This window comes from Dipteris shenzhenensis, chromosome 2 (assembly GCF_047967505.1).
Source record: "Dipteris shenzhenensis isolate YYH24624 ecotype China chromosome 2, Dip_SZ_1.0, whole genome shotgun sequence".
NCBI lineage: Eukaryota > Viridiplantae > Streptophyta > Polypodiopsida > Gleicheniales > Dipteridaceae > Dipteris > Dipteris shenzhenensis.
The window spans coordinates 15,893,799-16,037,977 of record NC_141597.1 but is presented as its reverse complement, the minus strand read 5'-3'; the positions used below and the strand labels follow the sequence as shown (position 1 = coordinate 16,037,977).

Below are 144,179 nucleotides of genomic sequence, written 5' to 3'. Positions count from 1 at the left end.
GTTTTGCATCCATCAGCTCCATGCATAGCAGAGACCAGCTAGTATAATATCCAGCGCCAACAGTGGGTGATCATTGTGTAAAAGAATATCCACGTGGTCACACACACAAATACACAAACTACTTATATCGAGGACTTTATATTGAATTAAGTTACAGAAGTGTAAACTCAGTCATGACTCATGAAGACCCGTCACGCTTAAAAGAAAATATACTCTCAAAACAGGCAACAACATGTCACCTTTGGCAAGAAGACATTCTTTTCTTTTAAAGACTGGGAAACTTGTATACAAGCTCTCATGGCTTGTCACAATGACTATCCTTTATGTAAGAACATAACAGCCATTCTACCCCTCAAGAACTGTCCTACCAAAACACAAATAATCACAATACAGAACTTGAAATAGCATAGCACGTCTGATCCCTTAATGCTTAGTCAAGCAAATTTAAACCGTATGCCCCTAAATCAAGTCTGTCTCTCAACTCAACTCTATATTACATTTCATCTGCTCTAACCTGGACAATATATTGAGGCTCCACGTTGCACAGATGACAGTAAAAGATAAGCGGTTGAGGTACACACCGCAAAATCTACACCCCCAAAATTCTTGACAATAGGAGGCTCGAGCGCGGTTGAGGTACACACCGCAAAATCTACACCCCCAAAATTTTTGACGATAGGAGGCTCGAGCATTCACTTCGCTGCTTAAGAAATTATATGAGTGCTGCTGAAGCTTAACCCCAATGGCAGTAAGCTTTGGATGGCAAGCCATCATATTCAAGGCCGCACCACAAAGTGCGCATATACACTTTAACACCAATGGTCAAGCTACGATCCATGTATCCATGCAAGCGAACTCATTTTTAAAAACAGGCGCCCTCGTATCGATATTTTCTTAAGCCCTGCAAAACAGCAATTGATTTTCAATCTGCTGCCTCTAATGTGTGAAAAAGGGTCTCTTAACCTTAAGCTTCGATGTCTCACCCCATTTTGTGAATTACAAAGGCTGACCTGTAACCTCACAACAGATAAAGAAATAAGAAGCAACGCCTAAGACTAAGTTATTACCTGTGTGCATTAAAAGGCCATGCCATAGTAGCGAAGGATTTCCGGCACTCTGAGCTACAGCCTCTGCTTGCCAAGAATTTTGACCAGAAGAAGAAGCATGAAGACGGAGAGAGCGGTGTACAGGAAAGGCGAGAACCAGGGGTGAGTTGCTTTGTGAACAGCAGTGGGTATCCTGAAATTAGGATGAGGTCGGCCGTATCGAGCGGCCAGATGGGGACGATGAGGGTGATGGGCGAAGCGATGCATGTTGATGTTATCACAACAATTGTCCCTTCTCCTGAGTGCTGCTGTTCCAGGCCTGTGTTAGCTCGATGTATTAGTCAAATTTCACAGTAATTTTGCCAGATCTTGACCTGAGGACGCATGTAGCTTGTCCTTACAGAGAAATTTCGCCAAGGCTCTGATTTCCTTCCCACTTTCTGTGATATACAAGCGAGATTCGTCCTCGACGTACGATCCCTCCACGATCGCTATCTCCTCCTCAATCCGAGCACCGAAAGCACACCTTACGCGCGCGCAATCCCTGTTTCCAAGCCGTCCCAACGTCGTTCTCGGAGAAGCCTGATTTCTCGTTCACCACAAAACGCCCACTTATCCCTCTCTCCCAATCAAAACCTATTTCCCCTCCGAATCTTGTGGCCACGCCTCTGCGGAGGACCTTATTTCACCGAAGGAACCTCTTGCGGAATCCGGCGTATAAGCACCATCGTTAAAATTCTCTCTCGGTCGCTCGCTCGCTCGCTCTCCCCCGCCCCGCTCCAAATCCAACGAACCCCAAGCTCAACTGGGCGCACGCCCTCCCTTCTCTCTCTCTCTCTCTCTCTCTCTCTCTCTTTCTCTTTCTCTCACGCCCCCCGCACCTCTCCAATGAACCCACAAGCTCAACTCAACTAACACAAAACCTCGCTCTCTCGCTCTCTCAACTGACACAAAACCTCAACTTCTCCCACTCGCTCTTTCAACTTGGCTACAAAACCTCAACTTTCTCCCACTCGCCCCTGCAATCAACTGGAAACCGGCATCCCTCCCGCATCGACAAGTCAAGAAGGTCCGTCACCTTGTTTGTCCTTTTCAACAAAGCACACGGTATGTTCCTCAACAACCCGATTCTCCCTTGCCATGCATGACACATGCACATCAAAAATATAAAATGGAGAATATGGGATAAAAAATATAAAATGGAGAATATGGGATAAGAATTTCATTATAACGAAATCATGGTTTTTCATGGTTTTTAGACCACAATTGATTGAGCTTCTAGTGTTGGTCTCGGACTCTCCTTCGTCGCCTCTTCTGATCGAGTGGACTGATAAACTTTCCACAGTGATAATGATTGATTGAGCTTTCACTATGGTCTGGGACTCGGTTTCATCACCGCTTCCAATAGAGTGGACTAATGTTCAACATTTGCAGATAAGCTTTCCACATCACAAGTTTTTCCTAGAACTTTGCAAGTTTTGAGGCCAAAACATAACTAAAACATTAAATTCAAAAAACTGCAAACATAAATCTCTCAAATTAATCTAAAAACGGAGTTTCTGTGTTACCATTCTAAAATGGTGCATTTCCACCCTTTGCATGCTGAACTATGATAGAAATGTGCATGTATGCTAATTTCTCCTTAGGTTATCGAGAATTGGCTTTACTTTTTGCTCTCTTGAACCCATGCCCAAGCACGCATTTGATTTCACCCTATCAATGTCAAGCTCGAGTAGCACCACTCATGCAAATTTGCATTGTCTATTGTCCTAGATGTGTCTCAAGTGTTGATTCTTGAAACTCTTAAGTAGTTATTATTGCTCGAAGACTAGTCAATAGCTTAAGAAATAAAGGGGCATGGACATTTACCTTTCTTTCTTCTTAAGTGGAAAACCCATGCAATGAACCTATGCCCTTTTCAATTGCAAGTAAAGAGCTAAACCCATAGCTTTAGCCTTGCAAGAGCTTGAAATTTTTCTTGTAATAATTCTTCTTATATATACAAAATGCAATTTTATTGGGATTTTCTTCAACCATGTTGTTCACAAAATCAACTTTACCCTTTTGAACATGTACATGTTGTCCACTCACAAGGCCACCATAGATCTCAAATAAGAATCTTTCCCTATAGAATGATATGTTTTGAATTCCAGATGTACGTCTATGTGTGGTCCACCCAAAAAGCACCCTAAACCCCTCCGAAATGATATGTTTTGAATTACCATAATGATTGCTTAAACTGAATCATGATCCGCATCCAAAAAATACACAAAATCTTTAAATGTTAGTTTGTTATGATTTCTCTCTCGAAATGAAGTTTTACATGACGTAAACAATGGAGCCCACTCCTAGATTGCCATCTTTTTTGCAAACTCTCTCATCCATTGCTTTATTGTGAGACTTTCATATTGTTTATGTATGCGATATTCCACAAGTATTCCAACAAGATTTGATTCAACTCCAATTCCCATCAATATATGTTTGAGCTGCCTAGCCATGAGTTTAAAAAAGATTGTCCAAAAGCTTAAAGAGCCAATCAAACATTATAGTATGCACATAAACTCCATAACTGATAGGTTTTTACAAATGATTGCATGATAAGAATCCTCAATTAAATTATGATCATTTTTTGTATACAACAAACATTAGCTATCAACACCAATATTTATTTCTTGAAGGAAGGACCTAACTTCTCATACTTAGGAGCCAGCTTTTTACAATGCCCACACCTACAAGGGCACATAATAAATCAGGAGTCACAAGTGGAAACATCAAATCGCCAAGTAAGCACGAGGGTCAAAAAACACTCATCGAGGTACCTCATTACTGACTGAGGTTATTTCATACATTTGAACCCCATAGTGAGATAGGAGTGAGATGCAATTTCTTATCTGTCTAAGTCCACCGTTCTTTGTTTTCTTCTCTCTATTTTAATCACATGGTTTAAACTTTTTTTATTTTATATTCATTGATAAAGGTATATCTTTCTTTATATATTTTGAGTGGGATAACCACTAGGTCCAAAGTTTCTAGTAGCCACCATAATTATTGTATGCCATAGGTATAGAGGCTCTTTATAGATTACCTAGTGATGCTATCATGAATATTCTTTGTTTTCTTGATTTGGCCCATCAAAGGGGGTGCCATGTGGAATGTTTCATTTTTTGACCTCAATGCTAAGATGCCCATTAGAAAACAAACAAATGCTTCTCCAATTATGAGGAAATATATATCAAGTGGCATTTACATTCAAAATGTTCATGAATTGAAGCAACGATATGCCATTTTAATTGAAGCCAATGGTATAGGTGCTATGCAATTGTAACATCATATGCATAGCATTTCACATTATCAATTTGTTTTTTATTAAATAATTTGGAAATATTATTTCAGATTTCCATGGTGTATTTGTAGGGCCAATATGTTTTTATTCAAAAGTTGGAATATATAGTAAAGTCTATGGCAATGAAGTTACAATTGTAGGAAATGTTGACAAAACAAAACAAAGTCTTGACTTAGATTATCATTACAAAAAGTGAAAACCACTAGAAGATATATAGCAAATGTGATTATTTTTCACATAGTGCAATGGTTAATAATACTTAAGTCATGCACGTCAAACTACTCAAATATTTGTAAGATATAATATTTCACATAAAAATAATCTTTCGGGCACAACTATGAGCATGTCCTTGATACAAAACCATGATAAGCAACAACCTCACCATAATGTTAACTACATGAGTTAGCAATGCCATTTGATGGGTAACAGCAAGTTAGAGCTAGGATTGTGCCTTGGAGCCGAATGGGCCCAAGATGATTGTAAAAGAATGAGGAAAGAGAGTGGTATAAAGGAAATAGGGTTGGCTCTCGCTTTAAAATGTGGCATGTATAAAAGGCCAAATGGTTGACTTTGGTCTTCACTTGTTGGTTACACACATTGGAATACAAGCTCTCCTTCTCCTTCACTAGTTGGATGCACACATGGGAATACAAGCTCTCCTTCTCCTCTATGGAGTTGTCTCTTGTTCCCTCATAGTGCCTTTTGTGAATGCCATATTCTCTTCTCCTCTTCCCTTCTTCTTCTCCTCTTCCCCCTTCTCCACTTTCCTCTCCCTGTCCTCTTCTTCTCCTTATGGATTCACAATCACAACAAGTCGGGAGTCCCTAGAGTAACACTGGCATGCACTACTCTCAACCTAGAGTAGCTTGGAGAAGTACTCCATCGACATTCTTGCACAATCCCCATGACACGTGAGTCATCATCGGAGACTACACATTTTTGGCACCGTTGTCAGGGAGTTCTAGGTGAGCTTTTGCATTGCATTTACTTCTCTCGTTATCTACCCATTGCCCAACGCTAAGTATTGTTGTAGAGAAAAGTTGTTGGTTTTTGGTGTATAGGAAGGTGTGAGTGAACAAGATGTGTGGAAAGACATTTGGAGTGATTTTGGTGTTTTTTGAGTATTCAAAGTTTGTAGGAAGGTAGTTTAGGTGATTACTAAGGTGTGTGTATAGCAAATCCCAATAAAAACACTAAGAAATGATGTTAGGAGTGATTTCAAAGTGGTTTGGCAGGAGAAAACTGTCATTTTTACAAAACACCCCATGTCCTTTAAAATTTGATTTTTCTTCTTGTTCTTTGCATTGAGTAGGTAGAATAGGTAGATTAGCACCCTCCACACACAAAATCTTGAACTGAAACTCCAAAAGTCAAGGAAATTCCCAAAATGAGTGGATGAAACTGCATGCCTGTGTGTCGTTGTGTTAAGCCTAATGCAGCGAATCCTCAAGTCGCTATTATAATAACGTAGCAAATTGCAACATTAATAATGCATCGACTCGCTGCATTAAATTTTGGCACCACCTATCATTGATAATTCACCTACCACCTACCATTAAATTTTGACACCACCTACCAGTAACAATTCACCTACCACCTACCACGTGCCATTAAATGCAGTGAGTTGTCAAATCAAGAAGTTAAAGCAGTGATTCCCAGCCCACAACCCGCCGCATTATGAACTCGCTACACTAATCAAGTCGTTGCGTTAGAAAGTCGCTAGGTTAGCAGGTCGTCACGTTAGCACTAAAGCCGACTCCAAGCCCATCGCGTTGTCAACTTGTCGCATTAGTGCTAAAGCAGTGACTCCTTGGCATCACATTATCAAGTCACTGGATTATCCAAGTTGTTGCTATATCTGACCCATTGCATTATCAACTCGATGCATTAGCATTAATACTGCGGACCAAAAGCCACCAGGGGTTGCCTCACCTTGACCCCATGTTGAAGCACAATCAACTTAGAATTGGGCCTCAACTGTGCTAACTAACACATGAACTTGAGATCAAGAAGAGTCCTAGGAGCTAAACTTGAACTTGAGGATAGTGCTCAAATATCCTCTTATCGACCTACGCACCTAGCTCTACATCCTTAGGGGCAGTAAGCTCAAAATATAGTTCTTACGCCGTGCATGAATCAAGTGACCTATCTAGTTCGAAAGAGTCCAAGAGATGGAGACATCAGAGAACCCTCCAAAATTAGAGCCTCAGTGGCTTTGAACTCCAGCTCTAATGATCCCCAGTCTCCTACCCCAATTTTACAGCAGCTAGATTGAGGGAAGCCTTTTCCAATTTTATTAGTAAGCTTGGACTAACAGAACCAATAGACATGCTAAACCCATTTGCTAGGTAGGAAGAATGGGGTGTTAGGGGAACCTCATGCCACAACCCAGCCACCATCTATGTTAGAAGCAAGTAGGGAACCAAGTCCCATTGCATCTAGTGGCAATTAACCACCACCATATGCATTTTTTTATGGAAGCCAACCATATAGGAGTGAATTTGGCCCCAAACTCCCCCAAGAGTTTCAAATGCCAGAATAGAGTGGACAAGGGAGTAATCTAGAAGGTCCACAAATAAGAGCCCCTACATTTAAAGTCCCATCATTTCCTACATCATGGCCACAACACATGGGAGGTATGCCATCCCCGATGATAACCTCTTATAGGTCTATGCCTGGGGTGAACATGCCACTTCCCAGAGGACCTCCAGCCTAGCCCGTTAGGCCCAACCAACCCCAAGTCACAATGTAAATTCCCAATGGGTTAGATCCTATCATACATTTGTATAGTAACCAAATACATGGAATCCTCCACGGAGACCACCAATGAGTGTGTGCGAGGAGCGAGTTTTTTTTGGCAACTCGCTAATTTTTGTTCCACCTATTCCAATTATTCCTCTCTCTCTCTCTCTCTCTCTCTCTCTCTCTCTCTCTCTCTCTCTCCCCCTCCCCATAGCATGACTACCTCTTTTCTCTCTTTGCCCTCCTTGTTCTCATCTCTCTCTCTCTCTCTCTCTCTCTCTCTCTCTCTCTCTCTCTCTTTCTCTCCCCCCCCCACAGTATGACTGCCTCTTTGCTCTCTTTGCCCTCCTTGTTCTCATCTCTTTCTCTCTCTCTCTCTCTCTCTCTCTCTCTCTCTCTCTCTCTCTCTCTCTCTCTCACTACCTGCACGAAGCAAAGAACGATCCTTGCCACTTTGTTGTACCATTTTGTTGTGGAATTGAGTTGTGTTTTTAAGTTTCTTTTTCTTTATTCTTTGTAATCATGTTTTTTATTTTGAAAGTGCAAAATGGGCTTTGTAATGATGGCCACCACGACCTTACTTTTCAACACACTACATTGGAGGCCTCTCATTTATGTTACAACACAATTGATTAGGGAACAACAAATCATTTACCTAAGAAGAGGAAATCATTGCACTCAAGTCCTTGCTGCTCACATATTTTAAATAATGCACAAATATAGAAACCAAATTCATTCGACAAAATCAATCTTTGATACATAATTGGGCTAGGAACTATGTTCCACAAAATGAATGAAAAATAGATTATATTTTAAATAGTGCACAAATATATAGAAACCAAATTCATTCCACAAAATCATTCTTCGATACATAATTGGGCCAGGAACTATGTTCCACAAAACGAATTGAAAAATAGATTGGCTACATAATTGGGGTTGTGGGAAATGCTCTCCTACTACCAAATATGAGTTGCAAATTGTCTTCTGTTAGCATGGGCTAGTGTATGAACATGTTCACATTGGCATCCATCCCAAACACACGAAGGTAGACATAATATAGGTGCTTGCATGCCAGGAATTCCTTCCCTTCCATCGCTCGATCCATAAAATTGCAACAACTGGATGTTGGGTTCTTGGCAATGTCCACATGTAGATTTCCCCCATCACTCTAAAGTTCTCAATCTCTATCTTGAAAACCTCATGTTTTAGGGCTTTCAATACTGTGTGGCCCTTCACCATAGCTTCTAGAGTAAGGGCAGAGTGGATCCTTTTGGCTGTAGCTTGGGAGACACTTGGTCGATATCTTCGTGTGTGCAACTTCATTTGCATCAACCTCAAGTGGCACCTTTTGGAGAACAAATCCTCCCATCCAGGGATTTTATCTCATCCGTTGTCAAATTAGTGCCATGAGCCACCGGCCATACCTGGGGGCCATACCTGGGGAGGAATGTTTAATAGAGGAGCATATATTCCATGTGTGATGTCATTGCACAACCACATGTACTGTCTTTGTGTGCCAAATGAGTTGCCAGATTCCCCTTGTGAGGTGGACCACTCCGGCACTCCTAGTGTTGTGTTATTAATCACTTTTTTGCACTTCCCCTATCGTGCCGTTGGCCATCCCTAGCATTGTACTCTACTGCACAATGGTATCCTTTTGATTGCCTACACAGTATTGTGAACATCACTCTCTACCACCTTCTCCAATGACAAATCGGCTCACGTGGGCTTTGTTTCTACTTGTTTTATTGTGCCCTTGAAATTTAGATGCCTTATTCCTTTTCTCCGGGGCTGGTTCATTGCCACAAATTGAGGCCTATGAGTGGCATTCATCTCCTCTGTTGTGACCTACCTGTTGCTCTTTCGCTTGTGGGCCACTGTTCTGTTGTCACCGCTGCTAAAATTAGGCTCTTGATGCAATGGTGTGCCACTTATGAACTCCACCATCTAAGGCTAGTTCATTGCCACAAATTCAAGCCTGTGAGTGGCATTCACCTCCTCTACTATCACCTGCCCCTTGCTCTTCTGCTTGCGGGCCATTGTTATGTTGTCACCTTAAAATCAGGCTCTTGATGCAATGGCGTGCCACTTATGACCTCCTCCACCATCCTGGATGCTATAACAGGGGTTGGGTTGTTCCCTTGGTGAGCTCGCCTTGTAAGAGTCTCTACACTAGACCTCCACCATGGTACTTTCCTCCAATGAATGTGTGCCTCTTAGTGCTTTGTAGTAGGGCTTTTGTCAAGTCACTTACACATGCATCATACAGATTCCTCGTCCCCTTGAAGCCTTCTACTGCTAGCCAGCTTGCGCATGTACAGGCTCTACTAGGTTTGTTCTAGGTACATGTGATATCCTCCACGTCCTGTTAAGAAGTAAGCAAAGTAAGTTGCAAATTCACAATAGTGTGCAAAAATAAAATATTTTATACGAATGCATCGTAACTCACACCAACAAAGTGCACTCACCCTCATGGATATTGAACATGCCACCAACTGAGCCAGCAATCCATTGCAAGGATATTTGAATCAGCAACCTTCCCTATGGCCCACCATGCTCGAATGAACCTGTGATGTGGAGTTGACTCCTCCTCTGTTGATGCACACCTACACAACTGGCACAAGCGTTTGTGCTCTTGGAAGTCCCTATGGACGTATTGGGTTGTGTGTATCTGTAGGCTCTGGTCCTAGTGAAAAAGACAAGACCTTTCTCTACCTTGCATCACATTCTCTGGTCTGCCACTGAACACCGTATGTATTGCCCTCTACTTTGCGCCAACCTCGTCTGCCATGAAGCCTTTGAAATTCGCTTGGGGGTGCCCGCAATTCATCATGATGTCATTTAGCTTCTCGACCCAAATAGGACTTGAGCCTCAGTGTCTTCGTCCATCTTGCATATGGCCATTGTCATCAACTTTTGGACACTGCACCATACATACAAGTAAAGTGAGGCATAACCATCCTCCTTTTGTTGTTGCTAAAGGTGAAGGGTCATATACGTGTGCAGCCATGGTGATCCACCCACATACACATTGCACATGGTCAAAACAGATCCAACTATTGCGCAGATCTCCACCTCCAGTGTCCTGCATGCGGTTCACTAGATCAAGCCGAAGCACCTGCTTTCGTCATCAACAACTTGGCCAAGGAAGAGGATCCCATGAAAAAAAAAAATGGTAAGCGCATCTTTGCTTCAGTTTTAGGAGTCTGGACTCCATGCCTTGCTCAATTTTAGCACAAGCACCTCGCACCATATGCTTGAACCTATGGGAGAAAATGCATTTTAGCACGTGTCACAATGCTTGTGAGATGGGATATAAAACACACTTGTATATGCCACTTTTTTACCCTCAATACATTACCTATACTTATAAATGAGAGGCTCTAGCTCCTCAAGCATTGTCAACAATTCGGTGCCTGTGAGAGAGACACCTTGGTCGCGCATGAGGGTACTCATTACTAGTTTCTTGGTGACTATCATTTGGAGGTGCTGTGGACCTGCTGCACTTAAATCCTTCGCCATCTCTTCCATTGTGCACCTGAGCTCTTTCACATGGGCTCTACAAGTGCCAAAAAATGTGATTGTTGCTGACAATGTTTTCGTCCAAAAATGGCCATTGTACTTTTACTCCATGCCACCATCGGACGTGCAATATGCAGCATGGGTGGTAGCTCGAATGCGACATTCCCATTGTATGTTGTAGGAACCTCCAGCACATTTTCCACTCTAGTGGAGTTCTCCAATAGTTGATGAAGCAGACAATGACGGCCCCTGGCAGACCTGATGTATGAGACAATGCTAACCACTGTTGATTGCATGTGCATTGTTGTCATCCTCGAGCAATGCTATACCTCGGCCTTAGAATGATGGTTCGGCATGGTTTGAACTTGATCTCGGGTTGCATCGGCTTCCAATGAGATCTGTGGTGGGTGTATCTTGTGCAATTGCCACTACCTTTCTCTCTGGCTCAGAATGATGGTCCAAACTCGCTCGGTCTTGGCCTTCAATTAGTTGGGCTCCTCGTGAGATCTATTGTGGTTGGAGCCTATGAAATAGAGGCCTTCCCTCTCTCCAACACATAGTCATGCGAGAACTTCATGTTCATCAGCACATATACCAGCCTCGATCCACTTTCATGTGTGCCTTGCACCTCCGTTGTTCATATGCAGCCATTGACATGTGTGATGGCCATGATCCGAATGTTCTTGCCTATGTTGGGGTCATCCGCACTAAGAATAGTGATCTTTCCAGTCCATATCGTATGATTGGCTCCAACAAGATGGAGTTCAAATAGATTCTTACTTCGTTCATGTCGCTCAACCGTTGTTCGCACCATCAGCCATTGAGAGAGAGAGAGAGAGAGAGAGAGAGAGAGAGAGAGAGAGAGAGAGAGAGAGAGATGGGGGGAGAGGAGAAAGGGAGAGAAAGAGAGGGGAAGAGAGAGAGAGAGAGAGAGAGAGAGAGAGAGAGAGATGGGGGGAGAGGAGAAAGGGAGAGAAAGAGAGGGGAAGAGAGAGAGAGAGAGAGAGAGAGAGAGAGAGAGAGAGAGAGAGATGGGGGGGGAGAGGAGAAAGGGAGAGAAAGAGGGGGGCGAGAGAGAGAGAGAGAGAGAGAGAGAGAGAGAGAGAGAGAGAGAGAGAGAGAGAGGGGGGGGGGGGAAGGGAGGGAGGGAGGGAGAGAGAGAGAGAGAGAGAGAGGGGGGGGAGGGAGAGAGAGAGAGAGAGAGAGAGAGAGAGAGAGAGAGAGAGAGAGGGAGGGGGGGGGCTAGATTTAATGTGCTTTAAAAAAATTAACTAATGAGAGAGGAAGAGAGAGGAAGAGAGAGAGAGAGAGAGAGAGAGAGAGAGAGAGAGAGAGAGGAGAGACTTAATTGGAGTCCTTTGCAATATGCAAGGAGGGGGGAGGGGGGTTTATATAGGCAAGGAGGGCCAGGGGGGGCGGTTAGAAAAGCAACAAAAAACAAGGGGGGGACAACAAAAAGCAAGGGGGTTAGAAAAGAAAAAACCCCCAAAAGTGTGCTCAGGAGGGCGCTGGCGCCCTCCTCCTCCTCTCTCTCTCTCTCTCTCTCTCTCTCTCTCTCTCTCTCTCTCTCTCCCCTTGAGGCATCTAGGGTTGTTCCCACCACATTGAAATTGCTCTTCTTCTTCTTCTTCTTCTTCTCCCTCGCTCCCTCCCTCGCTCCCTCTCTCTCTCTCTCTCTCTCTCTCTCTCTCTCTCTCTTTGTGGAATTTTTTAGTTTAAACATGAGTATTTCTTTTTCTACATAGGAACTTTTGTCCCTCCCCCTCCCCCCCCTCTCTCTCTCTCTCTCTCTCTCTCTCTCTGTGGAATTTTTTAGTTTAAACATGAGTATTTCTTTTTCTACATAGGAACTTTTTCATAACACATCCTTGCAAAAATGGAGTCATGCTCAGCTAAGGGAGATGACATCGTCCTCTTGTATGACAAGGAACACAATCCTGTTGCTCAAGAGCAAGTACGGCAGACACTCAAGTTGGAAGGCATTCACACCGGACATGTGGGTTTCATCATTTCGTGCATGTATGACAAAGCCCCCCTAAAAGGAATGACCAAGGAGGGGAATGAAGTAGGTGTCAAAGAGAACATGGTACTCATGTGGCCTGTGCAAAACAAGTGGTGAGTTGTTCTATTATGTTGTTCTTCCTTTGCATCTGCTAATGTGTTTCTCGTAGGATTTTCCTCACCCCATTGGACCAATTTATGTGAACAATTAATCGACAACATAGCCCAGTCCGAAGACAAGGACATGCCTCTGAGTAGGGGTGTTGCTTCTACGAGAGGGAGAGGGTGTGCTCCGAGGGGTGCTACTTCCATGAGAAGTGGGAGAGGAAGAAGGACATTCTTCTCGCATGGGTATGTGCTGGGAATGGAATCTTTGGTGTAGCCGTGGACACGATGAAGACACCCATTCTCGGCACATACCCAGAGTAGCTTGGAGGAGTACTCCATTAGCATTCTTGCAAGATCCGCATGAAATGTGTCACCACTAGAGATTACACATTTTTGGCATCGTTGTCAAGGACATTGCCATTAAAATTTGGTCTTTATACCACTCTCTTTCCTCATTCTTTTACAATCATCTTGGGCCCATCCGGCTCCAAGGCATAATCCTAGCTCTAACTTGCTATTATCCATCAAATGACATTGCCAACTAATGTAATTAACATGCCCCTCTTCTTATCCTAATCCAATCCCCTGGATCATGAAAAGGTACGGTTGTTGGAGTGTTGTTAATGAAGATCATTCCTTGTGTGCACTCGTTTCCGTTCGCAGTGCTTCACTGGATCCTTTGTTGTGGAATTGTTGTTAAGAGGTTAAATATTGCATCTAGTACCATCAGATTCTGCTATAATTGGCACAGATTTACATGCAATGGCTAGGCATTGGGTGGATAGAGTGGGTACTTGTGACATTTCAAAGAAAAAAAAAGTAGGGGTACTAATTTAACGTGGCTACTAATTTAGAGTCACCCAAATGTAATGTGGCTACTAATTTAGACTTAACCTTTCAAAAATGTAACGTCGCTACTAATTTAGAGTCACCAAATCAGTGTAGAATCCCGTAGGATAGAATAGATGCATCTTGCAAGAGGTGTGAGAGCACAATGAAAGAAAGATGGTAGTTCTCTATTATGATTATGAGAGAGAGGTCTCTCTCTTATAGAAAGGGGGAGAAGGTAATATCTTCCCTACATAAGTGGCAATCAGCCCCTACATCAGTGGGAATCAATCCCTACATCAGTGGGATTGCCTTTGTCTTACATCATCACTTAGGTCACACACTAGACACATCATAGCACTTGATGTGCCTTTACAACACACACAAACACACATGTGACTCCCCTAGATGCACACATGCACCATAGAACAAGCCCTTGATCATACTTATCCTAACATACCCTCCCTCAAGGGTTTGCCTCTTGCAATGTCAAGGATACATCTAGTCTCATAGTTTCTCATGCCATCTCATGGTGGTCAAGGATAAATCTATGGCTAGGATCTCATGCTAGCAAGGGTTCCCAAGGGTGTGAGGTTCACAGAAATGGGATAGACAAAACACATATCACATGGTCTACATCATATGGTGACCAGAGGTGATTTACATAACATATTCTTTTTAGAGTACTACTCCAGGCAGAGAACCTCAAAATTTGACCAAGTGATGATAAACAAAAAATGACATTGCCAACTAATGTAATTAACATGCCCCTCTTCTTATCCTAATCCAATCCCCTGGATCATGAAAAGGTACGGTTGTTGGAGTGTTGTTAATGAAGATTGGAGTGTTGTTAATGAAGATCATTCCTTGTGTGCACTCGTTTCCGTTCGCAGTGCTTCACTGGATCCTTTGTTGTGGAATTGTTGTTAAGAGGTTAAATATTGCATCTAGTACCATCAGATTCTGCTATAATTGGCACAGATTTACATGCAATGGCTAGGCATTGGGTGGATAGAGTGGGTACTTGTGACATTTCAAAGAAAAAAAAAGAAGTAGGGGTACTAATTTAACGTGGCTACTAATTTAGAGTCACCCAAATGTAATGTGGCTACTAATTTAGACTTAACCTTTCAAAAATGTAACGTCGCTACTAATTTAGAGTCACCAAATCAGTGTAGAATCCCGTAGGATAGAATAGATGCATCTTGCAAGAGGTGTGAGAGCACAATGAAAGAAAGATGGTAGTTCTCTATTATGATTGTGAGAGAGAGGTCTCTCTCTTATAGAAAGGGGGAGAAGGTAATATCTTCCCTACATAAGTGGCAATCAGCCCCTACATCAGTGGGAATCAATCCCTACATCAGTGGGATTGCCTTTGTCTTACATCATCACTTAGGTCACACACTAGACACATCATAGCACTTGATGTGCCTTTACAACACACACAAACACACATGTGACTCCCCTAGATGCACACATGCACCATAGAACAAGCCCTTGATCATACTTATCCTAACATACCCTCCCTCAAGGGTTTGCCTCTTGCAATGTCAAGGATACATCTAGTCTCATAGTTTCTCATGCCATCTCATGGTGGTCAAGGATAAATCTATGGCTAGGATCTCATGCTAGCAAGGGTTCCCAAGGGTGTGAGGTTCACAAAAATGGGATAGACAAAACACATATCACATGGTCTACTTCATATGGTTTCCAGAGGTGATTTACATAACATATTCTTTTTAGAGTACTACTCTAGGCAGAGAACCTCAAAATTTGACCAAGTGATGATAAACAAAAAAGTGCTTAAAAAGCATAGTCGTCATAAGAGGCCTCATCTTGTGGAGGCACATCAACTGAAAGTGATTGGCAGTTTCTAACTTTGTAGTTGCTTCCTTTTTGGCTTTACAATACTTTTCATGGTGATTGTTTTTGCCACAATGTTTGCAAGGATTGATCTTGAAGCAATCTTTTGAGAGGTGATTAGTCTTCCCACAATGTTTGCAAGGTGAAAACTTCCCCTTTTGAGTTTTTATGGCATAGGCTATGTCATTGCCTCTCCGGAGTTCCATGTGCCTTTCTTCTTCTTGAAGAGCAGTAATAAGACCTTCAAGAGTAGGATTAGGAAGATTTTTCAAAGTGGTAACAACATGATCATAATCTTCATGCATACTTTTGAGCAATACTGCCATTGCATCATTTGTAGTGATTCGAGAGTTGATAGAAGCAAGTTGAGTCATGAGACTCCACATATAATTGACATGGGCAGCCAAAGGAGTGCCACTAGCCATCTTCAATTCAAAGAAAGCAATCTTAAGTGACAATTTTGAGATGTGAGAGCTAGCACCAAAAATAATGTCAAGCTTCTCCCAAGCTTCAAAAGGAGACTCTAAATCAGAAATGTGATGAATATAGGCATCTCCTAAGCCAAGGGCAATGATGCCATAGGCTTTCTCCTCTCTAGCAGGATCTCTTGCCGAATGTGTCGGAGCTGAGGATTCTCCAGCATTAGAGGCTGTTGAAGAAGTAGTTGAAGCAGGTTTGACAAGCCCCCAGAGGTTTTCCCTCATCAATGCAAACTTAACCTTCATCTGCCACGTGTGAAAGCCTTTACCATTGAACTTATCCATATTCAAGATGGTAGCCATGAGAGGTTCTAACCCAAAATGGGCAGTGTCTACTCTCTTACAAGGCTCTCTTACAAGGCTAGAAAGAGTTGAAGAGATTCAAAATACAAGCATTTAGAGTAGCAAATACTTGTAACCAAATTCCATACTACAAAACATAATGGAAATGATGCTTCCACTTGCATGCTTCATAGAGGTGGCTAAATGAAAGTATTCCAAGCAAATCCAGGTGTAGCAACTTAAAGCAAAGCTGTAGCCATAGTTGTACTGAAGCTATTCAACACTTTAAAACATCAGACATGCTAAAGTAGCATCTAATATAGCATCAAACTCACAACCTTGTCAAAACTATCCAAAACAGAGACCAAAACTTGGAGGGTGCAATTCTCACAGCTCATAGCTCTATTCAAGGGGATTTTTATGTAGGAAGAAATGCCTTATACTAGAGAAAAGCTACCAGCAAGGAGGGGTGCATTGTTGCACCAGGTTGCCATAGCCAGGCTTGAGAAGATAGACTGGTTTTTCATCGTTTTCTTCTCCATCTCTTGTCCAAATGAGCTCAGATTTCAGTAGCAGCTTGCCCTCGGTGTCATCCAGCATGGGCTCAGAGGAATTGGCAGATAGGTAAGTACAGAGGCAGCATTGCGCAAAATTTCATCAGAGAGTGTGAGTGTTGGCATTGCGCGTACAATCGAAATTTCTCTGATTTCTTGCAGTTGGAAGTTTGTCCATATGTGAGGAGTTTGTAGCTCAAAGGGTTTGGGCAATGGTCACTTGAATGCAGAGAACAGAGCTCTCAAAGATTTGGGGAAGAAGGAGGAAAATGGAGGAGATGAAGTTTTGAGAAACTAGTAGTTTTATGCTAGAGATAGCATCTAATGCTAGACTAGGCTAGATCTAGAACCTAAAGCTCTGAGACCAAGTGTAGAATCCCATAGGATAGAATAGATGCATCTTGCAAGAGGTGTGAGAGCACAATGAAAGAAAGATGGTAGTTCTCTATTATGATTGTGAGAGAGAGGTCTCTCTCTTATAGAAAGGGGGAGAAGGTAATACCTTCCCTACATAAGTGGCAATCAGCCCCTACATTAGTGGGAATCAATCCCTACATCAGTGGGATTGCCTTTGTCTTACATCATCACTTAGGTCACACACTAGACACATCATAGCACTTGATGTGCCTTTACAACACACACAAACACACATGTGACTCCCCTAGATGCACACATGCACCATAGAGCAAGCCCTTGATCATACTTATCCCAACAATCAGTAGACTATTATACTTACTGGTTTTGATCTCGATAATCCACCCCGTGTGGCGATGGTTCCCATCCCAGATGTAGAACATAGAATTTGACAAGAATGCCCACTCTGTGTTCTTGATGTCCTTCTCAATTTCTTCGTGCTTCCTGAGCAAGTGCAGATTCCACTCCTTTTTCACATCCTCGTCCACATCTCGCTTTGGAATCTTTGGTGTAGACGTGGACACAATGAAGAAACCCATTCGGCACGTACCTAGAGTAGCTTGGAGGAGTACTCCATTAGCATTCCTAGGCACGTACCCAAGAGATGGCGCAAACATTCTTCTCGCATGGGTACGTGCCGGGAATGGGTGTCTCCATCATGTCCACGGCTACACCAAAGATTCCAAAGCGAGATGTGGACGAGGATGCGAAAAAGGAGTGGAATCTGCACTGGCTCAAGAAGCACGAAGAATTTGAGGACATCAAGAACACAGAGTGGGTGTTCTTGTCGAATTCCATGTTCTACATCTGGGATGGGAACCATCGCCACACGGGGTGGATGATCGAGATCAAAACCGGTAAGTATAATAGTCTACTGATTTGGGTGACTCTAAATTAGTAGCCATGTTACATTTTTAAAAGGTTAACTCTAAATTCGTAGCCACATTACATTTTGGTGACTCTAAACTAGTAGCCACATTAAATTAGTACCCCTACTTCTTTATCTTTTTCTTTCTCTTCCTTTGAAATGTCACAAGTACCCACTCTATCCACCCAACGCCTAGCCATTGCATGCAAATCTGTGCCAATTATAGCAGAATCCGATGGTACTAGATGCAATATTTAACCTCCCAATAACAATTCCATAACAAAAGATCCAGTGAAGACCTATAAGGCACTGCGAACAAGAAAAGTGCACACAAGGAATGATCTTCATTAACAACACTCCAACAACCATGACATTTTCATGATCCAGGGGACTGGATCAGGATAAGAAGGGGGGCATGTTAACTACATTAGTTAGCAATGTCATTTGATGGGATAATGGCAAGTTAGAGCTAGGATTATGCCTTGGAGCCGGATGGGCCCAAGATGATTGTAAAAGAATGAGGAAAGAGAGTGGTATAAAGACCACATTTTAATGGTAATGTCCCCGACAACGATGCCAAAAATGTGTAATCTTTGGCGGTGACTCACGTTTCATGCGGATCTTGCAAGAATGCTAATGGAGTACTCCTCCAAGCTACTCTGGGTTGAGAGAAATGCAAGCAAATGCCATCCACTAGTGTCACTCTAATGACTCTCAGCTTGTTGCAATCATGGAGAAGAAGAGGGAGGGGAGAGGGAAGTGGAGAAGGGGGAGGGGAAGAAGAAGAAGGAAAGAGGAGATGAGAATATGGCATTCACAAAAGGCACTATGAGGAAACAAGACAACTTCAAAGAGGAGGATGAGAGCTTGTATTTCAATGTGGGCAACCAACAAGTGAAGACCAAGTCAACCATTTGGCCTTTTATACATGCCACTTTTTGAAGGGCGGGCTAACCCTATTCCCTTCATGACATTACCAAATTATAGACAAGCTTTGCATCAATATGCCCTCTGATCGAGACAATGCCCCTGAGTTCTCATCTAGCTTCCAAGGGCCAAGTCATATTCCACCACTCTTCAATCATCCTGAAATCCTTCCCCACCCTCTTCCTTATTCCTAGATGGCTAGGATGCACTTATCAATTTGACAGGAGAATGAAGTTCTATGCTTGGAGTTTACAAATGATATGAACCTTTTGGTGGAGGGAACAATAGACATTCTAAATGGACTTTGGGATGCCCTAGAGGTGTACTACCAAGCATCTAGGGCTAGAATCAACTTGACCACATCAGCTAGCTTCCTCATGGCTACTGAGGAGGTTCTGAAGATCACAGAATCAAGGGCTATTCTTGGCTTTCATTAGATCTTGCAAGGTTAGACAACAATATACTTATTCTACCAAGTGGGCATTGACATTATAGTAAAGTTGCAATAACCCCTATGCTAGAGAGTGTGCAGTGCAAGCTCTTGTATTAGAGCTCAACAAACTCTCCCTCGCAAGGTGGGCCCTTGTGCCAACTAGGTCCTTTTGACCACATCTTAGTACATGGCCTCATGCTAGTGTTTCACAAGGGATGCATGGAATAGATTTGGTGTTTGGTGTGCAAACTTCTTATAGGTAGGATTAAATGAGGAATACTAGAGCTAGGGGGCCTGGATGATGGTGACCCTCTCCTAGGTGGAGGAAGGACTTGCCATCATAGACACAGAGATATAGGGCAAAGCCCCTTTGGGAAAGCTAGTACTACATGGTCTCACCCAAGATCAAAGCATTGGAAGCTCTTACTTTAGAGAGAGGGATTCTCAAGAACACCCCCCATATAGAAAGGCAGTGGCAGTCTTGTTAGTAGATCTTCTTAAATGTCTACCTCAATGGGAAGAGCTCATTGTTGGTGAGGAATCCACATAGATTTTGGTAGTGCCTATCAGGAGTAATCATTCAAGCTAGCCCTTGGTGTCATGAGGAGTTTGAGTGTGCCAGACCCTTTTATGGCATCCAAAGGTTTGAGATCAAGGGGACCTCATGTTGGGGTAGTGGATGTACATTGGCTAGGCACAATGGAACAATGGTCCAACTAGCTCTTTTGGACTATGGAGTTGTCTTTCCATTGAGAGATAGTCACAAGCAAGAGCCCTCTCACCCTAGGGGGGTAGGCTCATGGATGCTAGAGATAGTCACCACCTTCCTTGAGCCTTGGAGGGATGGAATTCATAGAGCATCAGCTCTATGGCACTGGTATGGACTGCTCTCTAAGACAAGGGTACCATTGAGGATTTAGTATTTTCATGAAGCCCTTGGATACTTTTGCTTCAAGCATTATAGAGTAGGGAGGGGGGCTTTGTTCAGCTAGATTCAGATGCAAAACCATATTTGGATGAGGCCCTAGACCTACTTGATTGGTAAAGGATAAGAGAAGTCAGCCATCTTACTAAGGATTGGACCTTCAACCTAGCGTCAGTCCCTTTTGGTTAAGGTAGGTCATGGTGGTGCCTTTGGTTGTGGGAGAGTTGGCCCCTTCATGAGATATGGTGGGATCTTGGTGAGTGGTTTTGTTGTCCATAGTATGGGACTTGGAGAGAGGTCTTGGGGTTTCCTTTTTCTCTATGTGACATGCAAAACTTTGGCATAATCCCAAATATTAGAACGGATCTTATGGAGTATTCAATATGCTTCTAGATGATGAAATAGAGAAGGATTGATGGGGTTGCTTAACCATGCATTCCCATGCAACATGATTTACACGCCTTGAATCATGTTTGTTTGCTTCAATGAAACCAATCTTTTGTAATTGAGGTGGCCAAACCTTTTTTGCCACAGTATGCTCAAACTATCATCATGATTCTAGCGAGAAACTATTAGGCCTCTAGAAAGTTTAAACATTGTTCCAAAATTTATACCTTCTATAATTATTTTGTTTGGGATCATACAATTCTTGGCTTGTGCAACCAAATCTGTTAAATATTAGTTTTGTATATCTTTTAGTAATCAAATAAGAGGATTTGTGCCATTATCAGAATAAAGAAAGCATCTTGTATGCTTTGTCTAACTCCTTCATCACTATGAAGATGATATATTACTAATTCCTTCAATCTTATGTGGGGTATTATCACCCATGTTTACATTTTATTTTGCATTCTTGCTTGGATGCATTTTTTAACACCATTCTTCCTCATATGACATGTGATTGCTTGCACCGAAGTCAAACCATAAAATACTTTCATTATTATCCAAATGATTTGGACTCTTTACATTTGAAGATTACAAAATAAGAACCTGTGTTAAAGCTTGTTGTCCTAGGATTGACTTCAATGTTACTTGTTGGAAAAGCTAGTAGACTCTCTTTGAATCTGATTTTAATGATGGTGTTGTTGTTGATTTCAATTGTTGGTTGTATTCTCCATGAGAATATCCCTTTATTCTTCCTAATTCAGGCTCCTAACGGCTTAAGATCGCACAGTAATTGCCCTTACCTGCAATTCTTTTTGAAGTGTTGGGTTGGTAACATCCTTTGTCAGAGTTAACTCTACCTTTAAGATTCCATGTCTCCCTTTGATTAGAAGGGTCAGGATTCTAGTTTGATGAAGATGACAATCCATCGTAATTGTTAAAGTGTTTGCCATAGCTATGTGAATGGTTTCCTATACTATTATGTTTTGTAGCATTGTTTTGTCTTTTGCCTTTTCCTCTTTGCAAACCTCTTCCTATACTAGAGAATATGAATAATTTTCTTTGGTAATATGCCTTGCAGCATTGTTTTGGCTTCTACCTCTTCCTCTTTTGTAACCTTTGTCTCTAGCAAAGAATGCTTGCTCATGATTCTTTGAATCTATAATGCAAATTCTTTACATCTACTCTTGCATAAGAATGCCAAGCACATTTTCAAATGTGAATGGAGCATCTTTAGTGACCATGGCTATCACAAATCACCATAGTCCTTCAAAGAACGGTGAGTGCAATCTAAACTAGTCTTCCAGTGTTTGTTTCTTGGCCAATTGATGCTAGCCTACAATATCTTTAAGTTAGACAAGGTAATTTGGACCCATCTTAAATGATAACTTATTTGCTTTGTTGAATTGATTTTCAAAATTATGACTTTGGACATATTCTTTGTATTGAATTTCTTCTTTAATGCACTGATGATTGGGATCCCGGTGTCCTTGACATTGATATTAATTAGATAACGTGCCAATTGAGAGTTGGGAGTGGGAAGCCAAATGTTGCCTTGTGGCATCCTAGGGAGGCTATCCCATAAGTCATGTTGCTGTTGTTGCTACTGATGTAACGTGGCTAGAATTCACAATCTATTTCATGTGTCTCTCTTGAAGAAATATTTGGGTCCCTTAGACCAGGTTATACAAGAGCTTCCACCCATGGATGAGGGACGAACACACTATATACCTAAGAGAATAATTGGACTCAAGGACAAGAATTAAATGTAGAACCACAACTAGTGATGAGCTGCACTAGCAAAACAGGCTAGGAAGGAAACTTCTTAGGCTAGAATATAAGTCCTAGTTCAACATAGCCAAGAGGAATATAGGCTCACCTGGAGAAAGGAAACTTCTTAGGCTAGAATATAAGTCCTAGTTCAAGATAACCAAGAGCAATGTAGGCTCAGCTAGAGAGAAGGTATACTAGATTGCAAATCACGAATGAATGTGTACAACAACAAGGACCCCCCCCCCCCCCCATTTTATAGGTTTGGGTCTAGCAACAATAGCAACAATGGGATAGCCTCCCTAGGATGCCACGTGGCAACATTTGGCTTCCCACTTAAATGCTACTCAATTACAAGCCATGTAAAAAGAACCTACTAGGCTAAAATGACTAAGTAAGGATCACCTTTCTTACATGAGCACTAAAGTGGTTGTTCCCCATGCTACAAGTTACATATTTTACCATCTTTGTAACATTGTTTCTTGGTCCCATAGATTAATTCAAGATGTTAACAAATGTGTAGGAGCCACATATACATGTCGAGTGATGCTATACAGAACATGCGGAGCAGCAGTAGGTCAGGTGGTTTGGGCGAGGGCGTTCTGAATCGCCGGCGGCGGCGTTCAATTGTCCGTGCTGCTTGTTAGCGTAGGCCACGGGTCGTAAGGTGGCTGTGCATGTGCCACACAAAACACGTGTTGGAACATTCAACGCACCACATGCAGGATGCTAACCCAAGAAATAGAATATGCACCTTTGCTAAATTCATAAAAGGTCACTCGACCTCCACTACTCGTAACAAGCAACCCTAACAAGGATTCCAATCTCCCCCCTCTCTGTGTAGTTCCACCTCCCCATGGCCACCATCGCCAATGTCAAGGCTCGACCCATCTTTGACAGCCGTGGAAATCCTACCGTCGAGGTGAATCTTCCCCCTTCTTCGCTCATCTCTTTGTCAGAACAGCTTCCATTGTTATAGTGGTTCACTTCCTCCCTGATTGGCATTTGGGCCAGATCGGGTGTGAATTTTGGCTTGTTTTGCAGCCTCTGGACTGTCTTGCCATTCCAAATTCTCAACGTGATTGAATTAATTGCTTCTGGTTGACTGTAAAGAGTGCGCCTTGACTATGATTTGTTACAGCTTCGAGATCTATGATGAAGCAGCTCCCCCTTAAGTAGTGCGATGCCACTCCCTTTATTATCTGTAGAGCGCAGTGGTGGATCTTGTATCTGTTTATAGCGCAATTAGTCGCCGGTTGGGATCATAGTGGCTAAGTATCGAGGTTGAAGTACATCGATAGCCTTTATGAGTCAATAAAAACTATTTCTGAAGCTGCTTGTGGTTCTGATAGGTGGATGTTATTCTTTCGGACGGAACTATTCACAGAGCTGCAGTTCCAAGTGGTGCCTCTACCGGTATGAAAAGACACGATAATTTTGCACTAGCTTTTTGGCTCAGTTTACTAGTTTCAGTATTGAATCTCTTTTGGTTGACTGTCTAGAAAGTTGTTTAGGCAGTAAATTTTTTGAACCTCAACATGATTTTGAAGTAGGTGTCAAAGGAAAGGGTACGATTTGCATTTTCAGTCATGCATTTGTAGTACGATGATGTGGCAGATGCCCTTTCTAGATTAGCCCTGGATTTGTAGTACGATGATGTGGCAGATGTCCTTTCTAGATTAACCCAGGGCTATTGGTACTGCATGTCTTTCATGTCGTTATAATGCCAATTTCAAACTTGCATACGTTTACACGATGTCCATTTAAATTTAATATTTTACCATTATTCGATTTCTTCTAATGGATTTGGAATTTAACATTTGGAATCTTGGGACTGAGTTTACTTAACCGTCAATGTTTGATACGTATATGATTCTCATCTGTCTGCCGAATTATAAGGAGACTCAATTCTGCAAAGACTTTTGAATAGTGGACGCCAATAATATATGGAGAGAGAGAGAGAGAGAGAGAGAGAATTTATTCTGTATATTTTTGCTTAGTCACCTTCTTCCTTTCTTGTTTCTTTCTCTTTTGTTTATTTGACATATTTTAGTAAGCATTGGGTTTGCTCAAGAGACTCCGCAGGTCTTTAGAAATCCAGTATAGCTGCTTATGCTTGGGCACTGGGGACGGCATAAAGTGTTGCTTTGCTTGCTAAGTATGTCTACCTTTTGTTTTTCAAAAATTTTTTGTTACCTCATTTCTCTTCTTTTCGATTTCTCTTTTATTTTATTTGTAGAAATTTTGGACTTAGAACACAAAATTTGAATTTATACGATTAGATATATTCTAGTCTTACAAAGGTATATATAAATATGGTTACGATATGTGATAAGCATTATCGGATATTGAACATTCACTTTTCCTAACCTATGTAATTGTGGCTTGTCTTTTTGTCAAGACAGACAATCTATGATTGGCTAGTATGACTACAGATTTTTATGATAGATTTGGAAAAATCCAATTTCAATGTCTTTCAATAGCAATTTTCTTGTACGAGTCATAATTTTAAAGCTTGATTTTTCTGAATTGTCTGTCCTTACAGATGTCAAGATAGCATTGCTTTCTGCTTGAAAGGCAATCTCTCAAGGTTTTACCCTCATTCACAATTAGCGACAAAGGGGACCCGCGAGGCCCTTTATTTCCTAGAGGGCTTGTGCCACCACATTTTGGCAATGAAACCTTCGGTCAACCCCAGCACATAGCACAAGTTACATGATTGCCTTGATAGAAGTAACCCACATAGGAAAGTTGTCAGCCACTAGTGTTATGAGAGTATGATTCCAAAGCCCAATCAATACCGTTACAACATGTGTTCCTCAACATCGTGATAAGATGTCCACAAAATGGGCCGAGTTGCCACCACCCACCAATTCCTACAAAGGCTATTGCATAGTCTGCCCAAACATGCAAGTAGATCTCACCATGTCACCCACGAGCTACCACTTCAGCAATTGACGTTGTAGAGATCATGTTGTATAGTCTAACATATGCCACTCATCACAATTTTGTAGCACAACCCATTTGACAAACGTGCACACTATTGATGGAGCCAATGTCACATGGCACAAGCTACAAAAAACACATCTCGTGTAGGGGTCCTCAAGCCCTGTCGGCTAGCCATGTACACCCATAGGAGCACCTCAAGCAAAACCCGGGGAGGATGCTCTAATGGGGCTGCACAACTTAATACATCCAAGGTATACCAATTCGCATTATTGCATATTATCTCCCAGTCCACATTATGCTGCTCTCAAGAGCTCCCTTTACCCTTGTTTACAATTAGTTACAATGGGCCTATAAGGCCTTAAATTGAGTCATCTTGACGATCATCAACAATGCCTTAGCAGCTGTGAGAACCTAGCCTTTGGCCTCATTTGGATCTACTTTCATAGCTACCTTGCCCATCATGTCAACCTAAGCCTTGAGCTTGGTTTCGATACCTTCAGTAATCTCCCCAAACTGCTCTCTTCACCATGTGACTACTTAGCTTTATCTTCCAAATTGGGTAATGATTGCCATCTAGGCATTTGAGATAATTAGATGCCATGGGTGCACCCGTGGATTTCCTGTAATCTTTGGTAGAACAGTCCCCCAGGTGGCTGTTACAAACTGTGTAAGACAGAAGAGAATGTGGACTACTTGATTAGCCTTCTCCTTTAATGCTAGCCTTTGTCATGGCTGAGTCTGCCCTTCATCTCCGGAGTGCCGAGTACGAAGACCTTTGTATAAATGGATGCTCAAGTGTGTGTGGCTGTGTGGATTTGTATGTGTGAGAGCACATGTTTATACCTACACCCACTATTGGGTGCTGATGGCGTGAGTGGGGATGTCATAGTGCAAGTGCAAGATCGGATCTATTCTCATGAACATCAAGCTGAAAAAGACCCCAAAATAAAGTGCTAGACAACATCAAAGCATAATCATTATCTTTGTCTCGGACTGCACACTTAGCATCATCAAAGATAACCTGAAATCCTCCTCGATTGAGAGAGGACATTGAAAGGTAATTCTTCTTTATACTAGGCACATAAAGAACATCAGTAATTTTGAAATATGTGCCATCCATGGAGGTAAGTATAATATCACCCACTCCACACACTGAATAAGAATAATTGTTTACACATGTCACCTTCTTTTTAGCGGGTGGTGCATGCCGCTAGTCCCTACTATTCGTGATGGAATTTATGGTTTTCAGCCTTATGAGTGACTATCATGAGATTAAAACTCCACTATGTGTTGTGTTTTTAGAGATGAGTTTTGTTCTTGGATTCATCTAGATATTTGCAAGACAACAGACTTTCAACCCCTAGGACAAGTTTTGGTTCAAGAGGAATGGGGAGGTCTTACTATTCTGATACAGCTTTGATGAGCTCATTGTGTGATACAAATGAACCTAGCAATTTTGATCCTGATCAAGACATTGAGCATTGAATACGAGCCATGAAGTCAAAATTGGACTCTACATCGGAACTGGTTGCCCATAAGAAGGAAAGTATGGGGAGAAAGCAGGTGTACAAGATCAAGAGAAAATATGATGGTACTATTGGTAGGTGTAAGGCAAGGTTAGTTGCCAAAGGCTATTCTCAGCAAAAGGGGATAACAAGACTGCAAGCCCATTTCTACTCTCATAGGACGAGGGCTGAGGCTGTCCATGCATGATGCAAGTTAACCTTTGATGCTGTTACATACAGTCAGGCTGTTGGATGCCTCATTTATCTTTGCAATACTTGTACAGATATTCAGTCAAGTGTATCTCAGTTGAGCAGGTATATGCACAGTCCAAAAACACATAGTTGGAGTGCTTTTCATGTATTTTGCAAGGTACTCAATCTCTTGGACTGTTCTATGGGGGGTGGGTGGTGCATGCAGGAGAGAGTGGTTTGATCTACTGTCCTACACATTAGAATGTTGCAAATCTTTTCATCAAGGCTCTACTCAGAGAAAAGTTTGAAGCTTTTGGCAAAGCTTTGGACATCAGGATATTGTCACTGCACACTCTGCGGAAAGATTCAAACTTCTGCACACTCTGCGGAAAGATTCAAACTTCTCATTGTCACTCTGGTGGTAGGGAACAATTTGGGGCCCTGATTGGATGTGAACCTGCAGAGACTAGGGCTAACTGGGCCCCAGATCTGTTTCCTACCATAGATGTAAGAAATCCTAGATTTACTATATTTAGAACTGTGCTAAGGAACAGAAAAGAGACTGAGATAGCAGAGAACAAGGAATAATTGTATTGCTTGAATGTCTGTAGGGTGGATGTGATTGTCATCCATACAATTGGGCCTCTCTTATATAGAGAGTGAAGAGTCACACATGAAAAGGTGTGTACTCCAAAGGGTATGTGCATGAAGAGGTGTGTACCCCTTGTGAAGGGTGTGACCCTTGATGAGAGGGTACATTACAATAGGAATGTCTCTTCATTAGAATGTCTCTTGTGAAGGGTTATGCCTCATTAGGAAGTGTCCCGTTGAAAGGGCAAATGTCCCGTCGAAAGGTCATACCCTTCCACAAGTGTCCATTCATTAAACCATCCATAAGTCTAGAAAGAGAAAAGGAATACGTCACAGATCGTGACATCCCCTCCCACTCAAAAGAAGACCCTGGTGGAGATAATGAACTGATGTAGAAAATATCATGGTAGATTCTGAAAATACTACTGTAAAAGATCAGGGTACTGCTGTAAGTCTTCATCAGACTGCCAAGTAGCGTCGGAGTCGTCCAGATCTCGCCAAAGAACAAGGAATTCCGTGATAAGTCGATGTCGAGTCTCTCGCTGTCGATGGTCCAGAATACGCTCAGGAATAAGAACATAATCGTCTTCGATTTCTGGGACATAATCACCTGCAGGAGGAATTGCTTCATCGCCTGGAATGTACGTCTTTAGCCAAGAAATATGAAATGTTGGATGGATTTTACCCCATGATGGTGGTAATTCCAATTTGTAACTTAATGGTGAATTTTTCTTGACGATCTGGAAAGGTCCATAGTATCTGGGTCGCAACTTAGGAAACCCAGACTTAACCGTCTTATAGCGATGTGGGGCTACAAATAATAGCACCATGTCACCAGTGTTAAATTCCAGGTGACGTCTATGTTTGTTGGCAGACCGTTGATACCGCTCTTGCGCTTTTCGCATATGATCCCTGACTTGCAGTAGAATGTCTTGCATTTCTTGAACCAGTTGATCAGCTAGGGCCACTCGATGTTGAAGTACAAAATTCGTTGGTACAATCGGAGTGTGTCCATAAGCTGCTTGGAATGGAGTCATGCTGATGGCACTATGGAAAGAGTTATTATAAGCAAACTCAAGGAGTGGTAGATACTCTTCCCAGGCTGCGAGGCGTGACTGAACATAATGTTGAAGCATTTCTTCCAGAACTTGGTTGACTCTTTCAGTCTGGCCATCTGATTCTGGGTGGTAAGCTGAACTGAACAGGAGAGTAGTACCCAAAGATTCGAACAGTGAAATCCAAAAGTGACTGGTAAACTTAGGATCTCTGTCGGATATGATATTCTTGGGTAATCCATGGTGTCGGAAGATGTGTTGTATGAAGAGTTTGGCTATGTCCGGAGCCTGGGCACTGCTTTTGCAAGCAACAAAGTGTGCCATTTTGGACAAGCGATCAACAATTACCATAATCTGAGTATTACCTCGGGAAGATCGTGGTAGTGTGGTAATGAAATCCATGGAAATACTTTCCCACCTTTCAGTTGGAACTGGAAGAGGCTGAAGAAGTCCTGTTGGAAGTCGTCGACTTGCTTTCATTTGTTGACAAGATAAGCAAGATGTAACCATTTTGATGACATCTCTTTTCATCTGAGGCCAGTAGTATGTTGCACTGAGTAACCGATAAGTCTTATTGATGCCTGGATGGGCAGGATAAGGAACTACATGATGCTCTTTTAATAAAAGACGTCGAACATCCTTGTCATGTGGTACACAGACGCGATCTTGATAATACAGAAGGTCGTCCGTATAAGAATAGGATGAGAAAATCTTTTGTTCGGAAGTCGAAGGTTGATCTTTTGAAAGAACCTGTACTGCTGTGCCGAAGTCTTTATCATTGAAATACTTTCCTTTGAATGAATTCGGAACATCCACAGATAATGTAGAGATTACCATGGCTGATGCTAGAGGTAACCTGCTGAGAGCATCTGCAACTACATTGCGTAGTCCTGGAATGTACTCAATGGTATGTGAGAATTGGCCAGAAACTCAACCCAGCGTGCTTGTCGAGCATTCATGACTGGCTGAGTAAAGATGTACTTTAAAGAGTGATGGTCTGTTTTGACCACAGAGTCGGCACCCATGAGATAATGTTTCCAAGAGCGATAAGCATGTACAACAGCAAGAAACTCCTTATCATAAACCGGATATCGGGTTTGGATATCAGAATGTTTATGGCTGTCAAAAGCAATAACTCTGCCTTCTTGCATCAAGACTGCTCCTGTAGCGATGTCGGAAGCGTCGGTCATGACCTCAAATGGAAGGTTGGGGTCAGCAATAGCCATGACTGGTGTGGTAGTGAGTGCTTGCTTGAGTTGTTGGAAACTATACTCTGTTTCGGGAAGCCACTGAAAAATTGCTGTGCTTTTCAATAATTCGGACATAGGAGCTGCAATTTCGGAAAACTGATAGACCTTTGTATGGTAGAAGTTTGCCAATCCGAGAAAAGAGCGGACATCATGAACATTCTTAGGAGTAGGCGAGGTTCGGATTACCTCGACCTTGTTGGGATCCACAGAGATACCTTGAGCGGAAATAACATGTCCCAAATATTCGAGTTGGGTCTTGAAGAACTCACTCTTCTCAATATTGATGTAGAGAGAATTTGCACGGAGAACTTCAAAAACTTGGTGAAGATGTTGTTTGTGCTCAGGTAGGGATCTGCTGAAAACAAGGATGTCATCGAGGTAAACGATGACGAACTTATCGAGGAAAGGCCTGAAGATGTCGTTCATTAATGTCATGAATGTGGCCGGGGCATTGTTTAACCCAAAAGGCATGACCAAACATTCATAGTGTCCATACTTTGTTCGAAAAGCTGTCTTGTACTCATTGCCTTCTCGTATACGAATTTGATGATAACCTGAACAAAGATCAATCTTGGAGAAGTGTGTTGCATGTAGAAGTTGATCGAAAAGGTCATCAATGCGAGGCAATGGATACTTGTTTTTGATAGTGAGCTTGTTGAGGGCTCGATAGTCGATGCAGAGGCGCATAGACTTGTTCTTTTTTTCCACAAGTAGTACAGGAGATCCGAAAGGGCTGCGACTGGGCCGAATGTGACCTTTGTCGAGTAGTTCGGTGACCTGTCTTTGGATTTCTTCATTTTGAGTGTAAGAAACCCGATAAGGAGGTTTCGACGGTGGATTACTGCCGGGAAGAAGTTCGATTGGGTGATCCACTGGTCGTCGAGGTGGTAACTGCTTTGGCAATTCCTGTGGAAAAAGATCCAGGTAGGGCTGGAAAAAAGGTTGGTTGAGGTATTCAGGAGGATCCTTTGTTGGTGTCTCCTCTACTGCCGTAACCAACAGAAGTGAAGTCTTTGCTTGGCGTTTACGAACCCACTTCTTTACCTGTAGGGCAGAGGCAACTGGGGTTGAAGGAGAGTCCCTAGAACCAGTTAGCTCAATAAGTTTTCCCTGGTGGACAAACTGGATAGTATGGCTGCGAAAACTGATTGATGGATCATAGTCGTAGAGCCACTGTTGTTCGAGTATGACATCGTACCGAGAAAGAGGCATAATGTCGAAGTTCAACTTGTCCGTATAATGTTGGATGCGAAAAGACAAGTTTTTGATCCTGGTGTTGCACAAGAAAGTAGTTCCATTTGCGAGTTCAATTTGATAGTCCATGAGGCTAGGACTGGTGGTCAACCGAAGTTTATCGACCACAGAACTGGCTAGGAAATTATGAGAACAGCCATTGTCGATGAGGATGGTGACCGTTGTTCCACGAATCAATCCTTGAACACAAAGTACTTGAGTGGCCAGGGAAGGTTCGGGGTTGCTGGCAAGGCTCAGGTGGATGGTATTCGCCATTCGAACAGCTTTGCCTTTCTTGTCTTGTGCTGAGGTAGCATCTTCTCTTTGGGAAGTGGTAGGTTCCATATTGGAATTTTGCTTTGGTCGCTTGGGACAATCGAACCATCTATGGTCGCCTGTACAGATCGTACAAAATCCTTTTGAGCTGGAGTTGTTCTTCTTGTCAGTGGCCGCACCTTTATGTTGGGGATGTCGGTAATGACTTTGTGAAGAAGAAGAAACACGATCCTTGGGGGAGTGCTTCTGTTGGAATCCAGCAAATGATTTCTGGGGCTTCTGGGGATCTTGAGACTGTCGCTGACCTTGATTACCGAAGTTTTTTCGAAACCTGGTGTTATCTTGAGGGCGAGCACCTTTGGCCATAGGAGAGTTCTGTGTGCGATTAGCACTCTGCTTCCCTGTGTTTAGGAAATCTGTAATGCGCTCTGCGTAAGCAATAGCGCCATCTGTGGTGGTGATGTTTGCTTTAAGAACATCAATGCGTAACGAGGGATGTAGGCCTGAGATGAAAGCATGAAGGCGATCATCCTCAGTTAAACCATCAATCTCCAGCACCAATGTGGTGAACTGAGAGATATAGGAAGACAGGGAACCCGTTTGCTCCAATTGTCGGAGTTTTGAACGTGCTTGGAAGTCCGCATTGGCAGGTACAAACTGCTTACGGAGCACGTGTTCAAAACGTTCCCATGTTAACACACTTTTTCTGACCTTTAAGCGTCTTTGCCACCATAGAAATGCTGTATCCTTCAGGAGGGAGGCTGCCAAGGCGATCTTTTTGCCTTCCGTGAGGTCAACAGTGTCAAAATACATGCGCATTTTAGCGAGCCATTGGTCAACTGTTCGGCGATTGCGTTGACCAGTGTAGGCTTCTGGAAGTTTGACGTCAAGTCTTTTAGTTTTGGAAGCTTGAAGTAATCGGTAGAGGGCACGTAGTTCAGTGTTTTCTACCTCTGGTGGGAAAGAGTCCGCATCGTCGTCGGGTTGCGTCACGTCATCCTCTGTATGTGCTGGACTTCGAGAATCTTGAAGTTGTTGAACTTTTTGAACCAAGTCGGAGATGCTGTCCTGAAGCTGAGATATTTGAAGTTGCAATAGAGATTCGCTTTGGACGTTGCCTTCAGGGGTCTTTTTGGGACTTGATTCTTTAATCTTTGGAGAGGCTTCACGCGAGCGGTGTGACATGTCGGAAATCCCTGTGAGAAAAGCGCGAACTTGCGCTCTAGTTTGTACCATCCTGGAAGAGGATTCGGGCTGCTCCCTGAGGTTGCTCATATTGGAGGGGGCAGGCGGGCAGGATGGAACCACCCGTGGAAATCTGGTAAGGGAGGTCCTGTCTGAGGTAACACTGGAGATTCTGAAAATGGTGTTACTGCTCGTGATAGGACAGGGGTAGGTAGCAGAGTCCACGGATCTGAAAAAGGGTAAGGAGCTGCTGTCGGAAGAGGAGGATATCCAGGAGAGGGAGTGCCTTCAGAATGTAAATACTGACTGGGAGAAGGTACAACCTGTAGAGGAGGATATCTGGGAGCTGAAGGAGGTGGAGAGTACCCTGGAGATGCCGAAGGTGAAGGGTAAAATTCTCTCCAAAAATGAACAGCAAACTCCTGAGGAATATCGTGTTTCGGATATCTTCGTGTCTCGTGGAACACAACCTGTACTGTGCTGAGGAAATAATGTAACTGAGGTGCCTCACGCAGAAGGTAGAGGATGTGGTCCAAGTTACTCGGAGGGCACGTGACACAGAAGACCCAAGATGCAAAGGCTCCAAAATGGGCTGGCTGTGCAATTTGAACACGATATTGTGTAGTAACAGATGCCTGAGGTGTCCTTGAAAGGCCGGGTGAATTACCAGGGGTTTCCATGCTTTAATGTGGATTCTTTCATTTGCTGTAATTTGTTAAAGAGAATCCTTAAAAAAGCAGATTGGAAAGACTCCACCTGGCAATACTTTAATCTGCCAAGTTATTGCGTAGAAGAAGGCTGCAAGTCGGTGTCTGGAGATCCATGGTGCAATGGTTTGCGAGAGTGCTCGATACTTGTCTGGTCCGGGCTGTCAACAGGCTGTCTTCATCGTGCGAATAGCTGCAACTGGTGCTGATTTGGCAGGAAAAGATGGCGAAACAAGGGGAGGGCTGCAGGCTGTCAGGAAATGGCAGGTAACCAGGGCCGCAATGGGGGCTGTCAGCGAAATAGCGATGCAGGGCTGGCAGCAAAAATGGCGAGGCAAGGGCTGGCAGCAAACAGGGCTGGCAACGTGAATGGCGAAGCAGGGGCTGGCAGCGAGCAGGGCTGTAGCGTGATCGCGCATGCAGGGCTGGCACCGAGCAGGGAATACGGCTGGCTGTATGGCTGGCTGCGCAGGGATGTACGGAAAGGCTGCGCAGGCTGTCTCGAGATCCGTACAGTGCAATAAAGAGGTTTGCCTCTTTTCGTTGGGGGCTGCCCAATGGGTTAGTTGCCCAAAAATTAATTTGGGGGTTTAGTTAACCTTAGGGTAGCTAGGGTAAACCTAGGGGTAGGGGCTGGGTTTAATTTTTTTTTCCCTTTTTTACCCCTCTAGGTACCCTTTTGTAGGTACTTGGGGCCTAGGAGGTGTGCCTATTCGAAGGGGTGTGACCCTTGGAATAGGTGCACCTATTCAAGAGGGGATATGTCCCTATTGTTAAAAGGGGTGCGACCCTGCATGAATAGGTATGTCCTTTTGCCCACGATGGGGTATGTCCCATGAGTGAGGAGTCGAGACTCGTCACCAAAAGGTGTGTCCCATGGTGGAACAGGTGCGTCCCTTGGTTTTCGGACGCCCAAGCACCTGAAAAGACACGATTTTGGTTGTGCCCATTCACATCAACTTGTGATGTGAGGGAGATGGAGAGGCCAGGATGACTTTAGGCCGGGTAGGCGTTTAAAAATTTTACGCTCATCCTCTCCATCTCTTCCATGCACAATGTGCACGGATGTCCTTCTAGCGGCAAAAATGTATCAAATCAGCGCTAGAAGGTGGGGGGCATTTCCTACAGGCAGGAGTGAATTTTGCTCTGATACCACTGTAAGAAATCCTAGATTTACTATATTTAGAACTGTGCTAAGGAACAGAAAAGAGACTGAGATAGCAGAGAACAAGGAATAATTGTATTGCTTGAATGTCTGTAGGGTGGATGTGATTGTCATCCATACAATTGGGCCTCTCTTATATAGAGAGTGAAGAGTCACACATGAAAAGGTGTGTACTCCAAAGGGTATGTGCATGAAGAGGTGTGTACCCCTTGTGAAGGGTGTGACCCTTGATGAGAGGGTACATTACAATAGGAATGTCTCTTCATTAGAATGTCTCTTGTGAAGGGTTATGCCTCATTAGGAAGTGTCCCGTCGAAAGGGCAAGTGTCCCGTCGAAAGGTCATACCCTTCCACAAGTGTCCATTCATTAAACCATCCATAAGTCTAGAAAGAGAAAAGGAATACGTCACAGATCGTGACAATAGACTGCTGACTGCAGTGTGTGGGACTGTTGTCCTGGCAATCTGCTGCCAGCTGTAGACAAGGTGTCAAGCCCCCTTGTCCTTCAATCTTGTACACGATTCTGCAGTAGGAATCATAAGGTTTGATGGCAGGTCACAGCAGGTAATTACTTCTGCTGCGAGCGTTGTGGATTTGATGGCATCATAAGCTTTTGCTTTTTAATTTGTTAAGATTTCTTTTCCTATGAATTCTTGAGTGACCTTTTTTCCTTTAAAAACAAACCGTTAATCTATTGTATTTGACCTTTTGTCTTTTAGGTACGTGTTTGGTTTAGAAAGTTGTACATTTGGATCTATATATAAACAAAGATACTCCTTTCTAGTATTCATTATTGCATGAGCCCTTTTTTCAGTTTTACAAGAATTGATTCTGATTCCAATGATGTACATGCTAAAAGTGGTGTACATGCTATTAATATTACATGTTTTTTATTTTCTATATCTATGCCTTTCTGGAGCGTGACAAGCATCCTTGATACTTTTTTACAGGTGTTTATGAAGCATTAGAACTGAGGGATGGTGGAAAGGATTACCTTGGCAAGGGTGTATCAAAGGTCTGTGCTGATGCCCCGATTTATGCTATTTATGTTGTACTGTAAAGGACATTGCTCTTGAGTGAAGTTTCAATTTCTTAGCTGTTTACAAATGGTTCTTTTATAAGCCATAAGCTCCTTGTTTTATCAGGCTGCAAAATTTGTGAAGAAGAGGTATTTTGTTCATCTTTTTGGGACTAATATTTTTTGGAAGGAGTGTTGTTGACTCATGATTTGATATTGTCACTCAGGCTGTCAGCAATGCTGAAAAGATCATTGGGCCAGCCTTGGTTGGCAAGGTGTGACAAGTAAAATTTAGTTCAATTATTGAATGAGTATGCGCCATGCTTTGATGCCATATAGGTTGTGCTGTAGAGACTTTTGTGATCGGGCAGAGTCGACCTATAATGTTTACTGACTCCTTTCCATTGTGGCAAAATGTCCAGGATCCGACTGACCAAGAGGGGATTGATAACTTCATCGTGCAGCAACTTGATGGGACTCAGAACCAGTGGGGCTGGTGTAAGCAAAAGGTATTTCTATCATGGAGTTTGAAAGGTTACACAAGACCCGCTAGGTAGCCATAATATACCCCTGTTCAGATGCCTGACCACTTTTGCTTAGTTTAACTATTATTGGTTCGTTTCAGCTTGGAGCTAATGCAATCTTGGCAGTATCACTTGCAGTCTGCAAAGCTGGAGCAGCAGTTAAAAAAATTCCTATCTATCAGGTACACTTTCTGTGAGCAGGTTAAATCTATCTCAAAGTTTAATTGGGTGCTTTGTAACCAATGTGCTTGATTCATGCTGAGGAGATATTGCATCACAATCCAGAGAGAACTAATAATTTCAGCTATGATGCAGCATATTGCCAATCTAGCAGGAAACAAAACTCTTGTTTTACCTGTCCCAGCCCTCAATGTCATCAATGGTGGATCTCATGCAGGCAATAAGCTTGCAATGCAGGTGATTGATTTGGCTGGAAAGATTGGTAGAATGCACCATTTGGGGGCATACTTTTCTCTGGTTTGGAAATTTGTATGTTTTTGTTGACAAATATGCATGACGTTTGGGGATTGTAGATTTACAAGTTTTACATTTTCAGGAGTTTATGATTCTTCCTGTTGGGGCTTCCTCATTCAAAGAGGCTATGAAGATGGGGTCAGAAGTTTATCACCACCTTAAGGTACATTGTTTATCTCTTTCATAAATTTTCAAGAAAAAGTTTGAGTTTGAGAATTAAGCTAAGTTTGGGTATGATCAAGCACATGCATTACTGATGTCTGTCTTGTCAGCAGCCAGCTCCTGCCTTCATTACGCCCACATCTTCCCTTGATAGAAGTTAAAGAAACTGAAGCGTTAGTAAGCTTGTTTGTGCATGAATGTGTAGATACTATAGTCTAAACCCTTGAGAGCAGACTCTTGTGAAGTAAAGGATGCTCATGTTTAGTGGATTAAAGAAGCTGAAGTTTGGTGCTAAACATGGGCACATGTAGTCATTATAGCATTGTGGAATTAGTTATGTCAGGGAAGCTCAAGAGCAGTATGGCAAGTATCATGCAGGTCATTGTAGTTGTAATTGTGGTATATGGTATTGTCTATTCGTAGGATTTTGTGTTCATTGTTTTGACTGGATGATACAATATGCTTAGGAAGTAAACACCTTTTTTTTGGGTCTGGAGGACAGGTTCTCTTACTGTCATTGGAAGGACTTGATTGTGGTTGACATGGTTATTTTCATGTTAGCTTTAAATGATTTGAGGCTTAGCCAATTGGTTTGTAGATATAGTGATAGGAGAGATGGGTCTTGTAAGCTGCATTTTAAGGGGTTGTATTTTAGAAGGTTTGTTCTGATCTGTATTAGCTTTTGGTTTTTGGAGTTACATTGGGAACTCATCACTTTGCTTTTACGTTCTCAGGCTGTCATAAAAAAGAAGTATGGTCAGGATGCAACGAATGTTGGGGATGAAGGTGGTTTTGCTCCTAACATTCAGGTACAAAATTTAACAGATTGCTAAATGAACGCTATATCTAACCTGAAATAGTACAAAGCTGATGTGAATGGTATGCTGAACGTTTACAAGAATGAATGATACCATTGTATTGATTGCTCAGATGGATAATATAAGGTATGATTAACAGGAGTGTTTTTGGTACTCCTGGTGACACTACCATGCAGATGTCACGGCTTATGATTGAAATCTTTTCATTCTGCCCTTTCTTTCAAATTTTGTCCCCATTAGAAGCTTCACATCTCACATTAGTGAATTGGTATGTGTACCTTGTTGTGTTAAGGTGGGTTTTCAAGGATAGGTCTATATACTTGCACTTGCTGTGTTGCAGGAAAACCGGGAAGGCCTTGAGCTATTGAAGATTGCTATTGACAAGGCTGGTTACACTGGCAAGGTCATCTGGGCATTATATCAGATCATTTCTTCTCAGTTCGGTAGAGTTACTAGCAGTAAAACCACAGCTTGGCATCTTCGGCTTTGTTCTTTTATTTGAATGGTATTGTCTGGTTTCTTTGCCAGGTGGTGATAGGAATGGATGTTGCTGCTTCTGAGTTTTATTTGGAGAAGGAGAAAAAATATGATCTCAACTTCAAGGAGGAGGTTTGTTGTGGAAGGGAATGTCTGTTTGGTGTTTAAGATTTAATCCATATGCACCATGATCTGATCGTTTAAGGTGCAGAGATTGGTTTTTATCTTTAATTGGTATTCTCAGTGGTCTATTTACTTGTCAATTTTGTATGATGTCATAAAATAGTATTTCACTTTACATGTTTTTGTGGATTCTATAAGTTATTGTCTTGGTATTGTAAAAAGCAGAACAATGATGGTAGCCAGAAGATCTCTGGTGATGAATTAATAAAGCTGTATGAAAGCTTTGTGGAGGAATATCCGATTGTCTCTATTGAAGACCCTTTCGATCAAGATGACTGGGAACATTACAACAAGTTTACAAGTCGGATAGGTGCCAAAGTCCAAATTGTTGGAGATGACCTCCTTGTTACAAATCCCAAGGTATGGTACCTGCCACACAGTGTTTTTGCGATGAAAGGAACTTAACTGAATCATATTGAGAATTGTGTCTCTTTCATACTTTTAAGAGAGTGACCTTTCTTGTATGACCTGTTCTCCTTGTACAAGGGTTTTGGAATTTAGATTTTCATTCATCTTCGTTACTGGCTTAATTTTCTTCTGTCTTCAACAGCGTGCACCTTTATTTTTGATTTCTACAGTTTGGGCTTCCTATCAGCAGTGTCTATAATCATGAACATGCACGTGAATCATAAGCCCTCAATACTTTTTGGACTACTAGATGCTTAAGCACCCTTGCATAATTTATTACAGCAGCTGTGTGCAATAACCATAGGAACTCCAATAGGTGGACTAATTCAGAGTCCGATGAAATTATGAGTCCTGAGAAGAAGGGTCTTGACCTCACTATTCCAGGGGATGCTTCTTTCGGCCCCCCCCAGTCACCTCTCTCATAGTGTGTGGGCATTTGGACCTCTTTCAGATCTCTAGTCTCCTACATTATTACCACTATCCTGTTCAGAGGCCACAGGGTTGATTCCATTCTTTGCTATGGAAACAATGTCAAAAGCCAAGAATGAACAGAGGGACACCATCCATGAGAAAAATATAAACGACGAATGAAAGAGATGTGTGTGTGTGTGTGTGAGAGAGAGAGAGAGAGAGAGAGAGAGAGAGAGAGAGCTCAACCAAATCAAAGGGAGAAGGGGAAGACAAATAAGAGTAGCATTATAAGCTCTTCCACCAACAAAACTTCAGTAAGCTTTCTCCCAAGAACATCTGATTTCTCTCCATTAAGCGTTCAGGGGTCGATGCCCTCAGGGCTTAGTCCATAGTTACCAGGGAACAGGACCATTCCGGGAATGTCGGATGCCAAAATGGGAATGGCAATGCCACCTCATATGACATGTCATCAAATCACATGGAAATATAGCAAAATATGAAAAGAAAATCGCTTTTGGCATCTCTAAACTTCCCATTTCACCTTAGAAGGGGGAACAGGAACAGGAACGTAGAAGGGGGAATGGGAACAGGGCTGAGAGTGGAGCGAGGGCTGAGTGGAGGCTTGGAAAGCTGGAGCAAATCTTAAGAGCGGTAAGAAAAGGTGAAACAGCGAATGGTTGGCGGTTTTGACAGTCCCTCGCAGTGCCACCATCGGAAACACCGTCAATGGTGGGAACGTGTTCTGGTGTTGTGTCTCTGCAGCCCGTTCTGGCCACATTCCAGCCATTCCAGTCCCCTCTGGTGTTATGGAATGGCGTCTTGCCTGTTCCGGAAGGGGGCACTGTGTTCCCTGGTAACTATGGCTTAGTCTCCGCATCACTCTAATCCTCTGCTAAGGAGGCTTATAACAAACAAAGAAACATCTTGTGATTGGAGAAAATTTCTGAGTCTCTGTGACAAGGAAGAATAGAAAGGAGGCTAAGGGGCAGCCTTGGCATATTGAGCATGAGAAAGAAAGAAAGAAAGTTTATTAATGTCCACTGGAGACCTAAAAAGGTCTATGGGACAAAAGAGACCTGCTTATACATCAGTACAGAGAGGGCCATAGGCAATCTCCCTGGGAGTATCATCAGATTCCTCCAAAAAAACAAAACACATAGAACATAAAACATAAAAGGAACTAAGTACTAGGCTATGGAGTGGCCATTACATCAGTTTAAGACTGAGGGTCTTTAGATTTTGTCTTAAATTCTCTAATTACTGCAAGACCGTCACGATATACTGCCCATTTTCCTGCTTCCCTGGCTGCCCGAACCTTAGCAAGCTCGGTAGCTTTGTTCTTCAGTTGGGTTCTTGTAAGCTCCTCAGCAATCCATATCTTTGTCCCCTTCAGCTTATAGGATTGTCGTAGAATCCTCTTCCTGAGTGTCTTCGAGTTGAAGGTGATGACAACGTGTCCATTCCTAGGCGATAAATAAACTGGGGAAGACTCCTCTTCATCATCATTCTTGTCATCAGTTGGGCTTGCTGACCAATCAATGGCCAGGACTGCTGCCTTGATTCTGTCGATTGTCTCCTCGAAAGTGTCATCCTCGTGCTGCCAATCGGGTATTCCCCCTATTCAAATCTTCATAGCATTCTCTTTCCAAAGGTGATGTTCTTGGATCTCTGTTTGGATGTCAACCTTGGGTTCAGCTGTCACTTTCACGTGGATGAGCTCTCTAACCGTGGAAATCAGCTGTGATGTTGGGGGCTCAGTTTTACATGTTTGTACGGCTGCTGCAATAATCTCCTGCTTCCCTGGGCCTTCCAAAGCTGCAATACGAGCTAGGGCTTGGGTGAGTTGGGACCTCAGGTCTCGCACTTCTTGCTGGAGATGGTAAATCTGCTCTTGCGGCTTGGTCGGCGTCGGGGGAGGTTGAATCTTATACCTAGAGTACGTCCTGTCGAAGGGAGCAGGGGTTGTGGCTACCATGGTGGAGTAAAGCTTGGGGGGATGAGGGGAGGATGGGCTGGCCATATCGACTATCCCCCTTTTGGCTGGACTAACCCCTGTAGTTGACTACAGTGGATGGAGAGAGAGAGAGAGAGAGATCTTCTTCCATCTGGCCCGCAATCAGTAGTTGACTACAGTGGCTTGCTAAATGTGCTGAGGCCCTACTAATCCATTTGCTGAGAAGCTGAATCTCTGCATGGTTGCTTTCAAGAAAGTCCAGTCCATCTTGTTGTATGCCTTCTCAAAATCCAAGAGAAGTACGCGGGCGACTAAGACTCCTATTGTGCCCAATTAGTGGCCTCCCTAAAGGTTTAGGATGTTGTCTAGGATAATTCTGCTCTTGAATTAAGTTGGTTTGTGTGTTGTTAATAATATCGAAGGATCTAGTAGGTTGTGTCCAAGCACTGACAAAGCGGTGTTCAATCGTCGGCATGTATCATACCAGGGATTGTGCATCTCCTTGAATTCCCTCCGCTATGGGTTTGATGAGTAATTACATCCATATTTATTTGGGGATAGAGGAAGAGTGCATCTCATGTAGCAGCACGATCTACATGTGCATTCGGGGACTGTATATTGTATTAGCTACAGCCCACGTTTCATCTCGAAATTAGGTTTATTTTTGCTTTCCTCATCATCCATTCTAAAAGTATTTTGGCTGCATTCATGTGCACCTTTTGAATGCCCATGCCCTGTATCTTCTTCTCAGGCTTGAACACGATGTGTTTTGAATGCTTCTCTCTTTTTGAGAGGCCTTGGGCTCAAGCCTGGAGGAACCCTCAATGTATGTTGCAAGTTATGTGGACACTTTTAGGTTGCCATGCCCGTAATCACTCTAGTCCAGCTTGGCCTTTGGCTTTTTCTTGATGCTCCTCAACAAAACGGAAGATCTACATTAAAACTTACTGGGTATCATCATCGATCGCGTAAGTAACAAGTTTTGTAGGGTGTTGAACCAATTATTGGGCAGTGCCAATGGCTCAATATGTGGCTTATTGGAGAAATTTTGGAGATGCAATGGACTAACTTGCAGTCTAGCCATGCCATGGCCAGAGAGTATGCATTTGACTGTGGAACTGTGCATGGCTGTGAATACACATGTACCAATCAGTTTATATGCTTTCAGATATTTGTTTATGAGTCACAATGTTCCCATCTTTTGGCTAATCGTTTGCATTCTGAGATCTGTTTGCAGCTTGAAAAAATTCTGTTTGTGGGGTGCAATATTGTGCTCTGTTTTTGGGGTTTTGGCACGCACTCAAACTCAAAAAGATTCTCATGGGAATAACTGTTTCTGATAATTATGTTTTTGCCATGCAGCGGGTAGGAAAGGCTATCAAGGATGTGGCATGCAATGCTCTTCTTTTGAAGGTTCGAGAACTCTAATACAGTGCTATTTTTGTGAACTGTAGTTTATGCTCTAGTTGTGGTGGAGATAAAAGTATGTAGCTCATTAAAGGCTGGATTTCTATGTGCATATGTATCTATGTGTATGCAGGTGAACCAGATTGGTTCTGTGACGGAGAGCATTGAAGCAGTGAAGATGGCCAAGCAAGCAGGCTGGGGAGTTATGACCAGTCATAGAAGTGGAGAGACAGAAGATACTTTTATTGCTGATCTGGCTGTAGGGCTAGCCACAGTAAGTTGTGTGAGATTCACCATCCTGTCATGATACTGGTGACAACTTGTCCGTCGTGTCTCTTGATTGCTTTGTTCTAATTATGTGCAGGGTCAGATTAAGACTGGTGCTCCGTGTCGATCAGAACGTCTTGCCAAATACAATCAGGTTCCTGTCTCTTAAGTTCCCTGTCTCTGTGTAGTGTTTTTCTTCGATGTTAAGTTATCATTTCTTCGGCAGGTTCAGGATTTTGTTAATGGGATATGTGTTGCTTGGTCTGTTGTAACAGCTTCTGCGAATAGAAGAGGAGCTCGGTGATGCAGCTGTTTATGCTGGATCAAATTTCCGTCATCCAGCAGCACCATACTGATGTATCGAATAGCCATAGCACATGCATGAAAACTCGGACTATGGTAAACCAGTTTTTGAAGAAGTGCTAGTCACAAGGTTGCTGTATACCATTCTAATAAATTGAGAGACGCCTGAAATGGCGAGGATGAAGAGTCCAGCAGAAGATCTGGTTTTATTGAATAATATTATTGACAATGCTATATTATTTTTACAATGTCATTTTGCAAGCATGTGGCTTGCATGCATCCTGGACTAAAACGTGATGGTAATTTTCCCAATATCAAACTTTAACATTGGGGAGTAAACTTTTGCTTTTATCCGGTGTCTCACATAAATTTGGTGCTAATTGATCAAAGGGTAGGAAGTATAGACACATTTTGAGTGGGTTCTAGCCTTCTTCTTGATCTTAAGTGCATATCCAACTCTAATTTGTGGCCTTCAATGTGGTGAAAATGATTGTGAAGTTAGAATGTGATTTTGACCTCTCCAGGCCAAAAAATGGCCAAAGCTATGGTTATGACTGGTTAAAATAAGTGCTTGGTTCAAGATGTCTAATGGACTTTAAAAAAGGATGGCAAATTAGTTCTATGTTTGAAGGGGGCTCAATTTAGGCTCTAAATGGCTTCGTTAGGAGCCTTGAAAGAAGGGTTAATTTTTGAAGTTTTCAACAAAGACCCTCCCCCTTCTTTTTTCAAGGTTCTCTTTTTTTTCTTTTAGGGAGGAAGGTAGAATTAACCTAACCTATTGTGTTTGGGTTACTATGGTCTCTTTTCATTAACCTAGCTTACTTGGGTGTAGTTAGCCTAATTGTTGTCAATTATAGTGGGTTAGATTTGCTTGATTGCGGTTAGTTTAACTTAATTGTGGTTAGCTTGCGAGTACATTTGGTTTGGTTAGGTTAGGTTAGGTTAAAATTTAGGTTAGGGTTCTATTACTTATTATATGTATATATATATATATATATGTATGTATATATTCTCAAAGGGGACACGTTGGCTCCAACTTACTTTATTCCTATTTGTTTTGGCCTAGGGAGTCTAATTAATCTATCTTCATAGCTTAATTTAAGCTTAATTTATTTTAAACATAGCTTGATCTTTTAAGCCAAAGTTTAAGTGGGTGCACAATTGCATGCATGCATACATACATATTCTCAAAGGGGGTGCACATTATGTTATGGGCATAGGTTAATCTTTTGGTAAATATCCCCAAAGGTTCAAGAAAGGATTCAAATCCACAATCTTGTCTTTCTCACAAGTTAGCTCTACCACTAAGGTAGGTTGTGGTATAGCATGCTTATTTCTAACCATAATATTATAAATGGTCCCTCTTTCCCCTTCCCCTTTAGGACATCCCTACTTCTATAATACTCCTTCATTAGTGGTCGCCCGTCCCATTCATAAGTGGTTCTTTGCCCCCTCCCCAATCTCATGTGCCTCCCTCTTTAAGGCCCCCTATTGTCCATTATCCTTTTATTGAAACTCCTCCCCTCCCCCCTTTATCTCACTTAGTCTAATCATGCCTCAATGATTGGCAAGCAAATGCTCACAACCAGCCACGATACTACAATAGTAGCACGACTCCAATGCCAACTATAAGCGTAGCTCGACAACATCACAGGAGAATTGGAGCTCCTATGCTTGCAATGACTTGTTTGACTCCTACGAATGACCACACTCAACGGCACGTACAATCGCAAACAACAATAGAAGCTTGCACGACAAGTCATGCTTCCACAATCGAATGCCAAGTGCATGTAACAATAGCTGGCCCCTCCTACATCAGCAACGTAGCAAGACTTTGCCCATCGAATTAAGCCTAGATGACAATGGATACTTTGGAAGATTTTGAGTGTAGATTTGTGGAAATGTATGAGGATTACATCCATTTGGCATGCCTAGCTTGTAAAACCAGCAAGTGGAAGAGCCCTGTGCACAGAGAGATTTTTGGATCACTGTAAACGTCAGATTCTAAGTACTACATAGGACTTGGTCCAAAAGGGATTGCAGAGCCATTGTGATAGAAACTTGCTTACTGTAGCATCGCCTTGCATTGTTAGAGCATTCTTCAACAACATCAACTCTAGAGCCACTATGTGTTAGTGGATGTTATGCCCATGGATTATATCTTACCTTGGAAGGTTGGTATATGCAATCCGTACAAGAGAATTATGGCATGATGCAAGGTCAATAGTGATATTTATCATGACAAATAAACTAGTTTGTGGTATTCATAGCCAAAGGTCCTTAAGAAGGCTTGTTACCACAAGATTTTGTATGCATTTATATACCATTGAATTAGTTCCAAAGAATTGAGATGCTATCAGAGTTATACCACCACAGATAGAGAAGCCCTAGCAATGGTGTATAGTGTTAAGAAATTTTGACACTATTTATTGGCAAATGAATTTGTCTTCTACACGGACCATCAAGCATTGCTTTATCTTGTCACAATTCCTATCCACAATCATGGGGGTTAAGTGTGGAAAGAATCGATCCCTCCCACTCTGCACATTTGTTTTGCTGAGTAGGTAGCTAAAGCAAGATTGGATCCAACACTTAGTCATCTTCTTCACAAAAAAACTCGATGGTTCATCAGGCCAAAAATGTAAAATTCCACACCTATTGTTTGTAATCATCAATAAAGAGCTATAGGAATGAGAAATGACTCTGCCCTAGTCACCAAAACCTATTGAGGAGTTGGACATTCCATTCTCACCAGCATGGGAGCCGTCAACTTCTCCTACTATCACATTGGCAAATGCAGATACCTCAGAAGAAATGCCTATTTTGAAGGTAGTAATTGAGGAATTGCCCCACGAGATGCTGCAGCTCGACGCACAATTGCAGCCAATATATCTCCAACAATAGCCAGCAGCAGCCAGAGCCTGAGGCTGCATCGGCACTAGCACTGCCCATCAACGCCATGCCAGTCAAGGAGAGCTAGTGCCAGATCAACAATATGACTACTATACCCAAGGAGAGCTAGTGCTATCTTCTACAAAACATTGGAATACATTCTGGAGGTCCCCAGCCACATCAACCACCATTTTCCTCCACTCAGTTTCAATCCCAATGAACGGATTGATGCTCATACTCTATCAAAGAGTCATCTTCTTGGAAGCATGCTGCATATCTCTGTTCGAACAAATGGTGGATACAGGCTTCTTGGAAATAGAGCAAAAATTATATGGTGCCAAGGCTTTATATCAGGATCAACTGACATGCCACAAGTTCCACAGCCACTGGGTGACACAATGGCATTCCCAACTCCATGATCACAATAAGCCATAACCTGAGGACGGGTAATAAAATGGATCCGGGAGTATGTTGTCTCTGTGCCAACATGGAATTAGGTAGCACAGAATGTGTGTATAGAGTAGCGGTAAAGCTCTGCTTGTACTTGCATAAGGCTAGGAATAATCCCTCTTAGGAATCAAACTTGCATGTTCTACATGCAAGTTCATGGTAGAATGAAGCACACACTCTTTGGGACATTGTGTTGAGTTCTATTTTAGTATTCTATGCAATTGTCTCCAAGTGCCCATGATCCCTTGCACTCTCACATCCAAAAGCATGTCCAAGTCTCCAAGTGTCCATGATCCCTTGCGCTCTCACATCCAAAAGCATGTCCTGACCTTGTCTCCTACTCCCCTCTCTTCGAACCTTGCAACTCCGCCTCTCCCTCTCCTTCTCCCTTCTCCTCTCTCTCCCCCCTCCCCCTTGCTCTTACACCTTCTTTCTCCCCACTCCTATGCTCCCCTAAACCCTTACCCTCTTAGATTAGTCCCTCAACCTTTGACCTCCAAGATCTATGAAGGAGACACGTTCTCCACCATGTACTCTATTCCGAAACTTGGATCCCCCTCCTAACCTTGATCCCCCTTCTAACCTTGAACCTTCTTCTAACCTTGAACCTCCTTCTAAACCCTGGAACCTCCTTTTGAGCCCTATAACCTCCTTCAAAACCCTGAAATCCCCCTTCTAACCTTCATCCCCATTCTAATCTTGACCTCCTTCTAAATCCTGAAACTCCTAAACCTTACAACACCCAATGGACGCAAAAGCCTTCATAACCCATTTTTATAAATGTTCCTTTCACTCAAGCATGCGTGATGTCTACTTCCCACACTTGAGCCTACGTCTCTCACCCAAATACGACCCGACATCCTCACATCTTGCACATCCTGTGAATGACGTGGGATAGTAATGACACCCAATAACAAGGGACGGGTGTTTACGACACCTATCATCCCAACTAAGGTCTAAGCGATTCTCACCACGCTTTTCTTGTTGGATGGTGGCAGGTATGAAGACTCCCCTCTTCAATAAAAGTGATGTTTGCTATGAGTTAACAAAAGCTTAATTTTTTATCCAATTATGCATTCTGCAAACCTTTGCAAAAAGTTTACATCTTGATATTCTTCTTTGTACAAACATTAGCAGGGTCTCACCTAGATATCAAAACCTTTCTATTAAATGCAGTAGTGTTTTCTCTCGACTAATTTCATTATCAAACTCCACATTGTTTTCCTTTCACTATGAACAGGGGTGTTGTAAAGTCTACCACACACAAGTTCACGTTTCCCTTGCAACTTTGGACAGTTGCACATAGTACATTTAAGTCCTCACACCATGTCACCAATTTTACCCCTTAATATCCTTCCCCTCTCTTCAATTTTTCCTGCTCTCCATTTATCCTCCCTCCTCCCCCCCTCTCTCTCTATATATATACATATCCTCTCTATCTATCTACCTTCTCCTCTCTCTTCCTCCCTCTATTTTAGCCCTCCTCTCTCTACTTCAACCCCCCCTAATTTTTCCTCTCTCCCTAATTTTTCCGACTCTCTTCCTAATTTCTCTAACTATCCCTTATTTTTTCCTAGTTTCTCTAGTTTTCCCTAATGTTCCTTGATTTTCCCTAACTGTTTCCTAAATTTTCCTAACTCTCTAAACTCTCCTAAGTTTTTCCCTAATTGTTTCCTAACTCTCTAGACTCTTTAATTTCCCCCCCCCCTCTCTAACCCCCCCCTCTCTCTCTCTCCCCCCCTCTCTCCCTCCCCCCTCTCTCTCTCCCTCTCTCCCTCTCTTCTCCCTCTCTCCCCCCCCTCTCTCTCTCTCTCCTCTCCCTCTCTCTCTCTCCTCTCCCTCTCTCCCCCCCCTCCTCTCTCTCTCTCTCTCTCTCTCTCTCTCTCTCTCTCTCTTTCTCTCCCCCCCTCTCTCTCTCCCTCTCTCCCTCTCCCTCCCCCCCCCCCCCTCTCTCTCTCTCTCTCTCTCTCTCTCTCTCTCTCCCCCCCCCCCTCTCCCTCCCTCCCTCTCCCTCCCTCCCTCCCTCTCCTCCTCCCCTCCCTCCCTCTCTCTCTCTCTCTCTCTCTCTCTCTCTCTCTCTCTCTCTCTTCATCTCACTCTCTCTACCCCTACTCCCCATTTGACTTCTTGCTTAAGTTTCTGCTCCACTGCCCGACTTACAATCAAGCTCCTCACTATATAGAACTCCTCCCTTCTTCACTTCTTATCAAACTTTTGTCCCATCCTCGATAGTTCTAGCATCTGTTTGCTCCATCTCGCTACCTACATGCTGTCGACTCGCATCACCACCCCACCTCAAATTGTCTTCGCTTCCATTGTCACCTCCACCATTGTTGCCACTACATCTCTCCACCCGTGGCATCGCCAACCTGACTATCCTCTAAGTCTGCTATCCCATGGTCGACATGTTCTACTTATTTGCCTCAATGTGCCACATGGCTTGCAATGGACTTCAAGGTGGTAGTCGGTCCTTGCGTTTCTTTTCATTTTCTTCACTTATTAAAACACAGGTATATTTCATTTCTCACATCTTCATGCAACCAAGGATGTCCCAGCAAGATTTGATAGGATTTCTTGGGGAGATCCAAGATTGTGAATTGAAGAGAAAAGTGGACTCCTGCGACTTTTGTTGACATGCCATTCACTATTCCCAAAGGCTGCAGAGGTAGAGGCACTTGTGCTTTCTTTTAAAGAAGGTCATCTTGATTGAATTGGAATATTAGGGTCCTTGGTGGCCTCTTTTTGCTATTGTGTAATTACATTCACAGGTTGTGATATTATGCTTGCCAACCCTAGACTTTGATGGTCCATCCCATTGTAGGGACCATCATATTAATAATGTGACTAGGAATATCTCGCGTGAGTAGGGAAATGTGCTGGTGTAGACGGATCGTCAATCGGAGGTCACAAAAATTTATGAGCGAATTAGTGCAAAAAGGGGCCCACATAGGGACACAAATTAGTGAGTACTAGAGATGCTGAAATGGTTTGAAATGGGTTGTAAAAACTCCTTGTAGAGTAGTGTCTCTATGTGTGAATCTTGGTTCAATCGGGGTCCAGTTTGGCCACCAAATGGACGAGTTTCGATGGGTGTAAGTCGGGGTAAAATGTGCCTTTTTTGGGGTGGGGCGTGGGGGGGGTTGTCCTTAAGCCTAGTGTGAATGGACTTTAGTGGGAGGTAATTGAACTAGGGAAGTTAGTCTAAGTGCTAGTTAGTATAATTGTCTAGTTACAGAAACTAACCTAACTAATTGTAGTTAGGTTAAACTAACTATAGTTAGTCTACTAACTAGAGGAAAGTTAGTCTAACTTAACTAGAACCTAAATAACCCAACCTAGGTTAGCCTAACATAATCATGAACCTAGCTAACCCAAGCTAACTAGCCTACCCTAGGTTAGTCCACGGGTTAGGGATAGGGGTAGGGCTAGAGTTAGGTACTCTCTTTTTTGTTTTTTGTTTTTTTGGGTGTGGATCTCAGAGGGGGAGGGGGGGTGGTGGCGGCTGCTGGGAGGAGAGGCAGGGGGTGTGGAGGGGGGAGGGGTTGAGTCGAAGGGGGAGATGGAGGGGGGAGGCGTTGAGTCGAAGGGAGGAGGGGGGAAAGCTATGGAGGCAGAGGCATCGTGGGGGGAGCTGGTGGTTGGAGTCAGGCACGGTCTCAGCGGAGCATGTAGGTAGGTGGGCGTGGTAGAGCAAAAAGCCGACGGAGGGGCAGAGTTGGGGTGGTGGGCAGGAGGCATCGCCACGGGTGGGCACAGGAGAGAGAGGCGGGGTGGGGCGAGCACCGCCTATGTGGCAAGTGACATCGCCCTTTGTTGGCGGTTCTACTTTGGGCAGGCTGTCGTCGATTGGCGAGCGCCTTTGGGCAGGCGGGCAACTCTGTGTCGCTGCACCACCACCGGGCCAGTGGCCCATCAAGGCCTTGGCCCTTGAGTGGAGGAAGAGGAGTGGAGATGGGGGGTAGGGGGTGGTGGAGGGGGGGGGTGTGAAGGGGGGAAGGAGGTGGAGGGGGGGTGGTGGTGGTGGAAACTTGACGAATAGAAAACTTTGACAGAAATTCAAAGGGAGGAGGAGATGGTCACCTGCAACGCTCTCCCAAGTCTTTCTCGATGTAACAGGATTGTTGAGGGTGAATGGATGGCTAGTTATTGCTCTGCGAGAAGGGCTCAAAATAACTCACCGTATGAGGATGGGAGTAGGGTGGTGGTTAATGGAGAGGGGAAGAGGGTCTTTGCGTAGGGCTCGGAATGGGGAAGAGGATGGAGGCTAGATGTGGAAGAAAAAGAATGAGGTAGGAGTATGTTTTTATAGGAATGGGTTTAGGGTTAGTGTCAAACCCTAAACTCTTCGCGGGCCATAACTTTTCATGGTTAGCTCAAATCGCTCTTCTATAAAAAGATGAAATGTTCAAAATTGCAAGCTCTACCCATTAGTGTCCATTACCTAGCCTGATTTGTTCTTCAAGTGGCTTCTTTTTAAGAAATAAAGAAAAATTCTTAAGGTATTAACCCAAGGTTGATGCTTGGGGTTGATATGTTTGGCCAGAGTTGGAAAAAAAAAACTCTCCTTGCCCTTGAGTGTTATGTTTGTGAAAGTTCATAGTAGTTTGTTTTTTACACATACTTACGCATGTTTACTTGTTACTTGAAGCATTGGTCTCCCTAGCAACAACGGTGCCAAATGTTGGCTCTTTCCCATGGCTTCCGCCACAAGAAGAGCAGGGTATTCTCAGTATGCAGGGTTCCAGATATATCGATGTCGTTGTTTGTAGTATAAGTGTAGCTTAGGACCTCGAGTCGCATTTCGGTGAGAGACGTAGGCTTAAGTGTGGTAAGCAAGCATAGTGCAAGCATGTGTGAAATGAACATGCATCATCATGGCTAGGGTAATGAAGGCTTTCACCTTCATTGGGGGTTAAAGGGTTAAGGAGGAGTTTAAGGGTTAGAGGGAAGTTCAAGGTCTAGAAGGAGGTTCCAAGGTTTAGAAGAAGGTTCTAGAGTTTAGAAGAGGTTCAGGGTTCAGAACGAGGATCCAAGGTTCAGGGTAGAGTACATGGCGGAGAACTCGTCTCCCTCGTAGATCATGGAGGTCAAGGGTTGAGGGACTAAGGGTTTAGGGGGAGCATAGGAGTGGGAGAGGAAGAAGGTGTAAGAGCAGGGGGGAGGAGGAGAGGGTGGAGAAGGAAGGAGGAGGGAGGAGGAGAGGGGGTGGAGAATGGAGGAGGAGGGAGGAGGAGAAGGGCGGAGGAGGGAGGAGGAGGAGAAGGGAGGAGGAGAGGGGAGGAGAAGGGAGGAGGAGGGAGGAGGAGAGGGAGGAGGAGGGAGGAGGAGAGGAGGAGGAGAGGGAGGAGGAGGGAGGAGGAGAGGAGGAGTTGGGAGGAGGATAGGGGGGTTAGGGCAGTTGCAAGGTTGGAGGACAAGGGAGGAGGAGTTGCAAGGTTAGGACATGCTTTTGGATGTGGAGTGCAAGGAAGCATGGACACTTGGAGACAATCACTTTGAATACCAAAGTAGAACTCAACACAATGCCCCAAAGAGTCTAGGCTTCATTCCATTACAAGGTATTTATACAAGTTGGAGAGCTTCTCTCTCTGCATGTAGGAATTGTAAGACATTCTCTCTCTACATGTAGAACTTGCATCTAGAAGTTGGATGTAGGAGTTGCAAGTTGCATGTAGGAGTTTCATGTTGCATGTTGCATGTAGGAGTTGCATATAGAACTCGCATATAGAACATGCATGTAGGAATCGCATGTAGGACTTGCATGTAGAACACGCATGTAGGAGTTGCATGTAGAAATTGCATATAGTAATTGTATGTAGAACTTGCATGTAGAACATGCAAGTTGGATTCCTAAGAGGGATTATTCCTAGCCTTATGCAAGTAAAAGTGGAGCTTTTCGCTACTCTACTCTGTGCTACCTAAGTCCATGTGGCACAGAGACAACAAGACTTTTCCTTATACTTTATTGTAGATGGATGTATGTGCACCCTTAAGCTATTTCATCTCTGCAAGGTGACCTGTTCTTGTTGAGGAATGGCTTCATTGGTATCTGACCATTGGTCCAAAACTTGAGCTTGAGAAGTGGCTGCCTCTGTAGTGCTAGCAAGTTGGTCTTTTAGTAATTGCCATTCCCTTGTAAGCTCCTCAATGCTAAAAATCCGTGTCGCCAAAGATTGTTGCATCTCTACGAGCTTTTCCTAGCAATCCTAGAGTGCTTCTTCTATTTGGATTAGTGTGAGCTGAGCTTGTACAAGTTCCTCCATTTGCTGAGCATGTACTGAGGTCAAGTGGTCATTGGAGGTATGTAGGATTGCCATAGCATGAAGTGCTATTGTTAGTTGTATTTGGCTCTAGTGGAGGTTGGAAGTTATATCCCACATTGTTTTGTCCTAAGCTTAAAGAGCTTGGTTCATTCACACTTTTTCAACCAATTTCTCAGCTAGTTTGATTGCTCCTCTCCCCACATTGATTCTCACTACCTTGTCATGATTTTGTGTTGTGAGTCAATGTTGGTAAACTGAAAGAAAAGCATGGAGTGAACACAAACTGAGAATTCTTGCTTATGGAATGAAGAAAGGTGAGGTCCTTAAGTAGGCACCTCTTACATGATCACTGACATCACTGATGACCTCTGAGCTCCACAATCATCTCCTCAATCTATGCCTAGATTCTCTCAATCATCCTATGTGGCTTCTACTACCACCTAACAGTGCTTATGGGCACCTAACTGTGCCTCTAGCACACACACATAGAAACCAAGGTGTGCCTGGGGCATACACCTTGAGATATCCCATCATACCCCCCCTCAAGGGAATGCCTCAGGCTATGTCAAGGATACATCTAGTCTCATAGTTTCTCATGCCATCTCATGGTGGTCAAGGATAAATCTATGGCTAGGTTCTCATGCTAGCAAGGGGTTCCCAAGGGTGTGAAGTAAACAAAAGGGATACAAAAGACCTTCCAATGGTTATCTCCCTTGCATGTACATGCACACAATGTCTGCAGGAGGTACCATGGAACAAAAACACATACACATGGCCTACATCATATGGTGACCAGAGGTGTTTACAAAACACAATATATTTTATTTCATTCATTTTGGAGGACTATCCAGGCTGAGTACCTTGACTCAACAAAAAGAGAGATCTGGAGCATACATGCAAATGATTCAAAAAGCATAATCTTCATAGGATGCCTCATCTTGTGGAGGCACATCAACTAAAAGTAGATTGGCAGTTTCTGACTTTGAAGTTGCTTCCTTTTTGGCTCTACAAAACTTTTCATGATGATTGTTTTTGCCACAGTGTTTGCATGGATTGATCTTGAAGCAGTCTCTTGAGAGGTGATTAGTCTTCCCACAATGATTGCAAGGTGAAAACTTGCCCTTCTGGATTTTTATGGCATAGGCTATGTCATTGCCTTTCCGGAGTTCCATGTGCCTTTCTTCTTCTTGAAGAGCAGAGATAAGACCTTCAAGATTAGGATTAGGAAGATTTTTCAAAGTGGTAAAAACATGATCATAATCTTCAGGCATACTCTTGAGCAACACTGCCATTGCATCATCTGTAGTGATAGGAGAGTTGATAGAAGCAAGTTGAGTCATGAGACTCCGCATGTAATTGACATGGGTAGCCAAAGGAGTGCCACTAACCATCTTCAATTCAAAGAAAGCAATCTTAAGTGACAATTTTGAGATGTGAGAGCTAGCACCAAGAATAATATCAAGCTTCTGCCAAGCTTCAGAAGGAGACTCCAAATCAGAGATGTGATGAATATAGTCATCTCCTAAGGCAAGAGCAATGATGCCATAGGCTTTCTCCTCTCTAGCAGGATCTCTTGCCGGGGCGGGCGTGTCGGAGCTGAGGATTCTCTAGCATTGGAGGCTATTGAAGAAGAAGTTGAAACCGGTTTGACAAGCCCCCAGCGGTTTTCCCTCATCAATGCAAACTTAACCTTCATCTGCCATGTGTGAAAGCCCTTACCATTGAACTTATCCATATTCAAGATGGTAGCCATGAGAGGGTCTAACCCAGAATGGGTAGTGTCTACTCTCTTACAAGGCTAGAAAGAGTTGAAGAGCTTCAAAATACAAGCATTTAGAGTAGCAAAGGCTTGCAACCAAAATCCATACTACAAATCAATGATGTTTTCACTTGCATGCTTCATAGAAGTGACTAAATGAAAGTATTCCAAGCAAATCCAGGTATAGTGACTTAAAAGAAAGTTGTAGCCACAGTTGTACTGATGCTTTTCAAAACTTTAAAAACTCAGAAATGCTAAAGTAGCATCTAATGTAGCATCACACTCACAACCTTGTCAAAACTGTCCAAAACAGAGGCTTGAACTTGGAGGGCTTGTATCTCACTCTTCAAAGCAAAGAAAAGAGGGCTTTCTGAAGCAAAAGAAAGCTCATATACAGAGAAGATTGAGCACAGAGGTTGGGCGAAATGGCACACGATATTGCCCGGGGGAGTTGCTACAGGTTGAACCTATTTTTTGACGTTTTCTCCTTCGTTACTGAACCAAATGGGCTACAAAGTGACTCAAAATGTTTGTCTTGAGGTCGCCCATCTACTCCTAAGAGGGTTCGAGCAATGGTGCAGCAGGCAGGGAGTATTTTGCAACAGAAGAATGAGGAAAAAATGCGTTGTTTGGAGAATGGCAGCCAGCAGAGACGTTTTTTTTTCAATTGCTTGCAGGTGGAAGTTCACCCAAATGAGGGGTATCTCCAGCAGGAAGGGCTTGGAGAATTGGAGAATGGCGGAGAACTGAGGGAGAACAAGCTTTAGCAAGATTTGGGAAGAAAGGGAAGAAATGGTGAAGATGAAGAAGAAGAAGATGGAGAAGAAGAAGATGATGTGGCATAAGTGGGCTCAAGGAGGATCAAAGTGCTCTGATACCATGTTGGTAAACTGAAAGGAAAGCATGGAGTGAACACAAAGTGAGAATTCTTGCTTATGGAATGAAGAAAGGTGAGGTCCTTAAGTAGGCACCTCTTACATGATCACTGACATCACTGATGACCTCTGAGCTCCACAATCATCTCCTCAATATGCTCCTAGATTCTCTCAATCATCCTATGTGGCTTCTACTACCACCTAATAGTGCTTATGGGCACCTAATTGTGCCACTAGCACACACACATAGAAACCAAGGTGTGCCTGGGGCATACACCTTGAGATATCCCATCAGTCAATCAGTACCCTAATCATGGAGCATTGATGCTTCTCATAGCCAAGGGCATTGATACAAGACTATGAATTGGAGGGAAAATCATAGCCCTGCTACCTTTGTGGATATCCCATGCAATATGCCCAAGGGTTTTGTGCATGAATCATCTGCAAGAGGATATTAAAGTGAGATTTCTTCATCGGTGGGAGACCCCATGCATTATAGATATCCTTTGATAAAACATTCACACCTACACCATCATCCACAATGGCTTGGACCTCATCATTTGCTTTATGGATCAAAGGTACATTGGCATTACTTATGTCATCTCTCTCCAAATTGGACTAGGATGCTTCTGTTTCTTCCATAGGTGGACCCATCCCCTGAAACTCACCCAAAGGTTGGGACAATTTCGTAAGAGGATTCCAATGGGGATGAAGACAGGGCGACTTAGGATGCTTAAGAGGGCTGCACCTTCCAATTGGTGTTGCAAAGCATTGTGCTATGGCCTTAGCTGATGGACTAGAGGCTTGATTATGGTGTCGAGACTTGGTGGAGCCAAGTCAAGGATTGGATCTTGTGCTTGTTCTCCCCCCATTCTTGGAGTGCTTGAAATTGATTCGTCTCCAATTTGGCATCAGGATATGAAGCATTTTCAACCAGTGGATCTGAATTGGAGGTTGAAGTACTCGGCGCTCCTTTGTTTGCCAAAGGAATTGGCACCTATGCTTTCTTTTAGAGTAGTTTTTTTTGTTTGGGTAAGAGTTGATTGCTTAGCAAGCTCTTTTTGTTGCCACGTGATAACATTTATTGGTGGAGATACAATGCTTTTGGGCCCTAGACTTTGTTGATCAACCCTAATTATGCCTATTGGAACATCAAGCTTAGCCTCATTTTGTTGTGGGGTTTGGACTTGAGGGGACAATCCATGCAAGCATGGCCGATGTTGCAATCTTTGTAGAGTGGTTGGAAAGTAATGGGGTTACCATGATGGGGGCACTCTATGATCTGAAAATTTTCTCCACAACCATAGCACTTGAATTGTGCTCGATATGTGTTTGGTTGAACTTGATTCACATAGACTGGTATTGATTCTTCTGCTCCTTCCACATAGTATTTTGGGTACTCAGCCTCACATTCAGATTATGGATCCACATGCTTGGCTTGAAGTTGTTGTAGTGGAACTGTTGGAGGAGGGGGATTTGGTGCTCTTGCATATTGTTATGGATCTTTGAGCAGCTATGGTGGAGCTTAGGTTCAAGCTGGATTCAATTCTGGAGCTGGTGGTGCTTAGGCAAATGTTGTTTCCCTATGTGTTGGACTGGGTGCTGGTTGATATTGTTGAAGTCGGGGTGAGTTGTTTTGCATGTTGTTCTCATCGTGCCCATCGACTGCACAAATATGACACCATAGCCTTAGAGGAGGATTTGATTGTGCATTGATCCTAGACCTCAAGCCGGCGAATTCATTTGGTGTATGGTTTGCCCAATGCGGACACTAGATATTTTCGTGCCTTGGATATGTTGGAGGTTGCAATTTGTTTGAGGGGAGGGGTTCCTATCCTTCCGGAGGTGTTACCGGAGGCCAAAGGCCACTGGTGTGAGAAGCATGAGTTGTGCAATGCTCTAATGCAATGGATCGTGCAGAGCACACCGTGCAGTAGTGTGCGAGTGTCGTATGCTATACTGCAGTGAACGACGACGTACGAGTGCACTATGCTAAGTGACAATCACCGGTGAACTCCACAACATAAGCAAAATAAGAAAATCCTACACTGGTGAACAATCCCCATATCCGGAAGAGACAAGAGAGATGAGAAAGTGACCGAATTGGCCAATGTACATATCACTGGACGTGTCCCTAGGTCACAAGTCGCAAGTCACAAGAATACACAAGTCGCAAATCACCAAAATACACAGGTCTATCCCCATAGTAGACAGAGGGTACACACAAGTCTCTCACATTCGCTCCTTGGCGAGCTCGTAGCTCTAGCCTCTATCTCTCCTCACTCTCCTCCCGTGCCGAATGCCGAATGCCGAATGCCGAATGCCCCCTTTCTCTCTCCCTTCTCCTTCATCTTCATTCCCCGCCTTGGAGGGTCCCTTCTTCGCTGAGAATCTCCCCTCTTTCTTCCCATTGGTCATCCTCTTATCTCCTTAGCTGTTGAGGATAGCCGTTGCGCCGCTGGCTCTCTTGATGGCTTCGGCGACTTTCTGACTCCCTGACTCGCCAGCCCGATGGTGTAAATTCTCCATGTGCAGGTGAGCTGGTTCACCGCACCACTGCACCACTGTATCACTGAACCACTGTGTAATATAAATACTCCTGACTGCTCCATGTGCTAAGCTTACTCTCCATGTGCGCAGCTCTTGATGACCTGTGGTTGACATGTGTCGACCTGTGGTTGACCTGTGTCGACCTGTGGTTAACATGTGTCGACCTGTGGTTGACAGCCTCGGACAGTACTCCTGGATGAACCCGTGTGATCGCGTGGCTTATTTGTGTTGACACATGGTCAACATGTGGTCAACAGATGTCGTCATGTGGTCAACGCCTGTCGACAGGTGGTCGTGTGATAAGGTAACAGTTTCCCCCGCCACTATCATTCACCGTCCCGGTGAATAGAAAGGTTGGACGAATCCGTCATAGAAAAATAAAGATGAACTTCCAAACCATGGATATGGTGATGGAGTGGGAAAAGGAAAGAGTACAGACCACGTGGTTGGCCGTGGGAGTAATCCAAGATTTGTATTAAGTGGAGATGTGAAAAATAAACTGCTGTAGTACAAGGGACAGCATGGAAAATTGCAGAAAAAACTGAGTACAACTTGAGGTAAAACACTGATATTTACAGTGAGGGCCAAACAGCTTGGCAAAATCTAACAGTGCAAAAAAAAAAAAAACCAAACACCAACAGCCATGTATCAACTCTTCTATGAGATTACAGAGGGTGGTAAAGCTGCAGCCTGTTCCTTTGCCTTCTCCTCGTCCGCCTTCGTATTTGCCTCTGTGGCTTTTTGCGCATCCCTTTGCTCTGGCTCAGTCATAGGTATCTGTGGATGGGGTGCTTCCTCCTCACACTCAAGCGTGTCCATCACATTTCTCAGATTGTCATACTTGTCTTTATATCGGTGGTATCGCCGGTAGTAATGATCCTTTTGCTCTTGCAAGGTGGACTGGGAAGTCTGGAGGGTGGCCAACTGCATCCGAAGAGCTGTGAATTCTTCCTCCATGGATGCACGCTTCTTTTCCAATTCAGCCACTCTGGATTCTGATTTTTCTTTGGCAATCTCGGAGGAAGACAAAGACTCTTTTAACTTGGTAATCTCCTGGTGAAATATGGTCACCTCCGTGACATGCTGGCTATGCAAAGTTGCCAGAGCTGCAGCATGTTGGCTGCGTAAAGATGTCATTGCTGCTTCCCATTCCTGCCTGTGATTATGGAGGCGATCCTCAAGGGCAGCCTTCTGAATATTCCAAGCGATGTCACGCTCATGTATTGCTGAGTCCTTCTCTTTCTGCCACTTTTCCTCCTGTTGTCGAAGTGTCACGCTAGTGGCGTGCTGCTGGGCTTCCTGAGCTCTCTCGAATTCTAACTTTAAATGTTGCTGTTGAGAGAGGAGCTTATGAGCATAACCTGTGGAATTGAAGACCGCTGTCCCAAGCTGCGTGAAGGTGTCGTCCATGATACGCTGAGCAAGATGCAGGGACCTTTTCATCCACGCATATTTGTCGCTGTAATTCATCCTGTCTGCCAAATTAATGACGTCCCCCAATTCCTCAAACATGTCAGGGAGAGCTCCCTCTTCCTCGGTTGACAGGTTTCCTATAGGTGCCAATTTGTCCAAGTGCACAAAACATGTCGGGGCCCTGGAGATCTTTTTGTTCTGTGCGAGGCAGTCCTGCAAGGGAATGGTGAAGATTTGAGTGAGATACTCCTCTTCCTCACATACTGGTGAGCGTTTTTTGTGAAGGACAGATAGTAGTTGGCTGTAATCTTCATTCTGTTTTTCCACCAGGGAAATATTTGAAAGAGGTGGGCCCGATGAAGCAGCTATGTAAGCTGTGAACATATCATTCTCATGAAGGGGTGGGCAATCCACAGATTTGGGCAGAATCCCTCCCTCAAATACCTCCTCTGATGCTGAAGTGGCCGATGGAGCATCTCCGCGAGAGGGGCTCCCACTCCCGTCTCTAGTCCTGTCTCTGCCTGGGGAGGCTGAAATGTGAAGTACACCCTGGGATGACATCTCCTGAGAAAGCCCATGGGAGTGGGAGTCGGGTCCCAGGCTAAGATTCAGGTCCAATACCTGGTGCAAAACATGGTCAGAGGTCGCCTGAACTGTGGTGATGACTGCATCGGTGAAAGTGGTAGGGGGTGAAGACGAAACAGCTGCAGTCCTGCGTAACAATACACCTGTCGAGGAAGTCCCGGGTACAACAGTCGTCGTCACGGGTACAACAGGAGGTGTACCTGGTGCAATCCCTGGAGAAGCCTGGACAAGTGTGACTGATGGAGAGGCAAGTCCTGGCACGGGCACGACTGATGGAGATACAAGACATGTCACTGGTGGTAACCCTGGGGTACCGGTAACAGAATATACTGAAGAAGCTCCGGTGCAGACTTCATGAGGTGGCGCTCGCCGAGGTGTCCTCCTGAGCGAAAGAGGAGAAGAGGCAGTCCCGGGAGAAGGAACACTAGAAGTGACAGTAAACGATGTGGAAAAGGGGGTGATAGAAGGGGAGAGAGATGATGAAGGGAGGCGACCTGTGACAATGGAAGGAGGGTTGGCCTTCCACTGATGAAGTAAGAAGGTGAGGTGGGGCCCACAAGTACAGGTATATGTGCCCCGACGCTTGCGAACTGTGTTACGAAAGGCAGAGTAGAAGAGTGAGGCGAAATCATAGGGAGTGACTGAGAGAATGGAGTCTAAGGCAGAATGGATCGCCTTGGTGATGAAGAAGTGACCTGGGGCAGAGTAGAAGTGTGTGAACAAATACCTCGCTAGAAGCGCCTCTCGGCTGTTACCCTCGAGAACTTTCTTGCACTCATGTCCTCTGCGATGAGTTTTACAGGTAGACAAGAAGGACAGGAATGTGGGTGAGCCGGTGTGAGGTGGCAAAAAGGGAAGTGTGGGAAGACGGAGATATGTGGATACGAGACTAGGAGTGAACATGTGACGGAAATTCAAGAATCCGAATGTGTCTGTTGCAAAGTCATAAGACTGAATGAACGCAGTACACATTTGGACATCCACCGGGGGAAGTGTGACATCATCAAACTCCACGAGAGACATGCGGGCTATCTCATCAGGTGACAAGATGCTAGACAGCTTGAGTGTGGGATCAAGGAAAGGTTTGAAAACCACCCGAATGATCGAGGAGGATGAAGCTGGGGGTGGAAGATCACAAGCCGTACTTTGTGGGGCCAAATCACCATCACCGTTACTGTGACCACTGTGCCCACTGGATGCCTTGGATGGTGTTTTGATTGTACCTGTGGGGGGCAGATAGTCAGAGCCTCCATGATCTGAATCAGAGGAACTCGAAAAGGGGGATAGCTCCTCATCCGATATGATAGTGATCCTGTCGGAGGGAGGTGAATCTGCAACTGCTCGAGGTCGTTTCGAAGTGCTTTGTGGTGTAGACCCGGCACCCAGGTCATCAGTGGTGCGCTTGCCAAGTGATGCCATGGAAGATGGGCCCGATCCTGTCGTGTGGCCTGCTCGAGCCCGATGGAAGTCAACGAATAAAGTATCGGGGGGTAATCTGGGTTTGAACTTGTGGCGAGAGGCACGGATAGGCATGAACGATGGCGTCCTACGAAGAGGAAATGAGTACAGAGGGGGTGTCGATGTCGAGGTCTGGAGAGGCAAGGAAGAAGGAGGAGGTGTAAAAGAGTACGGAGGGGGTGTCGATGTCGAGGTCTGGAGAGGCAAGGAGGAAGGAGGAGGTGTTGAGGTCGAGGTTAAGCCCGGAATGCTACGAGAGAATACTTTAGCAGATCCACCAGTGCTGCAGGCCCAGGCTGTGATGGAGAGGAAAAGAGTGAGGAAGGGGTGTCGGTGGAGAGGGAGAGTAAAAGGACGGATGTAGACTAGGGGGGAGGAGGGGGGCTGGAGCTAGGAGGGGAGAAGGGGAGATGCAGAGGGTGTAGGGAGGAGAAGGGGGGAGAGCTGCGCAGGAGAGGGGGACGTAGGCTGTGCGCAGGAGAAGGGGGAAGGGCAGGTAGAGGGAGAGGAGGGAGGTGCTGCACAGGAAGGAGGGGGAGAAGTAGGGTGGTGAGGATAGAAAGAGAGGGGGGCTGTTGCGCAGGAGGGGAGGGGGCAGGTAGAGGGAGAGGAGGGAGGTGCTGGAAGGAGGGGGAGAAGCAGGGTGAGGAGAGGAAAAGAGGGGGGGGGCTGTTTCGCAGGAGGGGAGAGGAGGGGTGGTGAGGAGAGGAAGAGAGGGGGAGCTGTTTCGCAGGAGGGGAGGGGGCAGGTAGAGGGAGAGGAGGGAGGTGCTGCGCAGGAAGGAGGGGGAGAAGCAGGGTGAGGAGAGGAAAAGAGGGGGGGGGGCTGTTTCGCAGGAGGGGAGAGGAGGGGTGGTGAGGAGAGGAAGAGAGGGGGAGCTGTTTCGCAGGAGGGGAGGGGGCAGGTAGAGGGAGAGGAGGGAGGTGCTGCGCAGGAAGGAGGGGGAGAAGCAGGGTGAGGAGAGGAAAAGAGGGGGGGGGGCTGTTTCGCAGGAGGGGAGAGGAGGGGTGGTGAGGGGAGGAAGAGAGGGGGGGCTGTTTCGCAGGAGGGGAGAGGAGGGGTGGTGAGGAGAGGAAGAGAGGGGGGGGGGGGCTGTTGCGCAGGAGGGGAGGGGAGGGGTGGTGAGGAGAGGAAGAGAGGGGGGCTGTGTCGCAGGAGGGGAGAGCAGGGGTGGTGAGGGGAGGAAGAGAGGGGGGGCTGTTTCGCAGGAGGGGAGAGGAGGGGTGGTGAGGAGAGGAAGAGAGGGGGGGGGGGCTGTTGCGCAGGAGGGGAGGGGAGGGGTGGTGAGGAGAGGAAGAGAGGGGGGCTGTGTCGCAGGAGGGGAGAGAAGCGGTGGTGAGGAGAGGAAGAGAGGGGGAGCTGGAGCTGTTGCGCAGGAGGGGAGGGGGCAGGTAGAGGGAGAGGAGGGAGGTGCTGCGCAAGAAGGAGGGGGAGAAGCAGGGTGGTGAGGAGAGGAAGAGAGGGGGGCTGGAGCTGTTGCGCAGGAGGGGAGGGGGCAGGTAGAGGGAGAGGAGGGAGGAGAGGGAGCTGCGTGGAGAGGGAGAGAGCTGGTTGCCAAGGAGAGGAGAGTTGGGAGGAGGATAGTTGGCCACCCAACTAGGGCGCTTGTGAATGTGGTATATAAAGGGTGGAGAAACCAATGGAGGGGAGAGAAAGCCAGAAAGCAAATCCGCCAAACTTAACCTTATCCACCAAAAATAGTATATCCACTAAATTTAGCATATTCGTCAAATTTAGCTTATTGCCAAATTTAGCATATCTGCCACATTTAGCTAAGTGCCAAAAATAGGTTGGACGTGCATCAGGATGATGGAAGATGGAAGAAAAAGAGACGAGTGTGACAAAGGTGGAAAGAGAAGATATTTGTAAGAGGGAGGTAGGGGTTTGGTCATAGGGTGGAAAGAGAAGGTGTTTGTAAGAGGGGGATGGAGAGTTGGTCACAGGGTGGAAAGAGAAGGTGTTTGTAAGAGAGAGGTAGAACTTGGACAGAGGGTGGAAAGAGAAGAGTTTTGTAAGAGAGAGGTAGAATTTGGACAGAGGGTGGAAAGAGAAGGGTTTTGTAAGAGAGAGGTAGGGGGTTTGACATAGGGTAGAAAGAGAAGGTTTTAGTAAGAGAGAGGTAGGGAGTTGGACAGAGGGTGGAAAGAGAAGGTGTTTGTAAGAGAGAGGTAGAAGTTGGACAGAGGGTGGAAAGAGAAGGTGTTTGTAAGAGAGAGGTAGGGTGGAAAGAGAAGGTGTTTGTAAGAGAGAGGTAGAACTTGGACAGAGGGTGGAAAGAGAAGAGTTTTGTAAGAGAGAGGTAGAATTTGGACAGAGGGTGGAAAGAGAAGGGTTTTGTAAGAGAGAGGTAGGGGGTTTGACATACGGTAGAAAGAGAAGGTTTTAGTAAGAGAGAGGTAGGGAGTTGGACAGAGGGTGGAAAGAGAAGGTGTTTGTAAGAGAGAGGTAGAAGTTGGACAGAGGGTGGAAAGAGAAGGTGTTTGTAAGAGAGAGGTAGGGAGTTAGACAGAGGGTGGAAAGAGAAGGTTTTTGTAAGAGAGAGGTAGGGAGTTGGACAGAGGGTGGAAAGAGAAGGTGTTTGTAAGAGAGAGGTAGGGAGTTGGACAGAGGGTGGAAAGAGAAGGTGTTTGTAAGAGAGAGGTAGAAGTTGGACATAGGGTGGAAAGAGAAGGTTTTTGTAAGAGAGAGGTAGGGAGTTGGACAGAGGGTGGAAAGAGAAGGTGTTTGTAAGAGAGAGGTAGAAGTTGGACATAGGGTGGAAAGAGAAGGTTTTTGTAAGAGAGGTAGAAGTTGGACATAGGGTGGAAAGAGAAGGTTTTTGTAAGAGAGAGGTAGAAGTTGGACAGAGGGTGGAAAGAGAAGGTGTTTGTAAGAGAGAGGTAGGGAGTTAGACAGAGGGTGGAAAGAGAAGGTTTTTGTAAGAGAGAGGTAGGGAGTTGGACAGAGGGTGGAAAGAGAAGGTTTTTGTAAGAGAGAGGTAGGGAGTTGGACAGAGGGTGGAAAGAGAAGGTGTTTGTAAGAGAGAGGTAGAAGTTGGACATAGGGTGGAAAGAGAAGGTTTTTGTAAGAGAGAGGTAGGGAGTTGGACATAGGGTGGAAAGAGAAGGTTTTTGTAAGAGGGAGGTGGGGAGTTGGACAGAGGGTGGAAAGAGAAGGTTTTTGTAAGAGAGAGGTAGGGAGTTGGACATAGGGTGGAAAGAGAAGGTTTTTGTAAGAGGGAGGTGGGGAGTTGGACAGAGGGTGGAAAGAGAAGGTTTTTGTAAGAGAGAGGTAGGGAGTTGGACATAGGGTGGAAAGAGAAGGTTTTTGTAAGAGGGGGGTGGGGAGTTGGACAGAGGGTGGAAAGAGAAGGGTTTTGTAAGAGAGAGGTAGAAGTTGGACAGAGGGTGGAAAGAGAAGGGGTTTGTAAGAGAGCGATAGAAGTTGGAGAGAAGGTAGAAGGAGAAGGAGTTTGTAAAACAAGATGAAAAGGGGAGGCCGTAGTTAGAGAGAGAAAGTGACACGGAGTGAAAAAGGGAGGCCGCATTTAAAGGGTGGTCATTTAGAGAGAGAAAGTGACGCGGGATGAAAGAAAGGAGGTCACACTTAGAGAGAGAAAGTGGCTCGGGGTGAAAAATGGAGGGCTCACTTAGAGAGAGAAAGTGACACTCGAGTGGAAAGAGAAGGACCCATGTAGAGAGAGAAAGTGGCACCAAGGGGAGAGAGGAGGAGCCATGTAGAGAGAGAAAGTGGCACCAGGGGTAGAGAGGAGGACCCTTGTAGAAAGAGAAAGTGGCCCTCAGAGGGAGAAGATATCACCAGGAAGGAGAAGGTAAGAGTGTATATGGAAGGACTAGGAGGGTGTTTCCTCATTGATCATGGTACCTCTTGATGCGTGACCCATTCACCGGGGCAGGTAGAAGTCTGCCTTCTAAAGTGGCCAAGTAGACTCCGCCACTTGGGATAAGCTTGGCAATGAGAAATGGACCTGTCCAACCACTCACAAACTTAGGTTTGTGTTTGAGAAACTTACTGGAATACAAGAGTACTAAATCTCCGACTTTGAAATTCCTTTTTCTGAGGTTTCGGTCATGCCAAGCTTTTTGTCGCTTCTGCCAAACTTCTTGAGCGAAAACCGCTTCACGTCGATGCTCTGCCAGTGCTTCCAAATCCCAGAAGCGTTCCATTGTGCAGGCTTCAAGGTTGTCATTTTTTTCTGGAAGAATCCTGTGAGTGTCAAGATGAAATTCATAAGGCATAACGGCCTCCAGTCCATAGACAAGCTCGAAGGGTGAATACCCAGTACTCGCCTTGTAAGCCGTTCGATAGGCGAATAAAGCAGCTGGAAGTACGTCGTCCCAATCGGCTAGAGAATTTAGGCAAAGTCGATGCACGATCCCGCACATTGTGCGATTTGAGCTCTCAGCTAGACCATTGGCACGTGGGTAATAGGGAGATGAAAATTTGTGAACTATTTGAAGCAGGTGAACTAGTGCAGCAATGGTGTCATTTAGGAAGTGAGACCCTCTATCACTTATCAACTCAACAGGACAACCAAACTGAGAGATGATCTGGTCATATAGAAATGTGGCTACTACCTGGGCTGTACAGTTCTTGACTGCCTTGGCTTCGACCCATTTGGTTCCATAGTCGGTGGCAAGCAGAGCATACTTGTTCCCTCGGCGTGTGGCAGGAGAGATGGGTCCAATGAAATCCAATCCCCAGCGATAGAAGGGAGGCACCGGAGTGAATGGTTTGAGAGGGAGGTACTCACGCCTCGTAGGCTTGGGGCCCGCTCGTTGACATGAATCACATCTGGTCACATGAACATGGCAGTCGCGGAAGAGCGTGGGCCACCAGAACCCTGCTCGCATGATCTTACGAGCAGTAGCATCTGAGGCCATATGCCCTCCACCTATGCCAGCATGTGCCTCTTTAAGAATGGATTGTGTCTCATGTGGAAGCACACACCGTCTCAAGATCTGATCTTTCCCAAGCTTGTACAATTGACCTGCAATCAACTTAAAAGGAGCAGCTTGAAGGGTCCGTTTGCGTTTCTCTGTTGGAGTTAATCCTGGAGGAAAGCCACCTGTAGACAAGAGGTGTACGATGTTGGCATACCATGGTGGAAAGCAGTCCACCGCAAATAGGCATTCATCAGGTAGTTCTGTTATTCCGAACAAGCCTGCATCGGGTAAGTCATCGGTGATACCACTAGCTGGTTCCCCGGAATGTAATCTAGACAAGTGGTCTGCAGGTTGATGCAGTCTCCCAGCCCTCACCACAATGTCGAATTCAAATTCTTGAAAGAGAAGAATCCATCTGCTTATCCGGCCACCAAGAGTAGGCTTATTCAATAAATACTTAAGAGCTTGATGATCAGTGACGATCACAAACTTGTTGCCCAAGAGGTAGTGACGATACTTGGTCATGGCATAAACCATGCCGAGGCCCTCCCTTTCTGTGGTACTGTAATTGCGTTCTGCTCCATTGAGTTGTCGACTCGCGAAGTAGATGGGCAAATCAATCTTAGTATCCTGGTTAGGTTGAGCCAGTATAGCACCTACTGCCCACCCACTAGCATCCACATGGACATGAAAAATTACATCCCAATCAGGCTGCCTGAGGATGGGGGCCTTCACGAGGCAATGCTTCAGATCATCAAAGGCTAGTTGTTGTGGGGTGGCCCAGACAAACGATCGGTCTTGATGTAGGAGTTCTGTCAGTGCAATAGCAATGTCGGCATAGAAACGTATGAACCTTCTGTAATATCCTACATGCCCTAAGAAGGACTTCACCTCTTTGGGTGTACGAGGGATGGGCAATGAGATGATCACCTCTACCTTTGCGGGATCCGTGGTCATGCCCTCAGCAGAAACAATATGACCAAGGAGAACACCTCGGAGTGCGAGAAAGAAACATTTGTCAGGGTTCAAACACAAGCGCACTTCTCTGCACTTATCAAAGACCCATCTCAACTTATGTAGATGATCATTTTGTATGGCCGGATCAAGATGGGAGGCCGATTTACCATTAAAAACAGAGAAGTCATCTAGAAATACCTCAAGAAACTTACCGATATTCTCTTGAAAGAGTTTGGTTACAAGTCGTTGAAAGGTTGCCGGGGCATTACATAGTCCAAAGGGCATCATTCGGTAGGCGTATGTTCCCCATTGAGTGACAAAGGTAGTCTTGGGCTGATCCTGCTCTTTCACTCGAACTTGGTTGTACCCGCTATATCCATCCATGAATGAGTATAAAGCATGTCCTGCCACTGTCTCCAACACTCTATCTGTGAAAGGAAGAGGGAACCTATCACGTCGTGTTGCAGCATTCAAACTCCGATAGTCAACACATATTCTAAGTTTGCCGGTCTCTCTTTTGGGTACAATGACAATTCCACTGACCCAATCGGAGTAATCCACTGGGTAGATTAATCCTGCTTGCTCCATTTTCTGTATATCTGTTTGGACTGCCTTGCCGTAGTTGGGATTCATGCGGTATGGACCTTTAATCACAGGGTCTGCATCGGGATATAAGTCAATGCTATGCTCCATGAAATCAGCGGGCACCCCCTTCAGATCCTTGTAGGACCAAGCAAAGACATCAAATTCTTTAAAAAGGTCGGTGACTGCACCTAGAAGATAGTCATGTTCCCAGACAAGTGGCTAACTTCAAATGCCTGGGTTGGTCCTCACTTCCAATGTTGAGATACCGCCAGTTCCGTGCCTCATCAACAGGGGCAATGTATTGGGATGTTGAGGTACTTGGTTCACCCATTCTCAGTCCCGTATGTGCTGGAGTATCTTCAAGGGGAAAGTCCCCCTCCACTTCTCTCAACCAAGATGAGGGGTAAGTAACTGGGGGGTTCTCAGGCATTGACTGAGATGTAGAATCAGTAGATGTTGCAGATGCTGTGTGCCTTCGATGCCTCGGTGACTGTTTCAACATGCCCCGGTAAGGTAAGCCTTCCACCTCATAAGTGGTTTCCAGACGGTCTTGAATTGAGGGGTGGTCGGCTTCTGATAAGAAAAGGTCAAGCAAAGTGAGATCGGCCATGTCCTCATCTCTGTATCCGGTATGCACCCTGGGTCCGCCCAAGACCTTAAGCTGTTGGTGGTGATTCTCCTCAAGTTCAGCAATGTCTATGTCACTTTCGTCTAAATCACTATCATCATCAGTCTCGTCTTCATTAGTGTTCCTGTTTTCTCTATCACCATCATTGCACTTAGCAGCACCATGGTTGTACACCGTAGTACCATGGTTGTGCACTGTAATACCATGATTGTATTCTGAAGTACCATTGGTGGGTTGTGCCCTACTAGCCTCGTCCCTAGTAGATCCTTCATTGTATCCTATAGTATTGTCAGCATCATTTTGACCAATGTCCTCCATGTCGGCCACTGGACGATCCTCAATGTTTACTACAATACCATCATTGTCCTCAGTACGATCTGTGGTGTCCACTGTAGTACCCCTAGTGGCCATTCTCTTATACATGTGTGGACTATTGCAAAGTCCAAAGGGCATCCTTTCGTAAACTAGTTCAGCCAGACCCTGTCGTTCTGGGTGGATTTCTGATACTGCAAGTAGGTGTTCTTCTTGATCTTCTTGTTGGCATAGTTCCACCATGTTGACCGCTAATGAGCCCAGGGCTCCCATCCAATCCAAAATGACAGCCTCCTCGTCTTCTTGATCAGCCCGATCCAACAAGTAGGTCAAACTTTCAAATCCTTCTAGGGTTGTCTCCTCATTGATACCTTGGTCACCACCCCTGGGCCAGTCCCCTCAGGCCCAATGCTCCTCTTCTACTCCGGCTTGTTCTTCAAAATCCTTCTCTCCTAGTTCTATTGGTATGTGCCTTGCCTGCCCTGTGACCATATCTATTTCGAGGGATGTCGATCCCAGGGGCAATCGAACTTCATCAGTTGACCAATCCTGAATGGCTTTTGAAGACCGCAACCATGGCCGACCAAGAAGTAGAGGGTAAGTTTGTTCATTTTCGGTCATATCAAGGACAACAAAATTGGAGAGAAAAGTTACTCCGCCAATCTTCATGTGAACACCTTTGACTGCACCCATTGGTTTTACTCTGCGTTGATCAGCCATGCGTACCTGAAAGTGAACATCACTTGTCAACTTCAACCCTAGTTTTTGGAGTGTACCTTTTGGCATAATGTTCACAGCCGCCCCACCATCGAGGAAGACGTCCTTCAGCTCCACTCCATGGATCTCCACGGTGAGCTTGGGACTTTGTTCACAAGTGAGGGCAGCGTAGGCAGAGAAGTGGTCCGGTGTAGACCCATGCTGAGCCGGTAATGTCTCTGGTGGTGGCCCACTCGGAGTAGATCCCTTGTGTCGACCTCCTGGGAGGCGATTCAGAAATGTAATGGTCTGATGCTTGATTTGGGGGGACAATAGGCAAAGTTGTCGTAGAGTGAGGTTGGGTTTGAAACTCATAAGATCTTCAAACAAGGAGTAGTGGTGGACACTAGCATTAGCCTTTTGCAACTTCATCCTCCTAGCCTCTGGCCGAGGGTCGAAGCTTACATGAGGATGTGGATGTAGGTCTGAACTGTGAGTCATTGTCTCCAGGGGTTTCTCTTCCATTACTCCTTTCCCTTTTTCCTGGGCAGAACTAGATCTTGTCCCCATAGCCTCTTCTCTGTTGAGTGCTGTTGAGGACAAAGTGGGAGGACCTACTCGTGCCTCCTTATCCCGGTACTGTCCGAGGGTTGTCACTTCTGTTGCAAACCTCACAGTTCTGGACTTGCGGGATGGAAGCTGAGGTGTGCTACCTTCATCTTCAGAACTTGTTTGAAGATCTCTCGTGACACCCTTTACTACCTCCTGATACCTCAAAGGCATAGAGTGATCCCTCGAGGATGAGGCACTCCCAGAGTTAGTGGTTGACCTTAATGGTTGTGGGCCCTTCGAGTTTGTTTCTGAATCACTATCAGAAGCCAGCATGGGTGGTCTATTCCTGGGCGTACTGTGTACCTTGGAGGAGGAGAATGACCTCGGTGGGGGAACACTTGTCGAACTCATTGGTGCTGAGGTCTCCGGTGCTTACTCTGAGTCACCCTTACATTTGTCACCTTTTGTATGTGACCGTGTCACAGCGCCCAACACTGCGCCAATCAAATGGGGATTGTTGCCCTCCCCCGCCACTACTACATCAACCATATTCACTTGGGATGCGGGTTCCACTCTTCTATTGGGACAATCTCTGGTGTAGTGGTCATTTGTGTTGCACTGTGTACAAGAGGGTCCCCCGAACGGCTGTGTACAATCATCTTGGTAGTGGCCGTATTCGCCACATCTGTAACACATGATGGGTCTTCTAAAGTTTGTACCCCTGCCCGCACCTCCGCGTCCACCTCTGAAACCACCCCTTCGACCGCGTTGATAAGAGGGTCCATAGCCACCTCCTGACATAGGTGGTTGGTACGGGGCATAGTATGGCTGAGGATAGAAATAAGGGGAACCAATTGAATTGGGGGCAGGAGCTTGGAGCAAAGGGGGAGTCGGAAGCAATGGAGGTGGCATGACAGGAGGAGGAGGTGGCTCAGATGCTCGTGGAAGAGGGGGAGCAGGAGATACTTCTGCTGGACCAGAAGTTATGGGTACCGTTCTGTTGACTGCAGCAATCAGAGGTTCCCCTGAGGTATACTCTGGAAGAAGCTTCCTTAATCCTTTAAGGTACCTACACTCAGAGGCATCATGTCCATGGATCTCACAAAATGTACAAAATGAGGTAGAAGTAGGTACCTTTCGCTTGGAGGGGCACTCCCAGTAACCATGGTTAGAACCCTTGCATTTGGTGCACCAAAGGCCACTTCGAATTTGGGCCTCAAAGGATGATTGGCCATCCACCTTTATTCTATCTTTCAGGCCTTCTTTGATTTCTTCTAACTCCTTCTTGAGTTGCTGCCATGCGGATGATCCCTCCTCTCTTGGGAGTTGGGTGGTCGTATTCGTTGATGAGGCAAAGCTTAACTGTGACCGTTCCATCTTGACAGCTTCTTTTAGGAAGTCTTGAAGTGAGGCATGTTCAGGGAGTTTATCCACCAACCTTATAGCAATGGAAGGGGGTAATGCTTTCAAAAACCATCCCTTCATAACAGCATCATTAGGTGGCACAGACATCTTTGCCGCCAAGACCCTCATCCTTGTGTACATCTCAGAGATGCTTTCTCCAGGCTTCATGGTGTCAGTGGACAACTCTTGGACAATCATGTGTTCGAATTTTTCCAACTTGAAAGTGCGTAAGAATTCCTCCCTTAGGTCTGTCCACGTCTGGAAGTGGTCCAGAGGAAATTGACTGTACCATACATCCGCTGCATCCTCCAATGACGAAGGAAAGATGTGAAGGAACGCATGCTCATTCTCCACACCTTTAGCTTTACATGCTGTGAGGAACTTCCTCACATGAGCTTCCGCATCCTCATGGAGGTGGCCTTTGAACTCTTGAGTCTTCACGTGGACCTTGTTGAGTAGCTCAAGAAGTCTAGCTCTGTCTGGGGGACTGAGAACGGCCATCCCCACCCGAGAGGTTGGAGAAGTGTTCCCAAGGAGGAGACCACCCCGACAACTCCTCCTGTGGAGGACCACAATGGGGAAGTCACTACTGATGTAGTCATAGAGGGAGTGTACCCAGATGGTAGCGCGTAAGTGGGGGGTCTCGGTGTTGCAGAGGGAAAGGGTGAGAACATGGAAGATGTGGGGGTGAAAGAGGATGGGAGAGCATTTGGGAAAGAAAGGGACGGAGCTGAAGTCATGGATGAGTAGGCAGAAGGGAAGGAAGGAGGTGGTGGAAAAGGCAACACCGGTGTGGATGGAAAGGGAGATGAAACCATCGTGGCAGGTAAAGGCATGGCCGGAGAAAAAGTACCCCCCAATGGAATAGATGTAGAAGAAGGATTAGCTAGGAACCCGGAGCTATGCATAACAGATGAGGTCGCAGCTTGTCCACAAGAGGTTGAGGCAGGAGCAGATGGAGTCACTACTCCGGTAGAAGAGGTGGTTGATGAAGACATCGTTGCAGGAAGAGAAGAGGGGCTTCCTTGACCTTGATGAGTCCCTGAGGAGCCCTCGTCCTTAGTACCCTCTTCTTTCACCTGTTCTCCGCTTTGCACTTCTTCTTCTCCGGAGTCCGGATCTGACCACCAGGGTCCCTGTTGATCCAAGTCAATGAGAGTGTCGATGAAGTTACTTGCTCTGGCTACTGCTCCAGTGGGCTCACTTTGTGCTCGAGTTGAGGGCTTCGCAAACTTACGTCGCACGTAATGCTTCTTGTACCTAGTTTGGTCTGCCGGAAGTCTTTTCTCCACTCTCCTCAAGTACCTCCTAGTTCTCTCACTAGCTCCTTCAAAGGTTTCAGAACTACTCGGCATAAGACCTCTCTCTGGGACCCTAGATCACGACTTCTCTCGTGCTACTCAATACCAGCAGTGTCCCACCGTGATCGCCATAAACTGTTTGAGGGGAGGGGTTCCTATCCTTCCGGAGGTGTTACCGGAGGCCAAAGGCCACTGGTGTGAGAAGCATGAGTTGTGCAATGCTCTAATGCAATGGATCGTGCAGAGCGCACTGTGCAGTAGTGTGTGAGTGTCATATGCTATACTGCAGTGAACGACGACGTACGAGTGCACTATGCTAAGTGACAATCACCGGTGAACTCCACAACATAAGCAAAATAAGAAAATCCTACACTGGTGAACAATCCCCATATCCGGAAGAGACAAGAGAGATGAGAAAGTGACCGAATTGGCCAATGTACATATCACTGGACGTGTCCCCAGGTCACAAGTCGCAAGTCACAAGAATACACAAGTCGCAAATCACCAAAATACACAGGTCTATCCCCATAGTAGACAGAGGGTACACACAAGTCTCTCACATTCGCTCCTTGGCGAGCTCGTAGCTCTAGCCTCTATCTCTCCTCACTCTCCTCCCGTGCCGAATGCCGAATGCCGAATGCCGAATGCCCCCTTTCTCTCTCCCTTCTCCTTCATCTTCATTCCCCGCCTTGGAGGGTCCCTTCTTCGCTGAGAATCTCCCCTCTTTCTTCCCATTGGTCATCCTCTTATCTCCTTAGCTGTTGAGGATAGCCGTTGCGCCGCTGGCTCTCTTGATGGCTTCGGCGACTTTCTGACTCCCTGACTCGCCAGCCCGATGGTGTAAATTCTCCATGTGCAGGTGAGCTGGTTCACCGCACCACTGCACCACTGTATCACTGAACCACTGTGTAATATAAATACTCCTGACTGCTCCATGTGCTAAGCTTACTCTCCATGTGCGCAGCTCTTGATGACCTGTGGTTGACATGTGTCGACCTGTGGTTGACCTGTGTCGACCTGTGGTTGACCTGTGTCGACCTGTGGTTAACATGTGTCGACCTGTGGTTGACAGCCTCGGACAGTACTCCTGGATGAACCCGTGTGATCGCGTGGCTAACTTGTGTTGACACATGGTCAACATGTGGTCAACAGATGTCGTCATGTGGTCAACACCTGTCGACAGGTGGTCGTGTGATAAGGTAACACAATTACGATATACAAAGTTTTTTCTCCACTACTTGCATCATTTCGTCCCTTAGCTTCATGGTCATGGTCGAGAAGCAACCTTCATCAAATGTTTCTGCAATTGATTTAGATTTGCCTTTTTTGGAGCATCTGTCCTTGCCATCATCACTATAAGATTCAAAATATTTCATGCCATCTTCAATGTCCACCGCTGTTGCATGAGCAGCACTGAACGTCTCATAATAATTGCAGATCTTTTTCATTTATTTACGAATCTTCTTTTTCATACTGGCAATGAACTAGGCCATCAGGTATTTGTCATTTAAGCGTGGTTTGCATTTGGCAATCAAGCACTTCATTTGGATATGTGCGGACTTCATCTCTATGGCATTGGTCTATCTTGCCTAGTTGGAGAGCTGGGTCATCTTGAAGGTGTTTAGTTTGGAATTGCCACTTGAATTGGCTTGGAAGGAGGGCCCATGTGGTGCATTCCTTACCAAAAGATCTTCGTCAACCAATGCCATAGGGAACCAAGCGGCTTTGGCTTCATTGGAACTTAGATCGATCACCTCTCACTCAACATGCGGCATCAAAGAGTTGAAGGAACCTCTCTATATCACCCCAACCATTGTACTTTGGAAGTTCAAGCTTTCCTAGGGGTCTTCTTACATGGTTATTGAACTTTGGGTAGTTAAAGAAGTTGTTGCCATCATTGTCTAGGTCAAGGTCATCATCATCATGACGGTGGTCTACCATGTCACGAATTGGAGGAGGACGAGGGTTTTGATTAATTGGAGAAGGGGGATTCGGTGAAGAGGGTTATCGTAGATGCTAACTAGATTGTAGTTGCATGCACGTTTTCCGAGTGGTTGATTGAGTGCATCCTTCTTTGGTCCGGAAGTTGAATCATGAGTGTTATGGATGTTAGAGATGTCTTAGTAATTTGGGGAATGTCGTGCTACAAAATGTGTCTAGGATTTTCACCCTTGAGAGTGGAAATGTGCAAGTGCAAATGGATCATCAATCGAAGGTCGTCGATGGTTGGCCGTCGAGCCGCCAACATTTCTGCCACCACCGTCGACAGTCGGTGGTTGGTTGCCAGGCCACCCTTGGTGGGCGAGGGTTGGAACAAGAGGGAGAGGGGGGGGTTATGAGTGAGAGAGAGAGAGAGAGAGAGAGAGAGAGAGAGAGAGAGAGAGAGAGGAGATAGGGGGAGTTGGGGGAAGAGAGAGAGCAAGGGGGATGAAAGGTATGTGTGTGTGTGTGTGTGTGTGTGTGTGTGAGAGAGAGAGAGAGAGAGAGAGAGAGAGAGAGGAGGGAGGGGGGGAAAGAGAGAGAGGGGGGGATAAGAGAGGTGAGAGAGAGAGAGGAGGAGGGGAGGGCGTGGAGAGGGGGTGGTGGTAGAGGAGGGGGGTTGGAGAGGGAGGGTAGGGGGGTCAGGGAGAGGGGTGGTGGTGGAGAAGAGGGGGAGAAGAGGGGAGAGGGGTGGTGGAGAAGAGGGGGAGGGGGAGAGGGGTGATGGTGGAGAAGAGGGGAGGGGGAGAGGGGCGGAGAGGAGAGGGGGGGGGCAGAGGAGGGAAAGAAGTGGGGTGGAGAGTGGGGAGTGGTGGTGGATGGAAACCTTTAAGTAATTCGAAAGGGAGAGAAAGATAATCACCTACAAGCTCTGCCAATTCTTTGTTGATGTAGCACAATTGTTGAGGTCAACAATGAACAGTGGGTGGATGGCTAGGTCATCACAGTGAGAAGGGATCAAAGGAAACTCGATGAAGAGGATGGGAGTAGGATGGCATTCGATGGAGAGGGAGGAGGGTCTTGCATGGGACTCGAAGGATGAAGGCTAGATGTGGAGGAAGGGGGGAGAGGGTTTTATAAGAATGGAGGTGGGAGAGGTTTAGGGTGAGGATTAGACCCTACAACCTTCTAGAGCCCAAATCTTTACATGGATATCTCGAACTACTTTTTGGTAAAAAAAGAAAAATGTTTAGAATTACGAGCTCCACACATTGGTGTCCATTAGATGGCCAATTTAATATTTAAGTGGATTTTTTCAAGAAATATAAAATCTCTTAAGCTAGTAATCGAAGAATTCTACTTGGGATTCCTAGATATGGAATTTTTTAAAACTCCCCTAGCCCTTGAGTGATATGTCCATGATAGTTTGTGGTGGTTTTTTTTCCACACATACTTAAGTATGTTTACCTTTTACTTAAGACGCTAGTCTCCTTAGCAACCGCATCAAATATTGGCTCTATCCCAAGGCCTTCGCAGGATGAGCAGGGTGGTGTGAAGGGTTCCGAGGCTTTTTTCACCTACAAATATTTTAATGTCGTCGTTATTGTAATATACTTGTAGCTTAGGACTTCGGGTTGTATTCTAGTGAAAGATGTAGGCTCAAGTGTGGGGAGCAGACATCACATATGCTTGCGTGAAAGGAACATTCATCAACATGGTTGGCGAAATGAAGGCTTTCACCTCCATTGGGGGTTTTAAGGTTTAGAAGAAATTTTAGTGTTTCGAAGGAGGTTTCATATTAGAAGGGGGATCAAAGAAATTTCAGTGTTTAGAAGGAGGCTCAAGATTAGAAGGGGGATCAACGTTAGAAAAGGGTTTTATGGTTCAAAAAGAGGTTCCAGGGTTCAAAAGGAGTTCTAGGGTTCAAAAGGAGGTTCAAGGTTAAAAGGGGAATCAAGGTTAAAAGGGGGATCCAGAGTTTAGAATAGAGTACATGGTGAAGAACTCCTCTCTCTCATAGGTCTTGGAGGTCAAGGGTTGAGGGACTAATCTAAGAGGGTAAGGGTTTAGGGGAGCATAGGAGTGGGAGAGAAAGAAGGTGTAAGAGCAAGGGAAGGGAGGGAAGAGAGGAGAAGGGAGGAGGAGAGGGAGAGGAGTTGCAAGGTTGGAAGAGAGGGCAGTAGAAGACAAGGTTAGGACATGCTTTTGGACGTGAGAGTACAAGGGAGCATGGAAACTTGGAGACAATAGCATAGAACACCAAAATAGAATTCAACACAATGCCTCAAAGAGTGTGGGCTTCATTCCATCATGAGATATTTATACAAGTTGGAGAGATTCTCTCTCAGCATTTAGGAAATATAGGACTTTCTCTCTCTACATGTAGAACTTGCATCTAGGATGTGCATGTAGAAAATGCATGTAGGACTTGTATGTAAAAATTGCATCTAGAACATGCATGTAGGAATCATAGGTAGAACTTGCATGTAGAACATGCATGTTGGATTGCTAAGAGAGATTATTCCTAGCCTTATGCAAATATAAGCAGAGCTTTGCCGCTACTCCACACACACATTCTATGCTACTTGAGTTCATGTTGGGCTCTAGAAATAACCACTTTACTACAAACTTACAAAGCTTTAATGGAAAACTATAAATGTTAGAAAAGATGGAGTGAGAGTGTGCTTAAGGGAAGGGAATTGTGACAAGAATTTTGGAGAAATATAGAAAAAAATTAATGAGGAAGAATTAGAAAGAATGAAAAAGGGGGAAGTTGATGTAAAGTTAGGAGGCGAAGTTTAACCACTTTATTTTAATACAAAAGGAAGGGATAGAGGAGTGATGGGGGTAATGCTAGTTAGCAATTTACACATTGGGTTACTAAATGACTTAAGTAAAAGCTTGAACCAAACAAACTTGACAATTAAGATTAAGAAGGCAAGAGAAGAGGTTAGGGAGGATAACATGGGTTTTTTTTAATGAAAATAAAATTAAGAATATCATATTTAAAGAGCGCTATATAGAGGTAATGTAAAAACGTTAGGACAAGGTAACTAAATATATAGGTGAAAAGACACTTAAAAAGCTAATAATTAAGGGTTAGGAACATGTAGTCGAATTGCAGCTCCTTGAGCTCCCACCTCATCCCCCCCTTCCCGCCTCTTCCCACCTCAGCCTCCACCCTCCTCTTCGCCTCGCCTCCCCCCCCTCTCGCCTCCCTCCCGCATCCTCTCCTCCCCGCCTCCTTCCACCTCTCCCTTGCCTCTTCTCGCCCGCAAGCCACCGCTCCCTGTCTTCCCCTTCCACCCTCCCTGCAAGCCACTGCTCCCCGCCTTCCCCTTCCACCCTCCCCGCCTCCTCCCTCTGATAGCCTCCACCTCTGCCTCGCTCCTCCACGCCTCCCTTCTGTCGCCTCGCCTCCTCTCGCCCCTTTTGCACCCGAATTCTCCTCCCACTTCCCTCTCCGACCTCTCCTTCTGCCCCTACTGCCTCCCTCCCTCTCCTTCTGCCCCTCTGCCTCCTTGCTGCCTCCTTCCGCCTACCCCCACCTCTCGCATCCTCTCGCCTCCCCGCCTCCATTCCTCCTCCACCCTACCTCCATCAACTCTCTCCCCTCCGCCCACTCCTCACCTTCACCTCGCCTCCTTTGCTTTGCCTCAGACCCCTTATCTCCACCTCGCCTCATCTACGACTCCCTCCACACCTCCTGCTCGTCCCCTCTTTGCCCCCCCTTGCCTTTTCCACTTTGAGGGCTCTTCCTCTCCATTGGTAGCCAATTGTAGGGGTGTGTACCCATTTTGCCGCAGCTGGCCCTTGGGTTTTTCCTTTCCCTTTGGGCAGCGGTGAGTGGTTTGTTTGTCCATTTGTTTATCTTCAGGGAAGATTTTCTTGGTGGTGATTCTTGGTCTGGCCAGAGGGGCTCTATGGCAGCACCCTCGAATCCCACAACCATTAAGATTCTTCTTTCCCCAATTGACAAGCAATAGGTGAAGCATGTAGTTCGATCACTTCAGGACAAGGCGATCGTGGGGAAAATTGTGGGCCTCACTCCTACAAGAGATAGGTGCGAGAGTGGATCCAGGCGAGCTTGGCACTAGAGGGGGACCACATTCAGGAGGTCACCATCTATTGAAGAGGCATATTCCTCATCCAATTGAGCTCCCCCAACTGCCTCGACACTCGTGGAGCAGAGCCCCATCCTCCTTGGCCCGCATCTGGTGTACCTCTTTTTTCTTGTTTGTACCATGGCTTTACACTGGGGATGACATGGACATGACACACCATGTTCCACATTTTTCGATTACGCTCCACTTCCCAGGGCTCCTAGGGAGTATCGAGCCATCCTCCCCTCCATTGGTCGGACATTTGGCACCGTGCTCGAGTCTTTGCCAGATTCGATCGCTTTAGTGGTAGCAGATGACGGGGTCCCTAGGATCAAACTGGTGGTTAAGAGCCCAGAGTCCTTGCCAGATTTGATCCTACTAGAGACCCCCAAATGGGGCACACTTCACTAGCGAGTGGAGATTTCTGGGTTACCGGGCCAGTGTCTTTGTTTTGTAGACAGATGGGTCACCTAGCTAGAGATTTCCCCCTTGCGGCGATGGCTGAGACCCTCCCCCCCCACCCCTGCAGAGTAGACAGATTCAGTAGGCCAGAGCCCCAGCACCCCCCCAGACAGGAGTAGCAAGATTCTTAGACCCCCTGGGTGACCCTTGGTGGGGGACAGGACTCAGGTTAACAAGAAAAAGAAACCAAGCAAACAAGCCTGCAAGTGTCGCAGGCAAAGGGCTAGATGCAGAGAGAGAGAGACAGGGCTTTTCGAGAGGCACCTGAGGAGGCGGAGGAGGAGCAGCAGTAGCAGCCCTTACGTGGAGATCCACCTCCCCCAGCGAAAGGGGCCACTGCCCAGCCAGAGGATCCTCCCATGATGGAGGTTCAGCGTCCGCACTCACCCTTGCATCAGCAACAGCGAGCCCCAGGAGCTCTTGACGCCGCGATGGCAAAAATTGCAGACGTTAGCCCGACAACGGGTGAGGAGGAGCGTGTCTAGAGCCTTGGTGAGCTTGATCAACAAGGGGGGCCTGTGGTTACCCCTACTCCCCCCGCCCCCCTCTCCCTCCAGATCCTGCTCCATCTCCACTCCCCCCTCCCTCCGTATTCCCCCCTCCCCCCCCCCCCTCGCCCCTCCTGCTATGGTCACCCTCACCACCCTCCTCCCTCCACCTCTCTCCCTCCCCCTTCCCCCTCTACTCCCCTCTCCACCTCCTCAGCAGGTTCTTTAGCCTCCCACCCCCATGCCTTAACACCCCTGCCAACAGGCAAGGGTAAGACGCCGTCCCCTCCCGCCTCCTCACCGCGGCATCCGGTCTAGTCGGGGAGGGAGCTAGAGGGAAGGGGCTTGTCCTCCCAGTCAACAGCTCCCCATTTCCAGCCTAGATGTCCCTTACCATGGGACTTCTGCAGATTGGGACCCTGGAATTATCTAGAGATTTTGAACTTTTACCCTCTACCCCTGGAGGTAACGCTTATGGTCTTGCAGCCCTGGAAAGGGGGTTCGATCAGCGTAGAACCCACCCAGTTTGGAGATTCACGTTCGCATCCACAAGGTTGGAGAAGTGGTCCCAAGTCGTGTTTGATGCTATTATGGGAGATGAGATTTCATGCCGAGTTGTTTGGGGTGGAAGTCTCCTTCATGATGAAGTGGGCACGGAAGATTGGCATTGAGCCAATGTCCACCTTAGTACGTCGATGTACAGACGAACTACTGGCCCTCCAAATCCCAGGCAAAGTCACAAAAGGCAGTCTTTCTAGAACAGGCACACCCACTCACAGGATAGCCTTGTTATCTGTATCCCTGTCCTCATGAGTTGGACCATAGTGAGTTGGAATGTGCATGGGCTCCACAATCGTGCTCGTAGTCAACCGTAGTACCTAATCTTTTAGCAGGAGTTGCAGAGGGCAGTGATAGGGCGGACAGTGGACATCCTTTTGATTTAGGAGCATATGTTTCTCAGTATCAAACATCAGACGACAACACCACATCCTCTCAGGGAGAGGTCCAAAGGTGTGATCCCCTGCAGTAGGACGGAGCGGAGGGTTTGCATTGGGATCTTGAACATGTATGCACCAGCGTGTAGACATCACCGTCTAGCCTTTTGGAGGAGGCTTTTAGAGTGTCTTCCGGATGTAGATTCCTGGATTGTTGGAGGGGACTTCAACAACCTCCAGTTTGGGGAGGACAAGCAGGGCGGCGCCTCCTTCACTGAGATGCCAGTAGCAGAGCGAAGCACCTGGGAGCAGTTCATTTTCATGATCAATGGGGCAGAGAGCCATGGCGAGAGCCAGATTTCAGTAGGATACTTGGTAGCCTCCTCTTCTCTTTTAGACAGAGGAGACATGATGGACTGCTTGGGAGGCTAGACCGCTTCTACATTGGGGACTGGGCACTACACAGAGGCGGCTCTACTGGGATTCTGGCAGGTACCATGATGTTAGACCACTATCCAGTAGTAGTTCACTTAGAGCAGCCCCGTAGAGGTCTTTCCTCCAAAAGGGGACCCGCATTCCAAAGGACCTCCTGTAGGACGAGGAGATTCAGCAGGTCATGGCAAGGATTTGGCAGTAGTTAGAGACGGCACTGTGCGAGGGCTAGGCTTCATGGGTGGCCGATGCAATCCAAAGGAGCAGTGAGGACTTATGCCCTTAGGCGGAGGACTCTTCAGAAGCACGAGTGGGCATTGTGGAGAGACCTCGCCTCCATAGAGCGTCTTAGGGAGCAGGAACCAAGATCTTAGTGGCTTAGGGATAGGTTTGTGAGTACTCGCCTTGAGCTTCAGCACACGGAGACTCGGAGGGCTGAGTTCTCTTATCACTCTTCCTGGGCTCGGTGGGTATAGCAGGGGGACAGGATAACGAAGCAGTTTTTTCACATCACTGGGCCCCAATCGGCAGGCACGTAGCTGCAGCGTCTTCGAGATCCACAAGGCATCATGCACACTGACCCACCTGAGATTTTAAACCTGACCACAGGTTTTTACAGATCTTTCAGACAGGGGAGGATGACTTTAGCTGGTCTTGTGGCCTGGGAGGTAGTATGGGATTACATTCTGACGATCAAGTTCAGACGGTAGTCTCGCAGGATCTGTGTGCAGCAATCTGGAGGAACCCTTCACGAATGAGGAGCTCTGGGAAGCCCTCAAGGCTCTCCCAACCTAGAAGTGTCCAAGTGAGGATGGCTTGACTCCGGCCTTCTTTCGAAACTTTTGGGAGATCATCTCCACCTCTTTCCGACTAGCTTGCCTAGAGATTGTTGACATGGGGTCCCTCCCTCACTCCGTGAGCGGGGGGTGGATTTGTTTGATCCTGAAAGGGGGAGATAGGTCAAATATCCGATAGTGAAGACTGACCACTTTGCTTGATACCGCATACAAGATCCTCGCCAAGGTCTTAAGTTTGCAATTTTTACGGCCCCTTTTACTGACATTATTCACCACACAAACCAGGGCCGGTCCAGGAGCATGTGCAGCAGGGACAACATCTTCACGGTAGTCTCGCAGGATCTGTGTGCAGCAGTCTGGAGGAACCCTTCACACGGATGAGGAGCTCTGGGAAGCCCTCAAGGCTCTCCCAACCTAGAAGTGTCCTAGTGAGGATGGCTTGACTCCGGCCTTCTTTCGAAACTTTTGGGAGATCATCTCCACCCCTTTTCGACTAGCTTGCCTAGAGATTTTTGACACGGGCTCCCTCCCTCACTCCCTGAGCAAGGGGTGGATTTGTTTGATCTTGAAAGGGGGAGATAGGTCAAATATCTGATAGTGAAGACTGATCACTTTGCTTGATACCGCATACAAGATCCTCGCTAAGGTCTTGAGTTTGTGGTTTTTACGGCCCCTCTTACTAACATTATTCACGACACATAGACCGGGTTCGTCCAGGAGCGTAGCATCCTGGACATCTTCATGTTCTGGGAGGCAGTGGATTGGTCCAAGGAGGAGTCACATCGGTTGGTCGTCCTCTTGGATTTCGAGAAGGCCTATGACAAGGTGGAGTGGTCCTTCCTGGAGGGTACTATGCGGAGATTGGATTTCTCAGACAGATGGGTTAGAGGAGTTTCTGTGCTTTATGCGAGGAGCTCTAGCCAGATGCTTATCAGAGGACACATGGGCGAGGCCTTTCCTCTCTCGCGCTCGATCCGCTAGGGCTGCCCCCTCGCTCCCTTCCTCTTCTTGTTTGTGGCGGAGGCTTTGGGATACTACTTGAGATCGCAGGTGGTGGGCCTCACAGAGTTGAGGCTCCCAATCAGGCAGTAGGAGCTGTTGGACTCCGAGTTTGCAGATGATGGCCTTGTATGTAGAGGGCACCACAGCAAGCTTGGAGAGAGTCAGGGGAGCCCTGGCTATCTACTGTGAGGCCTCGGGTGCATGGATCAACTGGACAAAGTCCATAGGTTTCTTCACAGGCTCTGAGGAGACACATGAGATTTGTGAGTGGAGCGACTTTGGCTTCAGATGGATACCGCGGGGCCAGATGGCGAGATATCAGGAGGCGCATACGCTCGAACAACGGACTCACATTGGTTGGGCACAATGGGAAAGTGGACCGGCTGGGTCCTATGGCAGATGGAGCAGATTACCCATGGAGACAAAGGCGAGGCTTGGCGTCGTAGCGCATTTGCGAGGGGTAGGGCAGAGGATGAGAGAGATTGACATAGCTATCCCTAAGTCCTGGTGGGAGGGACTTCGCGTGTGGATGGACAGCAGATGGTTGGGCCAGTTTTCTCGGACTGGTGTTCCCTTGAGGATGATGATGCAGCGAGGCAACACGTAGCCCGATTTTTTTCGTGTAGGACTTGGAGACCTACTCCAGGCACTTACAGAGAGAGACCCAAAGATGGATGGGATTCACTAGCAGATGATCAGAGTGGTGGGACGTTTGGGGAAGGAGTGGCACATTGACCCTACCCGTATCTCAGAGCAGGATGCTCCTAGATGGCGCCTCTGGCTTTGGGAGGATAGGCCCTTGAAGGAAGTCCAGTGGGATCCGAGATAGTGGTTCTAGCCCTCCAGGGACGGACTTGCCAAGCAGGTGGACGAGGTGCCCTTCTTTTCCTACACCACACGGATTGGCAAGAGGCTTTAGATGGATTTTTCGACGTGGACACCTTCGAGGGAGAGGCATTGGGTGGCCCAAAGAGTGCCCCGAGATGTCTGTTCCAGGTTTTGGACGCGGTTATGGTCTAGTTTGCGACCGAGGAAGATATCCTACTTCTTTTGGCTAGCCGCCCACGGAGGCTTGCCCATCGGCCCGTGGTTGGAGTAGATGCGGGTGGAGGGGCAATGTCACTATTGCTCTGCTGGTTTTCTGGAGACGATCCCGCACTGCCTCTGGAGCTATCGTAGCACAGTGAGGATTTGGATGGGGGCCCTCAGGATTATGACCCATATGCAATCTTCAGAGGGACTACACTTGGGGGGTGGCCTAGTTGACTAAGGAGTTCATGCGTTCCAGATTGACAAGATCTCCCAGCTTACCGGATACAAGGTCACAACATTCAGAGAATAGAGCTCCATGAGGTGGTCCCGCCTGATAGCCTGGCTCCTCCTCTCCTATGGAGGACAGTGTTTGGGAGATAGTAGCCAGTATCACTACGTGGAACATTTGGGTTACTCGCTCAATCTGGTGATGGGCGAGCATCCGGTTCCACCCTTGACTACCTTGGTCGCCATTTGGTAGGATATCATCTATACCCTCCACTCCACCTCGGAGTGTAGGAGCCTAGGCTCTTGGGCGACTGTCGCAAGGCATGCTTGTTTCTGCAAAGCTGTTAGCCCCAGTACTAGAGATCCCCTAGGCAGTGAGCTGGGTTTCTCTGAAATAGGCCGGTTTTCTTTCAACCTTTTTCCAGTTTTTTCCATACTCAGTACCTTCGGGGCTGCTGTTTTGTATTAAGTTTTTCAAGCATTAATAGAAGGTTCCTTTCTTGGGGGGGGGAAGGAACATGTAGTCGAAAAGAGGTAGAAGGGGGGCAAGTCACATTTAGAGAGGCTGAAAAGAAATAGTTAGCAGTGAAAATAAATAAAGGGCTAAATAGCATTAGAAGTAGGTAGAAATAAAGATCGAGGGAGAGAGATGATAAATTTCATTAAAGATATTAAATAGAGAGGAGAAATTTTATTAAAGATATTAAAAATAGCTTAAAAAGGGAGTTAAGAGAGGGGAGGGGTAAGAAGGGATGCGGTGTGTGGAGGTGAATTAGCAAAATAGGTCAAGGAGACCGTGTCACCTCCACCATTGTTGCCACTCTCTCTCTCCAACCGTGGCCTCCCCGACCCAACTATTCTCTCTATCTACTATCCCAGTGGAAGCTAAGACAATTTGAGGTGGGGTGGTGATGCGATTCGGCAACACGAAAAGGCAGCGAGATGGGGCAAATGGGTGCTCGAGTAGTCAAGGATGGGAGTTAAGTTTGGTAGGAAGCGAAGAAGGGGAGGAGGGTCTATATAGTGAGGAGTTGGGTCGGTTATAGTAAGTTTAATAGAGGAAAGTGAAACTCGGGCAGCCGAGCAAAAACTTAGGCATGAAAGGAGATGAGGAGGCGAGGAGTGATGTTAGCCCCGGGGGGGTAGGGGTAGAGAGAGAGAGAGAGAGAGAGAGAGAGAGAAAGGGGGGGGTAGTTAGGGAGTGGTTTAAGTAGTAGTTAGGAAGAGGTTATTGAGTAGTTAAGGATTTAGATAGAGAGAGAGAGAGAGAGAGAGAGAGAGAGAGAGAGAGAGAGAGGAAATGGCAGGAAATGGCTCAACAATATCCTAAACAGTACACGTACTCCATCACACTAAATACTCAAGCAAGTGTGTATGCATACCAATTGAAATTTGGCTACCACACCTTCCACAATGCTTGGGATAGCTAAGAATAAGATAGAATTTTCCATGGCGAGAACATTGACACCTTAAATTTTAGAATAGTTTGCACCATTTTTAGGATATATGTAAATAATCTTTACAGTGACCCATAGTTTAAGTCATTGCATTGAATCATAAATTTCTCATGGGTGAAACAATCCCTCTAGATTGGCCATCTGCATAGCATTTATTTCAAAGTACAGTTGTTTCCTTACATGTACGACTTCGACAACGAGTTGTTTGCAAGCTGCAACTTCCAGAGTTTTGGATCCTGCATCCACACTCTAGATCGCTTTGGTAACGATGCCATTATCATGCACCTAAGTCATGGTAGCCAGGTATATGGACATGAAATTGAACAGGAAGTACCAGAAACTCGTTCGCTGCCACATATTTTCACCCCTCGCCCGAAACGAAAATACTGAGGCTTGTGTTTGAGACCTAAGACGGCTATCACTATGAAATTGTCCCTCTCCGCAGGAAGATTAACGTATACTCCCCCTTTAAGAAATCAATACCTTAGATCGTATGCCAAGATCATGTAGGGCTCAGCACAAGGAAATAATAAATCTTTCACTATATCTCCTGATTGAGTGAATTTTGTGTCAAATGGCAGGAAATGGCTCAACAGTATCCTAAACAGTACACGGACTCCATCACACTAAATCCTCAAACAAATTCAAATTTAACTACCAGGCCTTCCACAATGCTTGGGATAGCTGAAGATAAAGTTTTCAACACTGAGACCATTAAAGACGCCTTAAATTTTACAATAGCTTGCATCATTTTTGGGATACTCATAAATAATATTTGATACATGTATACTGTGATCCATAGTGTAAGTCATTGCATTGAGTCATAAATTTCTCATCGGTGAAACAATCCACATTACAGTTGTTTCCTTTCAATGTACCGTTTAGACAATGAATTGTTTCCAACCTGCAACTTACAGAATTCTGGATCCTGCATCCAGACTCTAAATCGCTTTGGTAACGACACCATTCTCATAATCTAGAATGCACCTGAGACATAGTAGCCAGTACATCGACATGAAAAGAACAGAAGTAGCAGAAACTCATTTGCTGTCACAGATATTTACCCCGCACCAGGAACAATATACTGAGGCTTCTCTGTTTGAGATCTGAGATGGCCATCATTATGAAATCGTGCCTCTGGCCAGGAAGATAAATGTATACTTCCCCATTAAAATATCAATACCTTATACCAAATCATGTAGGGCTCAACGCAAAATGTTCCACGAATGTTGGCTTTATCCAGATACTGACTATCAAGCAGGGTTCACTTGCAGGTAGCTAGTACTTCACTGATTTAAATCGTTCAGTAGCAGAAACTAATTGTTGAGTAATGCCTTTCTCATACATGGAATGCCCTGCATTAGACACTGAATACAACATAGGATATTGAGTCACAGATGCCCTCTAATAATCTTCGCCACTTCCATGACTAACAATTGTATGAAAATAACCTACACACAAGCTTTCTCGAGTAACAGTAGAGACCCAGGCACATGTGACTGGAAACCCTATTATACCCATGACTATGCAAAATGATGGACAATAAAAACACAGTCAAGCTGCCCACGTACATATGGTAGAAATCAAATCCTGATAAAACAGTTTCAGCAAGTTGACTTGAACATTCCTAAGCTAACCAATGCATGTATACTCACCCCAACTCCCATGCCCTTAAATTCTACAAACACCTGCATGCAACTTCTACCTAAGGTAATTGAGACTATACCAATATAAAGCTCTGCTTCCGGCCATGCTCGGTGAAGATCGAAGGCGTTCTGACCAAACAGAGATACCATGTGTAAGATAGGAAGTCAGGGCAACACTAACACAAAATTCCTTCTAAGGCAAGCCATAATAGGAGTCTCAAGTTATTGGACTCCTACAGCCTGACACCAACTTTTTCACTCACTTTGACAGGGCATACAAAATCGAAACGACCATTGACAATCACACATGGAATATGACGAATCATTGGAACTCCCTCAAGCAACTGATTTTCCCTAAGAAATCCCCCATTGACCTGTATCATTCAAGAGAAATATCAGTGTCAAATCTATTTTCGAGAGGAAATCTGCTGATGGACATGTTTCCCCTTTAATATATTTGATAGCACAAATATGTGAAAATTCAGAACTAGGGATACAAGAGATCTGGAAGATTTTGAGGGGGAAAACTCACAAAATAATGGCATTCTAAACGAGCCTGTGCAACCTGTGGTGCCATTGGTTTCCTTTCACCTGGCCCTGAAACTTCTGATGCTGGAGCTATTCCTGACTGGGGCTTAGATGATAGTGACTGCAATGGAGGCCCTTGACAAGTCAACAAAAGCCAGGACTTTAGATGCCTGATCCCAACGCATTTAGATATGCAATTGCAACCTTTTCAAAAAATCTTTTACTTGAAAGACCAAATGCTGACCCTGGAGAGCTTTCTCTATCCTGCCACTTTGAGTAGGTTTCTGCTTGATTTTCACATCCTGCATAACATGCAAGAGGTTGTTTAAAATAAAATACAAAATGAAAGGTAGGGAAGCTCAATAGAGCACATACAAATGTCAAGCACACTCCCCCTGTCCCCTTAAAACCATGCTTTCTACCCCAAAGTGCCTGTTAAGTTAGAACATGAATGTGCAAAAGGAATGGAGGCATGAGCTAAGTATTGACTCCCAAATATGCAAAATGCAAGAATGAGCAAATAGAAAAATTTAGCCTTTTGTAGAGGTGAGAGAGAGAGAGAGAGAGAGAGAGAGAGAGAGAGAGAGAACAAGGGAAGAAGGGAGTTTAGAAAAGTACTTTAATGCCTTTAAATTAGTTTCACTATGGTTAATGCTCCCCTTAACGTACTTTCATGCCTTTAAATTAGTTTTGTTGAGAAACCATCTCAACATCATGTGTTTGATATTGTGCATAGCACTAACACATAGAGTGCTATAAAGGAAAGGGTAAAAGGGTTTGTATATATTCTGCAAATTCAACTAAATCTAGTGTACAGTTAGTCATTTTGGTGTGCTCTCTAGCTGTGCCCTCTCTCCTCATCTCCACTCTTCTCCGCTCCCCTCTTCATATTTTGTCATGGTATCAGAGCGTCCTTGCCTTCCGTTGAGACATTGCGATCCACGTGAGAGAGTGTGATAGATCGAGAGTGATTGAGAGATTGAAAGCTTCTCGAGTGTTCTTGTGAGAGTTCACTTCCGTAGAGAAAAGTTTCCGTTCATTGTGTTGAGAGAAAATTTCCATTATTTGAGAAATTTCCATCCACTCTTTTGAGAGAATTCTGCTCATAGGTTTTCCTTCATTTCGATTGTTCTTGTGTGAGAAATAGTGAGCGAGAGATTTGTGAGTTCTTTTTCATCCATTTACGTTGTGAGAATTTATTGAGAGAGTTTTGTGAAATTTCCGTCACCTAAGAGAGACTTGTGAGATAGTTATTGAGAGAAAGTGATTGAAATTTTGTTTCCTTTGAGAAAATTCCGTGGGAGACAGAGATTGTAGTACATTAGAGATAGGTCTTATCTTGAGAGAGAGACCTCTCTATTGAGAGGGGACTCAAAGAGGATTTCACAACCTCCACGTCTCGACTCATTCCTCAGCCCTGTTAGTCAATGTCATTTTGCTATGCCCAGAACTAAAGGAGCAACTACAATCAACCTACAAGCCCGCTCCAACAACTTGATTCTACAAAGAACCTCTACCTGAGCACACCGGCTCACAACAGGCTGGACTCAGCCTAGCTAAGCCTCTATGACAGTCAACAGCACTCCAAGCTCTGCTCACGGCCAACCTCTCCCAGCGGGCAGCCTCCAACAGCTCCGTCAATGAAATAGCCAGCTCCCACGACTCCTAAGCGCCATCTACCTACAACTTATCCTCTACAGCAGCCGGCCAGCTTCAGCTCCAACCCGGCTGCTCGAGTCCAAGCTCCAACCCCGGCGGCTCCTTCAACTACATATCCTCACGGGCTGCTCCACCGCCAATTGCATAGCACCTCTAAGCATCACGGGCTGCTCCACCCCCAGCTGCATAGCACTCCAAACTTCAGCTGTGACCAGCGCTCTAGGTGACCCAGGAGCTCCTTGTGACTAAAGCCCGAGACGCCATCAACTAAAAGCTCTATCAAAGGCTTATTGCAACTATGTCGGACTCCCGACCTCTCCAACGACCAAAGCATCTCAGCGCAAGCGACGCTCCAATCCAGCGAGCTCACGAGCTCGCCCACCATCAACACGAACAGCGGCCCAACACTCTAGCAACACAAGCTCCTGCAGCTCCATAGCCAGCACCTCCATAGCTAGCTGCATGCCCAGCTCCAACAATGCATGCAACGCACAGACGAGCCAACCGGACCCGACCATTTGCAAACAGCTCCATCTCCAACGGCGCAGAGAACCAGCTAGCAACCTAAGCTGTAAGCCATGCTCAGGACAGCACTAACGGCTACACGGGCACGATGGACCCCCAAACGAAGCATCCCACGTCGACGGCGACGGAACCTTTAGCAGTCCAACTGCCAAGCCATATGACACGTGTCACCAGTGACACCTCAGCAGTAGCCACATAAACTGACCAGTCATCAGTGCACCTCATCATCTGCCACGTGGCATTGACCCCCTATCAGGCACAAGTCACCTCTTTGCAGACACACTAGCACACTGCATGTGCACCCAGTTGCCACCTCATCACACAGTGCCCCAGAGGCACACCCTTGCATGTGAACATAGTGCACATCACTGCCACATCATCACTAGCACCCTTTTTGCCCCTCCACCTTGATCAAGCGAAATCTCTTGATCCAACAAGAATTTGAGGACGCTCCAAAAAGGAAAAGCACTCTATTTTTCGTGCTCTACGCGCTTGTCACATCACACACACGTTTCGATGCAAGTATCACACACTTTTGGGCCTTGATCAAGCAGAATGTGCAAGATGTCATGCTAGGACAACTCAACACAGTAAAGACATCTAAAGAAGCATGGGATATGTTCACAACTCTTTACGAGTCAAGAACACTTCCAAGATTCTCACACTGAGAAACCAAATCAACAAGAGTTTCTACAACAGCAGTGAAACTGGTCATGCTTACGTACTCAGGATCAAGGATTACAACAATCAACTCCAGCAACAAGAGAGACTGTGAATCTTGCAGAAATGGTTCAAGTCATCATGAATGGACTAGGAGAGGGATACGAGAACCTAGTCCAAAGTATTGCCATCCAACGGCAAATTCTGACACTGGAAGAGCTCGAGTCAGTTTTACTTGGTAAAGAACTCAGAACGCAAGCCGTTCACGCACGCAAAGGTCATTCCAATTATCAATCATTCACAGCTTCACATAGAAGCAGAGACAGAGGCAGATCATTCCAAAGAAGTGGTCATCATCAGCAACAAAGTCATCAAAGTCAGAATCATCCTCAACACCATCAACATTGGCAAAGAGGAAATCATTTCAATCGAGAAAGATTCCAAGGACGAGGGAATGCATCCACCAACGTGTCAAACATTCAGTGCAATTACTGTCACAAGTTTGGACACTATGAAAGAGATTGCCGCAAAAAGTAGTACGACCAAGGTGATCAATCTAGCAGTAATCGAGAAAACTTCCGTGGAAGAGGAAATCATTGTGGTAGACATTCAAGTCACAATCATTATGCCAATAAACTTGAGAATTTGTCCCTTGCAAGCAAGGATATGCAAAAGAATGAAACAGTATATCTTGACATTGATTGCAATTCAAAAGAGAAATTCAGTTATCAAGTCGATCAAGCAGATCAAGATCCTTGTACATCCATATGACAAAGCATCAGGAATGGTTCACAGAGATGAAACCATCAGAAAGACAGGAAAACGTTATCTACACTGCAGATAATACACCGAATCCAATTCAAGGGAAAGGCATTGTCTCTATGAACAATTTCACTAGTATGAAAGGATTGGTGAAAGATGTACTCTATGTTTCGAAGCTCAGTAAAAACCTCTTATCAGTTGGTTAAATGACGTAACACAACTACCGAGTCATCTTTCATGGAGATGATTGCACGATCATAGACAAATCCAGAGGATATCAACTAGTAGGAAAAGCAATCAAGGAAGGAGTCTTGTTCAGAATGCTAGCTTCAGTACCAAATTTGCATGCCATGTCAGGTCAACCGCAACAGATGCCACTTTTCGCAAAATGGCACAAGAGATGGACATGTCAATTTTAAAAGCTTGATAGAGCTAAGAAATCAAAATATGGCAATTGAAATTCCTAAGCTTCAGTTTCTTGAAAAAGTTTGCGAAGCATGCTGCTTTGGTAAAAAAGAGCAAACCAATTTTGACAGAAGCACCTCTCGAGCTAGAGATATTCTTGAACACATATTTATGGGGTTATGCCCAGACCCGCAGCATCAATGGTTCACTTTACTACTTGACTTTCATCGACAACTACAACTGACATTGTTGGGTCTATTTTCCAAAAGAGAAATCAAAAGTCTTTTCCAGATTTTAAGAATTCAAAGCCATAATAGAAAACCAGACATGTAGAAAGATCAAATTCATGAGATCAGATAGAGAATGTGAATACATGTTTTCAGCATTTATGAACTTTTGCAAAAGTAACGGCATTCGAAGACAATTCACATGTGCAGATACTCCTCAACAGAATGCAAGAGCTAAAAGAAAGAACGGTGCTAAGCAAAGCATACAAGCTGTATGATCCCATCAACCGCAAGGTCATTATCTCCAGAGATATAATCTTTGATTAATAATCAGAATGGAAAACCTCAAATACACAGGAGATAGACACACCGATTATATAATCATCTAAAAGAAAAGGTTGATGAAGAAGAGCAAGAATTGCCAAAAGCACCTCGAGAAGAGTCACAGCAACTCACACGGTCTACTAGGAAAAGTAGACCACCGGCCAGATTGACATATGCTAAAAAAGGCAACGCAATTCAAGTTGAAACCACCAATTATTCTCTTATGACTACCATCATGGCTACAAAAGAGCCAGTGTACTTCGAAGACACAGTTGACAAGCCAGAATGGCAAACAGCTATGAATGAAGAAATGGAAGCTTTGTAAAAGAATAATACTTGGGAATTATGAGACCTTCTACCAGGAAAGAAGGCCATAGCAAACAAATGGGTATATAAAGTGAAGTACAATCCCAATGGAAGCATTGAAAGATACAAAGCCAAACTAGTTGCAAGAGGATTTGCATAGCAATATGGTCAAGACTATGATGAGACTTATGCTACAGTAGCAAAGGTGGATTCCATACGGTTCTTGATATCACTAGCGACACTAGCTCGATGTCAAGAATGCTTTTCTCAATGGTTATCTAGACAAGGAAGTCTACATTGTAGAGAAGGGGTAAGGACAGATTTGGAGAAAGGAGGGGATAGAGGAGCAGAAGGGAGAGAGAGAGAGGGGAAGAGGGAGAAGAATGGGTAGGGGAGAGAGAATGAGGTAGGAAGGGATTGAGAGGTAGTAGGGAAGAGAGAGAGAGAGTGAGTGAGCGTAGGCAAGAAGGAAGAGAGAGTAGATAGAATTAGATGTCACATCAAAAAGTACATAGTAGGGGGTGGATGGAGACTTATTTAGTCCCTCCACATTTTCCACCTAAAGGGCCTCTAACTTGGCCTCTTTTTCCCCTTCATTACAACCATCCCTTCCCATAGAATTTTGCCCTTAAAATTTCATATGCGGGCTGTTAAATAGGTGCAGCAAACAGCAAATACTAATCAGCCCGGTAGCAGATAGGGGTTGTCCTGAACAATGCTCTCGCTGCCATGAGTTCTCATCCTCAGGGAGTCCCTGCCACTTGATAAGATACTCGGTGTAGACTTTTTTTCGGAGTACGTGATCCCTGAAACCCATGATGCGCTCCGGAACATAGAGTATGTGGCCCTCCTCATCCATAGTTGGTAGCTCAAGAAGGACTTGGACATGCTGTCCTACATGTGGCTTCAGCAAGGATACATGGAAAACATTATGAATCCTGGAGGTCCTGGGTAGCTCCAACTCATACGCCACCTCGCCAACTTTGCGGATAATCCTGTAGGGACCGTAATACCTGTGAGCAAGCTTCGTGTTGGTGTTACCCTTCAGCAAGGCATAACGGTTCTTATGGAAGCGTAAGTGCACAAAATCCCCTTCTTCAAAAGACGGATACCTCCTGCGTTCATCCGCATACTTCTTCTGCTTGGCTTGGGCATCCTGCATGTTCTTTTTAGCCAATTGCAGAAGGGCATCCATACTCTCCAAGTCATTTCTTGCTTGCTGATTTCTCACAGCCATGTCTGCAACTAAAGATGGCATACCCACTATGCATCCATACATAGCCTCGAACGGGCTCATGCCAATAGAGATGTGCTTGGTACTACTGTAACAAAATTCAGCAAGTGCCAACCACTTATCCCAAGACTTCTATGTGTCATGACAGAAATGCCTCAAATACTCCTCCAGCCATTTGTTCACCCTTTCTGACTGTCCATTTGTCTCAGGGTGGTAAGCAGTGCTAGGTGTAAGAGAAGTACCCACCTCTGTAAATAATTCCTGCCAAAAGTGACCCATAAATTTTGCATCTCTGTCGCTGACAATCTCCCGAGGGAATCGATGAACTATCAAGCAACCTGTGATGCTGAATAACGGGTCTTAGTGGGTATGAAATGGGCCTACCACAAAAATGCTATCCCATCCCCGCTCTGTGGAAGGCAACCCTGTGATGAAATCCATAGCAATGTGAGTCCATTTACCTTCTGGAATAGGTAATGGCTGCAAGAGACCCGCGGGTAATCGGCTGTCCACTTTCTTTTGCTGGCAGGGCAAACATTCACTGACAAATTTAACTACATCCCGCCACAAGCCATCCCAGATAAAGCTCTGTTTGATCTTTTCATATGTCTTAGTAATACCCACATGTCCTGCCATAGGAGATGAGTGCATTTCCTGTAAGACCAGCAGTCGGTACTTTGAATCTGGCACCAAATAAATTCTGTCCTTGCACCACAACAGCCCATTATGCAGCTTAAATTCAGCATGCCCCTGGCTCGATGGCCTCTGTAACTCCACAAATATGGAAGCTGCCTTAGAATCCTGCATGTATTCTTCCTGAATACCATGAATCCACTCCTGGTAGATAGTAGAAATGGCAGACAAACTGCAAGCCCACATACGGGATAAGGCATCTACAACCATGTTTTCTTTCCCTTTCCTGTACTCGATGTCGAAATCATAAGACTGAACCTTAGTCAACCTTAGTCAACCACCTCTTCTACTTCATTGACAAGTCGGGCTGCGTAAGGAAATACCTGAGTGTCCTATGATCTATCTTAACCTTGATTTTGCTACCGTATAGGTAGTGGTCCCATTTTTCAAAAGCATGGAGGATAGCCAACATTTCCTGATCATACACATGATAATCTAGTTCCTTGGCATCCAATTTCCTGCTTTCAAAAGCAATTACCCCGTGTTCCTATCTTAGCACAGCCCCTAATCCTTTGCCACTAGCATCTGCCTCCACAATGAAAGTACGTGAAAAATCAGGGCATACCAACACAGGAGCATGAGTGAGGGCGAATTTCAGGTCTTCAAAGCTGCGCTGTGCATCTGTAGACCACATAAAAGCATCCTTCTTCAAAAGGCCTGTCAGAGGGGCTGCCCCCTTAGCAAACTTGCGAATAAAGCGCCTGTAGAAGGAAGCAAGACCTAGACATCCCCTCAACTGAGTAGGGTTGCGTGGCTGCGGCCAATCCTCAATGCATTTCACTTTTGCAAGATCCACTCAAATGCCATCCTTGCTCACAATGTGACCAAGATACTCAACCTCTTGTGCCATAAAAATGCATTTGCTGGCTTTAGCATAAAGCTGATGCAACCTCAAAACTTCTAGCACTTGCTTGACATGTCTGATGTGCTCCTGCTTATCCTTGCTGTAAATGAGGATGTCATCAAAAAATACCAACACATATTTGAAAAGGAGAGGCTGCAAAATCTTGTTCATGAGTGCCTGGAAGGTAGTTGGTGCATTGGTCAATCCAAAAGGCATCACCTTGAACTCATACAGTCCCCTCTCTGTGCGAAAGGCTGTCTTGTGCTCATCCCCAGCTTTCATTCTAATCTGATAATAGCCGAACCTCAAATCAATCATAGTGAAAAACTGAGCACCCTTGAGTTCATCCAATAGGTCATCTATCATGGGCATTGGAAACCTGTTTTTGATGGTGACCTTATTCAAGTCTCTGTAGTCAATGCACATACAGTAAGACCCATCCTTCTTTTTCACCAGGAGCACAAGGGATGCAAAAGGAGAAGTGCTATGAGTGATGAAACTCTTCTGAAGTAAGTCCCTCACTTGAGTTGCCACTTCTTCCTGTTCTACCTTAGAGAGTCGGTATGGGGCCTTATTGATTGGCTTACTGCCCGGTTCCAAGACTATGGCATGATCTAAATCTCTTTTCGGAGGCAACTGAGATGGCAAATCAGCAAACACATCTACAAACTCTGAGAGCAATCTCTGCATATCACAATCATCAACACGGGAAGTGCCACGTTACTGATACATTTAATGCATATATGGCACTGCCCCTCTTGAGCTCTCTGGCCAACTGCCTTGCTGAAATGACCTGCAATACCATGCAATGTAACTGATCCACCCCTATGGACAAAGCTAAGTGTTAAGGCATTGAAATCCATGCTGATTTTGCCCAGTGATAGCAACCAATCACAGCCCAGGACAACATCTATTGGGCCCATGTCAAGTGCCAAGAGATCACTTGCAAATGTATAGTCATCAGAGAACTTAATCCTTGCATCTTGGCAACAAGATCTACCAATCATATGCTGTCCATTGGCCACTTCTACTCTCAGCCCATGGTCTATCTCAGTAGCAATCAGCCCAACCCTCTGTAAGGTCTTGCAGTTAACAAAACTTTGGGTGCTACCGCTATCCACCAACACATGCACAATCCTGCCATTAATCATCCCCGTTAATCTGATAGTATCAGCACTTCTAGCACCCATCAGGGCATGCATGGAAATAGTATAAAGTGTTGGCTGGGCATCCCAATAAACCTCATCCTCGTTCACAGGAGCATTACCACCTGCATCTTCACGTGCATAAAAAGGTATCGCATCTTGATGCTCAACAGAAAAGAGTGTTGGCCTACGGCCTCTCATGCCACCAGTGGGTAGAATCTCATACGAATGAGAAACATGAGTGTCATGCGCAGTAGCACCACTAGGATCAAAAGGAAAGTCAGTGCCCTTCGTGGCTCCAGTGTCAAGGGCCTCATCTGCATCATGTGTATTTGCCATCTAATCTTGAGACGTATCCAAAGAACCTGGGGCATCAAACAACTCCTCGTCATCTGAGAGGTCAATGATCATGCTGAGCTTGGCAGTACCACTGTTGCGCATCTTGCACACATTCCTGTGCTCAGGAGTCCATTTCTCGCCACATTTAAAACATAAGTTGGCCTTCTTTCTGCTGTCCATTATTGCCCGTGTATGCTGTTTTATCTCAGCTTGCTCATTTCCAGCAGTAGGCTTGCCTCCAGGCTTGGCATCAAGATACCTGTAAGGCCTGGCATACGGCATCTTACTACCCGAGACAGTAGGAAAGCGAGGAAATGGTGCTACTGCAGATTTCTTGTCAGTCCACTCGGCAAACTTAGGCTTCGACTCAGCGTCATACCCCGTAGCATGTGAGCTGCCCATGGCATTTATGTGCTTGCAAGCATATTTAGGCTCAAATACTTCTGCAAGCTGAGCTGCCCTCTCAATTGTTTGAGGGTTGTGTGCCTTCACATCTGCAGCGAGAGAAGAATTTAACCCATGGATGAAACGCAACAGCTTTCCCTTTTTAGATACGTCCTGCACAAACAGGGAAAGCCTCCAAAAGCGTTGCAAGTACTCCAGGACCGTACCGGTCTATGACAAGGCATAAAATTCAGCCAAGTTTTGATCCAATACAAGTGGAGATACAAATGTAGTGACCATCAATTCTTTGAAACCCCTCCAAGTGGTTGGTTTCTAAGGCAAATCCCTCATGTATCGCCACCATGTGTGGGCATAGTCCTAAATATGCATACCTGCAAAAATGATGCGCTCCTCCTCAGACTTGGGGTAGAAGCAGAAATAGTCTTCCAACTTCGTGAGCCACTCCTCCAACTCATTGGGAGTGCGAGTGTCCTCTTTAAACTTATGCACTGTGAGTTTGTCCTTCATATCCTTGGCTGCATAATTCTTGTGTGCGTAACCTCCAGAAGTGGGGGCATCATCACGCTTGAGGTTCACATAATCGGAGAAGGGCATCTCAAGTTTGATGGCCTCAAGTAGGGCCCTGTATGAACGCAAAGAATCTACCAACATGTCATCAAAAGTGGCTTGCTGCCCACCACCAACCCCCTACTGCATAAAAGCTGCTGCCATCTGATGCACTGGCTGCGTCTAGCTATATGTGCTCGCTGGTGGAGCAATAGGTGCATGAACTTCGGGCTGGGTCTCTCTACCAAATGCATCTCTCCAAATGATGGCATGCCAAAGGGCTGAGAAGAGGACTGACCTCTCTCCCAGGGGTGTGGGCTGCCATATAAACCCAAGCCAACTCCAGGCATACTCGTTGGTGCGGTGAAAGGAGCACTAGCCGGATGCACCCCAACGGGTCAGCCCAAAAGAGACGGCTCAGCCTGCATAGATGCAGAAAGCTAAGAGCCAAAAGATGGCCTGACATCCTACAAGAAGGTGCTCTGTAGCACAGAAAATGCATCATCTATGTCCAGATAATCCCCAAGCTGGGGTACATGCAATGGTCCAGAAGACTGATGCTCATAGGCACGACGAGCATTTGCCATAAAACCCTTGCGTGGAGCAGACAAAACATCTTGACTGTCTGAATGGTCCCCTTGCCGGGGTGCGGGCTGCTTTATAGAGAAACGATAGGGTTTGTAGTGGAGCGATAAAAAATAGACGATACTCAGACACAACTGAAGAACGGAACTCAAAAACATAGTGCCTATTTGGTAATATGAAAAACTAAATACAAGAACCTCAAGCCGTCGTGTCTCAAGGACCGTGGCTGAGGTGAATCACAAAGATGATTCCATGTAGAGAAACAGTAGAAAAGATAGCAGCAGAGGGAGCGAAACGCAGTCCTCCGTGTAGCTCGATGATGACGAAGATGATGAAGAGCTGGAGCTGCCCTAGAGGTAGGAGAGGATGGCAGCAGATGAAGAGGAGAAATGTGGAAGCTTGTCAGGCAACAGTCAGGAGCAGATCTGGAGCAGCAGTTGGAGGTTCAGGGCTAGATCTGAAGGAGAGGAATAGAGAGACAGAGGAGTTGGGACAAAACTAGAGCAGAGGAGTAAATCTGGAGCAGGAGGGGCTGCAGCAAAGGATGGAGGAGGTGAGGAGCAGTGCAGGTCCAGTCCACTGAGAGTGAGGGGGTAGGGAGTCTTTTATAGGCCTGACCTAGGAGGTCGGCCAGCTGGTCGGTGGACTAGCCAGCTGGTCGGTGGGCTAGCCAGCTGGTCGGCCAAGTCTAGGTTGGCCAGACCAGCTGATCGGCCTGATTCTGGCCGATAGCATGGCCCTGCTGGCTGTTGGTTTGTTTGCCCCTAAATTGGGGATTGTAGTTGCTTAACACCCCCTCTCAATTGCCAATTTGGAGGGGCAGACATTGTGTGCTTGGAGCTTCATGTAGAGATGTCGACAGTGGCTATCCCTGCGAAATGCCCAAGAGATGCAATGCAAAAATGCAGAGGTCACAGAGGAGTGCACTTGCAAGGGAATTGTTCACCTCCTCAAGTGCCTTAGTTACACGTATGATCAGTAGAAATAAGAACACTGTGAAGCTCGAGAGAATAAGCCACCCCCTCTCACCGCCGAAAGGTGGAGGGAAAAGCAAAGGTAAAGAACAAATATGTCGTAGCAATACTGATAATCCAGAGATGGTGGGATTCCGCCAAAGGAAGAGGTTGTAGCTGAACAGTGAGCCAGTGTGTGCCCGATCTTGGACCTCGAGAGAGAGGAGTCTACCCCACCTCCATGCTGGACAAGATTCGAAACAACAGTCATCAAGACACATCTGAATAGAAAGGGTCCCGCCTAGGGAGAACTTGTAGATCCTGGAAGTCGATGCCGATGGTGGTAGAGGTGAAGGATCATGACCTCCTTGTTCGAAGGAATGGGCAGGGTCAAGCCTGAAATCGAAAAGGGAGGGAGGGATGGGAGTAGAAGATGGAGGTTAGAAAGGGAGGGATGGGAGTAGAAGATGGAGTTTAGAAAGGGAGGGATGGGAGTAGAAGATGGAGTTTAGAAAGGGAGGGAGGGATGGGAGTAGAAGATGGAGTTCTCTCCCGTAGTGCGCAGCGGAATGAAGAGGAAACTGATATGTTCATAGGAGTGATGCTCCCCGTACCTATGGCCTCCATGAAGAAGCAAGATCTTTAGATCACCAGAGATCTGGGGTTTTTAGATCACCATGGCTCTGATACCATATAGAGAAACGATAGAGTTTGCAGTGGAGCGATCAAAAATAGACGATACTCAGACACAACTAAAGAACGGAACTCAGAAAACATAGTGCCTGTTTGGTAATATGAAAAACTAAATACAAGAACCTCAAGCCGTCGCGTCTCAAGGACCGTGGCTGAGGTGAATCACAAAGATGATTCCATGTAGAGAAACAGTAGAAAAGATAGCAGCAGAGGGAGCGAAACGCAGTCCTCCGTGTAGCTCGATGATGACGAAGATGATGAAGAGCTGGAGCTGCCCTAGAGGTAGGAGAGGATGGCAGCAGATGAAGAGGAGAAATGTGGAAGCTTGTCAGGAAACAGTCAGGAGCAGATCTGGAGCAGCAGCTGGAGGTTCAGGGCTAGATCTGAAGGAGAGGAATAGAGAGACAGAGGAGTTGGGGCAGAACTGGAGCAGAGGAGTAGATCTGGAGCAGAAGGGGCAGCAGCAAAGGATGGAGGAGGTGAGGAGCAGCTACAAGTCCAGTCCACTGAGAGTGAGGAGGTAGGGAGTCTTTTATAGGCCTGACCTAGGAGGTCGGCCAGCTGGTCGGTGGACTGGCCAGCTCGTCGGCCAGCTCGTCGGTGGGCTGGCCAGCTGGTCGGCCAACTCGTCGGTGGGCTGGCCAGCTGGTCGGCCTGATTCTAGCCGATAGCATGGCTCTGCTGGCTGCTGGTTTGTTTGGCCCTAAATTGGGGATTGTAGTTGCTTAACACCCCCTCTCGATTGCCAATTTGGAGGGGCAGACATTGTGTGCTTGGAGCTTCGTGTAGAGATGTCGACGGTGGCTATCCCTGCGAAATGCCCAAGAGATGCAATGCAAAAATGCAGAGAAGGTCACAAGAGGAGTGCCCTTGCAAGGGAATTGTTCACTTCCTCAAGTGCCTTAGTTACACGTATGATCAGCAGAAATAAGAACACTGTGAAGCTCGAGAGAATAAGCCACCCCCTCTCACCGCCGAAAGGTGGAGGGAAAAGCAAAGGTAAAGAACAAATATGTCGTAGCAGCACTGATAATCCAGAGATGGCGGGATTCCGCCAAAGGAAGAGGTCGTAGCTGAACAGTGAGCCAGTGTGTGCCCGATCTTGGACCTCGAGAGAGAGGAGTCTACCCCACCTCCATGCTGGACAAGATTCGAAACAACAGTCATCAAGACACATCTGAACAGAAAGGGTCCCGCTTAGGGAGAACTTGTAGATCCTGGAAGTCGATGCCGATGGTGGTAGAGGTGAAGGATCATGACCTCCTTGTTCGAAGGAATGGGCAGGGTCAAGCCTGAAACCGAAAAGGGAGGGAGGGATGGGAGTAGAAGATGGAGGTTAGAAAGGGAGGGATGGGAGTAGAAGATGGAGTTTAGAAAGGGAGGGATGGGAGTAGAAGATGGAGTTTAGAAAGGGAGGGAGGGATGGGAGTAGAAGATGGAGTTCTCTCCCGTAGTGCGCAGCGGAATGAAGAGGAAACTGATATGTTCATAGGAGTGATGCTCCCCGTACCTATGGCCTCCATGAAGAAGCAAGATCTTTAGATCACCAGAGATCTGGGGTCTTTAGATCACCATGGCTCTGATACCATATAGAGAAACGATAGGGTTTACAGTGGAGCGATCAAAAATAGACGATACTCAGACACAACTGAAGAACGGAACTCAAAAAACATAGTGCCTGTTTGGTAATATGAAAAACTGAATACAAGAACCTCAAGCCTTCGTGTCTCAAGGACCGTGGCTGAGGTGAATCAGAAAGATGATTCCATGTAGAGAAACAGTAGAAAAGATAGCAGCAGAGGGAGCGAAACGCAGTCCTCCGTGTAGCTCGATGATGACGAAGATGATGAAGAGCTGGAGCTGCCCTAGAGGTAGGAGAGGATGGCAGCAGATGAAGAGGAGAAATGTGGAAGCTTGTCAGGCAGCAGTCAGGAGCAGATCTGGAGCAGCAGCTGGAGGTTCAGGGCTAGATCTGAAGGAGAGGAATAGAGAGACAGAGGAGTTGGGGCAGAACTGGAGCAGAGGAGTAGATCTCGAGCAGGAGGGGCTGCAGCAAAGGATGGAGGAGGTGAGGAGCAGCTGCAGGTCCAGTCCACTGAGAGTGAGGGGGTAGGGAGTCTTTTATAGACCTGACCTAGGAGGTCGGCCAGCTGGTCGGTGGACTGGCCAGCTCGTCGGCCAGCTGGTCGGCCAGCTGGTCGGTGGGCTGGCCAGCTGGCCAGACCAGCTGGTCGGCCTGATTCTGGCCAACAGCATGGCCCTGCTGGCTGCTGGTTTGTTTGCCCCTAAATTGGGGATTGTAGTTGCTTAACATGCTTATCCTTATCCTGCATAGCAATGGCAGATGTGATCTCCTGACCAATCTGCTGTCCCATCTAGACAAGAGCCGTATCCTGCATAGCCATGGCTGTGGTAAGCTGCTGGCTGAACTCCTATCCTATCTGGCGGAAAGCACCCTGGAGCATAGAGGAAAGGGCACCAGAAACTGTGACTCTGCGGCGTGCATTGCTTGCACTTCCTGGGATGCAGGAGAGAGAGGCTGAGTGGAAGGAACCTCTGCACCACCAGTGGATGCAACCACTGTGGCAGGCACTTGCTCATACTGAGCAGCCTCATCAGAGTCATGCAATATATCACGAGGAACACGCTTCAGTGCCATGGTGACTGGCCCTGGAGAGAGAGCTCAAATGTAGGCAAGGAGAAATGGATAACAAAAACCCTGCTGTAATGAGCCCCTGAGATAGTATGTGGAAAACACAAAAATGTCGATGGAGAGACTTAGAAGAAAGGTCGTCGAAGAAGCTTCAAAACGGAGCCAAAATGGCTCCAAATGGGTTCTGAAAGACCCCTAAAAAGAGGCTGAAAGTGAACTGTTTTTCCTTTTTTTTTGGGGGGGGGGGGGGGGGATTCCTAAGTCACCTAGGACAGTTAGTACAGCAATAACCTAAGACTCCTAAGGCAGTTAGGACTGTTGGTTAGCCTAACCTAACCAACCTATGAGGTACTCAACCCTAGTTAGTTTGACCCAACCTAACCATACCAAACTAACTAAACCTAAACAAAGTAACTCAACCCACTAACTAGCTAGACCTAACCAAACCTAGCTGACTGAGCCTTAGGAAGCTAAGGTTTTTTTGCAAGCGTTGCTTGGAGACGACGACGGGATGGGGCGTGGCGTGGATGGCGGGGATGGCTTAGGCAAGCAAGGACGATGGGGGAGTAGCGACGTGGGTGCTCCATCGAAATAGCAGAAACCTCCTTGAGGCTATGGCGGCTGACAGGTTGAGGGCCTGAGCGACTGAATAGCTATACCCTAAGATAGATTGGATGATGACGGGTGACGGGTTGGATGATGACGGAACTTGGCAATGATTGTTCATCGACGCAACGAAACTAGTCGGGTATCGGTTTGGTCGACAAGACTAGAAGGGAGCTGGCTTAGGTGCTTTGGTTTGGTCGACAGGACTGGCCTGGATGTTCTTCAAAGCAGCCTGGAGGTTCTTCAAGGCAGCAGACCAAGGTAGCGGCGCCAAGATGCGCCAGGGCTAGACGGTCAAGCAAGGCTTGGCAAGTTCAGCCCTTCGTAAGCAACAGTATCTTTGCCGCAAGTGTCTCTCTTTGTAGTCAGTCGGTTCGTCAGGGCGGTAGATGCAGCATAAGCCTCCACGCAAGTATCATCCAAAGGAAACGCTCTTGGTCCCAAAGTGTGCCAGATTGTGCCTCGAAGTGAAGGTGAGGGGGGGGAAACAAAGGTGCCAGAGTCAGCGCTCTGATACCAATGTAGAAAGAAAGAAAGAATGAAATTTTATTAGAGTCTTTGGAAGACCGATGGGTCTGAGACTTAAAAAAAACCTGATACAAATCACAGTAAGGGTGGAGCTACTGAAACGAGCATCATCACTCGTGCTGAATCCTAAGTCTGATCATACATAATCAGATACATCTGGATGTAACAATGAAAAGCAAAGGACTGGAGCGGAGCGGAATCCTCCGTATGTCATGTCCCCCTGGCTGGTGCATAGCTGGTGATGGGACGTTGATGCCCGTCAAGGGGTGCCGTGCATCTCGGTCTCCTGGACGAGGCTCGACGCAAGACCAGAGCCACCATGACTCCCGTGGGACGTATCTCGAGTCTAAACAATGATGGGAGGTCCCCCAGAGTGCTCTGTGTCCCCTCGATGTCTCGTGTGTCGTGCTGCGATCGTTGGGTCGGGATCTCTGTCACATCGGCGGCTAGAGACTGGACGATCAATGTCACTCGATGGGAAGAACTCTGTGATCCTGCTCTGAGAGGTGTCTGATGATGTGACCAAGCCCCTGTTGGAATCGGAGTCCTAGTGTGTGTGGTCCTAGTGTGTGTGGTCCTAGAGTCTTAGGAATGTCCTACAGTTGTGTGAGTGTGAAGAGTCTTGAGGCCACTTGTGCCACCTCATGTGATTCCTCACCTAGATTATAGGATCTAGATTCTCTGATGTGTGACCTCATCTATGAGGTGTCTGTAAGGCTTGCCCAGCCTATAAAAAGGGCTATGTACTTGCTGTGATAATCAATCAATCTACATCAGTTCGTGCCTCAGCTCGTCTCCAATCATCCACGCCTGCAATCCCAACGTGAACACCTGCTGCTCCGACCGAACCTGCTGCTCCCACGCAACTGGACCTGCGACGGCGCCAGCCATGGAGCTGACTTGACAACTGACGATCTGAGGGCTGCGGCCATCAACTCGCACAACAGATCTGAGTTGATCTTCTTCGTTCGCATCTCCACATGAGCTCCATCGACCAGCAGACAATCCGTCTGAGATATTCTGTAAGATTTTTGCCTCATTTTTTGGGGCTTTTATGATCTGAAGCTCCCCTAGTGTTGCTAGAACACTATGCTCTAGGAAATTTTGAAAAGCCCCAATTTTCTGCAAACCCTAATTTTTGCAGTAACCCTAACCCTAAAATTTAGGGCTTTTCTGTTCTATGTCTTCCTTTGGCATAATTGAAGCTTCTACCATGTAAAATTTGGGCCCTTTTTGAAATCTGAGTCAACATTGTAAGGGGTTTAGACATTGGCTGTAATAACAGCTAAGACCTTCCCACCAATGGATAGCATAAAAAACTCCTCGCTCATCAAGAAATTCTCAGGGAGCCATTTCCCCACTTGGCAAATGAAACTCCGGCTTCTTCTTATACGAGAAGGGCTATGGAATATCACCAATGGCAAGGAGCCAAAACCCCAAAGTGATGATGATAGCATCAGTTGGTGGGAGATTCAAAATGATAAAGCAATGGCTATCATTGGCCTCGCTTTAGCTGACAACCTTATCCACCATGTGGATTTTGATAAGACTGCAAATGACGTTTGGAAAAAATTAGAGAATCTGAATGCGGAGCAGAGCGAGGACGAAGACAATGAAGCTACACCTTTTGGACCTGAGGAACAAGCCTGCACTGCTGTGATCTCTGGTCTATCCCTCCATGAGGTGATAGATGAAGAGTGGGCTTTCTAGAGTCATGTGTGTTAGGTACTCTGCCTTGGGTAGTCCCCCTAAAATGTTGTAATAATTTGTCATTTTGTGTGCCTTGTCCTATAAAAGGCTCCACTTACTTCCATGTACCCAGTTAGGAGACAGGGGGGTTGTTATGTCTTTCCTTTATCAAGCCTGGCCGAGTTCCAGGATGTTGGTGTACTCCCTAGACCTATGAGTTGGTCATGCATCCATGCTCAGATTTGAGTCTCTGATCATGTTGACACCTAAGCCATGAGAGTGCTTGGTTCAACCTCTGAATTATGCTCAGCTGTTAGCCTCTGAGATTGCCTGGGATGCACAGTTTGGATGATGTCATAGTCTCTCACCCTAGCTCCGAGGGGGGGTTTGTTGGAATCGGAGTCCTAGTGTGTGTGGTCCTAGAGTCTTAGGAATGTCCTACAGTTGTGTGAGTGTGAAGAGTCTTGAGGCCACTTGTGCCACCTCATGTGATTCCTCACCTAGATTATAGGATCTAGATTCTCTTGTGTGTGACGTCATCTATGAGGTGTCTGTAAGGCTTGCCCAGCCTATAAAAGAGGCTATGTACTTGCTGTGATAATCAATCAATCTACATCAGTTCGTGCCTCAGCTCGTCTCCAATCATGTGTCTCTCACCCTCTCCTCATTTCCATCAGCCCCATCGCCTGAGTAAGTACTCTCTATGTCGGATTCCCTCGTGAATGAAGGCCGCGAGGCATCTCTGATCTGGGTAGGCGAGGAATCTCGAAAGGAGCTCGGAGCTGTCTCTGAAGAGGCAGTGGTAGCGACCTCGGATCTCGTAGTACACTGGGCACCTGAAAATAAAATGCTCCTCCGACTCAATCTCCTGACAGTCGCACAGTATGCATAAGCGATGCTCCCTAGGAGTCCCCTCTGCTCTGCCGCTCTCTATGCGGAGGCGGTGTGATGATACCCGAAACTGTCCGATGGAGATCCGTAGTGAGTGAGGCATATGAAGCTCAGTGTACCCCGGTGGTGTGATGAATCCCTCCTCCGAAATGCGAAGGCAGTAATCTCTGTAGAAATTCAGCTTCACTGGAAGCTCCCTCGGCTCCAACCAGGTGCTAAAGGTGTGTAGTTGCAGGAGATCCTCTCGAATGACCTGGTTGGTATGTGGCCCAATCGGGATGGTGGGTGGGAGTACCGGAGGGGCATCTAAACTATGCTGAAAAGGAGGTATCCTATCGATGTGGAACCCTAGTCTCACAAACCATCTGTGAGTCCGTGCATACCAGCATCGCTCGTCTCCCTCTGCTGCCAACCTCATGGAGGAATCGAGAGCCAACCATGGCAACCTCTGTCTCCCTGATGTGCAGTCCCCATATGATCTAACCCGGTGTAGATATGTGATGCTCTGAAAGACTACATCGAGCTGGAGTGGAGAAGCACCAAACTCGGCCTGAATGATGTGATGTGGTACAGACGGTTTCCCCCGGATCATCCGTGAGAGCATGAGGATCTGCAAGCGCTCCACCCGTGTCCACTCTATCTCTGACATGCCAGGCCCCCAACAAGGGCTGCCATACATACCGGCTGGTCGGACCAAGGAGTCGAAGAGAAGAGCCTTGGTCCGAGGGTCCTGGAAGTGGGAGTGAAAGCACTGTCTCTCTAACCGAGCCAGTGAGGCGTATCCCCTGCTCAGTCTGGCCTGCATCGCTGGTCTCATCGTGAAGATCGGGCCGGAGAAGATTGTTGGGGTAAGTATGATCAAGGGCTTGCTCTATGGTGCATGTGTGCATCTAGGGAGAGTCACATGTGTTTGTGTGTGTGTTGTAAAGGCACATCAAGTGCTATGATGTGTCTAGTGTGTGACCTAAAGATGATGTAAGACAAAGGGAATCCCACTGATGTAGGGATTGATTCCCACTGATGTAGGGATTGATTGCCACTATGTAGGGAAGGTATTACCTTCTCCCCCTTTCTATAAAAGAGAGTCTTCTCTCTCACAATCATAATAGAGATCTACCATATTGCTTTCATTGTGCTCTCACACCTCTTGCAAGATGCATCTATTCTATCCTACGGGATCCTACAATTGGTATCAGAGCTTTAGGTTCTCTCTCACAATCATAATAGAGCTTTCTATAAAAGAGAGTCTTCTCTCTCACAATCATAATAGAGATCTACCATATTGCTTTCATTGTGCTCTCACACCTCTTGCAAGATGCAGCTATTCTATCCTACGGGATCCTACAATTGGTATCACAGCTTTAGGTTCTAGATCTAGCCTAGCCTAGCATTAGATGCTATCTCAAGCATAAACTACAAGTTTCTTCATCTTCTCCATTTTCCTCCTTCCCCAAATCTTTGAGAGCTCTGTTCTCTGCCTACAAACGACCATTGCCCAAACCCTTTGAGCTGCAAACTCCTCTTGTATGGGCGAATGGGCGAACTTCCAACTACAAGCATTTGCTGAAATTTCGATTGTAAGTGAAATGCCAACACTCACACTCCTCGACGAACATTCGCGCGATCCCGCCTCTGTACCTACCTATCTACAAATTCCTCTGAGCCTGTGCTAGACGACACTGAGGGCGAGCTGCTGCTGAAACCTGAGCTCATTTGGACAACAGATGGAGGAGAAAATGATGAAAAACCAGTCGACTTTCAAGCTACTGGCTATGGCGACATGACGCAACATTGCGCCTCTCCTTGCTAGTAGCCCTTCTCTGGTATAAGGCCCTTCTTCCTGCATAAAAATCCCCTTGAATAGAGCTATGAGCTGTGAGAATTGCACCCTCCAAGTTCAGGTCTCGTTTTGGACAGTTTTGACAATGTTGTGAGTTTGATGCTACATTAGATGCTACTTTAGCATTTCTGATGTTTTAAAGTGATGAATAGCTTCAGTACAACTATGGCTACAGCTTTGCTTTAAGTTGCTACACCTGGATTTGCTTGGAATGCTTTCATTTAGCCACCTCTATGAAGCATGCAAGTGAAAACATCATTTCCATTATGTTTTGTAGTATGGAATTTGGTTGCAAGCCTTTGCTATTCTAAATGCTTGTATTTTGAAGCTCTTCAACTCTTTCTAGCCTTGTAAGAGAGTAGACACTGCCCATTCTGGGTTAGACCCTCTCATGGCTACCATCTGAATATGGATAAGTTCAATGGTAAAGGCTTTCACACATGGCAGATGAAGGTTAAGTTTGCATTGATGAGGAAAAACCTCTGGGGGCTTGTCAAACCGGCTTCAACTTCTTCTTCAACAGCCTCTAATGATGGAGAATCCTCAACTCCGACACGCCCGGCAAGAGATCCTACTAGAGAGGAGAGAGCCTATGGCATCATTGCTCTTGCCTTAGGAGATGACTATATTCATCACATCTCTGACTTAAGAGTCTCCTTCAAAAGCTTGGCAGAAGCTTGACATTATTTTTGGTGCTAGCTCTCACATCTCAAAATTGTCACTTAAGATTGCTTTCTTTGAATTGAAGATGGTTAGTGACACTCCTTTGGCTGCCCATGTCAATCTTATGCGGAGTCTCATGACTCAACTTGCTTCTATCAACTCTCCAATCACTACAAATGATGCAATGGCAGTGTTGCTCAAAAGTATGCCTGAAGATTATGATCATGTTGTTACCACTTTGAAAAATCTTCCTAATCCTAATCTTGAAGGTCTTATTTCTGCTCTTCAAGAAGAAGAAAGGCACATGGAACTCTGGAGAGGCAATGACACAACCTACCAGAGAGGCAATGACACAGCCTATGCCATAAAAATTCAGAAGGGCAAGTTTTCACCTTGCAAACATTGTGGGAAGACTAATCACCTCTCAAAAGATTGCTTCAAGATCAATCCATGTAAACATTGTGGCAAAAACAATCACCATGAAAAGTATTGTAGCGCCAAAAAGGAAGAAGCTACAAAGTCAAAAACTGCCAATCTACTTTCATTTGATGAGTCTCCACATGATGAAGACTATGCTTTTTAGGCACTTTGTCTTTTTTGTTTATCATCACTTGGTCAAAATTTTGAGGTTCTCTGCCTGGAGTAGTACTCTAAAAAGAATATGTTATGTAAATCACCTCTGGTCCACCATATGATGTAGACCATGTGATATGTGTTCTGACTATCCCATTTCTGTGAAACTCACACCCTTGGGAACCCTTGCTAGCATGAGATCCTAGCCATAGATTAATCCTTGACCACCATGAGATGGCATGAGAAACTATGAGACTAGATGAATCCTTGACACTGCAAGAGGCAATCCCTTGAGGGGGGTTTGTTGGGGTAAGTATGATCAAGGGCTTGCTCTATGGTGCATGTGTGCATCTAGGGAGAGTCACATGTGTTTGTGTGTGTGTTGTAAAGGCACATCAAGTGCTATGATGTGTCTAGTGTGTGACCTACGTGATGATGTAAGACAAAGGAAATTCCACTGATGTAGGGATTGATTCCCACTGATGTAGGGACTGATTGCCACTATGTAGGCAAGGTATTACCTTCTCCCCCTTTCTATAAAAGAGAGTCTTCTCTCTCACAATCATAATAGAGATCTCCCATATTGCTTTCATTGTGCTCTCACACCTCTTGCAAGATTTATCTATTCTATCCTACGGGATCCTACAAAGATGACCCCCAAGTAAGTGTATGAGGATACGATCTCAACTGGTGACCCACCCAAAGTAAAAGTAAACTGTTTCCGTTGCATGTTTGCTCGAGAGGTGTTAAAGATCATGACCTTGGTCTTGCCAAGGTTGACCTCCAAATCATGGGATAAACAAAAAGCCTGCAGTGCATCCAGGTGTCGATGGAGCCCCTCGAGTGTGGACGACAAGAGTACCACGTCATTTGCATAAAGAAGAATCCTGATGATGATCCCGGCAAGTGAGCAACCAGTCCCTCCGAATGTCCCCATGAAAGTCTCAAGCTCATCGATGTAGAGGCCAAACAGGGTCGGTGATAAGGGACAACCCTGTTTGACCCCTATGGTACTCAGGATCTCATCTGTCCAACCTGCGCTTGTACGAACTCGGCCTGAGACTCTCTCATACACTGCCATGACTGCCCAGATGATCTCCTGATCAAATCCCAGTGTTTGTAGGTGTGTGATAAGACGAGCTCGAGGTACTGTGTCAAAGGCTTTGCGGAAATCCACAAAGCAACAGTATACCCTCTCCTTCCGTGATCTGGCCTCCTCAATGACACTCTTGAGTGTGAGTATATGATCCATAGTTCCATGGTCTCGCCTGAAACCGGCCTGACCCTCTGCTCTGAGCCCTCTCATCTCTGCGAACAGGCTGACCGATGCATCTAATACAGCTGCATAGATCTTGGAAATCACATGTCCAATCATGATAGACCTGTAGTTACTCGGGTCCATGGGATCCCCTACCTTGTGGATGGAGGTGATGGTGTTGAGTGTCCAAGTGCAGGGGAAGCCAAGGCAAACAGCGTCATTGAATAGCTTTGCTAGGATCGGGGCTAACGTGTCGATCCCATATGCGATAAACTCAGTGCATAGCCCCTCGTGATCCTTAGCTCGGCCACTGTGCAGTTTCAATGTCGTGTCCTTGACTCCCCCTCTGGTGAACAACGTGCAAGTGGTGGGACGAGGTGTGTGTATGAGGTCTCGAGTGGGCTGGTGTCGGACATCATATAGATGGTGTGCATACGTGTGCCAGACTCTCGTGTCGGTGAGGGGTGATGGGGACCTACGCTCAAGGAATCTCCGTCAAAAATCCTTAGAGTTGTTGCTGTACAAAATGTGCAGCAGCTGCTCCTCATTTTGACGAAGAAAAGCCTCCTTCTTCCGACGTACGAGACGTCGATACTTGCGTACCGTGTCTGGTGTGTTCGGGAGGTGACATCTGGTTTCAAGTCGGAGCTGTCGGCGATAAGCCTTGCACTCCGCATCGTACCAATTGTTGCAGGGTACAGAACCAAGAGGTGGTGGTGGACCGTGTGGTGTGGGGAAAGATTTGGAGGGCAGCCTCGTGGAGTGTGCGACTAATCAGGGCAGCACGGTCCTCTATGAGTAGTATGTGATCGATGTAGGTTAGGAGTCTGTTTAGGCGTCCAGAGTAGGCCGGTGAGAGGCTGTGATCAAAGTGTATGTCGTGGTAGGTGTCGTGCTTTCTATGTGGTGTGTGTGGTGTGGCTAAGCATGGGGTGGCGATAGTGAAGAATAGGTATGTGTGATCAGCTCCTGGAGGGAGTGGTGCTACGGTGAAGTCGGTGATACATGAAGTGAAGGTAGGGGATCCCATGATGTAATCTACTACACTAGTGCCCCCCGAGGCAGTCAATAGAGTGAGCGAGAAAAAGCAAGCGAGCCCAAAAAAGCGAGCGACAAATAGTTGAAGTGGTTGGAAAATCAAGTAAGCAAAGAAAGAACCTAAGTTTTTTATAAAATAATTGTTGAAGTACAAAGTATTCAAAAAGGTGGTTATGTGTCACAAAATTTATATTCTGATGCACACAAGTTTTTTAGATGGTGCAAAAAGGCATGATATTCATCTAAATCATGCCTTGTCATTTGATTTGATATGTAACATTATGCCATTTATATTTGATAATCAAAAGATGCAGGGATGTTAAAAACTCATCTTTTGGGCCAAAACAATCAAATGTTAACATCTTGCCAAAATATAGGGATGTGAAAATGTCCTCTTTTGGGCCAAAACAGGGAGCGCGTTAACGCGCTCCCTGTTTTGGCCCAAAAGAGGACATTTACGCGCTCCCTGTTTTGGCCCAAAAGAGGACATTTTCACATCCCTGTATCTTTTGATTTACAAGTCCAAACGGGATCATTTTACATATCAAATCAAATGGCAAGGCGTACTTTAGACGATTATCATGTCTTTGTGCACCATCTAGTAAAATTTAATGCACCAGAAAATGAATTTGTGGCCAATTTGCTGCATTGGTAAGATTAGTGGGAGGTAAGAATAAATCATTAGGAAAGGATATTTTTACAGTAATAAAGAAACATGGGTTTTGTTCCAAGAGTGAACAGAGTTAAAAAACCTAAGCATTTACATATGCATGGAATCTAGACTAATCCATGCAAGGAGTCCTTGGTAAGATGATCTCAATTACTCTAGTGGAAAGAGAGAGCTTGATTGCAGTAGGGTTTGTCTTTGATACAAACAATGACTTGGAAGTTAAACATACAAACTGTCTCATGGATGATGTGAAATTAGTGTTAATGGCTTTAAAGTTATATGCATGTTTAACCTTCTGGCATTGAGGGAACATATGCACTTTTGAATAAGTTATTATTTTTTGCTACTAAAATGGGGGATTTATAAATATTTTATTATTTTTTATCGCTCGCTTTTTTTGGCTTGCTCGCTTTTTGTCGCTCGCTTTTTGGTAATCCTCATGCCCCCCCCGTGTGGGAAGCAAGTAAAACCACCTGAGGAGGGCCATAGGTCGAGCCCGTTGTAGATGATGAGATCATGCATCCTGCCTAAATCAAGAAGTGCGTGTCCATATGGTGTAACAGGCCCGTGTCGGTCCGATGAGGTCCTAGTCATACCTGCTCCGTCTAGGTCCATGTCTGGAAGCATGATAGAGTCGTCTCGGAAGTCCAGGAGTGGTGCCTGTCGCGTACGCGTACTAGAGAAGGGGTAGGGACAAATTTGGAGAAAGGGGGGGATAGAGGAGCAGAAGGGAGAGAGAGAGAGAGAGGGGAAGAGGGAGAGGAAAGGGTAGGAGAGAGAGAATGAGGTAGGAAAGAAAGGGAGAGATTGAGAGGGAGTAGGGAAGAGAGAGAGAGAGAGAGAGAGAGAGAGAGAGCGTAGGCAGGAAGGAGGAAGGGAGAGTAGATAGGATTAGATGTCACATCAAAAAGTACATAGTAGGGGGTGGATGGAGACTTATATAGTCCCACCACATTTTCCACCTTAAGGGCCTCTAGCTTGGCCTCTTTTTCCCCTTCATTACATACATGCAACAGCCAGCAAGTTATGTTAAACTAGGAAAAGAGAATCAGGTTTGCCATCCCAAGAAAAGTCTCTACGGCTTAAAGCAAGCACCCAGAAGTTGGTATAGTAGAATCGACAAGTATTTTGCTAATCTGGGATACATGAAATCCAATGTAGATCATACTCTCTACTACAAAGTTCAAGGGGACCTTACTATTGCACTTTTGTACGTAGATGATCTGATTGTGATCTCTTGCTATGACATGTACAAGAAAGGGGCATCTAGTGAGTGTTGGTATGGTGGTAGGTGGTCAATAGACATGCCATGTAATCAAAATCGTTTGGATACTAGTGCATACCAATACCTCTCGTCTCCCTTAGCTGCGAGCTACATAAATGATGAAAGTATTAAAATGGCAGCGGAAGATGCAAACAAACTGAAACTATAGAGCCATACAGAGAACACTAGAGATAACAAAATGTGCCACAACTGATCTGCTGTAAATCAGCCCTTAAACCAGGGCAGCAACTGAAATACAAGATATCTTGAATAAGATAAGCAAACAGGAGCTGCAGGAGAGGCTGAACTGAAGCAGAGAAAAAGGGGGGACACAAGAAAGCTGAAGCCTGAGAGCACGGAGGCAGGAGAAGCCTGAAACGAAGAGGCAGGGGCCTAGAGTGAAGAGGCTAGAGGAGCCTGAACTGAGGAGGCAAGAGCCTAGAGAAGAGGAGGCTGAAGGAGCCTGGGTGAAGAGGCAGGAACCTTGGAACAAGGGAACTGTAGAGGCCTGGACTGAGGAGGCAAGAGCCCTGAAGAGGCAAGATCTGCTGCGGGAGTGTGGGCAGCCAACTGAGCAGCTGAGAGGGGGCTCTGAGGGGATGATCAGGAGCAGGCTGTATGCTGGAGCCTTGAGGAGCTTCAAGAAGTGATGGATGAAGTGAAGGGAAGGAGTCCCTTTTATAGGGCAGGCCAAGGGGGGAGTCGGCCAGTTTGCCTGGACCGCCGACCAGCCTGGTCGGTCAGGCCAACTGGGCCGACCAGCTGGTCGGCCAGCCTACCCCCTCTGGCCCCCTTTGCTGCGTGGGGGCTGGTCGGCCAGCCACTCCTGGAGATGTATATTCTCAACACCCCCTCTCAGCTCCAGGGTGTGGCACAAGACCCAGAGAGCTGGTATGACGTTGGAGAAGGGGAGGAGAAACAGATTTAGTAAATATGTCGGCGACGTTGTCGGAAGTGGTGCTGAATAGGAGCACAATGGTACCGTCAAGAACCTTCTCTCGCGTGTAGTGGTACTGAATTTCAATGTGTTTTGTCCGAGCATGGGAAACCGGATTGCGAGCAAGGGCAATACAGCTTTGATTGTCACAAAAAAGTGTGGTAGAAGTGGGTTGCTGAAAACCACAATCGAGAAGAAGGCGCCGAAGCCACACAGCCTCACAGGTGGCACTACACATAGCCCGATACTCAGCCTCGGTGGAAGATAGGGCGACCGTGGGTTGGCGTTTACTGGACCAGGAGATAGCCGCAGAGCCAAAGGAGAAAACATAGCCCGTGGTAGAGCGGCGAGAATCGGGGTCGCCAGCCCAGTCGGAGTCACTCCAACCTCGGAGAGTGAGCGGGGAAGGAGAGGAACCACCGGCAGCATAAAAGAGCCTGAAAGTAGAGGTCCCCTGAAGATAGCGGAGGAGACGTCGAGCAGCTTGCCAATGAGAAAGCGAAGGGGTTTGCATGAAGGTACTGAGGGTGCCGACAGAGAAGCCGAGATCCAGTCGAGTGTTAAGTAGCCAAAGAAGAGATCCAACAAGCTAGCGGTAGAGGGAGGCATCAGGATAAGTAGTGGACCCAGAAGCAGAGAGTTTAGCGTTGGGATCCATGGGAGAGGTGATGGGCCGACAGTCAGCCATGTGGAAAGTTTCGAGGAGCTCGTGAACATAGCGTTGCTGAGAGACAAAATACCCCCTCTTAGTCTGCCAAATCTCAAGTCCCAAGAAAAAATGGAGAAGGGAGTGACGCGAAGATACATGCCATCAAGAAATTCCCAAATAGCACGTGCAGAAGTAAGATGCTTGATATGATTGAGAACCCCTGGTTGACAATTGAGAAAGATGAACGAGCGTACACGAGCATTCAATTTATCCCAGATAAGAGAAGCATGTGGCTCCTCCTCAGGTGACGGACGAGGGATCCCGGGATCAACAAACTCAGCAAGATCATAAGATTCCAATACAGACGCCATCTGAATTTTCCAAAGAGAATAATTGGTCCCATCTAACTGCCGAGTATCTGGAAATGTAGGAAGAGTGGGAATACGTACAGGCTTGTCAGACTCTTGAAAGAAACTGGACATAGGGGATACGCGAAGATCCGGAGTAGAATCCTTTGTTTCATCAGCCATAACTGAAACCAAGGAATGGACAGCAACAAGAGGCTGAGGAAAAGATCAAGGTCTAGAACAGGGCTGCCGACAGGCAGCAAAAAAAATATATAGGGAGGGGAGAAGAGAGTTCTGTAGTCAGTGGGAAGGAGAGTTGCTGACGAGGACAAACTTCTTCAACTTCATCAATATAGAAGTTCCCAGATCAGAGAGTAACCTGGTGCTCTGATACCATATTAAAATGGCAGCGGAAGATGCAAACAAACTGAAACTATAGAGCCATACAGAGAACACTAGAGATAACAAAATGTGCCACAACTGATCTGCTGTAAATCAGCCCTTAAACCAGGGCAGCAACTGAAATACAAGATATCTTGAATAAGATAAGCAGAGCTGCAGGAGAGGCTGAACTGAAGCAGAGAAAAAGGGGGGACACAAGAAAGCTGAAGCCTGAGAGCACGGAGGCAGGAGAAGCCTGAAACGAAGAGGCAGGGGCCTGGAGTGAAGAGGCTAGAGGAGCCTGAACTGAGGAGGCAAGAGCCTAGAGAAGAGGAGGCTGAAGGAGCCTGGGTGAAGAGGCAGGAACCTTGGAACAAGGGAACTGTAGAGGCCTGGACTGAGGAGGCAAGAGCCCTGAAGAGGCAAGATCTGCTGCGGGAGTGTGGGCAGCCAACTGAGCAGCTGAGAGGGGGCTCTGAGGGGATGATCAGGAGCAGGCTGTATGCTGGAGCCTTGAGGAGCTTCAAGAAGTGATGGATGAAGTGAAGGGAAGGAGTCCCTTTTATAGGGCAGGCCAAGGGGGGAGTCTCGGCCAGTTTGCCTGGACCGACCAGCCTGGTCGGTCAGGCCAACTGGGCCGACCAGCTGGTCGGCCAGCCTATCCCCTCTGGCCCCCTTTGCTGCATGGGGGCTGGTCGGCCAGCCACTCCTGGAGATGTATATTCTCAATAGAAAGGGCTCTTCATGGCAATCTCTGATGACCTGCATCGGTCCAACCAAACTCTCTGACCATGTCTCGATAGGTGATGATCTGAAATGATGCATTTGTCTATTGGGGTTTCACCCAAACATTGCTAGAATGATATCGTGTGATGTGAACCTCTTTCCCCGGAACATGCGAGATGACATCATCACCTATAGTCTCTCAAGGGCCCATCCACTCCTCCTCCCTGAGGCCTCTGACCCAAATAGTTCCTACACGCAAGGCAGGGATCAGGAGAGGCATATGCTCGGGCAGCGGACTCACCTTGGTTAAGCACAGTGGGATAGTGGACCGGCCGGCTCCTTGGGCAGATGGAGCAGATTACCAATGGAGGCAGAGGCGAGGCTTGGCGCTTTAGCGCATTGGCGACGGGAAGGGCAGCGGATGAGAGAGATTAACCTAGCCATCCCTGAGTCCTGGTGGTAGGGACTTCGCGTGTGGATGGACAGCAGATGGTTGGGCCAATTTTCTCGGACAGGTGTCCCCTTGAGGATGATGATGCAGCGAGGCAACACACAGCCAGGGTTTTTTCGTGTAGGACCTGGGGGCCTACTCCAAGTACTTACTAAGAGAGACCCAGAGATGGATGGGAGTCTGGATGGGATTCATTGGCAGATGATCAGAGTGGTGGGACGTTTTGGAGGAGGAGTGGCACATTGATCCTCCCAATAAAGATGCCCCCAGATGGCGCCTCTGGCTCTGGAAGGGTAGGCCCTTGAGGGAGGTCCAGTGAGATCCGGGAGAGTGGTTCTGGCCCTCCAGGGGTGGCCTTGCCGAGCAGATGGACAAGGTGGCCGCCTTTTCCTACACCACATGGATTGGCAGGAGGCTTCAGATGGACTCTTTGATGTGGACCCCTGAGAGAGAGAGGCATTGGGTGGCCCAGAGAGTGCCCCAGGAGGTACGTTCCAGGTTTTGGACGCGGTTATGGGCCAGTTTGCGGCCGAGGAAAGGTCTCCTACTTCTTCTAGCTGGCTGCCCCCGGACGCTTGCCCATCGGCCCGTGGTTGGAGCAGATGCGGGTGGAGGGGCAGTATCGTTGTTGCTCTCCTGGTTTTCTGGAGACGATCTCTCACAACCTCTGGAGTTGTCGTAGCGCAGTGAGGATTTGGATGAAAGCCCTCAAGATTATGATCCGTATGCAAAGCCTTCAGAGGGACTACACATAGGGGATGGTGGCCTGGTTGACTGAGGGAGGACACGCGTTCCAGATTGACGAGATCTCCCCAACTTACCGGATACAAGGTCACAGCATTCAGAGGATAGAGCTCCATGGGGCGGTCCCTCCGAATAGCCTTGTTTCTCCTCCTCCAGAGGACAGCGTATGGGAGGTAGTAGCCAGCATCACTATGTGGAACATTTGGGTTGCTCGCTGCAGCCTAGTGATGGGTGAGCATACGGTTCCACCCTCGGCTACCTTGGTCGCCATCTGGCAAAATATCATCTACACCCTCCGCTCAACCTGGGAGTGTGGGACCCCAGGCTCTAGGGCAACTGTCGCAAGGCGCGCTCGATTCTACAAGGCTTGGCCTGCAAGAGTTTTTTACATCTTCACTCCGCGAGGGATTCGCTGGTTGTATAGTCCCCCTACTTGGCTGTTAGCCCCAGTACGAGAGATCCCGTAGGCAGTGAGCTGGGTTTCTCTGGAACAGGCCGGTTTTTTCTTTCAGCCTTTACCGGGTTTTTTACATACTCAGCACCTTTGAGACTGCTGTTTTGTATGAAGTCCTTTAAGCATTAATGGAAGGTTCTTTTCTTTGCCAAAAAAAAAAAAAAACAGAATATAAGAAAGACATATGAATTAATTGCATCATCACCCTTACTTCTTCCAAAGGATGTGTTGAATATTGCTTCCCATCCCAAGAGTAAATGGTTTGAGATACAAAGAAAAAGCTCAGCCCCATCTCCCACTTAAGCCATGCTCGTGCCTGCTCAAATCAAGGAGCGAAGAATTTTAGACAACTGTTTACAGAGGATATCAACTTACTGCGCTAGAAAGATAGGAAACAAATGCCAAAAGCAATCTGCACATTTATGCATTTTTTAATGACTTGAAAGGAAGGACAAAAGCATGTACCGCCTGTAGTTGTAATTCATCATCACTGGAAGTTAACCTTTTGTAGAATGCCGGAGTGACATTGTCACGTTCTGACGGCTCAAGAATTGAGAGAAGCTCATCCCAAGCAAAAGGAAAAAGAGAGTTCGCACCCTGTAATAAAAAAGTTATCACTTAGAAAACCCTTGAAGTTTTCAACCCAAAGAAGAAGAAGCCCTGAAAGTCTACAACCACTTTTCCTTGGAGATAAAATGACAATTTGACAGCATACTCCAATAAATCTGAACAACTTAGCAACCTGTTTGTAAAACCAATCGATTTCACTCTGACGGAGCAGACATACTCCGCGCAAAATAAACGCAGAAACTGCATCAGGATGTTTTTGACCATAAGCAAGAGCTAAGGTGACTCCCCAAGAACCGCCCATCACCAACCATCTGACATGGAACCCAATACAGTAGAATAAAGAATAAAGTGGCAATCAAGCATCCCTACCCCACAATTTCACTGAACCTCAGATCAACTTTTCATTCCAACTTCCAAATTCACTCCTTTATCCTCTCTACCTTCTAAACATATTATCCATGTATTGAGCTTAGAGTTCTAAGATCCTTCAAAGAAAAAGAAATAAAGGACTAAGGGAGAGTAAGACTTGTTTACTCGCAGATGTTTCCTCAGCTTTTCAAGGTCTTCAACTAAATCCCAAGTAGTATTCTCTTCAAGGCAACCTCGAGGAGTGGACTTTCCACAACCTCTTTGGTCGAATAAAACTATTCTGTAGTATTGAGGATCAAAAAAGCCTGCATGTCGTGGAAAGCAACCAGCCCCAGGACCACCATGCAAAACTGCATACAAAATTGGCCATTTGGTTAATCCCCTTCCGAACCACAAAAAGAATACAACTTTTCATGAATCTACATAGTAACATGAAAATTGAACTTACATATAGCAGGTTTCCCGTCAGGATTTCCATATGTTTCGTAATAAATTGTATGAACATCAGAAACCTTAAGAAATTCACGATCATTACATGATCCAGGTGAATACATTCCTTGCCTTGAGTTGTCTCCTGCGCTCAAAATTCATATACCATTGTTATTATAGAGTCATTGCTTGGAGCTTAGGAGACACTATATATGTACCTCAGAAGACTAGAATATATCCAATCTTACAAATAAAAGGAAATTTAGAAAAATTATGCTAAAATGAAAAGAAATGTAGAGAGACAAAGAAAAGTTTATTAACATCTCCAAATGTAAAACATGCCATCAACAACCTCATGTATTTACCTACAGCGATGTTTGGGTATTTAAAACCGATGGCCTCATTCTAGGATATCCATGTGTTATGATACATAGAGTCAAGTGTTTGATGTTCATGAGAAAATGCACAGTTTTTACATAATTGTCTACAAAATGCCTTGAGATGCAATGGGTAATGGAATGAAATAATCTTAAGCTCTCTCTTTAGGCGGGAGTGCTTTTGAGGCATTGAGAATTTATAAATTTATCCAACAATCCTTTCAATTGGTTTCTTAATCGAAGATCTTGACAAGAAAACTCTTCTAGAGTATATATAAGTAGATGTGGACCCCTGTGTCACTCAGAACTGTTCTCCTACCTCCTCGTGGCACCTTCAAAGCAATTCAGCCTGCGTTGCTCCCCTAGGGTTTTGTAATGGTGGTACCCTGCAAACACACCTTCCTCAGTGAACAGCCCAACGTAAAGCAGAGGTTGCTCTTGTGAACCTTGACCTCCTTGCTGCTGTATAGGCAGCCAACGGTGAGGCACAAGTGACAAGTCTCCCATCATTCTGTCCTTCCTTGCTGTTGTGTAGGCAGACCAAGTTGAAGGCCTGCTGCTGCTTATGTTCCAGAACTCCTTGCGGCAGTGCTGGCAGCCCAGGTTGAGGAACCAGAGAATCGGCACAATGGAATAGTGAATGCCCCCCTTAGGAACCTTTTTATAGGGCTAGAGAGCCCGACTTTCTCACAGATTGGGTCAACCCAGTCTGTGACTTCCTTGCAGCCAGCCGACTTGACAAAGGCCTATAAATGGCCCCAGCAGAGGTGCCCTGCTGATGCGCGTCAACCCTACTCTCTCTGCTTGTCTGCAGCAGCCCTCTGACTGGATTCTCTGCCCCGACCAGAACCAGGATGCTGCGCATCTCTGATGCTCTGTCTGCAGATTCTTTCCGGTCTGCTCTGACCTGCTGGTCAATCCAGACCAGCTCCTGTAGCTTCCATAAGCTCTTTCTGACTGATGCGCAGGTATTTCTCTGTTTGCTGCTTGCAGACCAGCTCCAACAGTCGATTTTTACTGCTGACTGCTGTGCAGCCATCTGCTGCTTGCACTCATGCCCCGACACCTCTGTAGCCCTGACCAGCTCATGCATTGCTCCAATCACTGCCTGGATGCTGCACAGTCTTTCACTGCTTGTTGCAGCCTCCAATGTAGGTCCATCCCTGCCTCTATTTGAGAAGATCTTGCTGCTGATCCACATCACGTGTTGGCTAGGTCCTTCTGCCCATAGGTCAGAGCTTGTCCAGCCCTCCAATGGCAGCCTGGTTATGTGACCTATGCTGCTCACATGGCCACCTGCATACTGCCCACATTGTTGGAGATATCATAGCCAAAGAGTGTGTTGGTGTGAAGTGTTGGTGTGTAATACTAGGTGATCTAGTACTAGTCTATGTGTGTGAGTCTTGTGTGAGAGCCACGTGTCATCATGGGACTTATCCCATATGCAAATAGGTGCTAGTGTGCTAGTGTGTGAGTGAGTAGCCTATATAAGGCTTGTACTTCACTTGTCTTGATATACCTGATGGATGAATGAAAGCTTTCATGGATTCTACATTTGTGTACCACTTCTTCACTCCCTAGCCTCTCTCTCTCTCTCTCACTCACACCATGTTTCTAACATATTATCAGAGCCACCTTCCATAGTTGCCACGTCACCCTAGCCCTAACCCTAATTGGAAACCCTAATCCAGTTTTAGCCTCCATCTCTATCTCGTCTCAGCCCTGCCTCATTCTACCTCTTCCTGCAGCCTTTAGTCTCCGTTTTCTGCCTCCTTCACAGCCAGCCACTGCCTCATCTCCTGCTCCCTCCATTTCGCCTCTGTTTTGTAGCTTCCTGTGCCCATTTCTGCCCGTCTAGCCTCTCCAAAGCCTGCTGGCTGGCCCGTTTGCAAAAGGCGCCTGCATACAAGCTAATTCGGAGTTGTTTCACCCTGTTTTTACGGTTTGCATGCTGCTACAGCAGAAGCCGACCATCCGTGGGCATTGGTTGCAGACTTTCACGGTCTTTTGGAGGTCTTTTGACCTGTTTTGGAGCTGCTGTTGCATTTTTGCACCATTTAGAGGTTGCTGCTGCAGAACCAGCTATTCCAGACGCATTTTCGGGGCTGTTTCTAGCTTTCGGCTCTTGCAGAACAGCCGTTTTTGGAACTAGTGACCTACTACAACATTTCGGAACCCTCTAGAGAGCTGCCTGATCATTTTGGAGCTGGTCTACTGAAGCGCTTCTCACATTTCAAGATATATTGCTGCATTTGGTGCTCCTCTAGCTACCTTCTTGAGGATTTTGGATCTGCTCCAGCTTCTATTCGCTCATTCTTACACTTCAGGCTGCTGGACACATTTATTCAAGCATTTCTCAAGCTGTTGGTTCATTTCAGAGCCCTAGGCAAGCTCCTTTATTGGCTGGTTATCTATTTCAGCTTGCTGCCTTTGCTACCTCGGTTTGACACTATGGAGCCTTGTCCTCGTGGTGAAGATTCATCAGCACCACTTGCATCTAGGGATGAGCAGCATGACAAAGCATTGGCGCATCTTGGTGTGAGGTTGGTCAACAAATTGCTTCATCAACTTGACCTCACTACTTCAGCTAAGGAGAACCTGGACAAGCTCAAGAATATTTATGCTACATGTATTGAACCTGAGCAAGAAGCTTCAATTGCTATGTTGCATGATCTATTCCTCTTTGAGGAGATAGATGATGCTTAGCTCTATGTGTGTTTGTGTTGAGTCAAATAAAGGTTCTCAGCCTTGAGTTGTCCCTCTAAACTGAATGTATTTGAATTTTGGAGTCAATAAGAGGTACTCTGCCCTGGGTTGTCCCCCAAAAATGAATGTATTGTCTTTTACTTTGGTTGATGGTATTGACCACCCACTTCAGAGTAAGGGGGGATGACGAGTGATGGTTTACCCTTGTTGGTCGCAAGCTGACTGAGAAGTCACTATCACACGGGAGGTGTTGGATAGTTGGACTTGCTCTTCGCAGCATTGCGGTGGAGGGGGGATCGGTCTACTCCTTGCGTGTTGGGTCTCACACTCTTTGCTCTGAAGGGGGGTGTTGGAGATATCATAGCCAAAGAGTGTGTTGGTGTGTAGTACTAGGTGATCTAGTACTAAGTCTATGTGTGAGTGCCACGTGTCATCATGGACTTATCCCATATGCACTAGAGGCTGCAACCTGTGTTTGGATCCAAAGTTTCAAGGGAAAGGGCAACAAAGCAATATTGAGGTGGTGCGAGGATGGGAGATAGTATTGAGAGGATTCGTAGCAAATGCAGATGATTGGAGGAAAGTGTAGGAGGAAATGTCATATTACTGGCAAAGAAAAGGGTTGTTTGGTTTGGAGGATGGACAGAGTGACATGTTTAAGATTCCCTCCTCCGTTCGTTGGTGGGAGGACTATGGGGCAAATGCTCCATTATTGCACAGTTTGGCCATTGGCATACTCAGCCAAGGTGCTAGATCTTCAGCTGTTGAGCACTTGTGGAGTGATTTTGAAAACATGGCATCTAAAAATTGGGGTTCACAATGTGAATAATGTTAAAAATGGGGTGAGAGACAAGATCTGAGGCATGAACTGATGTTGATAGATTGTGTAATCACAGCAAGTACATAGCCTCTTTTATAGGCTGGGCAAGCCTTATCTTCCCACACAGACACCTCATAGATGAGGTCACACACAAGAGAATCTAGATCCTATAATCTAGGGGAGGAATCACACCTACCATATGAGGTGGCACAAGTGGCCTCAAGACTCTTCACACTCACACAACTGTAGGACACTCCTAGAACTCTAGGACCACACACACTAGGACACCACTCACATAACTGTAGGACACTCCTAGGACTCTAGGACCACACACACTAGGACTCCGATTCCAACAAACCCCCCTTCGGAGCTAGAGTGAGAAACTATGACATCATCCAGACTGTGCATCCCAGGCAATCTCAGAGGCTAACAGCTGAGCATAATTCAGAGGTTGAACCAAGCACTCTCATGGCTTAGGTGTCAACGTGATCAGAGACTCAAATCTGAGCATGGATGCATGACCAACTCATAGGTCTAGGGAGTACACCAACATCCTGGAACTCGTCTAGGCCTGATAAAGGAAAGACATAACAACCCCCTTGTCTCCTAACTGGGTACATGGAAATAAGTGGAGCTTTTTATAGGACAAGGCACACAAAATGACAAATTATTACATCATTTTAGGGGGACCACCCAAGGCAGAGTACCTAACACACATGACTCTAGAAAGCCCACTCTTCATCTATCACCTCATGGAGGGATAGACCAGAAACAGCAGCAGTGCAGGCTTGTTCCTCGTGTCCAGAAGGTGTAGCTTCATCGTCTTCGTCCTTGCTCTGCTCCGCAACCAGATTGGCGTGTTCTTTGGCTTGTACCTTTGCCATCTTCTTGAAGCAACGATCCTCTGGATGGCCAAGCTTCTGACAATAATTTCTTCTTGGGCTTATTCTTGAGAAAGAATGCTTTGCCAGATTCAAAGGAAGATTCTGCTTTCTCTGTAAGCCTACGGTCCTCATCAATGAGATGAGCTACCATATCCTTAAAGCTCATATTGCGGCTGACTCTTAGGACAGCAAGGATCTCATTGTACTTGGAAATGTCTTCAATACTTGAGAGAAGTACAGCAACTTGATCATCATCTTCAACAATGGCACGGATGGCAGATAATTGTTGGAGAATTGACCCAAGATTGCTCAAGTGTTCATTGAGGGTTTCAGTTTCCTTCGTCTTGAGTTTGAAGAGTTTTTGTTTGAGAAATACTTTGGAATTATTGATCTTATTTCCAAACAAATTCTCTAATTTTTCCCAAACGTCATTTGCAATCTTATCAAAATCCACATGGTGGATAAGGTTGTCAGCTAAAGCTAGGCCAATGATAGCCATTGCTTTATCATTTTGGTTCTCCCACCAACTGATTCTAGCATCATCACTTTGGGGTTTTGGCTCCTTGCCATTGGTGATATTCCATATGCCTTCTCGCATAAGAAGAAGCCGGAGTTTTGTCTGCCAAGTTGGGAAATTGCTCCCTGAGAATTTCTCGATGAACGAGGAGTCTTTTATGCTATCCATTGGTGGGAAGGTCTTAGCTGTTATTACAGCCAGTGTCTAAATCCCTTACAATGTTTACTCAAATTTTGCAAAAAAAAAGCCCAAATTTTACATGGTAGAAGCAAAGAGTATAGCTACGTGGGCAGTAGGAGAGGTTGCGTGGGCAACTAGAAGCAGCGTGGGTGTACGGGCAGGTCTTGGCAGCAATCCCGTGGAGAAACAGGTGTACGGGCACTCAGCAGGCTGGAGCAGCAGGTGTACGGGCAGCAGCATCAGAGGTTATATGGCGCGCGTAGGAGCAACAAATCAGGCCTGTTGTGCGGGCAGATGACGAGCAGAGGAGCGGGTAGAAGATCCGCAGGATGGCGGGCAGAATGAGCGGTTAGACATGATAGGAAGGAGAATTTGAAACAACGAATCCAAGCTCAACGATTTGCCTGGTTCTTTTGCCATCGGTCATTTCCGCATGCGCCCAGAAGCTTGAGGATACCTTTGACGTATTCAGCGCATGTCTGTAAAGAAAGCGTACTTATTGACGCTGTTGCGTGCAGTAGACAACAAGAGCCACTACAGAGACACTCACAATGCTTTCAAGCAAAGGATTCTTCAGAAGAAGGCTGTGGTCTCACATCGATCAACGTGAGCTATTTCAGGACAGAAACTCCACTCTCGGTATGCCGGCTATATCCTTCAAGAAGGTAACGCCTCAGCTAGTGTGATGCAACAACACTCAAGAATGACTATGATCTTTGCCCATAGTGACTCCTGCGATCTTGCGCTTGCGACATGTCTTCATGGCAGTGCTGTTGGCTCTTAAGCAGTTGCGGGCATCTTCTCAGCCAGCAGCTCACCAGTCAACAATTGTAGACAGGTTCCAAGTGAGGCCAAGGAGAAGGAGACCTCGCTCTGATACCAACTGTTAAAAATGGGGTGAGAGACAAGATCTGAGGCATGAACTGATGTTGATAGATTGTGTAATCACAGCAAGTACATAGCCTCTTTTATAGGCTGGGCAAGCCTTATCTTCCCACACAGACACCTCATAGATGAGGTCACACACAAGAGAATCTAGATCCTATAATCTAGGGGAGGAATCACACATACCATATGAGGTGGCTCAAGTGGCCTCAAGACTCTTCACACACACACAACTGTAGGACACTCCTAGGACTCTAGGACCACACACACTAGGACCACACACACTAGGACTCCACTCACACAACTGTAGGACACTCCTAGGACTCTAGGACCACACACACTAGGACCACACACACTAGGACTCCGATTCCAACAAATAATCTTGTATTTGTTAATGAGGGTTGATTGCTTGACTCTCTCTTTTTCTATATATCATGCACTTGACTCTCGAGTCAATTTTTCCTATTTTGTATTGATAGCTTCAAGCGAGGTTGCACGACGAAGGCGTGGCCTCCTTTTCATGTATTTTGCATATTTATGTAATCTCTATTTGGCAATATTCTGGCATCTATACCTCTATGGCATTATATACATTGCAAACATCTTCTCATCAATGTGCATTTTCATTTTCTATGGATTTTTATGAGTTTTTAAAAGTTTAAAGCTTAAATAGAAAATTTAGAGCTATTACAAGTGATTTTGTTTTCATATTTTGGTATATTTCCATGTGATTTAAGGTCGTGTCATATGATGTGGCATTTCTGTTCCCCCTTCCACGTTCATGTCAAAGGTGCAACGCAACTGTGCAAACACAGAGAGCAGAAAGAGAGAGAGAGAGAGAGAGAGAGAGAGAGAGAGAGATGTATTAACCTTTGCAAGAGGCCTCACGAGCCAATGAGACAAAGTGCAAAACCAAAAGTAGCTCATACAAGCGGCTATGGGCTGAAGCAAAGGGCTCACTAAGGCCCTTGCTGAAAGCTAAAGTGCTAAACTAGTGAGCAAAATAGCAGAGTAGCAAAATAGAAAAATAGTATCAATTGCTCAGAGCTAATGCTCCTAGTACATGCCCAGGGCCCATACATCCAAGTACTCTGGTGGCTCTCTGATGGGATGTGAGGAGCTCTTGTATCTGTCTGTCAAGCTGTCTCTTGAGGCGGCGAAGGGCGTGGTCTCCTCGATCTTTGTATCCGATGGGCTACGTTAAGGGTGACGTCTTTATCCATGATGCTCTCATCTCATCAAGCTCCTCCCCCTCAGCCTCCCCGATAGCTGACTCAGATGCATTTTAGTCTGTAACACGTGGTTGTGCTCGGTGGATCTCGATGACATCTGGCATCGCCTCCTGCAGCTCTCTGGTCTGCCGCATCAGTAATCTCTATGTCGTCGCATCTCAATCAAATAGAGCCCAACACAAACCTCGCCGTGAATATGGATCAGCCGTGTGAGCATACCACAGCCACGCCCCTCCTGAAAGAGGTAGTGATATTGCCCTTGGATCTCATAGTAGACTGGGCAGACACAAAAAGTGCTCCTCGGTCTCGACCTCCCATATCGGGCATAGTCTACAGATCCTTTGCTCTCTGGGTATGCCTGCAGCTCTCCCTACCTCAATCCTCACCTGATGTGACGAAACTCGCAACTGTACAATGGCGATCCTCGGTGCATGTGAGACTCTCCTATCCTCGAGATACTGAGGTCTAATGATGAGACCATACTCCAAGACCCTCAAGAAATCATGGTAAAACTGGATCTTGGTGGGGAACTCCTCTCCCCCTCAAGCCCTAGATGTATGAAGCTAGAGGAGGTCCAACCATATGATACGGTTGACCTCATCTTGTGGGATAATCTTGAGTGGTGCACCCATGCTGTACTGAAAGGGGGGAAGTCTGTCAATCTGAATGCCGTCACCCGTGACTACCAAACCATGTGGATACCCATGCGTACCATGTTGTATCAACACCACTCTTTGGTAGCCGCCTGAAACACTCCAATGCTAGCCTCGTAATCTCCATTGGGGTAAGGCCTACACTCTGTTGAGGAATGTCACTGTCTGTATGATTGCATCAATCTCGAGAGGAATCATTGCGAACTCTGCCTGTATAATCTGATGGGGGACCGAGGGCTTACTTCAAATCATCCTAGATCCTGTTAGAATTATTATTATATTCTAGGCAGTGGCCGATGTAATGTAATAAGTGGGTTAGGGGCACTTTTCCTCTTCGAGGTTTTTTCCCCTAACCACGGTCTAATCTCTAACTACGGTTAGTGATTAGATAGGATTTTGTCACTTAGACAAAACGGTCATCTCTTTCATTGTACTTCACTTCAGTTCAGTACACTTTGGGGAGTGAACTACGTTCAACTCACTCTCTCCATTTTGCTCACTCTTGCTCTTGCTTCCTGTTTTCTCACATTTGGTATCAGAGCATTTCCTTCCCAAACCTGCTCCCTGCTCCTTACTCCCAGCTCCCACACTTCAACTCCCGCACCATTCGCCCGTACAACTTCATCGCGACCTGCAGCCTCCATTCCGTACAGTCCGTACGAATGTACGAATTTCGTACTAGTTGCTTGCTCCCGTCCGCACGCGTCTGTCCGAAAATAGGTGCATATCACCGTCCCGTACAAGCGTACGACGCCGTACAGGCCGTACATCTGCGCCTCGTACTCTGTACTCCATACTGCAGGTGGTCACCATCAACTTCCGTACAACGTCGTATGGCATCCGTACAACGTACGAACTGACAATCTGTATTGTCTTGCATTCCGTACCTGCTGCTTCCGTACATTCTGTCGTACAGCCATCCGTACAATCGTTCGAACGTACACCGTACGGATTCTGTACAGTGACCGTACACTAACAATTCCGTACTGGCAGCTCGTTGCAAGCTGAAGGTATCCATACATTTCCGTTGAAGGGCCTTCTGTGCAGGTTTCATTTCTGCAGGCACACTTATAGTTGGTTTTTTGGTAGACATTTTTTGCAGATAGCCATTGTTTGGCTTAGATCTTGAAGAAATTTGGGACTTTTACAATTTTGCAATGAAAATTGGGGCTTTTGCAAGCAGAGTGCAATTTGTGCAACATTTGGGGCTTTCATATCATTAGCCCTCTTTTGTATGCAATTTCCCACAAGAAATTGGGGCTTTTGCATTTGGGTTGCAATTTTGCATGTAAAAGAGCATTTTGAAGTTTGCAAGCATTTCTAGACTTAGTACGAGTCAATTTGCAGACTTTTGCTACTTTTTGCAGATTCTATTTGCAGATTTTTGGGCATTCAGCAAAGCATTGAGGTGCATTCTGAGCCTTGGATAGGCTGTGACAATATTTGTCACTGTGTGCAGATTTTCTTTGCAGGTTTTACTTGTGCATTTGGCATCCGAAAAAGGGATTTTACTTGGTTAGTTTGCTGTGTTTTTTGAGTTTATCTGGCAAAAATGGCTCAGAACAACCCCAATGAGGTGTTCGGAGTCCTCACACAGGAGGATAAGTTGGATGGCACCAACTACTCCTTGTGGAGTTTCATGGTTCGCAATATCTTGGTTGGCAGACATCTTTGGGAGTATGTCAATGGAGATGAAGCAAGACCGGATACAATGGCTACACCTATCACTCCTACAGCTGGAGGCAGGGGTAGAGATCAAAATGCAGCACAAGTAGTTGGAGCTGCCGCTCCAGAAGCTCCCACAGCACAGTAGAAAAGATGGGACTCTAGAGATGCACAAGCTCTTTCAGTGATTTCTCTCTGTCAAGAGATTCATTATACCTCACATTCGGTCATGCAAGACATCACAGGCAGCTTGGGAGATACTAGAGAGTATGTTTGCAGCAAGAAATGATGCCAGAGTTTCCTTTCTGAAGCGAGAGCTTTCCCATACGCATATGGATGAGGAAGATTCCATGAATTCTCACCTCACAAAGCTTCAGGACTTGAGGGAACAATTGCTGAATATTGATGAAGTCATTCCGGATTCAGAGATGATTACCACCACTCTGAATTCTCTTCCTGAGTCCTATCTCGGTTTTCATACCTCGCTGAATTTGTCATTGAGGGGGGGCAGCAATCCTCTCTTTTCACGAGTTGGTAGGACATCTCTTATAGGAGGAGCACACACGAAGAAATATGGCAATCCGGGCTGGCAAGCATGCCATGCTTTCCAAGTTCAAGCCCAAGGGGAAAGGGCAGCAAACGCGGTGCCCTAAACTTATCTCCTTTTGGTGATTGATCACTACCTTGTACACCACATTTGCACTGTAGGAGAGTGTTAGAATTATTATTATATTCTAGGCAGTGGCTAATGTAATGTAATAAGTGGGTTAGGGGCACTTTTCCCTCTTAAAGGTTTTCCCCCCTAACCACGGTCTAATCTCTAACTACGGTTAGTGATTAGATAGGATTTTGTCACTTAGACAAAACCCTCATCTCTTTCATTGTACTTCACTTCAGTTCAGTACACTTTGGGGAGTGAACTACGTTCAGCTCACTCTCTCCATTTGCTCACTCTTGCTCTTCCTTCCTGTTTTCTCACAGATCCCACAGTCACATGTAGCCTCTCAAATCTCTCCCATTTTGTCACTGAAATGTCACTCCCCCAGAAAGGTGCTGTATACATGGCAGTCAATCTCACCGAGGTGTCAAAAAGCCAACCCTTCATCAGAGGGTCCCAAAACTGTGCCTAGAAGTTACTACCTCTATAGTCAGGCCAAAGCACCCCGCCCTCGTGTGAGTCGTGTTGTAGCTGCATGAGTCATTGTGAAACCTAGCCCGGTGAACACTACCCCAAATATGTGGAAGACTGCACTATCTCCACTAGCTCATCTCAGTACATGAAGCTATCTATGGTGGCGGGACACTGCTCGCGTTATCTTGAAGATCATAACCTTGGTCTTTCCATGTTAACCGTCAAGTCTCTCTCTGCATAACATCTAGAGCCTCTAGATGTTTATGTAATCCCTCTGCTGAGGAGGATATGAGGATTATGTCATATGCTTATAGCAGCATCTGCACCATCAGGTACAGCCAGAAGTGAGCCTTCTCCACCTAGACGATCTACAAAGGATGTAATCTCATCGATATAGAGCCCGAAGAGAGTCGGTGAGAGGGGGCAGCCTTGCTTCACTCTGATAGTGCTCTCAACCCAATCTGATAGACCTCTCGGGGCACATACTTCCCTCTAACGGACTCATATAGACTCGTAACCTCCCCAAATCATGATCTCTGGGAGCTACAACTCATGTAACCTCCTGATCAAGCAGGAATGTGGGGCAGTATCAAATGCCTTACGAAGGTCTACAAAGTAAGTGCACACTATCTGGTGCCTCGACTCTGCCTCCTCAATGATAGCTCTCAAGGTGAAGATGTGGTCCAAGGTGGAGTGTTGTCTCCGAAAACCCACCTGCCCAAGAGCCCGCTGCCCGTGACCCTCTGTGTGGCTGTTGATCTCCCTCTCTAGTACTGACCCATAAGGATCGCCTTCACTTAGTCCTTTCTTTCAGGAGGCCAAAAACGTAAATTAAAGCAGGGGAATGCAAATGTTAAGAGTTTTCGAAATAGGGATAAATAAATAAAATTTTTAAAAAAACAAAGGCGTAAATACAAATAGGGGACAAAACGTTGAAAGTTATAAAAGAGGGGATATACGGAGAATTGGAAAGTAATTAAAGTTTGGATATTATGGCGGATACGAAAAAAACAAAAAAGTACCCAAAACAAGGTGAATGATAATAAATCATTCATAAGGCCTGCCCGAGATCCATATAGCGATAGAGGGTGGAGATGATGAATTGAAAGCCATGAGAGAGAGAGAGAGGCTAAAAATGTGGAGGATATCTAGAGGAAACAATCTTGTTTTCACAAGTGGAGTGCATTTAACCAAAGGCAACCCAAACCACATAAAATCCACAACTAAAAAGCCATAGTTTGAAAACAATACGTGAGGGCAACTCCAAGGGAAGAAAGACTAGGCATTAAAGCACTTTGACTATGGAGCCTGTCACGGGGGCGTGAAATTCTAGGTACTTTAATGTACTACAAGACCGTGACAACTTTGGTTTTAAAAGTCCAAGCGAGGGCTTAATAATGTGTAATTAAACGCGGCATGGTGCCTAGCACATAAGCGTAATTAATCCCTAGGCCCAAAGGCATTCCAAGGAATTAAAAGAGTGGTTGTTGGGAAATGATGACGTGGCATTTTTAATGGGCCCCCTAGAGGGCCATGTACCTTCAGTGGCCCCCCTAGAGTTCCAGGTGGCTCTAGTGCCTTCTACATGCTCCTTTGCCATTCCTGGACCTTCCTGGGCCTTCTAAACTTCACATGTGTGGTTTTCTCTCTCATCTTCTCCCTTTGTTGAGATTTTGGACTGGTTTTTCAGCCTCCTTCAGCTGAATTCCGTTTTTCTTCATAACTCCTCACCCGTTTGGATTCCTCGACTTCCGTTTGGCCCGATGGCTTCCCCTCTGCCTCCCCTTCGTAGTGATATGCTTTTCCCTCCGTGCGTTTGGTAGAACGGGCAGAGCTGAGCACTTCTTTTGCTGGACGAATTTGCAAAAGTGGCTTTTTCTGGACCTTTTTGCTTCTACCGCCTCCTGGGCCTCTCCTCTTGCAAAGCTACAGCTTTCTGTTGAATTTCGAGTGGTCCGACGTGCTGGTTGACTGGTTTTTCTCAGTTTTGGAGGACTTTCCGGCGATGAAACTTCTCCAAAACCTTCTCAATGCATTCCTCTCTGAAGCACGCTTCTTTTGAGCCCAAGAACTCCCACTTCTTCGCGACAGAAGTGTTTCTTTTCGCATTTTTCAGTGGAATTCTTGCTGGTCGGCTCTTGTAAATGCTCTTTCTTCATGCCTTTGCACTCCTCTTTGGCTGAGAATGCAATTGGGCATTGGCTACTATGTCCTCTTGGCGATTGAGGACTTGGTTCGAGTCTTCAGGGCTTGGTGAGTTGTGATTTTGCTACTGCAATTTCTTTTTGTCATAAGCTATTGGTTGGCCTCTTGTGCCGCCTCTTTCTTGGCTCACAGGTGCCCAGGCAGTGCTACATGAGTCATTCTTCCGTTGGGTACTTTGCTGATTTTATTTCGGAGCTTTGAAAAGCTTTGTGAATGCCATCTGGAAACCACTCAAGGAGAGTGCAGCTGGGGTGCAGTGTGATTGCATCTGGACAGCCAATGGAATTGCACTCGGAAAAGAGAATGCCTTTGGGTTGAGCCTACGGGTTAAGTGCACTTATGTGATGGTGTTATATGCTTGAAAGCCTTGCGAAGGCTTAGTGAATTGGGGCTGCGTGCTCAGTTGCAGGGAAGGTCTCCCAGATGCAACTTGTAATCATTTCACTGTGAAATATAAAGAAATACCGAAAGGGGCGCCACGGTGTTTGGGGCCAATCGGGTGCACTTGTCCATGTCTGTTGAGCAGGGGCATTCTAGCCTCCATCCCTTTTTCAGTGGTTTTGTTTGTGAACAAATGGGTAAATGCCAAATGGTGATCATGCAATGGTTAATGGTTGTGATATATGCTTTGTGAGCTGTAAATAAGTGCTGAAGTGATTAAAGGTTTAGTTCCACTGCCCTCTGAGTGATTAGAGGCCGGTTTCATTGGTTCCATTGCCGGGACACCACACACTCTTTCTCAAGAGGTGGGCCTCGGTAGTTTGGTGGAAGGATATCTTTGCTGCACTTTTTGACAGCTGAATATTACAACCATAAACATGGTGAGTACCCATGAGCAAGAGAGCTCCACAACTCCTCAAAGGAGAAGGCAGGAAAGCCTTAATGATCCAGCTAGTGTACAGCTGCAGGGAGCACAACAAATGCCTTTTGAGCAGGCCACACATGAAGCTACAACTGAGCTCAACGGTGATACTAGTTCTAGCAGTGAGTCAGATGATGCTACTATGTTGAATGCACAGCTTGCAAGTGCAGTGACTGCTTTGACTCAGCTGGCTCAAAATTTGGCTCAGATTGTGCAAACAAATGCCAAGAAGAAGAAAAAATCAAGAAAGCACAAGAACGGAAAGAGTGAGTACACACATGCATCAGTTTCCCATGAGGGACAGCCATCAAAAATGACTCAGAAAGTGACTTCCAAGAGAGAGGAATCGCCCAAAAGAGCACTTGAGAAAGAGGTACAAAAAGTACATCCAGTGCAACAGTATGAGCAGCCAGCACAAGGCCTTGGTTTGGGTATTTCTACTCCTCAAAATAATAATGTGCAGTCCATAAATGTGGCTCAACCACCTCAGCCATATTTGAGGCAGCAACCTGAATATTTTGGTACAGATTCTATCTTTGATGCTATGTTGATTTCACCGCCAATTGGGCATAGAAAACAAGCCATGTATGACAATGTGGGAATGCAGCCAGGCATGCAAGCCACAGCATATGCTCCCATGCCTAATGTTCAGCCAAGCATGGCTCTCCCTAGTGAAGGGAATGCTGCAAATATACAGCCATCTTTGGGACAGCCAATATCAAATGTATATAAAGAATTTAAGGATGGTGGTTCTCATGTCAAGTTTGATACATATAATGGAGTACAGGACAGGTACAAAGCCCTCACATTCCTTCAACTGTTTGATGCTGCATTTCTTGGGGGTTTGTTTACAGAAGCATCCAAGATGAGGAAGGTTGCCACATTTTTGAAAGGCAATGCACTTAAGTGGTACACTAACCTTATGCTTCATGGAGATGCACCTGCTACTTGGCTGGAATTTAAGCAAGTGTTCTCTTCTACTTGGCTTACTCCAACTTTTGAAGTTGAAGTACTTTCACACTGGCATGACTTGTCATACAAACTTTGCAAGAATCTTGATGATTACACCCAGAGGTTTTGGGATGTTTTGCTGCCATTGAGCTCTTACAGGCATGTTTCTTTGAAAGAGCAAATAGAGAGGTACTGTTGTGGATTGCCTAGTGAGCTACGTGATTATTGCATCAAAACCAAGGTGGGTTCTATGACTCAATTAATTGAGAATGCAAGGACAGCATATGCATGGATGCAGGAGAAGAATTTGGGCTTTATGGACAGCAAGAAAGAAGACAACAAACGGGCTGCCAAACACCAGGATAAGGACATCAAATCTGAAAATAAAAATTATGGCAAACGACCGTTTCAAAAGGGAGGAAAAGCCCAATTCAAAGCTGGTCAAAGGCGTGGACAGCCTAATAAACAGCCCCGTACCAAGTTATCTGATGAAGAGAAAAAGTCACTCATGGAGCAAAACAAATGTTTTATATGCAAAGCAGAGGGACACCGCTCTTATGATTGCCCATTCAAGAAAAGAGACAGGTCAGATGATGATAAGAATGGTGATAAACAGGCTGATCGGAAGGGCAAAAAGCCTAAACCTTCTGCAGGACTTCTTCCAGATGTGATTGGGAGTTTGCCACATGCACATGATGAAGAGGAAATGAAAAAGACTGAGATGTGCAGAGCATGGGGAAAAATCAGAAATCAGAATTGTTTGTTTTTCTTTGATTCTGGGGCAAAGGCAAATTTCATAATTCCCGATATGGCAGGAAGGCTTGGCATCGAGCCTGAGGAAATGGGGCCATCCGGCATGTGTGATATGGCCAACCCTGAACTCAACACACCTGTCACTCCTATCATTGGCAAGTTGAGGATGCATATCCAGGGATATCAGGATGTAGAGGACTTCTACATTATGCCTTTGCCAGAGTGTGATGCTTTGCTTGGGATGCCTTGGATGTACAGGGTGGGGGCTGATGTGCAAATGAGAAACAAGAAGATTTCTATAACTCATAGAGGCAAAAATCATGTACTTGATGTAAAGTTGAAAGGGGAGTCCATCCCTGTAGTTTCAGCTTCTTGTATTTCCAATGTAATAAAGCGTCATATTTCAGCGTACTTGATTTTTGTCAAAGAGGACAGCCAACCAGTTCAGGAGGGCTCTACTCTTTCTGCTTTAGATAGAGAAAGGGCTGCTTTTATTTCAGATTTTCAGGATTGTTTCTCAGATGCACTTCCTCAAGAATTACCTCCCAAGAGGCCCGAGGATCATCAAATTGATATAATTCCAGGAAGCTCACCGCCTAATATACCTCCCTATCGTGTCAGTAAGGCACAACAGGAAGAGATAATGTCACAAGTGAAGGAACTCTTGGAAAAGGAATTAATACAGCCAAGTAATTCTCCTTACTGTTCCCCTGTGTTGCTTGTGCAAAAGAAGGATGGCAGTTGGAGAATGTGTATTGATTATAGGGCTTTGAATAAAGTCACAATTAAGAACCGTTTTCCAATTCCACGCATTGATGATATATTGGATCGGTTGGAAGGTTCCTCAATGTTCAGTCGTATTGACCTTAAAAGTGGATACCATCAGATAAGGATACGGCCTGAAGATGTCTACAAGACTGCCTTCCGCACTTCATTTGGCTTATATGAGTTCCTTGTGATGCCTTTTGGTTTGACTAATGCACCTGCCACTTTCAATAGAATGATGGACAGAATTTTTAGAGCACACAGAAAGTTTGTGGGCACTTTCTTTGATGACATCATTGTGTTCTCTAAAAATGAGCAGGAGCACAGGAAACACCTCACTATTGTGTTTCAAGAGTTGAAAAGACACAAGCTATTAATAAACACCAAGAAAAGTGAATTCTTTATGCATGAGATTCATTTTCTCGGTCATATAGTGTCAAAGGATGGAGTCAAGATGGATCCTGCAAAAGTTGAGGCCATAAGGAGTTGGCCAATTTTGAAAAATCTGCATGAAGTCAGAAGCTTTCTTGGGTTGTGTTCATACTATCGGAGGTTTATAAAGTACTTTGCAGAAATTGCTTCTCCCTTGCATGCTTTACAAAAGAAAGCTGTACCGTTTCGGTGGGGACCAAAGGAAAATGCAGCTTTTGAAGAGCTGAAGCAAAAATTGTGTTCTGAACCCGTTATTATCTTGCCAGATCTTGCAAAACCCTTTGCTGTAACTTGTGATGCATGTGGAAACAGCATAGGAGGCACTTTGATGCAGGATGGCAGAGTGGTTGCATATGAGAGTAGAGTTCTCAAAGATGCTGAATTGTACTTGCAGACATACGAGAAGGAAATGTTAGCAGTGATACATGCTTTGACCACATGGAAACATTACCTTCTTGGAGCTGATTTTTATGTGCAAACAGATCATCAGTCACTTAGATATTTTCTCACGCAGAGAAAATTATCTCAAAAGCACATGAGATGGGCTAACTTCCTCTCAATGTTTCATTTTCAAATTGTACATGTACCGGGTAACAAAAATGTCGTGGCTGATGCACTTTCCAGGAAACCACAGCCTGAAGCAGTCTCCAAGAAACCCAGTGTTTCAGCAGTGAGCATTGCTTACAACAATGTGTTAGATGTGATGAAAGATCAGTATGTTAATGATGCTGATTTTTCAACTATTTATGATCAGCTTTCTGATGGTCAAAGGCATGATCACTATATGTTGAAAGAGGGTTTCATTTTGATGCATGGACGACTCTGTGTCACTGATCAGATGCGACAGAAAGTCATAATGGAAAGTCATGCTCCTCCATATGCAGGACATAGGGGAATTACAGCAACAATTACAGCAGTGGAGCAATACTTTTATTGGCCATCTTTGAGGAAAGATGTGGAAGAATATGTGAGAACATGCATGGTTTGTCAGAAAGTAAAGTTTGACAGGCAGAAGGCACCTGGGTTGTTACACCCTTTGCCAATTCCTGATAGACCATGGCAAAGCATAGCTATGGATTTTGTGTTTGATCTTCCACGTACTCCTACTGGACATGATGGATTGTGGACAATAATTTGCAGGTTTAGCAAACAAGCCCACTTTGTGCCAGTAAGAAAGAAAATTACAGCAGATCAAATGGCCAGATTGTTTTTGCAGCATGTCTTCAAGTATCATGGGATGCCTGAATCCATAATCAGTGATAGAGATCCGAGGATGACCAGCCTCTTTTGGAGAGGACTGTTTGAAAATATGGGCACTACGCTGAATTTTTCGTCATCTTTTCACCCTCAGTCTGATGGACAATCGGAGCAGGAAAACTCTACCATCTTGGATATGTTTAAATGCTATGTCTCAGACCACAAAAGCAAATGGGAGGATTATTTGCCTTTGCTGGAATATGCTTACAATAATACGGTGCACACATCCACAGGTAAAGCACCTTTTGAAATAGTGGAAGGTGCCAGGAAGATACCTCCCATTTTGCATACAAAAGAGAAAATCTTCGAAGCTGATCGTTTTGTGGAAAGCCTTGAAGAGGCTTACAAGAAGATCAAATATGCCTTGCAAAGAAGTCAAGACAAGCAGAAAAGAGCAGCAGATAAGCACCGCAGGGAATTGGTATTCACAGAAGGTGATTGGGTTTTGCTGCGTTTTCAGAAGGCAAGGCTGAAAAATAAGAAAGGCAAGGAAAGGTTGTACACAAAGCTGAACATGCGTTACTATGGTCCTTTCCAGGTTTCTGAAAAGATAAACGAGGTAGCTTACAGGCTGAAGTTGCCTCCGCATTGGAAGATACATAATGCCTTTCATGTGAGCTTATTAAAGCAATATCATGGAGATATTCCCGAGGATGTACCTGATGAGGTGCAGCCTGAAGTGGAAGAACAGGATGAACTTCTGGTCCCAGAGCAGATTCTGGCACACAGAGATAGAAAGCTCAAGGGTAAAGTTATCCGTCGCTACTTGGTAAAATTTCAAAATTACCCATCACTTGATGCGAAATGGATGGAGGAAGGTGAACTGGCAGATTCACCTGGGATATTGCAGCTTTACCTTGATGCTTTCCAATTAGAGCCGACTGCGGTCCGGGCTCCTACAGGTAGTTCAGCAGAGCGAGCGTCTGGAGCATTACCTGATGTTCGAGAGGGGGGTAGCACCTCCACTCCCTCAGTACAGACGGGCTCACCGTGATTTCATGAGGTCGCTTGATGACACTGTATGTTTCATCTGAGATACTGAGCTGACAGTATTTCTGCTGTGAGACTTCATGATATTGATGCATCTTGACTATTGATCGCCGAGGATCACATAGATTTTGAGCAGTATATATGGATGGATGCATGCCTCTCCTAGCCATATTTTCACTGTCTCTGTATACTATAGCTGCGGCTTTCTTGTATACTCTTTTATGCTATATTTCATGCTCGCTCCTGTGTTTTGGGGCAGCAAACTGTGGTTTGCTGTTTCAAGAGAGGGGTATGTCACGGGGGCGTGAAATTCTAGGTACTTTAATGTACTACAAGACCGTGACAACTTTGGTTTTAAAAGTCCAAGCGAGGGCTTAATAATGTGTAATTAAACGCAGCATGGTGCCTAGCACATAAGCGTAATTAATCCCTAGGCCCAAAGGCATTCCAAGGAATTAAAAGAGTGGTTGTTGGGAAATGATGACGTGGCATTTTTAATGGGCCCCCTAGAGGGCCATGTACCTTCAGTGGCCCCCCTAGAGTTCCAGGTGGCTCTAGTGCCTTCTACATGCTCCTTTGCCATTCCTGGACCTTCCTGGGCCTTCTAAACTTCACATGTGTGGTTTTCTCTCTCATCTTCTCCCTTTGTTGAGATTTTGGACTGGTTTTTCAGCCTCCTTCAGCTGAATTCCGTTTTTCTTCATAACTCCTCACCCGTTTGGATTCCTCGACTTCCGTTTGGCCCGATGGCTTCCCCTCTGCCTCCCCTTCGTAGTGATATGCTTTTCCCTCCGTGCGTTTGGTAGAACGGGCAGAGCTGAGCACTTCTTTTGCTGGACGAATTTGCAAAAGTGGCTTTTTCTGGACCTTTTTGCTTCTACCGCCTCCTGGGCCTCTCCTCTTGCAAAGCTACAGCTTTCTGTTGAATTTCGAGTGGTCCGACGTGCTGGTTGACTGGTTTTTCTCAGTTTTGGAGGACTTTCCGGCGATGAAACTTCTCCAAAACCTTCTCAATGCATTCCTCTCTGAAGCACGCTTCTTTTGAGCCCAAGAACTCCCACTTCTTCGCGACAGAAGTGTTTCTTTTCGCATTTTTCAGTGGAATTCTTGCTGGTCGGCTCTTGTAAATGCTCTTTCTTCATGCCTTTGCACACCTCTTTGGCTGAGAATGCAATTGGGCATTGGCTACTATGTCCTCTTGGCGATTGAGGACTTGGTTCGAGTCTTCAGGGCTTGGTGAGTTGTGATTTTGCTACTGCAATTTCTTTTTGTCATAAGCTATTGGTTGGCCTCTTGTGCCGCCTCTTTCTTGGCTCACAGGTGCCCAGGCAGTGCTACATGAGTCATTCTTCCGTTGGGTACTTTGCTGATTTTATTTCGGAGCTTTGAAAAGCTTTGTGAATGCCATCTGGAAACCACTCAAGGAGAGTGCAGCTGGGGTGCAGTGTGATTGCATCTGGACAGCCAATGGAATTGCACTCGGAAAAGAGAATGCCTTTGGGTTGAGCCTACGGGTTAAGTGCACTTATGTGATGGTGTTATATGCTTGAAAGCCTTGCGAAGGCTTAGTGAATTGGGGCTGCGTGCTCAGTTGCAGGGAAGGTCTCCCAGATGCAACTTGTAATCATTTCACTGTGAAATATAAAGAAATACCGAAAGGGGCGCCACGGTGTTTGGGGCCAATCGGGTGCACTTGTCCATGTCTGTTGAGCAGGGGCATTCTAGCCTCCATCCCTTTTTCAGTGGTTTTGTTTGTGAACAAATGGGTAAATGCCAAATGGTGATCATGCAATGGTTAATGGTTGTGATATATGCTTTGTGAGCTGTAAATAAGTGCTGAAGTGATTAAAGGTTTAGTTCCACTGCCCTCTGAGTGATTAGAGGCCGGTTTCAGAGCCTCCATCAATAAAGAAACCTGCACTTGCAATAACTAATGGACCAATTTCAAAAAAGAAGAATTTCCAAATTTCCAATAATATGGACTTTTAGCTTTGAAAAAGTATAATCGTTGCTAAGGCTAACGTGGAATATCGGAATTGCCAAAAAAGTACAAACTAATTTCGCTCGTTACTTAGGCTTTCACGTAACACGTGGCAGGCCAAAAAACGGGAGCCCTTTCTTTTATTCAACGGTCTAAGAGCAAGCTCTAGTATAGTGGAATAATTATGAATGTTGGATTCCCGTATACCCTAATAAAAGTAGGTTATGAGCCGAGGTCGACTAGGATGAACTAGAATAAGCTACTGAGTCGATAAACGCTGAATCTGTCACGATACATAAGAAGACGCAATGACAAAGAACAGCGCGTGCAATGTGAATAAGCTTGCAAATCGTGTATAAAACTAAGTCGTATACAGACTGAACTTCTGCACTAAAGATGGGCAAGTTGTCAACAACTACGCATGAAAAACCAGGCTTCTACAGAAGCAGCAAAGGGAACATCTTCCAGCATTTAGTTTTCAAAGAGGCCAAAAGAGCCGCGAAAGAACACGCCACGAAACCTGTTCTGGTGTCGAAGGCTTCCACCAAGGCACGGGCCTGGTCCAAGAAGCGTTGGATGCGACAGACGCGCTGCTGAAGAATTGGAAGGCGTGAGCGAGCAAGAAAGCGAACAGGTTCGAAGCTACCGCATCGAACGGGATAAATTGAGGAGAAGCATGGCGAGCTAGGGCATGGAACCGGCCCCCAGGTCAGGGAAGATCCCATAGCCATGGCCTATGAAGCTCAACTTAGAGCCTGTGGAACACATGAATGGGAACAAGGTGAACCAATGTCACCATGGTTGGTTACTTCGATAACTCTGGTTGAATCAAATGCATAACTCAAGTCAGGGGACTCATTACTTAAACATTTGTCGATGGACTGATTTGGTAACTCATGCAAACGCGAAGTTCAGTCTCTACGTTCATTCGTCTTTTGCTCGCCTAATGGATTCGGTTCTTCGTTAACTATCATATTCCATGTTGGTTTGTCGATTCGCTTTGGAATCACAATCGTTGTTATCACGAAGGACAAGGAGCATCTCCATGCAGCACCTATTTGCGGACGGTGCAAGAACGAGCCATGTCAATTTGTTTGAGGGAGGCGCAACGTTCTGAGAAGGAATGATTTGCCAAGAGGGTACGTCGTCTTCTGCAATCATGCGTAAGCTGTAAGAATGGTGTTCGGGATAGAAGTTGCAACGGCAAAAGATTCTAAAGCAAGAGGAATCCATGTAGGAGAAAAGTCATTTCTTTGATAGACATTGTTTCTACTAAGGCCGGGTTCACACCACCCGCCCAGCCACGAATAACGAAAATGGAGAAGAAGATGGGCAGCAAGTGTGAGAGTTCACACCACCTATTGGACATGATATAAATGAAAGCTGCCTTATAAATGCATCAATGGATGATTGGCTTAGTGGTTGAAAGATTCTTTTGCAGACAGGTCGCCTAGGTTCAATACCCAATGGGAGTGTCTGGCGCGCTCCCTCACTTGTTCAACGAGTCGGGCGGCCCTCTAGGGCTGCCCATTCTTTTTTGCACTCCACGTCCGAGCCCCCATTCGTGATTGGACCACGTCTAAAAACGCACTTGCACTTCATTTTTGCACGACGGGCGGGTGGTGTGAACCCGCCCTAAGTGCTCAGCAAATAACATTTTTAGCATGTGCTTGATTTCTTGCACATTTCAGATTTAAAAGGTTGCTTCCGCTAAATTTAATTTATTGTCTTGGAAGCCTTTGATGGTGACGAATTAAGTCTGGGGATTTCTAGTCAAGAGTCATTTGGTAGTGATTATGGGAAGTGTGTTGGGTTTTTTGTAAGGTAAAAGCTAAGCTGCTCAACTTTTCCACAAATAAATAGTGTTATTAATGCTTTCAGTGATGTTTATAAGAATCGTATGAATAGATAGTGTTACTAATGCTCTCAGTGATGTTTATAGGAATCCTATAAATATACCTTAATGAGTTCCCAAAGGATTGGTGGTTATTGTCGATTGAAAGCCATGATCTGGGTCTAAGCAGAGTTCTAGGTTTGATTTTGTACTTAGCGAATCTATGTAATGAACCTTGGGATAGGAAGTTATTTGGTATGCATAGGGGATTATCTATGCAGCTGCATTGAGTAACAAGGTGCCAGTGATTTTCTTCTTCTCCCAGTAACATAGTGTTTTTCATGGATTTAATAAGAGATGCCTAAGGAATGACAAATGTAGAATATGCAAAGACGGTTTTCAGAAAGGCTTATTTGCAAGAAATTGTTGTGTGTTGGGGATGGGGATTTCATCTTTTTTATTAGCATTGGCTCTCCTAGAGTCAGTGCTTAAGGATCGAGTTTGGGGAAGTCTTGTGATTATTTATGGGAATTTTTGAAATTCCAAAGCTCTAATTTTGGGTGAAGAACTCCCCTTTTAGGGGTGCACACGAGGGCCTCTAGAAGGCCTCAACAACCTGTTTCTCTCGCTTCCATTGCCATAGCCACAGAGCTTGCTTGTCTGAAGCCCCTTAGTTTCAAGCCGGAAGCTCCTAGCAGCTTCAAGCAAATCTTCCATATATTCCTCCTGTCCTCATGCTTCCATCGCCATAGCCACAGAGCTCACTTATCCCCCACACAAGCCCCCTCTAATAGCTTCAGAGCTTGGCTTGCTTATCCCTCGCACAAGGCCCTCCTAATAACTTGAGGCCATACCCATAGAGCTTGCTTGTCCCATTTACTTCGGCTAGAACCCAGGAAATTCTGCATCGAGTGAAAATCCATGGAAGCTGGTGATAGAATTCGAAGAAATTAATCGTTGTCATATTCACTCTCTTACCGTTCTATGATCCACTCCTCATCTATCCAAATATTGTTTCATCGTCGCAATCGAAGAATCTCATGTCTAATTGGGGGTTTGAGAAATGCGGAATGGATCTTGGAAAGGGAATGATTGCGCTTGACATGACATAGCCCGTAGCTGGAAATCTTGCAAATAAACATTATGTTCTATGTGGTAGGGTCATGAAAGATAAGTAAACAATGCTTCCTATAATGGATGTCACCAACATAGTATATTGTAGTATGAAACAAGCAGCAACCCATAAAGGTATCAATTTGGCCTACCAGTTCCATTTTAGTGAAAAGCCTCACCGTAGGATGGAGAGTGGTAATCTAACAGGCTAGTACAACATAAGGAAGACAATCTTTGGTGTGTGTGTGTGTACACACACACACACACACACACACACACACACACGTTTGTTTGTCTACTTTCAACATGCCACGCTAATCGAAAGCTGCACGACTCTACCCAAGCTTTTGA

The 144,179-nt window shown here is 45.6% G+C and overlaps 2 protein-coding genes across 3 annotated transcripts; one reads left to right on the top strand and one right to left on the bottom strand.

Annotated features, from left to right (window-relative positions):
- Positions 1–23,227: 23,227 nt before the first annotated feature.
- Positions 23,228–43,354, top strand: LOS2 (Enolase). The gene is made up of 16 exons (XM_087386211.1): positions 23,228–23,411; positions 23,842–23,905; positions 35,548–35,612; positions 35,843–35,890; positions 36,038–36,124; positions 36,241–36,321; positions 36,455–36,556; positions 36,696–36,776; positions 37,510–37,584; positions 37,934–37,996; positions 38,122–38,202; positions 38,419–38,613; positions 42,389–42,439; positions 42,567–42,707; positions 42,798–42,854; positions 42,976–43,354. Exons 1-16 carry the CDS (start codon positions 23,346–23,348, stop codon positions 43,054–43,056), a joined length of 1,338 nt encoding a protein of 445 aa, XP_087242337.1. The 5' UTR covers positions 23,228–23,345; the 3' UTR covers positions 43,057–43,354.
- Positions 43,355–86,155: 42,801 nt separating this feature from the next.
- LOC147904379 (uncharacterized) lies at positions 86,156–141,671 on the bottom strand. 2 transcript variants are annotated; one of them, XM_087394175.1, is made up of 11 exons: positions 141,402–141,671; positions 119,654–119,779; positions 119,363–119,555; positions 119,009–119,147; positions 118,732–118,863; positions 118,478–118,582; positions 87,844–87,901; positions 87,604–87,734; positions 87,335–87,445; positions 87,152–87,200; positions 86,156–86,792 (listed from the first exon to the last, which is right to left on the bottom strand). In XM_087394175.1, exons 1-11 carry the CDS (start codon positions 141,610–141,612, stop codon positions 86,704–86,706), a joined length of 1,344 nt encoding a protein of 447 aa, XP_087250301.1. In that variant the 5' UTR covers positions 141,613–141,671; the 3' UTR covers positions 86,156–86,703. The 2 variants fall into 2 exon arrangements, with proteins under 2 accessions (XP_087250301.1, XP_087250307.1); XM_087394181.1 differs by having other exon boundaries at positions 87,637–87,734.
- Positions 141,672–144,179: the final 2,508 nt, after the last annotated feature.

Coding starts and splice junctions, on each gene's coding strand:
- LOS2 (XM_087386211.1), top strand. CDS start 23,346: ATGGCCACCATCGCCAATGTCAAGGCTCGACCCATCTTTGACAGCCGT. Junction 36,557..36,695: donor GCAATAAGCTTGCAATGCAG/GTGATTGATTTG, acceptor TTACATTTTCAG/GAGTTTATGATTCTTCCTGT. Junction 37,585..37,933: donor GTTTTGCTCCTAACATTCAG/GTACAAAATTTA, acceptor GCTGTGTTGCAG/GAAAACCGGGAAGGCCTTGA.
- LOC147904379 (XM_087394175.1), bottom strand. CDS start 141,612: ATGGCTATGGGATCTTCCCTGACCTGGGGGCCGGTTCCATGCCCTAGC. Junction 119,148..119,362: donor AAACATCTGCGAGTAAACAA/GTCTTACTCTCC, acceptor GTTCCATGTCAG/ATGGTTGGTGATGGGCGGTT. Junction 118,864..119,008: donor TCGATTGGTTTTACAAACAG/GTTGCTAAGTTG, acceptor TTTTTATTACAG/GGTGCGAACTCTCTTTTTCC.